This window comes from Macaca mulatta, chromosome 14 (genome assembly GCF_049350105.2).
Source record: "Macaca mulatta isolate MMU2019108-1 chromosome 14, T2T-MMU8v2.0, whole genome shotgun sequence".
NCBI classification, from domain to species: domain Eukaryota; kingdom Metazoa; phylum Chordata; class Mammalia; order Primates; family Cercopithecidae; genus Macaca; species Macaca mulatta.
This window is the reverse complement of record NC_133419.1, coordinates 93,643,380-93,787,558: the sequence shown is the minus strand read 5'-3', so window position 1 is coordinate 93,787,558 and position 144,179 is coordinate 93,643,380. Positions and strand designations below refer to the sequence as shown.

General features: G+C 41.7%; 1 protein-coding gene and 1 pseudogene across 1 annotated transcript; one reads left to right on the top strand and one right to left on the bottom strand.

Moving 5' to 3' along the window:
• Nucleotides 1-1,909: 1,909 nt before the first annotated feature.
• Nucleotides 1,910-3,433, top strand: LOC114672169 (elongation factor 1-alpha 1-like; annotated as a pseudogene).
• Nucleotides 3,434-25,158: 21,725 nt separating this feature from the next.
• Nucleotides 25,159-122,628, bottom strand: LOC695935 (protocadherin Fat 3). Its single transcript, XM_015115462.3, has 19 exons — nucleotides 117,410-122,628; nucleotides 113,995-114,191; nucleotides 112,838-112,991; nucleotides 109,309-109,542; nucleotides 84,655-85,044; nucleotides 81,582-81,796; nucleotides 79,964-80,101; nucleotides 78,870-79,013; nucleotides 75,907-76,104; nucleotides 71,954-72,752; nucleotides 59,345-59,479; nucleotides 57,400-57,557; nucleotides 49,516-49,984; nucleotides 35,880-36,033; nucleotides 33,365-34,020; nucleotides 29,668-29,781; nucleotides 27,516-27,575; nucleotides 26,862-26,897; nucleotides 25,159-26,263 (listed from the first exon to the last, which is right to left on the bottom strand). The coding sequence occupies exons 1-19, from the start codon at nucleotides 121,413-121,415 to the stop codon at nucleotides 25,641-25,643; spliced, it is 8,880 nt and encodes a 2,959-aa protein (XP_014970948.3). The 5' UTR covers nucleotides 121,416-122,628; the 3' UTR covers nucleotides 25,159-25,640.
• Nucleotides 122,629-144,179: the final 21,551 nt, after the last annotated feature.

Here is a 144,179-nt window from a genome sequence, read left to right as displayed (position 1 = left end):
TGGCTTCTTAGGCACTTAAAATGTACAGATTATGGCTCTGTTGGGGTTATTTCTCCAGAACATTAACCTCACCAATTACAAGTAAATTTTCCCATCATTTCTTCTTTTTCACAGTTTTATTTTCTGAGACTTAGAAAACTAGATGCCTTCCACATACTGATGATAGCCTCAGTTCACCTGTCCAACCTTATCCCTTGTTGCTTCCATTCTTTTCCTTCTACTTCGGTTGAGTCTTTTGAATTCCTCAGTACTTCCCTAAATGTTTTGACCTTTTCTATTGACCATACCCTGCTCTGCCACACCCCTCATTCTCTGTATGAAGGGTACTGATGTGTATGGGCTGTGCTGAATGCCGTCTCATTCATTCAGCTGTCAAACATTTAGTACCTATTTTGAGTTGTGCATTGTTGTAGTATCTTAGTGAAAGGATTAGTGAGTGAATGGTTTTATTCATCCCTCAGAGTTGGAAATATCTGTTAAATAATGCATGGCTAGGCATGTTTATTTTTCAGGAGGAAAAGTGCTCTATAAATCAGAGGACTATTATAATATTTACATGTTGGTCTCATGAAAAATGATGCAAGCAGTTTTCACTATAATATGAATCCTGATAATTTGCATTTATATAGCACATTGTTGGCACAACAACTTTGTCCCTTTGAGCAGCTTCATTTAAAGTGGTTTTGCTTTAATTATCTCTCACAGAGCAGCTATAAAAATGATTGTAAAATAATTTGCAAGTGTATGTGTTATTCATAAATGGTAAATAACAGTTAAATTGTAAAGACAATGCAATAGAATCTGACATTTCTCAGGATAATATTTTCGTTGCTCACCTGATTGATGTAGTCAACTCTGAATCATTAACATCTGGATTAGGACAGCTGTGTGTCTGGGGAAGGAAGAAGGAGTGTGCACTTAACTTAGAAGCATCCCTTGTTTTACCCTTTGATTCTTTTCTGTGTCTCACAAGATATTCACAAAGCATGTATGTGTTCACAGGCTAACAGTGTGAGTTCAAAGGTGTAAGTTGTTTCAAATATTAACTAATAAATGAACACTCCATAGATAGCTGAACAGTTCATTCTATCCTTCATCAATAGAATTGGTCTACTCTTTGCAAAGCACTGTGAATGGCACATTGGAAACACCAATCAGTGAGTCAGTTATGATTTTACAGCATCAATGCAACAAAGTTAGTCCCTGGTGATATTTACATAATCTCTTTTCTCCTCCAGTGCTCTGGAGGTGACATCTATATTCACCATCACTGCAGAGTGAAATTTAGGTCTCCCAACCTCTACTCACTTTGAGTGTAGTTGCTCTGTGGTTTCTTCATGGAGTCTGTGGTTTTGTTTCCAACCCATTATTGATTCTTCTAAAGACTGGTTGAGGAGCAAGGCAGGAGTGGTTATCAGTCCTACAGGTGAAGAGCTTATAAGTTACGGTATCAATGGCTTATTCAAAGTCACACAAAATAAACAGCATATCGAACTTGAATTCAGATTTCTAGAAATGAGGGAGGGAAGGGCGCTTACAAATATGGGATATATCTATAATATGATGTCCTCTACGTCACATACTTTGCAACTGAAAAAATTAAAACTGGAAATACAGATGGTCGTTAACTTAAAATGACTCAACTTTATCATGTTTCAAAAGTCACATGCATTCAGTAGAAACGTAATTCAAGTACCCATACAACAATTCTGTTTTTCCCTTCTACTACAATATTCAGTAAATCACATGAAATATTCAACACTTTATTATAAAATAGGCTTTGTGTTTGTATTAGTCCATTCTCATGCTGCTATAAGGACATACCCAAGACTGTGTAATTTATAAAAGGAAGAGGTTTAATTGACTCACAGTTCCCCAGGGCTGGGGAGGCATCAGAAGACTTACAATCATGGCAGAAGGGGAGCAAACATGCCTTTATTCACAAGGTGGCAGAAAAGAGAAGAATGAGTGCCCAGGGTTCAAGTGCTGGAAGGTGGACCGGAAGGAGGGGAACGCCACTGGGGTGACTCTGCTGGAAGCTTTGGACTCCATCCACCTGCCCACGTGCAGGATTGACAATCCCCCGAGGCTGCCCCTGCAAGCTGTGTACAAGATGGGAGGTGACCGAGGGCTGAGTGGGGCTGAGGGTAGATTACTCCGTTAGGGATTCTGGAGTTGATCCTTAATTGAATCCCCTAGGGAGTCCACGGGCGTATGATTGCCAGGGTTCAAATCCTGACTCCACCTCTTCCTTGAGCAAGGATGAAGTGGAAAAGCACGTAGCATTTCCAAGCTATCCAGTACACAGTTTTAAACAGTCAGAGATCCATCTAGTGCTTTCTACCATTCCATACGTGGTCCTTTGTCCTTGAACTCAAAAGCCAAGGGGCCTCCCAGGAAGTCAGTTTTCACTGGGTGTGTCTTGGACTGACTTCCCTTCCTGGATTGAACAGGCATTGGCACTGTGCTGGTGGGCCATGTGGAGAGTGGCTTTTTGAAATTTGGGATAGTGGTCACATTTGCCCCTAGCAATGTCACTACTGAGGTTAAATCTGTGGAGATGCACCATGAGGCCCTGGCGGAAGCCCTGCCAGTTAACAGTGTAGGATTCTGTGTGAAGAATGTGTCTGTGAAGGACGTTTGGTGGGTGAATGAGGCTGGAGACAGCAGGAACGACCTCTCCCATAGAGGCTGACAGTTCTGTGGCACAGGTAAGCCCCAGGGAGCAAAGGGTCTTGGCCTGGTGCAGGAGGGAGTGCTTCAGGATTAGTCCTGATTTACACTGAGGCCACAGGTTTTGCTGCCATCTGTCTAATTCCACCCTGCTACCCCACCAGGCAATTGTCCTGAACCATTCTGGGCAGATCCACGCTGGCTACTCCCCTGTGCTGGACTGTCATACAGCCCACGTCTCCTGCAAGTTTGCCCAATGGAGGGAAAAGATTGACCGGCACTCTGTCAAGAAACTGCAGGAGAACCTCAAGGCTCTGAAGGTAGGGGATGCAGCCATTGTGCAGATGGTCCCTGGCAAGGCCATGTGTGTGGAGACCTTCTCTGAATACCCACCTCTAGGTGAGCCAGGTATAGTGCTACTAAGTCATGACAGGAAAGCACAATCTCCATTCTGTAACTGAGGGCAAGGCAGCGGCTAAGGAGCATTTCCTTCTGGGCCAGTTTCCAGGCATGTCGTTCTTCCATTTCTCTTCCAGGCTGTTTTACAGTGTGGGACATGAGACAAGCAGAAGCTGTTAGAGTCATCAAGGCTGTGGACAAGAAGTCCTCCCCTGCTGGCAAGGTCACCAAGTCTGCAGCAAAAGCCAGCAAGAAATGAAGCCCACCCTCCTCTCTGTAGTGTCCTCAGCTCCCCCTTCCCCCCAAAAACTAAACATTCAATGAGTGTATGTATTTCCTAAATAAAGTGGATAAAACTTGACTAGCTGTCCTGGTTTCTTTCAAAGAGGAAAGCATAGGTAGATGGAGAACTTCTAGGCAAGATAATTATGATTTAAGGTCCATAGGCTTCCCAGGGTCATAAAACAATTCAGGGTTATCTAGCTCATTCTCATACCCAGAGTATCATTCCAACCTCTGTCCCATTTCCTTCCCTCTGTGGCCTCTCCTCCCTGTAAAACTGGTGGATGTTTTGTGGTGTGAAAAGTATACTCATAACAGCAATGGGGTAGGATCTTAGTGCCAATAGATTGGTCCAAATCTACTGTATGATTCTTGGTGTAACCATCGTTCAGTGCTGAAGTTTATTCAGCTAATACAGTCAGGTGAAGACTCTAACTAGTTTGTTTAGAACTTGGGTTCAGAAGCTGGTGCCCAACATGTTAAATTTAAGTTAGGTTAATATGCCTAGAGGGTAAGGAATGAATGGATGGAGTTCTTACAGCCTTTGATCTTGTTGTTGTCAATTAATGGGTGCAACAGGATAACTTTTCATGGAGCTTAATCAACTAAATTATGTGCTCATTCAGCATATCCTGGGAGACAGGACCCAGGGTCTGCCTGCAATGTGTTCTTCACCCATTCGTCCATCAAATATTGGCACTTACCATGTGCCAGATGCTGTTCTGACCCCATGTACTTACTGAGTGGGTGGACTCAGAAGGCAAATATCAGGTGGTAGTATATGAAGAAAATAAGCAAAGGAAATAGTAGAGATGGGGAGCAGACCATGAAGAATGGAAAGTATGGAGACAAATGGAGTCTACAGTAATAATCCAAGCAAGATGATGACTTGGACCAGAGGAGTAGTCACGAAGTTAAATGGTGAGAGTTGGTTTTGAATATATTTTTTAGGTGGAGCTGACAGAAATCTCTAAATATTGGATGTGGGGTATGAGGAAGGAAAGTCAGGGGTGACATCCAGGTCTTTGGCCTGAGGAATTAGAAGAATGGAGCATGTCTGATGAGATGTGGGGATAGATTGCCTCTTATTAGAGATGCTGGGGCAGTTAGAAATGGTCTGGATTAAAGGGAAGAGGTCCAGGATGACATAATCAGGGGAGCAATTCTACATGGAAACAGTATCCTTTGTTCCTAAGCATCTGCTAGGAGGTGTTAGGATGTGCACATAGATTCTGTTCCACCTGGAAAGGGAAATTAATCAACTGCATGATTGTGATCTGTTTTATGATTGGAAAAACCATTAAGCTTCAAACATTGAGAATGCTGACTATGAAAATGGTTTTGTTCCCAGGAGGACTGTTGGAGTCCTTTCTGGGTCAGATTTGGAATGCCATCATTTCCTGCCCATTCCTAAGATTCTGGTGTGCCAGGGTTAGACTAGGAGTGCAGTGGGCTATTTTTCTCACTGGTCAATGGCAATAACATTACCTGTTCCTGTCTGTCATGTTGCTTCCCTCTCAAATGCAAATCTCCTGGGAAGCCTGAGACCTAGCTCAAACCTAGAAATAATAGCAGGATGACATATCAGAGCTGTCATCAGGCCAGACATCAAGAAGCTCACCTATCTTCAGCTCTGGGAAGCCTGTCAAAATTCCAGCTGTTGTCAGCATGAATTGGTGCCTAATGGGACCTGGACCAAGCTTTGGAACACCTCAAGCCTGTCAATGTCATCAAAGGCCATTCAGCCTGCACGGGAGAGCCAGGCAGGTGCAGGAGATGTGCAGGGACAGAATGCAGAATGCTCACCTGTTGTATTCCTCTTCTTCCCGGGACTGTGCAGTACAGTCTTTTTTGTCCAGAACACTTTATTTTGTCTTCTACAAATCACAGCTGCAGCTTTGCTAAAAATGACTGGGGAACTAAACATATAACCTATCAGTGTTTGGGTCTCTAATATGCACTCAATGAACATTTGCTCAGTAGGAAATGAATGCCACTATATATGTGCTAAAGCAAGTGAATGACTGTCAATTTACTCTTAGTTCTCAAGAATAATCATAGTTTTAGTGCTTGTTTCTTAAGGATATCTAAAAATTTAATTTAAAAGGAAAACTAAAATTATCAAGGTTAATCCTCCAAGTGTCATATTATTTTTAACATTATTTTAATTTAATTAATTTTTATTTATAGATAGGGGGTCTCGTTTCATTGCCCAGGTGCTGGTCCCGAACTCCGGGATTCAAGTGATTCTCCCACCTCAGCCTCCCAAAGTGCTGGGATTACAAGCATGAGACACTGTACCTGGCCCAAGTGTCATACTTGCTACTCAGTTATTTCTCACTGCTCAGGAAGAAGGGGGAACCTCAAAACACCTAGTAGATTGAACATAACAGAAAATACTGGTAAGTGGGGAATGTCATCTCATTTAGAAACTCCAAGAACACTTCTGTGCAGCACTACAAGCATAGCGCCACAGAACTGTCCAAAGTTTTGTACCAAACTGTAGCTACAGCAATGTACACCAGGATGTAAGAGTTCTGACCTTTTATCTGAGAAAAAGCTGTCATCTTAGGCCACAAGGCCAATGCCTGCTGGTTCAGGGCCCCTTTGTAATGTTGGAAATGGACATAAGCCATACTGACCAGTTACAATTATTGGTTCTTTTCTGACAGATATTGGAAGCCATCACTTGCTAGATCCTCCTCATCCCCTCCCTGCCACCAGGTAACACAATGAAACAAGTCTCAGACTGAATTAGCAGGTACAAAACATGTCTGTTGTGTGGTTTGAAGTCTTGGCATCCTAGCCTTTCAGTCTCTGATGAGCATTTTGCATGCAGGTGTGACAGGATCCTGGCAGCAGGCTTCAGCTGGTCTTTGGGTGGGGACAATCATCTGGAAATGGTCAGCAGGATGGAGTCCTTAGGCCTTGGCTGTCAGTTCAAAGGGTCAGGGCTGCTGGGCTCACCTGTTTATCCACAGAGGTGCCTGTACAATAGTTCTAGTTAATCTACAGGTCTTGAACTCTGCTCATTTTACCAATAGAAAATATTTTCTAATATCCAATATGACAAACAACAAACCTTCTGGTGCTGACTGGAGATAAATAAGGTTGAGCTTGTCTGAGGCTTGTGGTAATAAAGCTCCTGGAGTGGGGGCTTCTGATTACTGTCTCACAAGCTACATAACCACCTCTAGAGTGTGTGTTCCCAATGATGGTGCTTCAAATGTTAAACAGCCACCCCTACTGTCTAGAATAAAACTATCTTGCAAACCACATATCTCATGGGGACACTGCATTGGAAGTCCTTGGATGCACTCTTCTTTGAGAGGTCACGCTGCCCCCGACACAGCCAGCCCACTTCCCAGAAGCCCAGATTTACTTTCGTGGCAGGAGCTTCCCTGCCGGTCACGGGTCAGCAGTGGGGGATCTCCCTGGCTCTCCTCCCATCACCCTTTCTGGTGAAAGCCTGCTGAGCCCTATGGTTTCCTCTCTTCCCAGCAGCCACCGGCTACAGAGCTTACCTGAATTATCTCAGACCAAAGAGAAAACGCTCTGGCTCTCAGATTTTTGTTTGTCTCTGTCAGACTCCAGAGCTTGAACAAACCTCTTTTCTGGTTGACTCTGAACCCATCTCCTCAAGCCGGTTTGGGAGGCTGTGCAGCTCACACCTGACTCCCTGGGGTGGTCTATGCCTGTGTGAAGGGACCTTGCCCTGGGAAGACACCCAGACCTCACCAGCGCCAGCCACTTGGCACCCCAGGCTAGCGCTTATGGCTCCTGATCCTTCAGACTCACAGAGGACATCTGGCTTACTTACTCCACCCAACTAAAGCCAGGAGGATGGGGTGTCACCTATCCATTCATTCATTCACTTCCTCTTTTACTGGATTTCATTGATGAAAACTGTGGTTGAGCTAGGTTGAACACTGTCTTGCCTCCCCAGATCTCACAGTCTGGCAAAGAAGACAAATACATATTCTGAAAGTTACAATGTGATATGAGAAATGCTGTGATAGGGCTAACTTCAGGAGGCTATGGAAGAACATAAGAGGGGCAACAATGAAGCTTGAGGAATCATAGAAAACTGATTCTAGAGGTAAAAAAGACTCTAAAAGAACATGTACAGTGGCCCATACAGGACTCAGCAGGGAGGCCAGTGTGGCTGACTCTGGCTGAAGATTGGCAACACGAACAGAAGGCCAAGTTCTCTGCTTTATTTTATTTTATTTATTTATTTATTTTGAGACAAAGTCTCACTCTGTCTCCAGGGCTGGAGTGCAGGGGCATGATCTTGGCTCACTGCAACCTCCACCTCCGGGGTTCAAGTGATTCTCCTGCCTCAGCCTCCCTAGTAGCTGGGATTACAGGTGCCCGCCACTGTGCCCAACTAATTTTTGTATTTTTTTTTGGTAGAGACAGGGTTTCACCTTGTGGGCCCGGCTGGTCTTGAACTCCTGACCTCGTGATTCTCCCACCTCGGCCTCCCAAAGTACTTAGATTACAGGTGTGAACCACCGCACCCGGCCAAGTTCTTGAAGGCCCTTGATGCCAAGCTAGGGAATCTAGGCTTAGTGCTGAGGGCAGAGAGGAGTCATAGGGTGCTCAAGTGGGTGCCTTTCCTTTAAATGAGAAGTGCAGGCTTTGAGCTTTCTCAGAAACTTAACTTGGGCCCTTATGCAAAAAGAACATCAAGACTAGACCTCACCTGACAGCTCTATTGGCTGCCAGGGTACCTCTGTCCTCTTTCATTAGGCCTCAGAAGATCCATAATGATGGCATCAGTTTCACTGGTATAGAAATAAATGAGCAATACTCTACCATCTGAGGTGGTCCCGTTTCTGGGTAGAAGCTAAATTGAAATTCTAAAATGACTCTATTGCCATTCTTCTGAATGCAGTTGACTTCTTTTTGTCATATTAAACCAAGTTCCAGACACTGGAAACAGAAATCCCAGCTGCTGTTGCCCATTCATTGAACAATTGGTATTTTGGCCTTGTAGGGAGACACACCAGCTTATGTTTACAGAGCTGTTTACATTTGATGGTGACAACAATATAACTGAGAAAAATTGCCCTATGGAAAAATATGTTTTCCTTCTGTTCTAAGAAAAGTCCCACTGCATCAGCCAGAACAGTGTGTCCAGCATACATAGACAGCAGCAGACTAAGACCCATGAAGAGAAACCTGTCCCTCTCCATCCTGTCTACCTGTAGGGTCAACTGGGGTTTGGAAATATTTCCAGAGAAAAACTTCACATCTTACTCACTCACATTCCCATTTTCCATAATCAGCCAAGTCCCAATTATTTCCTGTATTGTCTCTGCCACGTTAGTTTTGTGAGACAATGGTGGGTAGGACAATGGTGCATAACTCAAACACAGGGCCAATCTAAACGAGAAACTGTCAGAGGCTCACGGGATGATTGTATTATTCATGAAAAGACATCAGAACAATTGGAGGATAACATTAAATTTTAACTCACAGCAGCAATTACAAGGCAATTATCCAAAATGGTATAATTGTCACAGTTACAGGGTGTATGGCAGAACCTACACCACGTTCTTGCGACCTCTTTCAATGCCATGATGAAAACTGGTGTGTACATTGCAAGAGGAAATTCTGCAGAAGGAAACATGTATATTCCCTCCCCTCATGCCCCATGCAGCAAGCAGCCAGAGGCTCAGTGAAAAATGTAGCCTGAGGCCAGGCTTAAATCTTGCAGGAACCCTTGTCTTGCTTATGCCTAACTGTGCTGCTGTCAGTTATTTGACCCTGTCCTTGTGTGAATTTCTGCCCACTCATGGAGCCTAAATCCTACTTCCAGATGCAGTCTCTCAGCCAAGGGCACTCCAAATGTGGCAGTGGGAAGAAGGTATGTGCTTTGCAGGCAGCAAGCTGGGATTTACTCACTGTTCTAATGCTTACTGATGGTGCGATTAAGCATCTGCCAGTATAAGGGTAGGTACTATGATACCCTTATAATTAGAAGACGCACTCAGTGCATATGACATGCAAGACAGTTTGCATGTCTTCTTTAAGTTAACCTCCAAGATTCCTGGTTTTCATGTATTCATTTATTTAACAAATATTTATCCAACATCTTTGTATTCGGCTCTTTTCTAGGAGATTGAGTTATATTAATGACAAAATAGAGCCCTGCCTTTATGAAGCTTCCCTAATGGGAGTAATATTGTACAACCCTCAGAGGCCTGAAAGGTACAATGTACTGTCTATAGCATCAGTAGAGCAAGATGCAAATTGGGATCAAAATATTCTAACCTTTCTGAGTCGTGATTCTTTCCTTCCCTTTCCATCTCACTCTCCTTTCCCCCTCTTCTATCTTGGCTTTAGAACTATGTGTCTTTTCAAATCAATTCAACACACATTTCTCAAGCACCTATTAACTTGACAATATCTAGCGACATTTAAAATAGGTATATCCATTGATATAACAAGTTTATTATTAGATCTTCATTGTACAATATACTGAAATAGGATTGCTAAAATATGTCAAATGATATTCGTCACAGTATTGTTTGCGATTGTCACAAACTGAAAATAATGAAAAATGTATATAAATAAGTGGGGGCTATTAAATAAATTAGGGTGCATTCATCTGGTGGGATGTTATGCAGCTGCTAAAAGAATGTGCTAAGAATGGAATGATGTTCAGAGACTCCCACCAGGTGAAAAAGGCAAGTTTCAGAATAGTGTGTACAGTTGGATCCCATATTTGTAAAACAAATTTCACATGTACAGAAGAAAAATGACAGGAAGAATATGCATCAAAATAGTATCTGGGGTGCCTCTTGGGAGTACGTTGGGGATAGGAAAGACTTATGTTTTCTTCTTTGTCTTCTGATTTAAAATTTGTATAGATTACTCTTATAGTTAAGTAAAAATATATTTGACTCTTGAACAACATGAGTTTGAAGTGCTTGGGTTCGTCGTTACTGGATTTTTATCAATAAAAGTTACACCAAATGTACCTGCTTCCCCTTCCACCTCCTCCACTTCTTTCACCTCTCCACCCATGAGACAGCAAGACCAACCCCTCCTGCTCTTCCTTTTCCGCCTCAGCCTACTCAATGTGAAGGCAATGAGGGTGAAGACCTTTATAATGACCCACTTCCGCTTAATAAATAGTAAGTATATTTTCCCTTCCTTATTATTTTCTTAATAACATTTTTCTCTAGTTTACTTTATTGTAAGAATACTGTATAATTTATATATATATGTACACATGTATATATATGTGTGTGTGTATATATATACACACAAAATATGTGTTATGTGTATATATGTGTTAATAGACTGTTTATGTTATTGGTAAGGCTTCTGGTCAACAATAGGCTATTAGTAGTTAATTTTGGGGGAAGTCAGAAGTCATGTGTGAATTTTTGACTTTGAGGAAATGTGTATCCCTAAACTTGACCTTGTTCAAGGGTCAACTGTACACAAAGAGTATGGATCATCCCCTCAGCCTCAGGCTACTAAGAGAGCGGGGCTTCCTGCCCTTGAGGAGTGTGATGATTAACTTTATGTACCAACTTGGCAGATATTTGGTGAAACATTATTCTGTGAAAATGTTTTTAGATGAGGTTCACATTTAAATTGGTGGGCTTTGAGTAAAGCAAATTATCCTTCATAATATGGGTGAGTCTCATCCAATCAAATGAAGGCCTTAGTAAGACAAAGACCGAGGAGCTCCCCCGAGCAAGAAGGAATTCTGCTAACAGATTGCATCACAACTCTTCTTGGAGTCTCCAGCCTATGGGCCTACCCCATTGGATTTTGGACTCACCAAGCTTCCCCACAATCAGTTGTGCAAATTCCTTAGACTAAATCTCTCTCTCTCTCTCTCTCTTTCTATATATATATATATATATATATATATATACACACACACACACACACATATATATATACACACACACACACACACACACACACATATGTGTACTATTGGCTCTGTGTCTTTGGAGAACCCTGATTAATATAAGAAGCTTGGGGTTTAGTGGCGTAGTGACACATCAGTGAGAGGAGTGGTTCTTCTGAGTGTCCCCTGAGACTAAGCATGTTATTAGTGGGCACGCCAAGGAGTGACTTGGTGGGGGGAGGGGCTAGAGCTCCATGATCTCCTCCAGCCACCCCAAACAAACATGAACCCTGAGAGAGTGCTGGCCCTACAAAAGTGGCTTCAAGAAAGCCCTCACAGAAATTCGAGGAGGTTGCCTCTGAACAAAGTATGAAGTTTTGGGAAGTTCCCATTCCTTGTGACCAGTAAGGTACTAGGCCCTGGCCTGAAAGTCTCCCGTGGCCCCTTGGCAGCATCCACATCTCCAAAGGCTCTCATTCTTGGGCACAATCCCCTCCCCCAGTGGACAGACCAATGATCCAGGGATGTCCCAGGGAAAGGGACAGAGGTCCTCCTTGATGCCCGTTTTGGAAGGTTAAGGATTCTCCTTACCACCACTTCTCCTCAGCTCTCCATCTTGAAAGCTTCAACTTCCATAAACTCATCCATGGCTTTCAAATACAAAGAAGCCAAATCATTAAAACTTGATTATGATGACTTTGTAGGCTCAAGAAAATTATTTAAACTACACACACTAAAAAATAGAATATATTCCTTGTGAGGAATAAGAATGAGTTTTCACTCTGTTAGTTTATAAGAGGGCTGGTGGTTTAAAGGAGCCTGGCTCCTCCCTGTATCTCTCTCTTGCTTCCTCTCTCACCATGTGACTCGCTGACTCTCCTCTACCTTTCGCCATGTAGGCTTCCTGAGGCCCTCACCAGGAGCACTTGCTTTCTATATAGCCTGCAGAACCATGAGTCTGAATAAACCTCTTTTCTTTATGAATTACCCAGTATCAGGTATTCCTTTACAGCAATGCAAAATGGACTGAGCGAACTGGCTCACTCTACTGAACTGTGTTTCTTATCTCCAGGCTTCTTGAACTGAGGAGAAACTAGAATCACAGCACAGCGTGTGCCAGGCTCAGTGCTAAGCACTCATATAAGCCTCATCTAATTTAACCTCCATCCTGATTCTGTAAGGTAGATATAGTTTTGGTTCTCAAACTCAGTATTCAGAAGAGAAACTCAACAATAACAATGACAAAAAAGAGAAAGAAAAGAGAGAAATCAGAAATTCAGAGAAGTTAAAAAATACTCTTGCAAAGTCTCAGACCTGGCCAGAAGGTGTATTCATTTTCTAGAGCTGCCATTACAAAATACCACAAACTGGGTGGTTTTAAAACAATATAAATTCATTCTCTCACTGTTCTGGAGGCTAGAATTCCAAAATCAAGGTGTCAGCACGGCTGGTTCCTTCTGGAGGGTCTGAGGGAGAAACTGTTCTGTGCTTCTCTAGAGTCTGGAGTCTTTGGTATTCCTTGCCCTGTAGACACATCCCTTCGATCTCTGTCTCCATCTACACATGGCATTGCCCCCATCTCCATCTGTGTGTTTATGTCTCCTTCCCTCTTCTTAAAATGACAACGATCATTTTGGATTGGGAACTCCCTAATATAATACGATCTCATTTTTAACTTTAGTACATTTGCAAAGACCCTCTTTCCAAATAAGGTCACATCCACTGACACTGGGGACTGGGACTTCAACATGTCTTTTTCAGAGAATACAATGTAACCCACAGCAGACAGAGTCAAATCTAGGTCTCTCTGAAACCAATGCTCTCAGCGGGGCACTGGGAAATCTTGATAGTGCAATTAAAATAGGAATTTATAGATACAAAATGAGGTTAGATGATTGTAAAATCATTCTAACAGTCTTGAAAATGCATGCTAGATGACTAATTAATACAAAGCATCACAAAGATACTTGGAAATATTACATAAGCAATGCCTCAAATAATGTAAAAATGGGTAATTCAGTAAGTACAGTAGATTGGAGCACATCTGTGAATATTGGGTTCATCAAAAAGTGAATTTACTTTTTAATTTTTAACTCAATGAGCACTAATTGGAGACAAAAAAACGTACAGCCTCTACTTGTCTGGAGAAGTTGGCATAATTCATCAGTAACCCAACATCACATTATATACAGAAATATTTCATTCATTTTCTGTTGCCCCAGTGTGTAACATCAGATAGTGAAATAGATTCACACACACACACACACGTGCACAGTTATTACAAAGGGAGCAACACTGGCAGATTTGTGTTAAGGAAGACATGAGATTCAATTGCAATTTGTACATTTTTCTCTCAAGTATTTTTCAGTTCCACAATAATTTTCATGATTTAGATTTAATCATTTGATCCTGATTTTTGCTGGAAAGTCAAATTCAAAATAAATAATTTAATTTGCTGACTGTACTGTATGAACATTGCTCTTCACATTATCTAAATTTAAAATCTATGCCACATGACCAGAAAATTAGATTTTCTCATTGTTAAAAATGATCAGAGTAATTCAGCAGTATGCCTCTAGGTTATAGTTTCTCTAATTACCTTGTATCCTGAATTCTTAATTAATTATATTCTGAGACATGTAAGAGTCCCTTTGTGTTTAGACCTCATTCTCAGACTTTTCTGTGGTAGGTGAATTATTTACACAGTAAATCTTATCACTGAATTTCAGTTTTGTCCTTCAAGTTGCTGTCGTTTTGGTCATTTAAATCCCATTCCTCTCAAAGTCAATTTCCTACTATTTACAACAAGCATCCCAACTGCTAGCTTTCCCATATACCAAGATCCCCTCACCTGTCACTGAATTCTTTTGTGACCTAGTTAAATGCTGTTTCTTTCTGGGTCACAGAAATGATACTGTCTTAAGTGTCTACCTTAAGAAGCAGCTCCTGAAATTGATCAGAGACTTGGCTTCATCAGAAAATCACTGGGTGAGATGGGTGATGAGCCTCAATACAGATACACAACTGCATCAAAGCCCTGGAACTCCGATGTGCACAAAACACATTTATTTAAAGATGTTGGATAACGCTCCAAATAATTTTCTCAGAAATTATGGCTCCAGAGGTTACCTGAGCTTTAAGTTAAAGGATTTTTCTTTCTAATAAATATTTTAAAGCATTATGAACTGAACTGTTTCTCCAGCAGCCAGGTTAGATGGAACTCCTGGAAGTGATTAAAGCCCATTCTACACAGTGGGAGCTGAATGAAAATTAGGAAAAATATATGTAGTAACCATTTACATGCTTATTACTTGTCGGACACTGTACTAAGCTCTTTGTATGTGTTGCATCATTGTCTTCTTGTAATCATCCTGTCTTGTAGATGCAGCAGCTGAGCTACAAGGTGATTAACTCACTCAAGTTGACACAACTATCAAGTGACCGTTCCAAGTGAAAAATCTAAAGCAGTGCTTTCCAGATGTTAAAGTGCATACGGATCTCCTGGAGAACCTGTTGACATGAAGATTCTGATTTGGAGGGTCTGGCATTCTGTATTTCCAGCAAGCCTCCTAGTAAGGCTAATGTCGCTGGTCTATGTACCACAGTTTGAGGAAATAGATGGAGAACTTAACTCCACAGCCTAAGCTCCTGATGAACCTCATAGGGAAAGTCATGCTTTAAGAATTCCTTTATGTTTTTCTACATAATAGAGAAAAACAATCTGAAGGTTATAGAATTATGGCCATCCATACAGGGCCTGATGTTATGAGTAGAGCTCAGCGTTTAGGCTCTGGAGAATCGCTGAAGTTTTTCTGGATAGCATCAATTTTTCCTGGACCTTCCTATCCAAATGCATGGCCTGAAAGCCTGGCATTTGGTGTTTCAGAGAACAGGTTCTGCTATCTGGCTTCCCTCTGTGCACCTGTCCCTGGACAGGCAGAGAGGAGTAGCATAGGTGATAATGTTCATAGAAGTTGAGACAGAGAGCCGGTCCTCATGGTGGCATCAAGGTGCCATGATAGTCCCCAGCCCAGGGTCACCTGGAAATCTACAGCAGCAGTGTGGCTTCCAGACCACTGGGCCAGCTCCACACACTTGGGAAGAGAGTGAGTTATATAAGTTGCTGCATAGTGTGTGTAACTTAGTGGGATTATTATCTGGGAAAACCATTAAGGCTTTCCTCGATTTACAAAAATTGAAAATGCAACAAAATTAGAGGAAAAAATGGGGAGAAACTCTCAGACTTAAAAATGGACATTCCCTTCGACCTAAAAATTCTGCTTCCAGAACGCTATCCTTCAAAAATCCTCACACTTGTGCACATCTTCACAAAGATGTTCATAGGAACATCTGTAATAGCACAACATAAAACAGTCCATCAATAAGAGTGTGATTCAATAAAGTATGGAAGGACCATTACATGGTAAGAAATACAGCCATTAAAAAGGATATGGCATTGATCCAGGAAGATGTCCCAGACATACTATTAAGTAAACACAGCAAGTTTCAGAGCAGCATATAAAGTATAGCATATTTATATATATACAAAACATAGCATATTTTAATATAAATATATATTATATAACTCTCATCTACCTATGTGTATTTGTACATTGTTTTAATAAGTTTGGGCTGCTATAACAACGTACCATAGACTGAGTTGCTTGTAAACAGCAGAAATTTATTTTTCACAGTTCTGGAAGCTGGAAGTTTGGCACCAGCATGGTTGGGTTCTGGTGAGGGCCCCCTAGCAGGCTGAAGACTGCCAACTTCTCGAGTAACAGTACAAAAAAATTGAAGAACCCCTTTTTTAAAAAAAAGTTCAACAATTTTTCATTTTTAAGCCACTTGTTCCTGTTTGGCTTGTTAGGCTGTCTTAATTTTGTGCCAGTTCCAAGTTATCACTTATTATTAGATATTCAGGTTGTTCCAAAGTCTCTTTATCGCAAACAATATACAGTAGGCATAACTGACTGAAAATTAATTAGAATTTTAAAACAAAAGAATGTGGACAAAAATGGAAGGATTTTGAGGAATAGACCAAACTGCTTCAAGCCGCATATGTAGGTTGGAAAACTGATCCGTTGTACACCCAAACTACCAGTTATTCAAAACTAGTCACCAAAAATGGTAATTTTCGCTTGACTCACCGATATGACATTCTATCGACCAGCTTGCATTCACCCCTGATGCTTTTGATAGAATTGTGTTGGCCAGATCCTTTGCTCCCGCAGAAAAGGACAGGTGAAGATTGGAAGAGCAGCCCCACGTGAGCCACATGGCCTCAACTGCCCACAGTGGACATTGTGGAAAACGGAGCTTGTTAATCGCCAAGAATTTGGACAAACAGGGGAGTGTCAATTTGGTAGACAAGTCAGAAGGACTGTACATGAAGGATTTCACATAGCAGGACTGACTGCTATCCTTTCGAAGGCCTGCTTACAAGGTTGGCCTTTGGCTGGATCTGGGAACTTGGACTTCAGGAGGGCTCCTATCATTTTTAGAATAACAAGAGGGGTTCACTATTCCTAAACTGTGCAGACAAAATTGCTAATGCTGAACACCTAATTCCCTTCTAGGAGTCTGGAAATTTAGTACATCCCAGGCAGAGCCTGCCATGTGATCAGCCCCCAGTAAAATCCCTGAGTGCTGAGGGTTTTCTTTTTCTTTTTCTTTCCTTTTTGAGACAGAGTCTCACTCTGTCTGTCGCCTAGACTGGAGTGCAGTGGTGCCATCTTGGCTCACTGCAACCTCCGCTTCCTGCGTTCAAGTGATTCTCATGCCTCAGCTTCCCAAGTAGTTGAAATTACAGGCACCCGCCACCATGCCTGTCTGATTTTTGCATTTTTATTAGAGATGGGGTTTCACCATGTTGGCCAGGCTGCTCTCGAACTCCTGACCTCAGGTGATTTGTCAGCCTCAGCCTCCTAAAGTGCTGGGATTACAGGCATAAGCCACTGCACCCAGTGCTGGGTGCTGAGTCTCTAATGAGCTTCCCTGGTTGGCAATATTTCAAGTGTTGTCACAACTTGTTGCTGGGGGAATTAAGCATGTCCTGTGTGACTCCACTGAGAGAGGACCCTTGGAAACTTGTTCCCCTTGGACTTTGCATAGCATGTGCCTTTCTTTTTGCTGATTTTGCTTGGTTTCCTTTCATTGTACTAAATCATATCTGTGAGTATGACTATGTGCTGAGTCTTGTAAATCGTCCTAGTGAATTATCAAACCTAGGAATAGTCTTGGGGACCCTAACCCAGGGACAGAAGAAAAAAGTGACCTTTCTTTAGATAATTACTTCCAAGCTAGGAGCCAACCCTTTTAACCTAATGAAACAACAGAGAATGAAGATAGATACACAATGCTTTTTTCTTTTCCTCTCCCCGTAAGAGATCAATGCAATTTAATTTTTTTTTTTTTTTTGAGACAGGGTCTCACTCTGTCAACCAGGCTAGAATGCAATGGCATGAACATGGCTAACTGCAGCCTTGAATTCCTGGGCTCAAGCAGTCCTCCCACCTCAGCCTTCTGAATAGCTAGGACTACAAGCATATGCCACCATACCTGGCTGATTTTTTTTTTTTTAAGTTTTTGCAGACATGGGGTCTTGCTGTGTTGCTCAGGTTGCTCTAACTCCTGGTCTCAAGGTATCCTCCTGCCTTGGCCTCCCAAAGTATTGGGATTACAGGCGTGAGCCACTGCACCCAGCCAATCAATGTTATTTCTTAATTGACACCTCTGAATTGCTCTATCATTTCTGAGGCATGGATGGAGATTTATGATAATTCTCTTTCTGCTAAGGGTGGCCACATGAAAGACATAGACATCAATATTTTCCTGATGCTTAATTTATGAACACATCACTGTGGTGTGAGGTTCAAAGGCAGGAGACTTCCAGCATTTTCAACACTTGCCCCTCTAAATCTTTCTCACTGAATTTGCCAAATTTACTAAAATTAGGTAGGTTTTAAGAGGACAAGGAAATTTATCCGGAGACATCATTGATTAGTTTTTCAATTAAAAACATTTAACCAAGGCCACATAGGTACTGGGAATCTGGGATACAAAGAAAAGACATGACTCCATCTCAAAGGGTTACTAGTGTATAGGGGAGCCTGGGTGTGATGGAGTTCGCTCACACTGGCTTGTGAGAGCTGACTGTTAGACTCTCAGGAATTTTGTAAGCTAGTTCCTATTACTTTGGTAGCCTGAAATCAGCCATGATCAGAGTATTTATACAATGGAAATTGGCAGAGGCAACAAATTGGTGCTCTACCTCTTTCAGATGTTTGTGAAACATTTACCTGAGGGAACAGACAAGCATCTAGAGGACTGCAGTGCAGTGAGTACTGCCAAAGATCAGCTCTGGAAATCAACATAGATTTCAAGCAAAGAGTAGGTGAATATGTAGCTAGGGGCCATTCCCCAGTTCTAGGACGCTGGTTGGGTGGGGCAGGTGGAGCTCTGCTGCTGGCACAGGCAGGGACACACTGTGGTGGCCAGCGGGGTCCACGAAGAGGTCTTTCCTTGCTTGTGCACAGACCGCAGAGGCAAGGCAGAGGGCATTCCTCCCTTTCTGGAGTTCTTCCTGGTCCCAGGCTAACTCCTTGTGATGTCACTTCTTCTGTAAATTACAATTAACCCTTGCACACCATGGGGGTTACAGGCGCCAACCCACTCATAGTAAAAACCCATGCATAACTTTTGACTCCAAAACTTAACTACTAATAGCCCACTGTTGACTAGAAGCCTGACCTGTACCATAAACAGTCGATTAACACATATTTTGTATGTTACATGTATGATTTTCCGTATTCTTACAATGAAACGAGCCAGAGAAAAGAAAATGTTATTAAGAAGATTATAAGGAAGAGAAAACATATTTACTATTCATTCAGTGGAATTTGATCACTATAAACGTCTTCATCATCATTGTCTTCACATTGTGTAGACTGAAGAGGAGGAAGAAAAGGAGCGGATGGTCTTGCTGTCTCAGGGGTGGCAGAGGCAGAAGAAAATCTGCATTTAAGTGTACCTTTGCAGTTCAAACCTGCCTTGTTCAAGGTCAGCTGTATCAATTTGAGCCCTACTCCCTGTCTCTAACCTCTTCTATGTATATTTTAACAGACTTCACTCCATAGGGAACATTTTCTGGAGCTTTTTGGAGGAAAGCTCAAGTGCCAACTGTGCCCCAAACTTTTGGAAAAAAACTTTTTTTTTTTTTTTTTTTTTGAGGGAGAGGAGTGATGGAGCTGTCATCTAGAAGAGGTGGGGATGTGCTTAGATTTCCACAGATGTAGGACTTGATTATCTTTATTTGTTCAAGCCTCCAGCACTCTTTTCAATTTTCTCACCAGGGAAAAAATCTCACAAGGTGTGTGCTCAGTAAGAAGTTACATAAGATGGCCGGGCACGGTGGCTCAAGCCTGTAATCCCAGCACTTTGGGAGGTCGAGACGGGCGGATCACGAGGTCAGGAGATCGAGACCATCCTGGCTAACACAGTGAAACCCCGTCTCTACTAAAAAATACAAAAAACAAAAACAAAGCAAAACAAAAAAACTAGCCGGGCGAGGTGGCGGGCGCCTGTAGTCCCAGCTACTCGGGAGGCTGAGGCAGGAGAATGGCATAAACCTGGGAGGCAGAGCTTGCAGTGAGCTGAGATCCAGCCACTGCACTCCAGCCTGAGCGACAGAGCGAGATTCCATCTCAAAAAAAAAAAAAAAAAAAAAAAGAAGTTACATAAGATTTCAACATGTGTACCAGGACAGATGGAAGTTTTTCTGGAGGTAAAAAGCCTCGGGGGGTCAGGGAAGCCACACTAACACAACAAAACTAAAACATCCCTTTCAGACTAGAGACCTCTGTCTTTCAGGGGTAGACTAGGGCTAAAGAGCTTTGCTCTGTACCACGTCTTTCTCCCATGCCCTGTGGAATATGCCCTCCTAAATACCATGTGAGCAATGAATTAAAGTTAAAGATAAAGAAAAGGAAACACTTAAAAAGAGTCAACACAATTGCTAGTTTCATTTTTTTCTTTTTACTTGAAAACTTGTTTTAACCATCAAATTTTGGCAGTTACAAACCTGTACACTGTTGTGGTTTTGTTGTTGTTGTTGTTTCTTTTTTTTTTTTTGGCTGTCTTTTTTTTGTTTGCTTTTGTTTTGTTTTTTCTTTTCTTTTTTTTCTTTTTTCTTTTCCTTTTTTTTTTTTTTTTTTTTTTTTTTTAGAAAAAGAACACAAGACTGAATACTGCCACCAGCAATATATGCAGGAACAATCCATTTTCTTAAGGGACAAAATCCACTCTAAGTGTTAGCTTTCCCCTTTGCATAAGGTTTGGTGTGTGATGTGTGTGCAAGTTGAGGTGGATGTGCATGTGTATGAAGGAATGACATACCTCACTGGGACTCTGAAATTGCATAAAAATAAAACACTTAATAACTGGGCAAAACACATTCATTTTTTACAAATGTCAATAAAAACATTTTTCTTGAAAACAGAGAAAGTTAAATGAAAACAGTAAGAACCAAAGAAAGGTTACAGTACATTTTGAAATGAGTAAAAAACATCATATTCAAATCTAAAATCCTTTTTTGTGTGCGTGTAGTTACCTCAAAAGTTTGCAGACCAACAGCGTGGATGACTTACAATTATATTCGACCCCCCAAATTAAAGCATCCTGATAGGCATCAAATATAGTATCTACAAAAGCCTGGAAAATTGAAACCATTTATATACAATTTTATAAACATTTTAAACACCAAAACATACATCTTTTACAAACCAGCCTGTTTGCAACAGGCAAATGTACAAGACAATCTCTCTGATACAGTGCTTAAAAAGAACTGCTTCCATTTTCAAACACATTTGCCACTCCCGAAATGCAGTAGTGTGGGCTCATAAGATTGTTAAATAGTAGCAATTCAGGTATTTGTTTGCCAGAAGTGTACTACAGTACATACTAATCGGTCCAAACACGCTCCAAATGACTCTACGATTCTCAAGTGCATTCTAAACACTAGAAGAGACTAATTATGGCCTTTGTGTATTATTACCTACTTTAATTATTGCTTTTCATTATTACATAAGGAAAGAAATACCATATTCTTTTCCTATCTCTTAGCCAGCTGGCTAAATATTAACTGATGCCAGACCCACAAATGGTGACTTTAAACTCCAGCATTACACAACCAGAAGCTCAAAGACATTGTGGATTTTCATCAGAATAATGTGCAGTTGAACACTGTGGGACACAAACCAGCAAAAACACATAACCACCTTCTCACAGAGCACACAAAATGATGACATGGAATAAATGCCTCTTCAAATCTCCATTTCCCGTGGTTTGAAACTAAAATCATAAAACATTAAAGCCTAACCACTTTAGCAATACCTGTGCACTGGGAAGGCAGCGGAGTGAAGAGTCAGACAATTACCTGGACAATCCATGCAAAATGAACACTAGATCTTCCTGAATTACTTCACATAAAACTGTTTTCTGGATCTTTAATAATTTATTTTGATAATCTCTTTTCTCAATTCCCCTGACTTTGATGATGCAAACATAGCATCAGTGTGGGTAGGGTGGGGTGGGAAGTAAGTAGGAGAGGACTGATGGTAGATATGTTCTACTTGCTTTTTTTTCCAGAATGTGCTAGTAATTTCCAAGGAAAGTTCCAGGCACATCCTACAAACTAGTTCCCCTTTCCAGGCTTTCACATTGATTCTCTAATTGGATGAACCTCAAAGCATGGACCACCTACTCATGTTACTAAGTCTTTTACATGGCATTTCATGAATAGGCAGGTCAAGGGTACATGGAAAGCCGGCATAGACTAGAACGCAGCAGCAAAATATTCATAGAGGAAAGGGAATAAATGAAGCATGCACTTTATTCACCTTTTACTACCCTCAAGTTCTTGCTTACTATATGACGAGCACCAAGAGTCTAGCTATTCTCAACCTAACCAGAATGTGTGCAATACTAGTAAAGTGCCTACAACAGATTATGGGAAATGGCTTCCAGGAGGTGGCACATACATGTTAGAAAAATGAGAAGGACACCAATTGATTTAAATATTTTCCACATGGTTCATCATGGTGGAGGGGGTAGGACAAAGAGTAGCCAGTGTTGGTGGGAAGAAAAAAATGCAAAACCAAAACCAAAAATGCAACCAGTAGGTAACAGTATAATCAAAGTTTCACTACAACTGATGACTGGTCTGAGCTGAACTCTGTAATTATCATTTCATCCCTATTATACAAACATTCATTTGGCAAAAGCAGCATTTCGATGAATGTCTACAGAAATGTGTGTGAATTCTATAACCCCTCTGCCTAGAGGGGCTGCAAGGAAACATAAGATCAACTGGCTTCCAGAAAAATATTCTCCATGAATTTCCTTTTATAGCATATTCCAAAGAAAGAATGGTGGAAGTCAGAGGGTCCATCGGAACCAGGTGGCTCCCATGCTCAAGGCAGTGTAGGGGTGAACAATATTACGTAAAAAGAATATTGGCCAGATGGATGGGTTCTAGTCCTTGTTAAGCTAATTAACTTCCTCTGTGAGCTTGGGAAGTCCCTTCCCCTCTCTCGGTATTTCTCCTCTTTGATAAAATAAGGAGTTTGGACTAGCAAATAGGACTCTTCCAGCTGTTTTGAATCAGTGGTCATCCCCACCTAGTAGCATCTTGGCCTGATTGCAAAGCATTTTGTAATCTACAGGGAAATCTAACTTTCCAAAAAGTGAAGAGATAGCATGTGTTTAAAGATAATGAATCAAAACATAATACATGCTTGCCTGGTATATATTTAGCTGCTGAGCTATTCTGCAGAAAATCAGGGGACAATATCCCAAAGAAAGAGATATTTTACATAGGTGACAGCAAAGAGTGGGCACAATTTTCTTCGGTGGCTTCATGACTGCATTAAGATCTATTTATTCTTTCATTACTGTGTCAGTCAGGCATTCTCCCTTGAAGAGATGCTGTGTAAGCAGTAGTGACTCATCGGCATTAATCTCATTCTAATATTTCCTGGGGGCAAGAAATGAATTGTTGGTTTTACTTTGATGGTTTTTATGTCATTGCATTACTTAAAGTGTAGCAGTGACTCTATTCTGGGCCATTAGTTTGACATTTTTTTCCATGACTCTTGCAAATGTGCTTCTTACATAAGAAAAATACCAAAGACTTTATTATCGAAAGCAGCCGTAGTGAAATTCATTTATTTCAAGACCACAGTGTGGATAATGCCTCCATGAGTAGGTCTGACCAAGAGACAGGAAGAGAAAGGCTGAAAAACCTGTGAAGTGTATCCACTTACTTAGAAAGTTTGGGAATGAAAAAGGATTTTTTTTTTTTTGCATAAACTTTCAGAAACACTGACTCATAAAAAAGAAGTAAGTGGATTAAATGCAATTGAAATAACTAAAAATATGTCTGAGTGAATAATGCACAGACTCGGGACAGTACAAGTTACACACCAATGCCATATGTCATCAGAAACTGTGGACACAGATTTGCTCATTAAGCAGATAGTGCAAATATGCATATATTTACCATGGCCACTGCACAGGCAGCCATAATCTGATTGAAGCAAAAGAGGAAAGTCATTCAACTTATCAACTTTAAGTTTTGAGGACTGGATTTTTATATTTCCAGTGGAATGATTCTCCTGTTAATTTTGGAAATCATGGCCAAAGCCCACAGATGAGAAGGGAATCCCACGGTGTAATCAAACATTACACATTTTAAAAACAGAGGTTAGTTCTGGAAAATTATAAGAAAATGCTGTTTTTAAAAAGCACAGTTTTGGGCTGAGTACGGTGGCTCATGCCTGTAATCCCAGCACTTTGGGAGGCCACGGCAGGCAGATCACAAGGTCAGGAGTTCGAGATCAGCCTGGCCAACATGGTGAAACCCCATCTCTACTAAAACTACAAAAAATTAGCTGGGTGTAGTGGCACACACCTGTAATCCCAGCTACTTGGGAGGCTGAGGCAGGAGAATCGTTTGAACCCAGGAGCCGAGATTGCACCATTGCAGTCCAGCCTAGGTGACAGAGCAAGAGTCTGTCTCGAGGAAAAAAAAAAAAAAAAAAAAAAAAGCACAATTTTGCTTTATTGGCAGTACCAAAATAAAGTTAACTGAACCAGGGTAAAATATGGCATTTGATGTTTCTCTAACACCATAGAGATCAGAGAAATTGAAAGGTATGCCATGCTCGCTGACAGAATTTTCAACATGGTCCATTTCCCAAAACCTTCACATTAGCTTTCCTCAAGAGCAGCCTTACTGAGTGCAAGCACATATTTGTACATAGGCCCAGACAGACACACACTATTATAATTTATACACAATAACTAGTCTACTTTCTTCTTTTCTTAACATAATTGTATTTATAATGGTGACGCTACTGATTTCGAGTAACAGACACCTTTCCTCTGCATTATCAAGAATTGTGATTATCTAGGCTGCAAACTTTGAAGGTATCGTTTTTTCTTTTTTTTTTCTCCCTGAATTTGTGAGTTTTGCTTAAACTTCTAAAAATATCTCATTGTAGAGAACCTATATGAACAAAGCCAACTTCTGTAGCAATGTTAGATTTACCGACTGGAATATTTACCAGAAAACACAAAACCAACCAGATAATCACATTCTTTCTAATGTTCAAACAATTCCAACTTCCTCCCCCACCCACCAAATGGAACCCAAAAGCCTCACGTTGCTCTTCATTGATACCTTTCTTGAAGATCATAAAACCCAACTATATTAGATTGGATGCTTAACACAAGCAAACAGAAACAACTGAGCATACTAAACATGTTATTCAAACCTAATTTTATAGCTGAAAATTGGGCAGCTTATCAAAAAAATAGAGTTGATTTAAAAGGCTTCAGCCCATTTTGTGGTTTGTTTAATATTTGTTTCTCTTTTCTTTCGCCTAAGAGACTAACTTTTCCAACAATCATTACTACTATTTTCATTTCATTGGCTCAAAATTACATGCAACAATGCCTCTTTGATTGTTGCCAGTTTTTAATACTGCAAGGACTGACGCTGTAACACTTTCCAGGGTACAACACTGCACAAAGCCATACAAGACTGGCTGTATAACTTAGTGGGTGAAATAATTTTTCCCTCTTTGCATTTTTAGCCGTGAACAGAGGTACCTCCATCAAGGATTACCAGACACTTCTCCAAAACAATTTCTGAGCCTTTCATTTTCACCCAACTGGAATCAAGCTTGCTTGTTGGGACAGTATGACTTGTGAAGAAGTTTCTAGTGGAAAAATACCATATTCCCTTCTCTTTCCACAGACAATGCTCCACTGGGACACAAGCCCAGCCAATCAGCTTCCACTTTTCTGTAACAAACAGGGTGAACTACCCAAGATGTGGTGTCTACACTTGAGTCTGGTGCTGAGTCTCCACAAAGGGAATGTGAAGGCTGGCGAGGCTGAGCTCTCCTACGCTCTCGTAGTCACTCATGGCTACTTCGGAATTGTCAAAGCCGCAGTTGGCTGACACATCTGAGGATGAGGTGCCTCTGGAATTGTGCAAGGACAGAGACACGCTGTCTGCTGGGCCTGTGGGCTCTGTGCCCTGGTTCATGCTCACAGTAAAAGTACTAAATTCACAGCTGGCAGGCGGGCCCACCAAATCCGTTTCATTGGGGAATGGGTGAGGAGGGAGGTACTGGCTAGGATGGAACTGGGGCCTTCTCCTGCAGTCCGGGCTCAGTGTGCTGGCCAGGGAGACAGGCTGGGAGGGTGGCAGGGCCTCATATTGGTCCGGGAAGTCCTCCGGGAGAGGGGGAGGCAGCTGGTCCTGACTCAAGAACTCCTCTTCATGAGGGGGTGGGTATTCACTGTCAATGTCATAACCACCAAGGTAGTAATCACTCTCCAGCTCCCGTGTGCTCCCCTGGTGTGCAGACCCTCCATCCTGGTTCTCATAGTTGGGCACTTCCTCTATGTCCGACAGGCGGGCCCCTGGCATCCAGTCAGAGGTGTCCCAGTGATAGGCTGCAAGAGAAAAACCATGACAGTTAATTTCCTCTAGACTGGAGTTGGCGCATGGCTGGGAAAGGAGCAAGGGAGGGACCTGACATGCAATTTTTAGCATCCAAGAGACCCTAAGAAGCTTCTTACAAGGGTCTATGGGGCCAGCCATGCTTTGGCCTGCGGAGAACAAGGCGATGGCAACTCTGACAGGTTGAGGCTCGGTTGCTGCAGAGCCTCACACTCAACCATGCCGTGAGATGAAGAGCGAGGGCACGCCAAGGAGACAGTTCCAGGACCCCCGAGCACTGTCCCCACTCCCTCTTCCTAGTCACATGCTATTGCAGAGCGAGACTGGCAACGTGCTTGCAGAGAGGTCCATCAGCTGTGCTGTGGACCACAGGAGGCAGGAAGGTGTGCAGGCAAATGGGTGAAACACACGCACAGAGGATGAGGCTAGGAGGGGAATGCTGTTGGAGCTTTCACCTCCAATACTGAGCGCACGAGACACCTGAGACATGCAAAATTCAGATCAGGGCAGAGGGACAGGAACAGGGTAAGAATGAACTCAGCAATTCAAAACACACAAATAAAAGTTATGCTAGGTTTGCGGCACAGTCACCTCGGTTGTAGTTCTGTCCTTGGTCCATGACAGACACTGTTTAAATACAAAGTGAAAAGTAAAACTGACAATCCAAACCACATGAAGAGGGATAAAACAGAACATTTGAAATGACTTTAAAAAACATGCTCCTAAAGGCCTATGGGCTATGAATAAGTTTAGCCTTTTTTATTTCTTCCCATTGTTACTTAGGAAAAAAACAAAGCAAAACAAAACAGATAAATCACATTTATGCCAGGCCCTGATTTTATTAAGTTGCTAATAAAAGTTACCTGGTTGAAATAAGTATCCGTAATATTGCAGCTCTGAATGATTTCTTAAGGATTCCCAGCTCATAGTAGGAGCTCAATGAACACATGTTGAATATAAAGGTAAATTTAGTATTAATCTGGATTGCAACTAATTGGGTGCTCTTCTCCTGAAAGGGATTTTATAAAGAGAGTACCCCATATTTTTTTTAAATAAATTATGAACTAGGTTTTTTTTTTTTTTTTTCGAAATTGTAAAACAGATCCATAGAGAAATACCCCACATCTCATCGGAAACCAGCTGTTCACTGCCCACTCTGTGGCCAATCCATTAAAATCACTCCTAGTCCAAAGTAACATGGAAGCAAAATTTCAAGAAATGCTATGGAAGAAAAAAAGTAAATACCTTCATTCTCTATAGTGTCAACTACATTGTTGACAAGCTGAATGACAGTCACTATGGAGGCTTGTGGTCAGGAAAAGAAGATCGGAGGGAGGGGAAGGACAGCTTCAGGTTAGTTGTGTATTTTAAACACGCCTTAACTTATTTTAACAACAACAACAACAACAACAACAACAACAATGAAAGTGCAGCATGCAAACACCCAAAGCCTCCCCACAATCTGTTAGGGAGTGTATCAGTGGACACCTTTATCTAGAGGGTCCCGGGATTTGTGGAATGGAAGAGAAATGGCAGCAAATCCAAGGCCAGTCCTCCTGAAAGGCAGGATCGGTCATGATTGCTGGGTCATAAACTCACCCCTCATGACTTAGCAAAATCAATTTAGGAAGGCAGCGGCTCATCAAGCTCATGCTAATTTCTCATTAGCAACTCCCAAAGGCTTTCAGAGGAAGACCTCACTATTCCCGGGAATAATTATTTGTTGGTCAGTCATGCTGCTCTGAACCAAATGCCAGTGATAGAGGATAACCTTGGCAGGGCTGATGGCTTCACGGTCACATAATGCCACTGACGGCCCAGAACGACCCAAGGCCTAGCTTCCACCAGTAAGGTGTGGACAGAAGTCAGCATTTGGCCTCTCGAATAGTTAGAATAGAGAAGGAGATATCTGTGGTCTATAAGGGTTGCCTTAATGCTCAGTACAACAGCTTGTGGAGAGGTGATCAGGCTTAAAACCAGTTTGATGAAAGTTCCTAACACCACCTGCCTCTTTTGGGACCAACTTGGAATGTTAAGCATAAAAAGTCAAGAGTGTGATCCTCAGGGTGCACACAGCAGAGTCCAAGAGAACAGTTAACCAGACATCATTGTTGGATCTGCTGCCTGGAGTCTGGACTGTCTACATTCTTAGGTGCTTCTATATAAAGTGCAAACTAGCCACAGCTTTTCTTCTGGCGAGGGAGGAGGAAAAGAGGATACATGAAGGCATACAGATCTGGGGGTGTGTCTTTGACCTTCCGATAATGGTCAGAAAAAATCCACTGTTACACGATTTGTTGTCCCAGCAGACAGATACAGTGAAGGCATCTGCACTTCTCAGAAGTGCCAGCATTTGAAAGTGGTGATGAAAATAGGCTCTTTTACTTCCATGATTGCTTCTATGGTCTTGGAGCTCACCTGTTTCTATATTTGCCTTGGAGGCAAGGGCTATGCATTTTTCATTTTGTACTCTGGGTAAAGGACTCAGCACATGGAAAAAATTCAGCAAGGATTTATAGATTGAATGATTACATAAATTAATAAGTATCCATTTGTTGCTAGTTGCTGACAAATGGGAAAATGACCTAAGGTAAGGCTGCTTGTCTCTGTGGATGACTGTTTGAAATTATTCTTGGTTTACCCAGCGCATTGAAAACACTCACTGTTTTATGACTGTTCCTGCTTCCCTCCCCTGCCCTGGGGAGAACAACCCATCCTCCGAAGCTGGTTCCTCAGCTCAGAAAACCCAGTCCAGCATTAGCACCCTCTCCATAACCATAAGTTCACGAGAGGTAGAGGTAGCAGCTTTGGAGTGTCAACAAAGTCTGTGAACCATGAGAAATTGCATGCAACATTTTGGGTGTATGTGCATTTTTCTAAGGAGCTGCCTCATAGTTTTTAATAAATTCTCCAAAAGCCCATAACCCAAATGATTATAAGGGGGATTCAACTGAATGAAGATTCCACTGGTTCTATTAGAAGGTTTTTGTCTCTGAACTAATTTCTAATGATGGGGATGTTGGATATACAGTGAAGAGGGAAGAGATCATTGGTAAAATAAAAAAAGAAATAAATTACTCTGTCTGCTAGAGAATATCATTTGGGATGAAGTAGTTCCACCACGAACCAAATCAAAGAGGACTCACTACTGGAGGCCCAGGGTAACTTCATCAACCCCTGATACAGATCTCTGGGCCTGCCCACAGTGACAGCTCAACGGGGGCTCCTTTGGCAATGACATCCAACAATGCAGTAAACCAGGAACCTGGTGAACATGCTCAAAAGCCCATGAACAGGTTGAGAAACAAAGCCAGTCACACCACCCTCCTCCCAACCACGGTCTTTCAGAACAGGAAGCAGAACCCACCCACTCCGAACAAATCTGATGACTTCTTACCATTGTCGTCACCAGAATCTGACTGGAAGGAGCTGAGGGATTGAACTTCAGAGTTGCTGCCTTTATTACTACCTGCAAAGCAGGTCACTTCTCCCGGGTCATCAACTGCTTTGTCTTCGTGGACAGCCAAAGAGAAAGCAGAAATTACACTGGTTACCTTGTGCCTATTTCCTCCTGCCCATCACCCTCCCAGCTAGTTCACTTCTTGAGGCTCTTTCATTTGCTTAGAGAAAATAATTGAGCTCCACAATAGAAAATTGATTGTGCCATTGGGGGCAAAGGTCTGTCAATCAAGTGATTTACATTATGGATTTGAAACCCTTAGCCTATAATAAATGAGCTTCCAAACAGCTGACAGCCAAAAGTAGCTGTTCCTTCCTCAAAGTGAAGCAACTGAGTGAAGAGTAAAAGGAGGATGAAGTGGCTGCATTGCTCTTTGCCATTCAGAGTTAATTTACATCATTTACATGAACTGATGAGGTGTCAACACCAGGTTAAATGAGATTACTTTTAAAATAGGGGTATAAATATTTTATAGGCGAGAATGCCTTTACATTTATCCTAACTTCCATCTCTGGACAGTGAGTGGAGTTTTCAGCTTTGCCTTCTAGAGGGCAGTGTTGTATCATTTTTGGGAGTGACCATGTTCTACACCCTGTGTCAGGTAGGGGGGCTGGCAGTGGTGCGGATATGCCCTTATCCATATATGTCCTCCTTCTTTACTGTACAAAGACAGCCAGAAACACACAGATGCACGTGCGTGCGTGTGCACGCGCACACCCCCACACCAGGGCTACTTTCTTATTTGATGGACTAAAGGAAGCAATAAAAACAGCCTGTATCTTGAGGTTGTCAAATGCAAAATGAATTAGTAGCCCAGAAACTGTCTCACCAGCTAACTCTGCCTTGCTTAACAAAGAAGGAAATGTATTCAATACAACCCAACAAGACTTTGAGGGGAAATGTGAGTTTTGGCCTGAAGTGAATTCTGGAAATAAAGCTGTCACATCAGGAAGGGAGGAGGGCAGTGATCACCAGGAAGAGCTGCAAATCATCATGTAACGCAATGGTACAAAGAGATGCAGACTTGTGATTAAGGGAACATTTGTTCCTCTCTGTGGCCACAGAAATCACGTTTCTTCCAAAAAGGGCGATGTCAGGAACAGGCATGGTGGCTCTGCATCTGCTGTCAGAGGCTGAGGCCACAGGAGTTGGCTAAACAACCGATATAAGTGGAGAGATATGCCAGGGAGACACTCACCTCCTAACAGCCACATTGCAGAAAATATGAGGATGAGCTTCAAAAAAGTACAAGGTGTGCACAAGCTTAACCCTGAACACAAGGAAGGAAATGACAAATAATCCACTCTGGTGAATGAAGTGCTGAGCATAAAACTCCTTTCTCCACTCCTTCATTTATTCAACTCCCCCCTTTCTTATTGCTAAATAAAAAAGAACCTATTAGCTATTGGATTGGCAAGATTATAGTAAAGTCTAACTCAACAGATAATTTGAGAGTGAATATATTTATGACTGAAATTCAAGAGCAACTACTTAAAATATATGTGTCTACAGAAAGACGGAATCAGCAGATAGCATGTTGGGGCAGCACTAGAACAGAAAGAATTCATCCTTGGCCCTCTGCTATCACCAAGAAATCCTCTTCCTCTAATACCGCTCTCCTTCCTTCCTACCAAAGCTCCCAAGAACAGTGCTGGTAAGAGCACAGGTTTTAATCCTGACTTCTCCTTTTGCTAGTTAGGTGCCCTCAGGTGAGTATTTCACCCATTGAATGGAGTTTTTTCCTCCATGGAATGATGGCCTGGTAATGGTACCAACATGGGGGCACTGTGATGGTTTAAGGAGATGATGCAACACACAGCAGTGTGCTTCACATTCACCTGCTGCCCTGACTTTCTCATCAAACCTCTTGGTTCTCAACCCTTGCATTCTGGCTTCTGCCTTGATGGCTCTACTGAGAGGCACTTGAGATGCTAAGACTCGTCTCATCATCAAGCTCACTCTACATCTATTTTAGCCTGTGTCCTCCTTGGCAGTTTCACAGTAGTCAATACTGATGACCTTACTGACATTCTCTTGGCTTCTGGACAGGGGCCATTTCCTTTTCCCTTTTCTTTCTTTGTTGGAAAGTGTTTGTCTCCTTGCCTGGCTCCTCCCCTTCTGCCCAAAGCCCACATGTAGTCATCTACAGGGTTCTTTTGGAGGCCTGGTTTGACCATCCTCTCTGTTCTTGTTCCCTTGGTGAGTTCACCCTCCTACAGAGTCCACCATCCTACATGCAGATGTCGTTCAAACTTTCACTTCTAACCTTGACCTCTCACCTGAACAACAGAGGCAGACATCTCTCGGGTAACCCTTTATGTGTCCTCTACACTGAGCTTCTTCCTGTTCCTGAGAGGCCATCTCCAAAGTGTCCTACTGAAATCTTATTCATATCAGTAGGAATACTCCCTTCCTCCATGAAGAAAACCTTTATCTCCCTGGCTGCCCATGGTCTCTAGTTCCATCTGAAACCTTCCTGCTCCCTCCTTCTCCCTCAACATATGCCACAGTACTATAACCATAGCCTTCCATAGCCTTCTAGGACATAGCTACTACTGGGATATAAAGCCATTTGTCCTGATGAAGTTATAGGTTACAGCAAAGATTCCTTTAGTCTCCTTGTGATGGATACTAACAGCAGGGAAAACAATCTCTCACATAGATGTTCACAGAGACTACCTAAGTTGCTCTCTTCCCCCAAAGAGGGAAGAAAGCCTGTTCAATTTCTTCTCCTAGGATCAGCCAGAGCCAGCTTTAAAAAATGTAAATTAGATCATGACAGTCACTTAGTTAAAAACCTGCAATAGTGTTGCTGTTAAAATGCAAGCACCAACTGCACCGACCTCCTCTGTGCTCTTCTACACACCAAGCTTCTTCCCATCCCAGGACTTTTGCACCTGTGGCTCTTCCCTGTACCTAGAATGTTGCTGTATGAGGCCAAGTGAAGGGGCAAACACCACCGTCTGGCTCAGACCACCTTTCTGCCTTGTGGATCCCCCTCTTGTTTCATGCTCTCTACATTCCAGCCAAGAAGAAATGACTTGCTTTTCTTCTGATCATATGGGTCCCCTCTGTGGTGGAATATCCTCCTTTCTCCAGACTCTTTAACTCATCACGGTCCAACTGAAGTGCTCCTCTGCTTCTCTCAAGTCTTCATTCTAAGACCGGAAATACTCTCTTCTTCCAACCTTCCAGAGTGCACTTCTGGACATCACTGACGTGGCTTTTTGCACTTTGTACATAGGCCCAGAAACACACACTATTATAATTTATACACAATAACTAGTCTACTTTCTTCTTTTCTTTTGCACTTTGACCAGTGGCCCGCTATTGTGAGAAGAGGATGGGCTTTGGAGCCTGGAAGACTTGGGTTGGGGTACTGATTTCCTCTAACTAGCAGCTGCCTGACCTTGGGATCATGATGTTACCCTCTCTGAGCTTCATTTCTCCCATCTGAAAATGGGAATCGGAACCAGGACAGTTTTCCAGAGCCTGTGTGAACACTCCACTTCAGCACGTCATAGCGAATGCTCTGCCCACAAGGTCTCTCTCCCTTCCCTTAGCGTCCTCGCACAACGCCCCCTGCAGGTTCCCTGTAAGCACAGAGGGGTGAGCATTACCACTTCCTACTCACTCTCAGTTCCCGCGTCCCAGCCATTCTTCCGGATGGAGTCGCAGTCGGAGCGGCAGGGTGACACGGCGGGGAGGTTGGGGGCCACGCTGCACACGACCACGCCCCGCCGGGCTGTCAGGATGCGGGGCGACTCGGGGTGAAACGTGGTCATCTCCTGGTGCTCGCCTCCCAGCCCGTCCACGATCTTATCCAGGTTGCTCCTGGAGTCGCTCTGGAAGCAGGGTGTGTAGGCCATGGGGCGCACGGGGACCTGTGGGGGCCCCACCTCCTGGTAGACATTACGGCCGTCCCCGCTGCCGCGCAGGTTCCGGAACGGGATGCCGTTGCTCTTGTTGAGCAGGGCGGCGGTGGCCGGGTCCTGCACTAGCGTGATGTTGTTGCGGGAGTAGTTCTTGCGGAAGACCTTCTTGCGGAAGACGATGAAGAGGACCACCAGGATGAAGATGACGAAGAGGACCACGGCGATGCCGATGAGTTCCTCCTTCCCCACGTAGGAGTGGCCAGCCTGGATATTGGGCACCACCACAGGGCGCAGCCCGCAGTACTGGCCCACGTAGCCCGGCGTGCAGTTGCAGAGGAAGGAGCCGAACACGTTCACGCAGGAGCCTCCGTTCTCACACTCCTCTCGTTCGCACTCATTGATGTCCTCCTCACACCTGCGGCGACACAGAAGCCCCTCCCCACCGTCAGGACGTGTGCACACACGATGGGATACTGGAGCTCGAGAAAACACAGACATCTTTAAAAGAAAATGATGCACCTAAAGGGTACAGATGAAGCAGGACAAAGATGGTTGGTGGGGAGGGGGGAGGGGAAACTAATTTAGGCATTTATATGGCCACTGTGGTCCCCAAATCGTCACTTTGCGTTAAGGTGTTCCTTCCAACCCAGTCTCTCCCAGGTCTTCCTTTCCTACCTGGGTTGGGGAAAGGAAGAGACTGAGGTGGGAGAGGGGAAGAGGAGAAAGAAAGAATAACAGATGCTATTGAAAAGGTACTGGTCTCCAAATCCGCGGGAGGAGATGCATCTCAGAATTTAAAATTGTGCAATTTTAGCAAGGACATGCAGCACATATCTTTCACGTTATGTAAAATACTCCTCCCCCTCACAGAAACTGGTGCTGGCCGTAGTATCCCATAATCAAAAATACCAGTGTTTCTGCAGTGAAACATATGGATATTCACACTAAATGAGAGAAATAAAGAGTAGAAAGAGCCTCAGAACAGTTTTGAACAGGTTTTGCCACCCAATTAGTTTGCCACTAACATACTCCAAACCCTTTAAGTTTGCAGAGCTTTTGGGATTGTAGAATTGCAGACAAAGAGCTGTGAATCTATATATTGGTTATAGGTTTTCCCCCAGAGGAAAGTCTTTGGTTCTGACATTTTCCTCTAATGGCTACAGTAATTTTTGGTCCCTTTGGGAAGCTGGGGGATGCAGGGGGTGGGTGGGTGGAATGTTACATGTCTTCAACATTCTGTGCTTATGTTAAAGGCTAATACTCATGTAGATTTTTAGGAAAAATGACTAAAGCATTCTAATGAAAAATAATTAAATCAATTTTATTCTCTTTAAAGCAATCCATGGCTCACTTTGAGCATAATTATAAGGCAAGTGTTTCAGTCTTATTCTTTCTTAGCTTAATAATATTTGAGAACATAGACCTTCTTTTTCACTTTTCTCTATTTCAGCAATTGTTCTGATATGTTCATTTAAAAGGTCCGATCACCTATATTTTTGGTAATCTACCTTTTAAAATGTACCCAAATGTCCCTAATTTGAACAGATAGAGGTGAGGTCAGCCGGAAATTAGTCAGAATCACAGAGTATTTAAAAATAAATGCCGCTTTATTACTTTAAATTACATCCAACGATTCAAAGTCAGCTAAGTATTTCCTGGTAAAGTCCTCGGGAGATTTGCTCTAATGAATACATAAGACTGATCTGTAATTAGAATATCACTTGCCTGAGATTACATATATATACTTCTAAAACGATCAAGGATGGCTGAAAGTGGCATTTTACTAGGAATTTAAAATGGTCTCTTTCCTTTTGGCAAACATTTAATTTATTTATTTCTTAGGGAAATAAAGGTTTGCAAAGGGAAGGTAAGTTTCAGTTTCTCAGAATGATCAAAAAACAATAGGTAGTAGAGTCCAGTTAATGGATTCTGCGGAAATGGGTAGTGTGTCTGCCTCAGAATTATAATAGAAACATTAGGTGGCCTAGATGACTTTCTTTTCTCCTAGTTACAGACTACATAGTAATCATACACAATTTTGAAGATACAGGGAAACATAAAGTAGAAAATATGAATTACTCATGACCCTACTACCCAGAGATAATTCCTATTAACATTTTAGTCACCTGTAAGCACTCCTTATATGTCTCGTGCAGATGTTAACCCTTTGCCTTTACTATTAGTGGCAAATATTTTATCCTTGTTAATTGCTTACTGGTTTGTTGTAGCAATAAAGAACAATGTAGAGAAAGACACTTATATAATCTCACTTACGTGACTCCAGTGAGCCCAGCTTTACAATTGCAGATGAAAGTGTTTCCTATTGGATCGCAGGATCCTCCATTCCGGCAGGGGTTTGGGAAGCAGGCTGTAATCTCAGATTCACAGTTTCTTCCCGTAAACTGTGAGAGACAGGTACACTGATAGCCTGGGGAAACAGAGGACCTCATGAGCCACGGATGCCCCTGCTAGGGCTGAGTGCTTGGACTCAGCTATAATATGTCCTCCTAATTCTTTGTTGAACTGTATCATAGGAAGGGCCCAAATTCCAAAGGTGGTTAGCAAATTGATTGCTTGAAACATCTTGCCACTAAAATGCCAAGTTGCAGTTTGGATTTCCTGCTAGCCCACAAAAATTCACCTAATTAACCACATACACGAATGCTAGTGAGAATTGTAAGACCTTCCCAAGGGACAGATTTCAAGAGCGGAATCCAAGATGGGGAGGAAGATGTTTTCTCCCCGACACTATTACTGCACAAGGCAGATGCTTCCAGATAGGAGTGGTTGACTATTGATACCACGCTACCTCCTTTCCTGAGTCACTGTCCTATCTCCTGTGCTCTTTCTCCTTAGCCAAGTACTGAAATCCCACCTGGAGAGGGAATGAGGGGAGAGCAGGTAAAATGATATTTGTCAACTCAAATGAACCCCAGATTGGCAAAGGCACAGGGAAATGGAAAGAATTCCAGCCTTTGCCCAGCTCCCCTGGTCTGATCCTGATTTTTGCATTTTTTTCACTTTCTCCCCTCATAAGCCCATCATGCAGAAATTGCTAGTAATATAATATCCTCACTACAGAGAATATGAAATATCAGATGTGGAAAGAGGCATTATCGACCTCTCGAGATGCATTATCTCTCGAGATGGAAGGGATGAATAACCAGTAAGGGTGTTCTTTCTTCCCTCCTTTTTTAAAAAAAAAAAAACCACAAGATTTGTTTTTTTAAATTACAGGTATACATGCACATAGTAAAGAGGAAGGTAGTTCTACAAGTTTTATTTTGTCCACCAGCAGTCTTCCCTCCCATTTACACTTCCTCCAAAGTAACCTGGGTGTTCCTTTTCGTACTTCAATATTTCCTTCCATAGTAGTTGACTATTTTGTGATTATTTTAGTGTTAGGAATTTTCTATTAGTTTTCCACTATGCTTTTTAAAATTTCAAACCTTTAGCCTCACCACATAGGAATACCTCTTGTGCTGACCCAATCTCACAATATATTATAGTATTGTAATTTTGGTTAAGTCAATGATCAGTGTTTGCATTATGATGACAATGAAATGTTATTTGCAGCTAAGTCCTGTAGTAAGCTCGATTATATTTTTATATTCATGCATAACTTGTTTTCCCTAGAGTTAAAAAATATCCAGGGTTTTCGCTTGCTTATTTCTGAATATTGATTGTTGATTTAACTAGAAACTCTTCATCAACCAGGTCTCTCCGAGTTTAGTTGTCTCTGCTTCCTTGTATTTTCATCCCCTGAATTAGTCTCTCCTGAGGCCCTCTGATTGGCTCCACCCTGAATGTTGCCCTCTGGCCCTGCTTTCCTGCTCTCCCATGTTGGATCTGGTGAGTTCTGTATCACCTGTCTGCCTATTTCTTGGTTTAGTCTCTCATTTCACTAGAACACATTCCACAGTTTCTTCCTCCAAAAGGGCTTATAGGAAGGAAATCTGGTGACACTTTGCATAGCTGAACATGTCTTTACTTCACCCTGACACCTCTTTTGACAGTTAGGTTGTGTAAAAAATTATAAGCAAGCCCTCCATGTTGCTTTTGAGAAATCCAAAGTCATTTTGGTTCTTGGAGTTTGTATGTAATTTTTTTCCCCCCCTCTTTAACATCTTGGAGGATCTGTTTGCCTCCAATTTTCTGAGATTTTGCAGTGATGTACTTTATATGAGTTTATTTTCAGCCAATACTGGGTACTCAGTGGGCTCTTGCAATCTGGAAATTTTTGTGTTTTCACTTTGGGAAAATTTCTTTTATTACTTTGTTTGTAATTTATTTTCCTTTGTTTTCTCTATTCTGTTTTTATGGAACTTCTATTTTTTGGATCTCAGATATCCTGGACCTTCCTCTAATTTTATTTTTTCTCTCTTATATTACATCTCTGTGAGGTTTTGCTTTACTTTTTGTGAGAGTTTCTTATCTCCTTCACTTTTATTGAGATTTTCATTAATTTGTCATTTTCCAAGAACTTTTTTTGTGCACTGAGTTTTTATTTTTTTTCACGCGTAACATCCTGCTTCTAGGCTGTGGTTACAGTATCTTCTCTTATCTGTCTGAGGATATTAATAATACTTTTATGAAGTTTTCTCCATGCAGTTTTTTCCAAGTTGCTTTTCTCTGTTTCTTTGTTTTGGTCTCTGTGATATTTGATTTTATGTGTCAACTTGGGTAGCCTATTGATAGCCAGATATTTGGTCAAACACTAGTCTAGATGTTGCAATGAAGGTATTTGGGTATTTGTGGATGTTATCAATTTATTTATTTATTTCTATTTTTAGCTGTCAGTCTCATTGGGTATGATAAAATTTATAATCAGTTACCTTTAAATGAAATATATTACTCTCCATAATTTGGGTGGGCCTCATTATTCAGTTCAAGGACTTATGAAGAAAGAATCCTGCCTCAAGACTGTAACATGGAAGAAATTTTACCCGAATTTCCCGCCTGCTGGCTTACTCTGCATATTTTGAATTCAAGACTGAAAAATCAACTCTTACATGAATTTTCAACCAGCCAGCCTGCTCACACAATCACGAGCCAATTCTTTGAAATCAGTGTCTCTCCGCATTTATGTATGTGCACATGCTCATGTATATACACAAATGGTCTCTGCCTTATGATTGTTCAACTTATGATTTTTTGACTTTATGAAGGTGTGAAAGCAATATATATTCCATAGAAATGTGTTTCAGGTAGGCTAGGCTAAGCTATAATGTTCGGTAGGTTAGGTGTATTAGATGCATTTTTTACTTAAGATATTTCCAACTTATGACGAGTTTATTGAGATATAACCCCATCATAAGTTGAGGAGTAGCTGCATATATCTCCTATTGGTTCTGCTTCTCTGAAGAACTCTAATACATTTTCTATCTTCCACATGAAAGGATTTCTTTACTTGTAACCATTGCTTATTAGTTCGCATTGAAGAGTATAGCAATAGAAAACTAGAAATCTGTTGAGAAGCTCTGAGCACATTAATGGGGCTCAGCAACTGTGAAACTGAGTCAGTAGCTTTGGCATGGTCATTTTCCCTAGTAACGGCTCATCTTATCATCTGCTCAGAGGGAAGGTAAAGGCCTGGTTTCTAACACTGGGAGGTTGGATGGTGGCAGAGGAGGGGTGGTTGTGAGTCTCAGCATCCAATGAGCACATCATATATACTTTAACCCCTGTATAGCACAGTGTCTGGCATGCTCCAGACCTGAGACCCTGCATTTCAACATCACCACACATAGCATCGGGGGAGCGATTGCCTGCTTGTGCAGAAGGAGGGTAGGAATCCAGATTGAATCCTGACTGCCTCTAAACCGTTTTGAGCAATTCTTATTTTAAGCTCTTTTCCCCATCTCTTCCCCTTCAGAAGTAACTGGTGCCTCCAGTTCCTGAGTCTTTGGGGATTCAGTCCCCTGAGTTTTTCGGAATTCAGTCTCTTGTACCAGCTGGAATCCAGGTCTCTAAGAGCTTCTTTTCTTTCTTTCTTCCTTACCACCTGTCTCTCTGCCTTCCACCTCCAAACTTGTGTTGGTGTTGTCTACTTCCCCATTCTCCTCACTTCTATGGGCTTATGACTCATATAAAAATAACTTTACTTCCATAGTAGTGGGGTTGCAACAGCAAGCTGCCACCCTTACCCTGAAGTGGCCAAAAAGGCTTTCCCCATACCTAAGACCTTTTGTAAGTACTGCAAGGAACCATTCTCACTCTTACTGGAAGGGCTCTTGGGCTTCTCCTCTTCCAAATTTGTCAGTGACTGATGCTGGGATTATATAGCTTGATCGCTATAGATACAAGATAGTTAGAAATGTGTGGTTTGAAATGGCATATGGTCTCATGGATGTTTTGCTGAATCCCCATTACAGATAACTCCCATGTACAGAAGGAAGAATGATTGAGTGTGTGTGTGTTCATAGGTTCACAGAGAGAAAATCTTATCTTCAAGAGGCAGGTGCAGGAACCAAGAGAGAAATCTATTTATTTCCAAGTGGAGGAGACTACGGAGCCCCAGCCTTCCTGGCAACAAGAAACACAGAGGGTAAGAGACTGAGGCTCAGAGAGAGACACACACATATTAGAAAAAGAATGCCCTTAAATGCAAAGCCAAGGAAAGGCCAAGGAGCTCCTAAGGAAAGGCCACTGTTGATGCCAGTTATGTCTACAGAAGGCCAGCCTGAGGTCTCTGGGTAGAGGCAGAAGTCTGAAGTATGCTGGCTTGAAGTTATGCTGATTTGGGAAATTGCTCACCTTAATAGAATTGAAAATTGTTGAAGGCAGCTGCGATTGGGAAAAATGCTTCTTTGTGTCACCTGGCTAGTCGTTGGCTATGATGGCATGCCTTTAGACAAAGAGTAACTTGTGAGGAGGAATTAGATTCTTTTTTAGACTCTAATCTTAGACAACCACAGTACAGGACCCTGAAAAGCACATCAATGATGAGGAGGAAAGTCAGGAATGGGGGGAGTCCAAGGCAAGGTAGATAAACTCAGCAAAAACTCCCTCTCTAGCTTCTCTTTGGCAAGTGTTTGACAGTTTCTTAAATAAAACTATATCAGAAGCACATGGGGGCAGAAGAGGGCTGTCCAGATCTAAGGGACATTTAAATCACTATCATGGAAACTGGATTCTAACTCAGGTCATGGGACTGATTTTTGATCTGATGGCAGAGAAGCAATTTGATGTCTCTGTGCCTTGGAAAATCAGAATTTAAAATAAGAAACTACCTCTAGAGCACTATTTTACTCACACACAGTTCCTTCCGAATTTTGTCATTTTCATCATCTTCTGTGGAATATCTAGCACTACTTGATGCAGCAGCCAGCTTGACTGATGAACATATCCACACTGACTGAGTGCCTAAGTCATAGATGGTGGTGTGGCTGGTGCCAGCTCATACAGGGTCCCAAGAGGTGACTGTTAAATATTCAGGAATTTGGCAGGTCAGTTGTTAAACCACGGGTAGCCTGACATCAGCCATGGTGGAAGTACTTACACCGCAGTCACCAGCAAATGCTACAAATCAGGGCTTTTATTTTTAGAGAACTGGTTTACCAGTTCTCCCCTGGAATAGGGACTATGGCAAGCACTGAGGATACAAAGACAGAAAAACTCCATTTAGAAGCATGCTATAGAAGAGGCAACTGAGGTACAGAGAAGCTGATCGCTTTGTCATGGTCACGAAGTTGGTGTGGATTTGAACACAGGCAGTCTGGCTCCTGAGTCCTGAACTGTATTTCTAACAACTACACTTCACTACCCTCTCTGTTTATCAGAAAGAGCAGCAAACTGTCTAGGATCTTATGATTGCAAACCCTTGGGGCATAGGAGGCAGAGTCATTTGGAAGAAATCTTGCTTTTATAACTTTAAATTTGGAGGAGTTTTATGTTAACACAATGAGAGGGAAAAGCCATTGGAATTTTTAAAAAGTGGTCAGATTAGTTTGTTTTTTTAATGAAAGAAGAGTGATATCTATTGTTCAGTCTCTGTGAAAAGGCTTGTTTATGAAAATTAACCTGTTCTCACAAAATATTATTTATAATCTCATTATCCTGGTATGAGCCCTATTATTAATAATTCAAAAAATATCAATAATGATTATTATCATTCGTTAGTAGCCATAATGATACTAAGTAGTCTTTAGTGTTTTTAAATCACTTTCAGTCATTCTATGAAGGATCACAATGATCCTATGAAGGAAAAAGAACAGGCCTCATTAACATCTCAACTCCCAGGGGTGCTGGAAAGGTTAAGCTGTTTGTTCAAGAACATATAGTTGGCCGGGTGTGGTGGCTCATGCCTGTAATGCCAGCACTTTGGGAGGCTGAGGCAGGCGGATCACCTGAGGTCGGAAGTTTGAGACCAGCCTGACCAATATGGTGAAACCTCATCTCCACTAAAGATACAAAATTAGCCAGGCATAATGGCGCATGCCTGTAATCCCAGCTACTTGGGAGGCCGAGGCAGGAGAATCGCTTGAACCCAGGAGGCGGAGGTTGTGGTGAGCCAAGATCACGCCATTGCACTTCAGCCTGAGCAACAAGAGCGAAACTCCGTCTCAACATACGTTAGTAAGAGACTGAGTTTAAACTTGACTCTAGGCTTTCTGATTCTCAAATCTTTCTACAAGACTGTATTAGAACTTGTCACTGAGTCTGAGCTCATTAGTTTGTAGGGATAAGAAAGAAGAGCTTATGGTTACTTCCCATCAGTCTCCGGGAAGCAGATAAGATATGGTGAGATGGACAATTTTAGACACTCCTTCTGGGAATTCAATCATCATTAAATAATAAAGATAATAGAATAAAAAGTTTCTACTCTTCCCAAGCATTACCATATGTTGCTATAAAACACAGATAAGGTGAACAAAATTCTAAGAGATATCTAGGCATTTTTCTATCACAAATAATATTTAACACTTTTGTAAATGTGAAAGAAAAATATCAATGGTTAATCTCAATGTATTCTTAAAAAGTTGATTTTTTTTTTCTTGTTCAGAGGGGAGAATATCAAATAAGGAAATAATTCACAAGAATAATAGCTTATCACGTGATGTGAAAAATTCTAAGAACTTTCTGTGTATTCTATCTCATTTAATTCTTACAACAACCATATGCCATAAGTATTGTTATTGTAGTTATTTTACAAATGAGAAAACTGAAGCGTCAATAAGATGGGTTTCACAAGGTTACACAGTCAATGAGTGGCAGATGCACTTTATGCCAGTTCTCAGATTTTAGAAAGGAAATGGTCCTACTAGTGTGGAGATACATGTACCAAAGAGTCATAGCTTCTCTCCCCTCAAATCCTGGCAAAATGAGAAGTGTATTTTTAAATCCTGCCTCAAAGCTGTGTTTCTGTTTACAAACCTTCTAGTTATAGCAGATGCAGATGGTTTTGAAATCTGCACCCAGAGCAACTTAAAATGAATCCTCCTTTCCTTGCTCAAAGAAGAGCATTGCAAAACCTATTAAATGCAAAAATGGAAACGGTATAAGCAATTATAGCATTAATTTGGGCTGTGTAGGCAAGTAACCAAGATAATTCCTGTCTTACTCCTTTGAGTTAGTAGTCATTTTCCAACCGATTCATCCAGGTTATGGTTTGAACTCTCTACCCTGCTTGCCAGTGTAGGTGAACATCATTCTGATCAGGTTTGGCTGCCTTGATAAGGAAACATCTGCCTGCTGCACAAAAATGGAAATAATGACAAATGTGTAACTAGCCCCTGGGATCTGAAGTCAGCATCAACCACTCTGCTTGCTGAATTACGGACTTCATTTAGAAACTCCAAGAACTTCCAAGACTCGGGGGGTGGCTGTGATGTGGTGGTGAGGCACTGGGTACAAGTTTAGGTTCTGGTGTTACCCACCACCTGGGTGTGACCACGGCCTGACCTCTAGGAACTTCCTTATTTTATCTGATAAATGAGGCTCACTAATACTCACTTCATGGAGAATAATAAGGTTCCTGGATTCACAAACCACAATGCAGCACACAACATTAGGTGCTTTATTGTTGTAATTATTGTTAATTACTATAGATCCTGAAATCAGCTTCTTCTCTGTATTGCTCATAAACCAAACAACTGGAAATCATAGGGGTTTTTTTATTCTGATGTTTAGGTTGAAGACTGGGAAACATCCAAACCTCTAGTCCATGCGAACCTCAATTAGTATGAGAAAACTAGTGGATAGGTTATCATGTGAGATGCTAATTATGAGTGAGCATAAGCCCTGTTGCAGCTGAAGTTACTTTGCCATTTCAACTTTTAGTCATTCTGACTTTTCTCTTTCACCAAATGGTACATTCAACACCTTTAGACCTTGTAAAACAAAAATTAATTTGAAGGTGAAACTTTTTCCCTAGGAAAGCTGACTCACATTTTATATATTGTATATTGGGCCAAGCCTCTAATATTTTCTTTGAGGATCTGGAAACCTTTAATGTGTTAACATTAGCCACACAGTAAATTCTTACCTTCTAGTATGTATCGGCACATAACCTACTTTAGGGTTTGAGCATTTCTATTAGTGTCTATAATTATTGATGCTGTTACAATGAGGTTTTTTCCAAGGTACCAAGAATATAAGACGAAGTCAGTATTTAGAAGACGGTCACCCAGAAAATTTTTTTTCCATAAGCTGAAAAGCTCAGCCAAATTATGTCCACAGCATATTTACTGGCAGTTTGACATCTCCCTTCTCGAAGCTCAGTGAGCCAGTGGGCGGAGCATGTACGGGAACCCTGTTCAATTCCCTTAAACCAGCTGTTTGGAGAGGAAGGCCACATCAGTGGCATCCATTGGTCACAGAGAAAGCAATAGGACCCAGAATTCAACACAGAGCTCAGCACCAAGCAGGTACTTGATTAAAGTTTGATGGACTAAATTTATCTAGATTCTTACAAGTTAGGGACACAAAGTATTCAGCAAACCATGATCCAAAGTGTTACTGAAAACAGTTTTATGCAAACTATTTGCAACATCCAAGAACTTATTGTTTCATGCAATTTGACAGGGAGAATACTCACAACTGCTTAGAGGAAGTGGCAGACACTATTACTCTTATCTTTGAAAGGGAGCTCAGAGTTACCAAAATCTCCTGACTGGGGTACAAAGCTCCATCTTTATACTATTTTTTTTTTTTTCAAGTGCAGGCTGTGCATCTGACTCTCAATTCCTGAATGTCCTATGTCTGTTTACCTTTCCTGGAATCCACTGACTTGCACTTCTTCAAATACAGAGTTTTCAGGATTCTCAAATGTCAGTGGTTCTTAAACAATGGGTGTGCATAGAAACTCCTTGGAGGCTTGTTAAAAATAGAGATGCCTGAATTCCACTCCTGCCAATTCAGATTCTGTATGTTTGTTTGCTTGTTTCCCCTTAACTTCCAACTGATACATTTTCTTGATAGGGAAGTTCAGAAGTCTGCAAATATGATTCAGTGACCTAGCAGAAAGTTCCTGATGTGGACAGCAAATACTGGAGGCAAGTAAATAGCAATCAAATGGGTCTTCTATAACAAGGTCTCATTTTAACAAGGTCCTTAGGTGATGCTGATGCATCTCAGAGTTTGAGAACCATTATATACAATACAAGAAAAAAAAAAAAGTCAAAGTTTCCCCAGGATTCAGGACAGTTCAGAGACAGGGAGATAAATCACTCTATCACCTAGGGATCTTGTTAAAATACAGATTCTGATTCAGTGGATTTCTGGTGGGAACTGAGATGCTACCTTTCCAACATTCCCAGTGATGCCAATGCTGTTGGTCCCTGGAACACACTCTGAGTAGCGAGAGTTAAGAGTACAGGCTGGTGGGGAAGGGGTCCACAAACATGGATCAAATCCCATCTTTCCCACTTTTAAAATATTTTTTTGTTTTTCTTTTTAACCACTGCATATTTAAGGAAAAAATATAAACCAATACCACTACATACTGTTTTGAGAAACTAATTTTTGTTTTTTTGTTTAGAGAAAAGGTCGTGCTCTGCCATTCAGGCTGAAGTGCAGTGGTATGGTCATAGCTCACTATAACCTTGAATTCCTGGCCTCCCAAATCTCTGGGATTACAGGTGTGAGCCACTGCACCCAGCCAGTGTGCTTTCACCACTTTACTAGCTATGTGATGCCAGGCTACTGACAGCCTCTCTAGCCTATTTCTTTATCTGTAAAATGAGGGTGAGTAGGTGGGAGAGAATAGTACTGACCTCAGAGTACTGTGGTGAGAATTAAATGTCCCATGGCATAAGCACTTTCAAGGTAAGCACTTATCACACTACTAAGCACATAGTAAGAGTCTAACAAGCGGTAGCTCTTACCATTAAGAATTTCCCCAAGTTTCCATTTCAGGAGTTAGGCTTCTGGTTTCATGCCATGCTGCCTGAATGACTATTTATGGCATGGTGACTGCCTGGCTTCAAATGTGTTTTTCATTAATGGGCTTCAGCTAAGCATGATAAGGCATGGAGGACTGAGTACTCCTTATGCAAACTGTGGGTGTTGATATATTATTATTCAGACATTGGGCTGATCCCTGCCCACTGCATCTGGAAATGCAGGGATCACAATGGGACCTAGTCATGGCTTCTCCACAGTGGTTGCTATTTCCAGTTAATGTTTATGAAATACATATAATTTTAAGGCTTTACCGAGAGAGAGCCTTCTCTCTGTGGTTGGTTTATAGAGTCATATTTATACTCTCATTACAAGTCAGTGTTCTGGAATCTGACTCCCCTGAGGTTCCTATGGCCTGCTCCTGGGACAGCAAGAGTTATAATGCTGATCAAACCTGCTGACTGTGTAATTCCAAGCTAGTAGTTGTGGCCTCCCTGACTTTCACGCCAAGGGTTTGATTGGGCTTAGAGGTGGTTGGGGCAGAATCCTGCACCCCTGAAAGAAAAATGCTTCTTGTGTGTTGCCTGCTTTAACAATTCTGAATGTACTAGGATAGCCTCAGTTTGAGAGTGGAGTCTGCCGCCAGGAGAGCCAATGACCAATACTGCAGGATTCTTCAGTGGTCAAGGGGATGCTTATGCTAAAACATGTGTCCTAAAATTTTAGAGCAACACATAGCACAGGGTCCAAACAACAGAAAATGTTCAAACAATTAAGTTTTGTTATTAGTCTCATGTGCAAGGAGTCTCATTTCCAGCTCCCTGCCTCTACTATCTCTAGCCCAAATTTCCCCTTTGAACACTTCACGCAGCCTAGTCTTTGATCTGGGGGAACAACACTGTCTCTTCCTGTGATTAGACTTCCCTGGCAGCCAGAGGGAATTCTTGAAGGCATAAATATTCTTTCATTAAAGACTTGGTCTTATTGTTCTTTTTAAACTATCACTCACAGCTCAGAGGATTTTTCTTTTAAGTAACCTTATAATTAGCTTCATAGTTTCATAGGCATGAAGTGAAGTCCAAATTTTGATTCTTTCTTTTCTTGCCTTTTTTCTCTCCCTTATTTGGCACCAATTTAAGGAATTTGCAGATAGGATACAGGATATAGCAAAAATTCCTCTATTGATATAATATTGATACAGATAATAGGGGCAAGAAAATGGGTTCTCTTTCCACTTTTCTTAGAAGCCAAGGTTTCACCCCTATAGCCAGGAAGAGGTAGGTACCTCCTCACACATCAGAAGAGGAATCTCGTGCCCTTGGCTCCCTAGGAAAGCAATAGAAGTCCTGGATTTCTTGGATCTCCTGGTGAGTGGCAAGGAGTTTGCTAGCCTTGGGCCCAGTCCTGCTGTCATGAGACTCCCAAATTCCCCCGCCCGGGACCCGTCTGGGTGTCTACTGAGATAAGAACCCATTGGCCAGGCTTGGGAATAGGCTTGATGTGGGATGCTCCTGCAGGGCTCCCGCAACAGAACAGAGATAATAGGACTGCGAGAAGGGAGCTGTATAGACGAAGGTGAGAAAAGATACCATTTTCATTTTAGGAAAACATAAGCCCCCAGAGACAAAAGAGAAAATTGAACTGACAAGAGGCTATTTCACCTTGGAAGAAAGAATACCTGTTGTAGAATCCTGATCCAATGCCCAGTCATAGAAGGAAGAAGGGAACAGGAAGACAAAGAGGTAGATGGGAGAGTGTGCTCTATAGGCAAGGCTGGGGCCCTAGGGAGGGCAAGACAAGTTCTCTAGGTTATATGAAAAGTATATGGCAAGCGGGTCATCAGTGCTGAAATATGGTGAAATGAAGAGAGTTAAAAATAGAGAAAATTGCTATTCCCCATGTGGGTCATAGTCATTTAATTAACATACTTCCACTGAATACTTAGCTAAAGGATTTCATGAAATTTTTTGAAAAGTAAAATGCACACTGCAAAGCAAGATTCCCTAGTCTCTTTCCCTCATACAGTGATTATTATTATTATTTTAAAGATAATCCATTGTGGAAGCCCATAGCCCTGCCAGCAAAAACAACGTCCTGCCATCGTTAAAAGTATGTTACAATTTGTGGCTATGTACCCAGCATTTGACATGGAGTGGTGTTCTATTTCAACCCAATTTAATTATATGCTCCTTTTATATATCGTAGATGGCTCACACTAGCAGAATTGTTTCGCCTGGTGAAAAACTGGCCATGACTTGTCATAATGGGCTGGTTTATAGAACCACTGAAGTATAGTTACTGCCCATCATCTGGGAATTATGGCACCATAACAACCCTTTATTTACATATACTGCTGAGACAGTAAAAACAGCAAATAGATTTCTTAAATCGAGACGACAGAAATTTCCCCCCAGGGTACCTGGCCCTCATTGTGGTAGTAACATATGCAAGTCTAAACAACTTTGGGGTCTGTATTTCGACAGTGCATCATTTCATGGACAGCTTATAACATTCTAATAATAAAATGGACTCTAAATTTGGAGTTGGGTTTCACGAACGTTAGATGGTAATGTGCACAGCAGAATCTCTAAGTGATTTGTGAGGAAGGTTTAAATTTGCTAATCACACGACTGCTGAGCGACTCTGCAAAGGGGCTGAAGTGGAATCAGTGGTTGGGCTGTTGGGAGGTGGCAAGCCTTCAACCGGGAGCATGTCTGACCTAGTTTACATTAACACAGACACTGCATCTTGGTAAAGTCAGGGATTCTTTTATCTCTAGACTCCTGGGACTTAAATAATCTTGGCTTTTCCCTCAAACAAAAGAAACTCTCTATAAATCCTTTTCTTGTTTTCTTTTTTATGCCTACTCTCCTTTTTCTTCTTCATGATGTACTTTGTGAGAAAAAAAATATTAGAGTAAAGCATCATGCCTTCATTGCCTGCTTATCTGTCCTGAGATTTTATGTAAATTTTCTGCTCCTTATTCTTGACTTTCTACTCCATTATAAAGCTGTAACTAGACTTATTTTTAATACACACATTGCGAAAGTATGTTCCAAGATCTTCTATTCCTGGTGGACAGCTTCTAGTAAGCTTTAGCTTCTAGTAAGGTTGTATGTCTTAGCTTCTAGTAAGGTTGCATGTCTACATCTGGTCAGCAATTTCATGTGCGTGGGTGTCATAACTCAGAGCGCTACTATCATTCTGCAGTGACATGCAGGTGGCTCATGAGGGCATATTTAAAAGGGGGTCCTATTCGTCCAACCTCCTCTGGCTTGAAAGGCCAGGGGTAGAACAGGGGAGTGGGTGGAGTTGATGGCTTCTCTGGGCCCCTGTGCCACTGCACTGCACCTATGGGGAGCTGCAAACGATTGGCAAAACTGGACACTCCTGTAACTGTCAAGAGCTGAGGCTTCCCTAAAGCAGATTGAGAAGGTTGGAAAGCATCCTGGGTATGAATATTCCTCTCTAGTAGAGCCCTTGCGTTGGGAGGGCAGGGATCCCCCTGCAGTTCATTCCCTCTCCCCTTAAACCCCCAGGCCAGTGCCCACTGTGTAGTCATACTCACCCCCGGAGGGCAGGCCAGTGCAGCTGCCCCCGTGCTGACACGGACTGCGTTCGCACGCGTCGGGATACAGCACGCAGCCCAGCTTCAGCTCCGTCAGGCCCACCACCTCCGCAAAGCTGCTGCGCTTGTTCTGCAGTGGCAGCTCGTTGTTATTCAGTATCACCGAGTCCAGGCAGCCCTGGAAGCCGCTGAGCACCTGTGTGACTCGCGTGTCAGTCAGGCTGCGGATGTTATCTGCTTGCACCAGGGCGCCGAAGTAGATGCTACTCTCCGTGCTCAGCGTCTGGAAGTAGAGGGGTGCCCGGCGCCGCTCCACGTAGCTGTCATCCAGGGACAGGCTCGTGAAATTGCGGTTGAGCTCCAGGAAGACCGAGTGCCAGCTCCCGTCGTTGACAGCACGGCCCGAGATGCCCAAGATTCCTGGGCCGCTGCCGCAGTCCAGCTGGAACCACAGCTTGCCATCCACAATCTGCGTGGGGAAGGAACAGTGCAGCACTTCTCAATATTCAACTGGGAGTATGTTCCCTACACCCTGCTCCTGGCCGGCCCGGGGGCTTCACAAGAAGGCTGGAATGTGGACATGACTTTTGCCCTACTCATAAATCTGTTGTGGTTTGATTTTTAACCACTCTGCCTCCCCCTTACCTGCCATGAAAATGCATCCTTACATTTCACCTATTGTGATTAATAATATGGGCACACCTTCATATATCCACAATTATATTTAAGAATGTTTCTACTCCTTGGGTCTTTACCCTTTAAAATTCCCAGCAATATCTGGTTTAGGGGTCTGTTTATTCTCTGCACCCTTCTTAGTCATTACCACCACAGGAATGATTTCGGTGAACTCATTAGCATTTATTGAACATCTACTATATGCTAAGCAGTGTACTAAGTGCCAAGGAGACCATCTGAGCAAATAGAGTTATCATCTCTGCCCTCATGTGGCTGACAGTCTAGTAGGGTAGATGGCCATTAATCAAATAATCACACAAATATGTTCCTTGAATACATTTATATGAGTGCGCCACAGGGGAAAGAAAGAGGCCTGGTAGAAATGAAAAATTTCCTAGTTCCCGGCTTTGTATACATTTAAGATTTAAAAGCTGCTCTATATTAAACACTAGCATATTCTTAAAATAGTCTGTTAGGATGATGCTCACGGTTTAGGTGAAGGTTAAGTTCCAAGGTGCTCAGGGCTTGGCTATTTGCTTAAAATATCTCGATCACTTGTGACACCTGGCCCTCCAGAAGGATCTTTTGTTTAATGGCCCACACTTTGTGAATGCTCCCAGCCCTGGTTTGGGGTGCGACAACAGAGACCAGCCTGCAGCTGGAGTACATTGGTGGAGCAAGGGCATCACTGCCCCCAGGAGGCTAATCCCAGGAGACATCACACACAGGAAGAAAGCATGTGCTATGGAGGATCCTTGCTGGCAGAGAGCTGCAGAGCAGGGACTGGCCCTCCATGGAGCCCCAGGTTCAACTGCTGCAAAGAAAACAGGCCTTTGAATCCCCTGTGTCGTCCACCCAGTTCTACATTTCTCAGAAATGCAAGGTGGCTTTGGGATCCGGGGAATGAGGGCTGCACCCCTGTCTAGCGAAGTGTACATTTGCTCATGAAGGGATTCGCAGCCAGAAATTGTGAAACAAAAGCTTCTTTTCTGGCCTATGTCTATGACCAGCAAGAGGACCTTGTGGAGGCCAGTGTCTGAGTCATGCCAGGAACACCAGTCTGTTGGCATTCACAGTTCTGTGCAGAGAACAGACACTTGTTGGGAAAAGAAAAGAAAGAGGAAAGAAAAGGAAATGACAGGACAACCCAGAGCTTCCAGGTTACAAACAGCCAAGGAGGTACAGAGAAAATGAATTCACAGAAATAGACTGAAGCAGTCTTTGTGAAACACGTTTAACTCATAATAGACATATTCAGGATTATCATAGCACCTCTCATTCTCACACGTGGCATATTTCTCTATGCTTCAGTACAGACAACTGAATTCTTAGGGACTCTCATTTCTGCCTTTGTAGCTCCATGTTCTTCATCCTGCATAAAATTTCATAGGTCATGCCACATAAACATGTGTATCTAGAAGGCAGGGAGCTTTGTGAAGCAGACAGAGCTGTGGGAATTTTGGAATGCTGAATCAAATTCAGGCTTTGTCATGTACCACTCAGGTCTCCTGGAGAGAATGGTCTGGCCCCTCTGGGTTGGGTCTGGAGAGCAGAGAGAACTGCTGTGGCTTATTTTCCAAGGCTACTGTGTCCACTGCAGAATGATTAGCCATATCATACACAGTTAGAACATACATACTCTGCTCTGTCATGCAAATGTGCAAATGTAAAAAGACAACTATTTATGTTCTTTTCAGAGAGCTTTCAGGTGTAATTTTTTTTTTTTTTTGACAGAGTCTCACTCTGTCACCAGGCTGGAGTGCAGTGGCACGATCTCGGCTCACTGCAGCATCCAACTCCCTGGTTCAAGGGATTCTCCTGCCTCAGCCTCCCGAGTAGCTGGGATTACAGGCAAGCACCACCACGCCCAGCTAATTTTTTGTATTTTTAGTAGAGACGGATTTCACCAGGTTGGCCACAATGGTCTCGATCTCTTGACCTTGTGATCTGCCCGCCATGGCCTCTCAAAGTGCTGGGATTACAGATGTGGGCCACTGTGCCTGGCCTCACGTGTAATCTTATGCTATCATCTTTGTCATTTTTTTCGGTTCCACAAAATTGAACGAATAGATACTGTAAATCATACCAGAATACTTGCTCCATGGCAACTCCTGGATACTTTACATATTTGTATTTTAATGTAAGTAATAAATCACCAAATGTGACTTTGGGGAGTATTTTCTGGCACAGTCCACCTGCTAACTCTGTGGCTACAAACTGGTGTCCTCAGTCTATTATGAAAAATTGGTGGTGAGAGTGCAATTTATCTAAGTTTTTGTAAAAAGATGTTCAATTAACATATTACTTGGTTCATTCTCCTCTGTCACCCCCACCTCCTACCTCTTTGAATAATCACCAAGTTACATATTCACCAGGGAGAAATGACAAGACTCCGATGCACTCAAATACATCAGAGTTCTATAACTGAGGAACATAAAATTATCCCATACTAACACAGCACGGTTAAGCTTCCTTTTTATTTTTATTTTTGTTGCAAAAATAACAGCAGCAACATTGCTGAATGAAGGAAGCCAGATGCCTACACGATTCTCAGCCTCTTACAAACAAAAATCATTTGGATTGTCAAAATTCTAGGAGGTTGAAATTACCAGCTTTGTTTATATGACAAACTAGAACACTGATGCCAAAAGTTATCTTGTGAAAAGTTAACAATCTTTTGCTATTGCACAGGTGTATTATTCCGGGGAGTGAAAAGAACACTTTGTCTTTTCATGTCTATGCTCTCTCACACCGGAAAACATATTCCGATCACATTTAATTCTTCTCTGTCTTCAGAGTAGGGTTCACCTAGTTTTAAGGGTCTTCTTTAAGAGAATGATGCTTTCTCAAATCAGAGGGCAAGCTATTTTAATAGAAATTGAGGTGTGCATGAAAGTGTAAGCAAAGTCTATAGCAATGATACTGAAATGATTTGCTAGGGTTGGGGTGTAGCTAGGTAATTTGTTCAATGAAATACTTAATTGAGAGAGTGTTGCTCTAATGTTACAAAATATTTAGATTCAAAGGATCATTTGAAATCAGTGATGTGCTTTCCCCTGGATTTTTAGTATCTTGGGGCTTGGAAGACAAGACATCAGAGTTCTAAGAAGTCCCACTTTTGCAGGAAAGTAGGATTTTGAGTAAAAAGTGTAAATTATGGCATGAAGTCTTACTGCTTCAGATCCTTGGTGTGTGGTTATAGCAAATGCATAATAATCATGGAACTTGTAAGAGGATTATTCAGTATTCTTTGAAAAAGGGATGTTTTAAAAACTTTTTTTTTTTCCCCTGAGTTGGGCACAATAGCAAGTGCCTGTAGTCCTAGCTACTTGGGAGGCTGAGGCAGGAGGATCAAGTGATCAGTTTGAGACCAGCCTGGGCAACATTGTGAGATCTCATCTCAAAAAACAAAACAACCCCACAAACAAACAAAAATACAAAAACCGATTTTTAAGGCTGCCATTAATAGCCATTTGGTATACATTAAGTGTTTTAAATGAGTAAATGAATGCATAATCATCCCAGCCCTCTGAATTTCTTCTTTTGATAAACTATAGGAGTTTATCAAAAGATATCTAACTCCCCAACCAGCTCTCCTCTGTCATAGGCCCAGACCCAAAGTGATATTGACTGGCTGTCACTTTGAGCAAGTCATTGAATTTTCTCTGAGCCTCAGTTTCCTCACAGGCAAAAAAAGTAGACACTCATACCTACATGCAACGGGAATGAGAATTGAAATGACATGTATGTGAAAGTACTTCATAAACTCTTAGGTATTTTATTATTACTACAAAATGTAATTATTAAGGTTAACTTACTTTTTGGTGACATTCTTAAATAGATCACTGAAACTCTCAAATCTTGTAGGGAGCTTCCTTGTTACTCTTTTGATCTATATAATAGGAAAGATCTGGCCATGCCAAGTGGGTTGTTTTACAAACCAAATGAGCTTTCCCTATCTTCCCTTCAGTTTAGGGGTTTGAAGCTAGCCATGTCTCAGAATCATCACAATGTAGCAATCAATCATTTATAACTCCTCCCCCCCCCAAAAAATGTGATAGTTCTAGATTAACAATCATATTCTCCTTGTGCTTTTGCCATAATATTAGAGATGAAAGACTGACACAGAGATAAACTGTTCTACTGATTTCTCCTTACATCTCTTCTGGTGATTTGACATGTTTCTTTCTTCTTCTTCTTCTTTTTAAAAAATCTTTTCCAGATCTCCCTTTGAGAAAGAATGCCATGTTTCTTTTATAGGTGTGAGGAGAATCACAGAACCTATCTATTTTCATTGTTGCTTTGGCTGCCAGGAAACTCAGTTATGGTTTGGGCTCTACTGAAGTAGTTCTCTTTGGTCTAGATCTTCTCATAATGATATTCTACTCTACCCGACTTCATTGGTTGGCTCTTAACCTTGTATTTTCATCTTAATAGTACTTTCATTTTATTGCATTTGGATGCTTATGGTAAGCCTTGAATTTCTTTTGGAAGAAGATAGGGTATCAATGGTAAACAGAAGAACGAGTGCGTTTTATTATTGCTGAGAGACAGTGATATTCTTTGTCTGTGAGTATTTTCACTTCTCAAGGTCTCTGTGCAATTCTTTAATTGTCTGTAAGGGGCGCCCTTCACCCCACTGAGTACTTTAAGTACTTTTTAGAGAATGTGCTCTGACCGGAAAAATATAAACAACCAAGAGGTGCAATTTAAACAAAGCATTTCAGCTTAGTTGTTGAACCAAAGTGCAAGGCACATACTGTACCTAACGCCAAGGAAATTAAATCTTGCATGAGGCTGAAAATGTTAAGCAAACAGATTCAAATCCCCTTAGTGGATATTCCTGGCGACTGTAGGAGAATAACTGCAATAGTTTAGTACAGCTGTGTCGTGCTTTGGGCAAACCCAACATATGAAAAGCAAACTTTAGAACAGACAGATTGGGAGTGATTATTCACATCACAAAGGGATTAATGGAAGGGTTCCTTCAAATAGCATCCATCTCTAGTTTATTAGAATTCCATTTACCGAGATTCAATTTACACAACTTTCAGAAACATGCTTGTTTCATGAAATGCAATATACCTTAGGAGCTGGAGCTGCCTAAAAGGCTTAATTATTCTTCTTTCCTGTCCTCAGGGATCTGCACATTTTAGACTTTTGCCAGTGAAGTGTCAAATTACAAGCTCCATTTTAGGATCAAGCCATTCAGGTTCAATATTTTTGTTCCCTCTCAGATTTAATGCTCTATAAGAGATTTACTAATAGAAACTATTTTCAACCACCAGCCCTGTTAGAGCATGAAGGAGGAGAAAGGTCAGTGAGGCCCAAACAGAGCCCGAATGCTCAGAACACTTTCCCAGCAATTAAGCAAAACTTCAACCCTCATGGCTATTTAGAAAATGATCTACTGACCCAAGGCACGCTGCTTCCGGGGCCATGAGAAAATAAAGGCAGGACTTAGGTTTTTGAGTTTTTCTTCTTTCACCATGAATATCTGATTTGAATGCATCATTCTCTAAAACTGTGCATCCAAAGTACTTTTCTTATTTTCTTTTAAAAACATTGCTTTCCTTTCCAGATCTTAAATTAGAATTCTGAGTTGAATGAATAAGGATAGTGGGAGACTGCTTACAAAAGTAACCAACTTTTAAACTTCGACTCCCCACTCACTCAACTATGGCCATCAAGTAATACCTGGCAATACCAGATGTGGGTAAGTAAAGCCCTATGTGATCATTAAGAGAAACCCACTGGCATTTAATGTTCTCTATTTCTCTCCTTCCTCATCTGTCTTTAGGACTAAAGCTTGGGCCACCTAATCAACTTGAATCTGACATATCAAACAACCAAAGGGCAGAAGCTGGAAAGGTCCACCATGTACCCTTTAAGCCCAAACCTTGGGAAGAAAACAATTTCTTGCCATTTCCACGTGAAAGGGCATTTTCCACTGGACGGACTCTGAATGTTTTTGAAGAGCATTTACGATAGGCTGACATAGCAACCTGGTGAGAATAGCATGAGATGAAACACGTCTTCTTCCTTTTCCTGCCATCTTTCCTCCATCCTAGAAGGCTGAATCTGGTCTACAGATGCCCAGAATGTGATTTTTTTAAAAATGAGCTGTAATAGCAAGATGGAGAGTGAGGAATAGTGTGGAGATTAACAGCATGGAGTGAGAGAGACTAGAGTGTGGGGTCCAGGCCTCATCACTTATTAGATGTGCAACTTCGAGAAAATAACCTCTCTGAACCACTGTCCTCTTCTTGATCAAACGGGGATAACATATAACAAGCTTATCATATTAGCTGTAAAATAAAAATAAATGATGTACAAAAAGCTGTTATTATTATTATCTTATTTGCTTATTTTTTTGGGGGGGTTTGTTTTGAGATGGAGTCTCACTCTGTCACCCAGATTACTGTGTAGTGGCCTCCACCTCCCAAGAAGCTGGGATTATAGGTGCCCACCACCATGCCTAGTTTGTATTTTTAGTAGAGACAGGGTTTCACCATGTTGGCCAGGCATGTCTCGAACTTCTGACCTCATGTGATGCACCCGCCTCTGCTTCCCAAAGTGTTGGCATTACAGGCGTGAGCCACTGCACCTGGCCCATTACCATTATTATTATTGTTTTCACGAAGGCACCGGAATCCTTGAGCGGAATATAGATGTCAGACTTGCTCTCAAATAAATCTGGCTGCTTTAGGAGAGTTTTTGAGGCTAGGAAATGACTGAAAAATTGGGTTACTTGGGTCATGATAGGATATAGAAAATCTCTTATACCTCCTGTCTCCAATTTCCTCCCTGAGCAAGAACAGAAATCGCCTTCAAAAGTCAGTGGGGATAGACCCATGTGTTAGAAAAGGATACCGCCAATTCTTTTAAAGGACCACCCCTGTTGTGGAATTGATTAGGAGACACATTCTAATGAACTGTTGAGCGATTACAGCTCAAAGGAGGCCAGCCCTTGAACCCACTCTCAAGAGAGATGCCCCATGTACCAAGAGCCAATTTTGAAGCTGAATGTTCAAAAGGAAATGGGATGTTGGCTCCCTTCCCAGTTCTGCTGCTGCTCCCCTTTGCCCAGAAGTCTGCTTCTGGTCTTCTGAACTTAAAAGACAAAATGATTTCAGCCGTTCCCCAATCCAAGAGCCAAAACACTAACATGAGAACTGACTGCAGAAAAAGATAACCCATTTTAATTACCTTCAGAATTATGCAGGGATTTGCTCTGGTGTACATTATAATCCCATTGCTTTGCAGGGTTCGAAGACGCAGAGCTAGTTTAAAATCCTCTTCTTTGCTATTTTCAGAAAGCCGATATTTGATGTAACTGTTTCCAGCAAAGCTGAGAGAAGTGTGCCCTGAAAAGACCGTTATGAGAAGGCATATGTATTTTTAACATCCAGAAAGGAGCAGAGACACATGAAATCACCCAACAACCAACAACCAAGTTGATTAAAGACCATGCATGAGAAGTTAATGAAGGCATTGAGGACAAATCATTTTTGATTACAAACTGGTTTTCCATTTCACATCACACTCTAATTTCAAAGTGAAAAACATATTAACCAGTCAGACACCAAATCATTTTACTTGCCTCATGCCAAGAGCCACTTGGTACATTCCACAACTTGGATTTTCTTAATGTTACAAAATCTCCAACTCCTACTTTCTAAAATGAGCATTATTAAAAGATACCCCTAACCCCCAATCACTTACGCATTCAAGAACTTTCAGCTCCATGAAACAAAGAAAACAAAACCATTTCCAAATGATATCCATGTTCCCCAAGTATTCTAATGCCTAATAGCTAATTTATGTCATTTGCACTAATTTTGCAAAAAGGTAACTGATATAAAGGAAATTCGTGTAGTCACACTTTCACTTTCTGACCATTACTTTCGAGGCTCCCCTTGAATTTTGTCCAACTTGATTGCTCACTTCTGAGATTACTCTTTTTAAAAAAATTGCTTTCAACTTTATGTTTTAACAAGAAAAGTAATGGCTGAACAGCTACCTTGCTGGGGTGTAAGGTGGAATGTGTGGAAATATACCAAATGGACAATAAATATAGATAATCAGAAGTTTTCTAGATAGAAAGGAGAAGAGTCAGCAGGAAGTGACTCCAAAACTTAGAAGATTTGGCTTTGTGATCCCCCTGCACATCCACCTGCTATGTGCATGGGGACAGTATAATTTTCTTCTAATTCTAAGCCTTACATGACTTAGGTAAGCATCCAGGTGGTCCCTTTACTTAATTGCAGCTCCATTCTTGAAATCAGCTAAGAAGGAGCTTTGGTTTCTACTTTTAGGAACAGTGCTTCTCTTTGCAAAGCCTGAATTTCTAGAACTCAATTCTTGCAAAGTTCCTTGCCCATACTAGGCATAGTTATGTTTTTATTCCAACTATTTATTGGATCCCAAAATTGTTATCAATGTGCCTGTATTTTAAATATACCTGAAGAGGATTCTATTGGTACTCACAATGAAGAATATTCTTTTTTGAGTAAAGAAGTGGCAGAGAATATATGAATCAAATGAAGTATAGAAACTGAATGAAGATCAGAAACAGGATCATTTAGATTAAAATAACTTAAATACTGATTTTTTTTTTCTTTCCTTAAGATGCAGAGGTGAGCGCCTCTCCTGCTGGAACATGAAGTTAGTTAGAAATTTCCAGTAGGGAGTCTCCTTACTTGGTTCACCAGATGGGGTTGACTCTAAGGAAGGTCAACAGGATTGGCTCTGCCTTCTGTGGGTCCTGGTTTTGCGGCTGTGGATTCGTGCAGCACCCTGAGCATCAAAGGCCATGCCACAGATACTCAGATTCCTCTGCCCAACCAACAGCCTTTTATTTTCCATAATTTCACACCCTTAACAGACATGAGACGTGATAAAAAACACTCGTTGTAGTCTTCTCCATTATGTAAGAAGCCCACAGTCTTTACATGTTCCCTTAGCACAAGCTGCAGCTGTGATAAATCCTAAGTAAATGTGAGTGTGGATGTTAGCTATGGTTCATTCTGAAGGAAAATGCTGCATGCCTAAAGAAACGTTTTCTGGGAGGACTTGGATGGTGTAATTTACTCAAGGGCAAGTGTTTCACGAATATGAAATTAGATCCTCATCATTCCACTCCGCTCTGCACCTGAGCACTCTCCGAGCTTTCCTGGTGGACACTGGCAGAGGAACGGTCTCCTGCTGGCTTCATAACTGACACACTGCATGTCTCCCGGACACGGCTTCTCCACACAAGGATCGTTGGACCCCGGGCACAGTCCTCCTGTGACAAAGGTGGAATATGCATGATCAGTACACAAAGGGATTCACCCTGCACTCCAGGGAAGAGAGAAAAAGTTCAAAGGGAACACACAAATGGCTCAAGAGCTGGGATATGTGGGCTCCGAGCTGAGTCACAAAGACGCCACTCAGAAGTAGGGGCACCTGAATGGGCTTCATCTGGTGTGGATGTCCATCCAACATCCCTACATCTGCCAAATTTCACTGCCAGACTTATGCAGATTAGGTACAAAGAGTAAACAGAGCTCCTCGTTTTAGGCTAAAATATGTTAAGTTACACCTGGACCAACTTCAGCTGAAGAAAGATCACAATGCAAGGGCTTGTAGTATTTATTGGAGTGGAGTTTCTGCAGATTGGAGGCTATTTGAATGTATCCCTTGAGTTTAGATTTCTTCTGCACCTCCCTCCTGCCCTCAGAACTTGGGGGTTGACTTCAGAGGGGAAAAAAAGACATTTCTAAAGAAAAGTATGACTAATTTTAAATTGTAGAAGCATGACTCACATTGTTTCCTAATCCCTTCTACTACATGCTATGTTATTGATTAGCTGTAAATGTGCCCTACATTGATGTGCCCCATCAAAAAACAGCAGAATTATCCTCGGCAAGGGAAGACTTCCTTTCTACCTGTTCGATGTTCACAGCACTGTAAGATGAAAAGTTAATCCCTCAGAAGGGAAATCCTGGAAAGCAGATTAACTGAGTAAGGCAGAATTCAGGACCCAAGTGAGTTATTTTAGAACTGTTCATATTTAACTATTTTAGTTAAATATGAACCCACTGAAGGAAGCACATTTTCCAAAGGTCCTGAGTATTTCACATGTAATTAGGCCATTTTCCACCTGGTAAGAGTTTCAGCGGTAAAATAATTATAAAAAAGGAGACACAAATTAAAAATAACCCACAACTCAAACAGTGGTTTCCTAAATGGGTTAGGCATAGCCCAAAGGAGCGCCCTTTCCCCGTGAACTGAGAATGTGCAGCATACCAGCAGCTCATTTCTCGGCCAGATCTGGCCTATGATCATGCTCCTTTTCATCCCAAGTCTTTCCTCATCATTAAGCATATTGTCCCGGCCAGGTGCAGTGGTTCATGCCTGTAATCCCAGCACCTCGGGAGGCCAAGGTTGGAGGATCACTTAAGGCCAGAAATTTGAGGTTACAGTGAGCTATGATTATGCCACTGCACACTAGCCTGGGCAACAGAACAAGACCCTGTCTCAAAAAAAAAAAAAGCATATTGTCCCAAGGTACAGTCATTTCTTTGTGCAGAAGAAAGCAGGAATTTAATGCTAACTACTTATAAACATTTAAAAAACTGTAACCCTTGACAGGAGCAATATAAGTAGCACCAGCAAACTCAGAATTCATAAATCCCATTTTCCACTGGTTTATAGTTCAGTCATAAAAGACACTCTTGGCACTGATCCAGCTTACAAAGTCTTAGAAGATAAAGGCATTTTAACTAAAAATTTGGAAAGAACTCTACAAATGGTTCTATAAGACTTAAGTGCCCTGAAATATATCTCCCTATTTTCCTCCCCAACCAAATCTGTAGTCCTGCCATGTATTAATCAATATTCATGGAACTTAAAACGGCTGTGTGACCATCTCATGACCTATTTCAAGAAGGTTTTGAAAACTTGTTTTTAAATAACTTTTGGTGCATTTATTCAACAAATAATTGTTTGGGGCCAAAGAGGTATTAGGCCTGGGAACACAAAGATGAAAGGAAATGATGCCTTCTTTCTCTCGCCTCAGGAAACAACATGAAAACACATGACGATACTATAATAAGATAACTGCTTTGGCAGGTATGTGAGCACAATGGAGTGACCAGAGGAGGAAAAATTCTGTCTCCTGGTAGAATGTCAGAAGTCTTCCCAAAGGAAGGGAGTATTTTAACTCAGGCATGAAGGATGAGATCCTTTGAGTAACAAAGGAATGAGCTAACAAATAGCTAGCAGCTTAACCTCAGGCCTGCCTTAATGTTTATTCATAATAAGTTCACAACCCTACCAGCTGACTCTGCTGTTTTCACATGTGACTTCATCTCAGTCTCTGATAGCCTGCACACGTCTAGCTTGCTCCTAAATATTGACTAGTAGTCTATGCTTAAAATGCAAATTGAGCCCAATACTAACCTCAGCCATGTGGAGGTGGCAATGTGCATATATGAATCACAACATGCATTCTATCAAACAGATGTAACTTCTGGGTTACTTGGGCATTACCTTTCAAGTACGTATGGAAACAGTAGCTTATGTATTTAAGAAATCTGTTACTTTCTATTCTGTGGACATGCCTTTTCCCTTCTATTTAAGCCAGTCTAAATCTCAACCTCTTTATAAGCTTCTGTGTTTCTGAGATACAGTTATAGATATTACTGTTCTGCTCTAATGTAATGGCTGCATTGCAAAGAAACCTTGAGTCATCAAAAATCCAGTTTAAAAGCCACTGTTCCAAAGGGGGAAAAAAGGGCCAGATAATTTCAGGTGCATGATAGCAGAGATATTTATCCCTGTAGGAATAATGGTAACGTTTTTAAAAAACAGCTATAAGTGAATACAATAAAAATTAAACTCTGTATTTCAGAACAAATCTAGCATTTGGGTACTTCTACCTTTTATTCACATGTTTTGGCCTTTTCTTTTACCACCAGTCCTGCCCTGGTAATTAGCACAGTGATGGTAGCGATAGCTTGTCTGGAATGGCCACTGTGAAGATGCCAGCTGCAGCAGGGGAGGCGTGGCTGGGGTGGCATGCTCCACGGGGCTAATGGGAGCCGGGAACAGGTGGGAGCCCCACCCTCCCTTGAGTTGGCAAGTGTGAGCCCCACACTCCTGGGCACAGCCACAGCTGCCCAGCCACAGCTCTGGACCTGGGCATCCCTGCACTCTTGGAAGACCAGGAAGCCCCACGCCGTTCCCCTGCAAGCTCAGAAGTGCCTGCTCCTGCTCCCTGGCCTCTCCCTGCTCCTAGTACCCACTTCAATTTTGAGCAAAGTTGTGGCCAAACCTGGGTTCTGTTGCAACCTGGCTGGGTATGCGTGCATTCAGGGTGGTGCTAACACAGCAGCCCACCTGCCGCCTTGGGCCCATCTGAACTTTGCACATAGATGAGCACAGGAGGGAGGCTGCAGGGGAGCTCAGGGTGGCTCAGCACAGGCCTGTAGGCGCCCTTCAGCATGAACAGCCTGGGTACCGTGGATGACACATTGATGGTGGCAGGAGGCAGACAGGCTCCTGGGCAGAAAAGGGCAGGTCCCCAGTGATGCCCCACCTTCAAGCCAGGGACTGTCTGAAGCCTGGGGGCTGGGCTGTGAGTTCCAGGTAGTCCACGGACTGGAGTGAGAACTTAAATGGTGCTTTTTCTGGGTCTGCCCATGGCCGGCTATGGACCAATCAGCATGCACGTCCTCTCTTCTGAGCCCATAAAAACCCTGGATCCTGCCAGACTCAGATATCCAGACTAGCAGCTGCAGAGAGGAGCTACCCACTGTGGGTCTCCTCTCTGCTGAGAGCTGGATACTCCTTGGGACAACCTGCCTGCTGTAAGGAGCTACCCACCGTGGATCTCCTGAGAGCTGTTATGTCACTCACTGAAGCTTCTCTCCACCTTGTTCACCTTCCACTTGTCTGTGTAACTCATTCTTCCTGGACACGGGACAAAAACTTGGGACCTGATGAATGGTGGGACTGAAAGAGCTGTAATACAAACAGGGCTGAAAAACACCTCCCCTGCTCTCCACATTGCGGGTGACAAGAAGGAGAGAAGAGCTGCAGTCCTTCAAGAAGCCCAGACCTAGGGGATCCCCAAGTCAGGGCTGTGATACTCTCTTTGAGGCTCTATGGTTCCTGCCATCTCCAAGCTTCTGGGCACCACTGCATTCTGCATGTCTGGATGCAAGTGCCTGCAGCAGAAGCCATGTGTGGTACATCTGGTCCAGCTGGGGCCTCACACAGAGCTGGTACGTGGGCCAGCACCGGGAGCTGCCTGCCTTGCCATAGCAGTGGGCGTGCCTTGCTGTGCACAGTGGCCAAACCCTGTGCTTGCTCATGTGCCAGCGTGCCTGGCTGTGCACAGTGGCCCACACACCCCTCGCTACTCCACGCGTGGCTCGCCCTTGGCAGGTGTGGGATCTGGGCCAGTAGTGTGAGCCAAGTGAAGCCTGCTGGGCTGAGTGGACAGAAGAAGCCCAGTGGGTGTGAGAAATACTCAGGCAAAAGGTGCCACCGACCATAGAGGCTTTCAGCTGGAGAAGCAACACCCCAAGGATCCTGTGACAACAGGGTTCCTCACTTTCTTACCCATATCTCCTGTTTCAGATTAAAGCACAGAGGTACTTAGACCAGCAACTGGAGCTCAGCCTCATAGCTGTTTTTCTTATTTCCTTCTGTCATAAGAAGGATGTCTATAGGATGTCATCTAATTAAATCACGGTCATTAATTAATGCATTATGATAGATCCGGTCCCCACTGTGAAAACTGTAGCTTGAGGATGTGTTTAAAAATACCCAAATATAAATACTATAAGTACATTCTAAAATGAATAATATCAATATAAATATTAGATATATAATAATGAGTATTTACATTCATTCCAGCAGCAATGACTTTTCTATGTTCCTTTTCTTTCTGTTTTAAATAGGTTCTTTAGGATTAATGGGATAGTTTTTGGCAAGGATATTTTTTGTACCTCTTGATGTTTTAAAAATCCTCTGGGGACTCCTCCCTGAGTTCTAGCCTGGAAATGCTCAGCCATAAACATTTGGGCTCTGGCTGCTGTTGTCTCTTTGCTCTGCTCATGGGCCTACTCTCCTGTGGCTCAAGGAAGTATGAAGGCAGATTAGAATCTGCAGGCCAGTGTAAATGGAACATCCTCCTTAGCAGGGGACAGATGTGATCATGTGTGCAAACTTCAGTGTATGCCTAATAAAAACTTTTAGGTTTTGAAAAACAGATTCCTCAAAAGGAAATAATACCCATATCCCATATTGCAGTTCTTTCCTCTCTATGAACTATTGTAAAAAATTAAGCCCTTTCTGAAATATATATGGTCAGAAAGACTTAACCTTTGTATGCCAAGCCTGAACAATGTCATGCGCCCCCTTGGTCTCAGATATACCCATGTCTGGGTCCAGGAAACACTTTTCTGGGGAGAGCAACCCTCTTTCCAGCCAAAGCCCTAAATTCTTTATCTAAATAAAAGCTGGTAAGCTTTAAATGTATGCCAAAGGGTTAACATGCTTTTAGAAACCACATGTTTCTGTCATCCCCTTTGCAGGAAGTACATACACCTGTTATTGTTAAGAGCCTTGAAGACCCTCTCTCTGGTGGCAGACAGTGCTCCATCAGCTTCAGAGTACCAGTGTCAACTCCTGCTGGCTTCTGGGAGAAAGTTTATCTTATTAGCTATCGTGAAGTAATGCAGCTTTAATTAACTTGTGCTGTGTTTGGTGACAGCTTGGGGGATGTGGGCTCATAGGCCGACATGCTCTGCATCTCAGACATCCATCATTTGGTACTACAGTAAGCATGAAAGGAGAAGGGTCCCACTTCATCAAACCAACTGATGCCATTTATGGTATGTCAGGACAGGATCAGACGTGTGTAGCTCCTGTCACGAAGCAGGCAGAGTAAGCCCTGTCCCCATTCCCAGTTTCTCTCAGGAAGGTGGGGTAGTAAAACAGGAAAGGATACTGCATTAACAAGATGCAGACCTGGATTTTGGCCCTGGCTAATTTTTTAATTTAGTCACTGTGTGGCCTTGAACTACTCACTTGTCTTTTCTAGGTCTCGATTTCCTTTTCTGAAAAATCAAGATAATAATTCTTTACAGTGCTGTGAGAATGAAATGGGCTAGGGTATGTGAAAGCAACTTGTAAAGAAAAAAATTTATTATAAAAACAAATTACTACAGGGTCAAAACTGGAAACACAAACTTGACCCAGCAACATGGCAGAGTCCTGAACTCAGGTGTAACTTTTCCCTTGCTGTCCTTTTTTGGTGAGATTCATGATTTGTAAGTCCACAGTAGGTGATAGGAAATATGAAATACTGTGTGCACTGTAGGCATAGAATAAGGCCTGGGGCTTGTTACTCATCTGCGTCACAGGAACGTGCACCTGTGTTGAGCCCTGCACCACCTTCTCGATCTCAGGTGCAGATGTTTTTTTCACGCACCTTGTCCACCAGGAGAAACACGCACACCATGTGACCATTCCCTGAACGGTTTTCCACCTTCTGATTTTTTTGCTCAGGTGGAAATTTAGGTCACTTTCGATAGAGGTGACAACAGACAATTCACTTGAACAGAAGCATCAAAGCTTTGGAACATGCAGGGAGGAGAAGGGTGATCCTCTGGAGGTTTTAAAAGGTTTCGCTACCATATTTATGACTCTCCTCTCCTCTCTGCCCAGCAGTCCCGCAGCCCCCTGGATTAAGTCTCTGCTTTTAGCAAATACATCAGTATCTAGCTGTGATTATTATGCTGCCACTTTAAGCTGATTCAGCCTCTTGATTTATGTTGCTGCCTCATTACATTGAATAATCCAATAACTAATGGTAAACATCCCATGCCCTGAATTCATGTGCTTTACCCACATGCCATGTCCTGACAAATGCCACATAAGTCAAAAAGCTCCCTTCTTAATTCATGGCCTGTAAGAAGTTTTAAAAAACGGAAGTCTCAACTTTGAAGTCATTTCTTATGGTTCTCTCGGAAGCAGAGAATCATCCAAAATGGTGTTTGCTTGACTCAGCCATATTTTCTGTATGATTTCACTAAAGGCCAAGTGCAATTTCATTCAAGACCTCCTCTGGGGCAGCTGTGTATGGGTGGAATATAGAAAGGAAAACACATACACTGAGAAGCTGGTATCACCACCAAGATGGGGACCTCTACACCTCTCCTGGCAATGTGGGACTCATGCATTCTGGAGATGAGGGATCTGCCAAGGTGTATTTCTTATGAATGAAAAATAGAAACTTCCCAGTTTGTAGGGCGTTAACCTGTTAAGATTAATAGACAACACTGAAGGTTACTCAAAGCCACTGGGATTGGCTCTCTCCTCAGAAAATTAGCATTAACAAACCCCAGCCAAAGTGCAAACCCAATTTCAGATTCTTCTGTGCTATATAAAAACACATCACAAACATGTTTTAAGTGTCTGACTGCCTCACAGAAGCCGTCATCATTTTATTTTACAGCACTTCTTAGAAGTGCAGTGGCCACCTGTCAGCAGGCCTGCTTTACCTATCCTACCGTATCCCTCCCAAGGACTGTCCTGACTTCTTACCATCCACCCCACTGAGCTCTCTGTCATTTGCTCAATGTATGATGCTGTTTCATTCTCCATGGGAATGGGGATCACATCAGCCTCTTTCACCACCGTACCTCCAGCACCCCACCCAGGGCCTGGTGCAAAACAGTATTCAATTAACTGCCAAGAGAATAAGTAAACAAAATGCATCCTCTACCTGGCAAAGACCTATTATGACATGCTTCATTGCTTCCCTTGCCTTTCTTGTAGTCCTCCAAGTAGAGCTGATAACCCCCTCCTTTATGCTTCCTCCGTGCCCCAATAACACCACCTATAACTTTTTATAGCACACATTTGTTTACTGCCAAGGAGCAAAGGAATTTCTTGTGTTTGGCTAGGAAGAGGATGCAAAGGGTCATAACAACTATCCTTAGTTACCTAGAGGCAGTTTGTAGAAGCAGGGTTAGTCAGGTTGGATCTGCGTGGCTCTGAGGGATACAGCTGAATGACGTGACAAGGAGAGAAGTTCTGGTATGCTATTAGGCAGAAGATAATCTCAGGGCTTCCTTGTAAGCTTCCAGTACTGGTGCTTGAACTTGGCTGAATTACTATGCCAGGAATATAGAAAATAGGATGTCTGATGTGCATGGGAATTTGGATTAGGAAACTTTTGAGTTCCTTTCAAATCTCTGCAGAGATGGTAAGCTGCTGTGGTTAAAAAATGCTTTGAATAAGACAGTCAAGGATGAATCCTGGCTCTGTCATCTACTAGCTCTGTAGCTCTGTGATTCTGAGTGAGTCAATTGACCTTTCCAAGTTTTGGTTTCCTTAATTTTTGAAAAAAGTTAACGAGACCTACCCTTTAGGATTATAGTAAGAGTTAAATGTAACTGCATGCGTGTGAAAAACAGCATGCAAACTGGTCATGGTTTGATAAACATTATCTGATCTGTCTGTCCCTGCCTTGATCCATGCACTGAATTACACAACAGTTCTCACCTCTATGCCTTGGCTCTTATGCCCTTTGGTTTTCAATCTCCTATCCTGGTCACCTAGATAATTCCAGGCATCCTTTTCAGACCTTGCTCAGGCAGCACCACCTCCAGTGATTCCTCTTTATATTCTGAGAAAACCCTATGACAGTGCCATCCCCCACTGGTTGAAGGCATGGCTGGTGTCTGACTCATTTCTGTATAGCACAGGGCTTCGCCCATGGCAAAAACACTCCATCCATTTCATTTGGAGCACTAGGTTCCATTCTATATTCCATATCTTAATAAAGACTTGACAAATCAGGCATCCACTTCTTCTACCACACCCATCAACACACTGGTTGTAAACTCTGATGGTCTCACTGGCAGTCCATTCTACTGGACAAGTGCATCCTTTTTGAAATATTTATATATTAGATTTTTGAATGCAATTTTTCAAAAATGGACAATCAGCAAGGTCCCATAGGCTGCCGTGACACCCTTTCCTCTTGCACATCTCCTATATGGGCTCGAGGACATCTATCATCCTCAATTCATTTAAGTTGGTGTCAGTCTTTCTTACTGAAGTGACAATGTTCATTGCACCTCTGAAGTTCACCAGGAACCACCTCACAACATCAGACCTTTGTATCTCTTGAAGTTTGTTCAGACACGATGTTTGTTGGTAGCTGGAGTCTAATGAGCTTATTTGGCACCAAAATTCAAGTCTGCTTTCATTTTGTTAGAATAACTCAGCATTTTGGTTCAAGATGCTAATGATGATAATTGGACCAAAAAAACTCTGTATGAGAAAAAGATGAGCTGGAAGTTGGGAGGAGGATAGAATATTGAGGCCAGATTTGTCTAAACATTACTACGCAGCCCAGAGTGGACAGTTACCTCTACTTATCATGCTAATTATTCCACCAAGTGGTGGGAAAGTCCATCTAATGAATGTGCCGACCTCCTAGAGTAAACAGAAGAGCAGCCAATACTAATTGTGTGTGAGGGTGTGTGTATGCACCTGTGGGTGCACGCACGTGTGTGTGTTGTGGGGAGGGACCTTTATTGAATTCAATTATTTCTCCTTTCCAATAAATGAGAAAATGCCTAAAAATGCCTAATACATACCTTAACAACTCATGGTTGTATTTTTATTTGAAAGATACTTCTAGAAGTGAGAAAGCTATTGCTATTAAAATAAAGAGCCTGCTCCTGCACCTGGAGGAAACTCTTTCCTCTTTATCTTGCTGTGTGATTTCTCAAAGTTTGGTTTCCTGACCAGCAACATTAGAGTCACCCAGGCTACATGTGTGGAATCCTAGGCTCCACCCCAACTGTCCATATCTAAGTGTGGGGCTCAGCAATGGGCATTTAGTAAGCCCCATGAACACAGGAGTCTGACAGAACTTCTGCCTTACTGGGATTGTACTGTGAGGCTGGCAATCAGTCTGCTAGGAAAATTGCATTACGGTCATGAGTTGGTTAATAATGGGGATATATTCTGCAAAATGCATCGCTGGGCTATTTTGTCATTGTGCAAATATCACAGAGTGCACTTACACAAACCGAGATAGCACAGCCTACTACGCACCCAGACTATATGGTATGGGCTATGGCTCCCAGGCTACAGACTTGTACAGCATGCTACTGTACTGAACACTGTAGGCAATCGTAACACAATGGTAAGTACTTTTATATCTAAACAAAACTAAACATAGAAAAGGCATAATATGGTATTACCACAGTTTGGGACTACCACCATATATATGGTCCCTTGTTGATGAAACATTGTTATACCACGCATGGCTGTATTTGAGTATTCTTCTACAGTACACAGCACTGAGGTTATGATTCACATTTAAAAAGGAAGAGTCCCTATTCTTAAGATGCAGATAATAAAGTAGGGGCCCAAGAGGGCCCTTTCTTGAATCAGTATGCTACTCTTATCAGCTGTATGGCCCCGGGCAAGGCACAAAGCTACCACATCTATAAAATGAAGATGATCATATATCACCTACTGAAGACAGGGCTGGGCTAGATGAACTTTGGAGCTCCTTTACCACTAAAATGTAGAATTTCATTTTATAGCTTAATTTTAAGAGTGACTTGAAGGTGAGAAAAGGCTGAGAGCATGGCCTGACTCTGCACAAAGCTCTTCTCGAGCAAATGCTGGCTTTTCAAACCCAGAAGGCCTCCTCTTGGGATGACCGGGGCCTGACTCACAAAACCTTCCGGCATTCTAAATTTACTGGGAGTAGAAAGGTTTGTGGAGACTAGAGAACAGGGGTCCTAGGCAGAGACATCACCGTGAAACATATTGCATTTAGGACATTAGCGTCTTATGTAAAATAGAGAGCAAACCCCTCCTCCAAATCCTTCTTTTAAAGAATTATTCAAAGTCTGCTCCCTGCCCCCACCCCAGTCTCTTCCCGATGACCTCATCCCTGAAGACCTAGCACATTGGTGATCTCTGTGTGTAGATACCACAGACAGCTTTCCTTTGGCCACAGGAGAGATTCTGTCCCTTCTATACTCTAGCATTTTCTGTAGCACTGTTATAGCAAGTAGGTGCTTGCGAGCTGACTTTACAATTGTCAACTCCTAAGGGCAGGAACTGCATCTTTTTTACTTTGAATCTTTAGTGCCTAGGACATTGTTGCCTTCGCAGATTTTTTGCAGAAACAAATGAGTTCTCAGAGTACAAGGATCAGTTAGCTGGTATAGTTTCTTCTTCAGGGTCTTCCCTGTCCTGTTCTGAACCCCTTTTGAACCCTGGTGTGAATCACCGCATACAGACCCTAGAAGAGCTTTGGTGTATAAATCAGTTTGCCAACAAAGGAAATCTAGGTAAGGCCCAGACAGCTGGCATTCATAAATTCTGCATGTTGGTGACATCTGCCAGAAATGCATTTCACCTAGTATGCATTTGAGTTACTTTGCAGCTAATTTACATATTAAACAAATCTGGACATCCCTGCTTCTACCTGGTGCAACCACAAACAGAATTCACTGGATACCACAGAGAGAGCAGCTGACACACTGATGGGCTGCTTGGAGGCTGTCAAAGTGTCTCTCAGAGGGAGTTATGACCCCTAGGGCCTCCCCCGATGACATCATTCTCCAAACTGCAACCAAGAACTTCTGCAAGGGAAGAGGCCAGGGGCCCTGCCTGTCCCTAATTACCTAAAGGATGTTTTACAAATGGCCTCCCTCTGGCCATGGTCCCTTTGGACCAAATTCACACTGGCTAGAAAAACTCTCGCTGCAATTTCCTTAGAAGAGTGCAGTGAATTTATGGCTCCACATGTCAGACAGAGGAAAAGAGAGAGAGGGCAGTGCTTCTCACTGATCACTATGGGCATGTGACTCTGTGCAACTATGGCCTTTGACCAGTAAAGGTCAAAGTTCAGTGACACCAGTTACATCAACAACACAAACCATTCCTTCCCTGCCACTCTGAGGGCTGAATCCATCCCTTGACTGTGCTCCTGGACATCTGGCCCCTGTTTCTCACTGAAGCAAATCGAACTGCCCTTACTCTTGGCAACAGCTTCCTAACTTGTTTCCGTGCCTCTGGCCTGGCCTCCTCTAATCCATTCCCCTCTGCAGCCAGCACACCCTCTGTAAAAGACAGATCGGATTCTGCCACTTTTTCGCTTCTCATCAGCCAATGGCTCTCACTGCCTTGGGATAATTTTTAAATTCTTCATCTTGGCTAATGGCCCTTGTGTGATGTCTGGGCCTGCTCTCAAGCCTTATTTCACATCCCAGCCCTGCTTATTGCAACCAGAGGAAAGCTCTTTCCATCCCCAGTGTAGGTTCCTCTTATGCCTCTAAGCCTTCTTCATGCAAGCTGCCCCTCGCCTAGAAGGCTCTCCCTCCCCTACCCTAATTCCTACTGGACCCTTATCTCTACCTAGAGGATACTCCCTTTGGGAAATCCCCCCATCGGCTGGGTCCTCCATAGGACTTTGTACATTTCTTGACAATATGTATCAAATAGGCTCACCTGTTTGTCTGTCTGTGCTGCTCACTGAGCCACAGCTACATGGGACTGTACCTCCTGCAGCCCCAGCATCTATTACAGTTTTTGGGCACACAGTAAGTGATCATTTAATATTTAGTTGAACGAATGACTGAACGCAGGCATGCTGGAATGATAACTCAGTCTACTCCTACAGTCTCAGGAGTTGGGAGGGAACATTCAAAACTGCACTCACCATTGCAGGTGCAGCGCACGTTCCTGTAGAAACGCGGACACACAAAGCTGATGCGAGCCGTGCTGTAGGTCATAAGCGCGTGGGAATCCAGTGACAAGCCTTGCTCACAATGCTGTTCCTGACAGTCCAGCCCTGAGCAGTTCTTCTCCAGGATGGCTGAGATGCGCATGATATTCTCCAGGTGTCTTCTGGCATTGGACAGCTTCTGGATCAGGTAGGCTGGCTTGTAGAACTCACTGCTGTGCATCTCCACCGCAAACAGCATGTCCAGCTGGTTGGTGCCTGCCACGGGCTGGATGCTGATGATGTGCAAGCTGTCCTGCTTCTGGGTGAGGACCGCATTCCGCAGGGTGCGCCGGAACCCATGCATGTGCAGCCCCACAAAGTCCTCAGGGGACACATTCTCAAAGCGGATGGTGACAGTGTTCTGCAGCATCTCATGCACCAGCTGTTCCACATGCACGACCACATCAATGGGCACCTGGAAGCGACCATCACTCACAGACACATTCAGGACATACTTGCCGCTGTCCAGGCCTCCCAGGGCGATGATTTTCCCATCATGACTATTCACTTTAAACAAGCTTTTCTGCTCCGATTTCAGGGCAAACGTGAGCACGTCATACATGTCTTGATCTGTGGCATGAATCTTCCCAATGACCCCACCAGGAAAGTCATCCTCCATGGTGACAATGAAAATTTCCAGGGGAATGGCTGTGGGCTTGTGGGTGCTTTCCTCGATGACTCGCACGCGAATGTAGGTGTGAGAAACTTGCTGGGGTTTGCCTGAATCCTTTGCCTAAAACAACCAAGAGGTGAAAAGGCAACGAACGAAGAAAACTAACCATAGCAAGTTTTTAAAAACCCACAGATAGAAGACGTCTGTACCTTTACATTTGCTTCTTCCTTCATCCCTTGCCACTATTCTGAAAAATGCTGAGGACGTGTTTAAGTAAGAGGAGTGATTTATCACCTTTCATCCCCATATGTACACTGTGCTATGGACAATAAAATGTATCAACACAATAAAGCCGGCTGGGGTGAATAGAGAAGGAGGACAGAGGGGCTACAAGAGTCAATAAGCCTGCAACGGGCTGACCTTGTTTTAATTTTATGCAGCAACCACAGGGGAAACCTCATAAAGTGGTCTTTCCACTTGGAGGAGAAATTTCTGTTTTTTGTTGGATTATTTCCTTTTGACTGAACCCAGATAGCACCTTTCTGCATATGTAAGAAATGACATAATTTAAGTGGGAATTATATCACGGTAAGGCTTCAAATAAAATGTAACACAATGAAAAGAAAAGCTAGGTAGCTTGATAAAAACGCTTTTTCTTTTCCTTCCATGTATAATAATTAACAGAACATCCACTCTGGCAACAGGTCTTTACTGAACACCGATGGCATGCAAGGCGGAAGTATTCAGAAGGGCAGGGCTTCAGAAGGGCAGATTCCCATGAGGTGGGTTTATGGAGCAGGTATCTGAAAATGTGAACCCTGCAGACCAAGTGGGATCTGGGGAGAGATGTGTCCTTGTGTGTGGAAGGCAGTGAAAAAGCCGGTGCCTGGGCATCACGCAGACCTGAGTTTGAATCTTGTCTCTGTCACCCACTACATATCCTGCTTGGAGTATGTTACTTAACTTCTCTAAGCCTCAGTTTTTGTATTTTTAATATGAGTAAAATAGTAGCCTCACTTCACAGGGTCCTTCTGTTGTGGGGATTCAAAGACAGAGTTGTTGCAAAGCACTAAACCCAGGTCTCATCCATAGATACACTTAGTACATGATGGTTCATGTCATTGTTATTTTTATTTGTTTATTTGTTTTGTTTACTTAGAGGCAGGGTCTTGCTCTGTCACCCAGGCTGGAGTGCAGTGGTGGTGCAATCACAGCTCACTGTAGCCTCAACCTCCTGAGCTCAAGTGATCCTCCCACCTCAGCCTCCTGAGTAGCTGGGAATATAGATGTGCACCACCACACCAGGCTACTTTATTTTTTGTTTTTGTTTTTGTAGAGATGAGTTCTCACTATGTTGCCAAGGCTGTCTTGAACTCTTGAGCACAAGCAATCCTCCTGCCTTGGCCTACCAAAGTACTGGGATTACAGGTGTGAGCCACTGTGTCCATCTGTTGTTATTTTTATTATTGCCATCATCACATACTTTATTTGATGGATGATGTGAACAAGACACGCTGGAATGTAAAATTCATGGAGGAGGAGATAACTTTAGCAAATTAGATTGAACTTGAAGTCAAACCGTGGAGCGCTTCAAAGGAGAGTGGAGTTTAGACTTTATAGACCAGAGGTTTCCCATTCACAAGTCAGAGGCCAGAAAGATGAAAGAAAGGCATGAAGCTGCTGGGTATAAGGTGAGAGAGCAATAGGCCTGTGGCCAGAGAAGGACTGGAGAGTGGTGTCTGTCAAAAGGTCCTGAAATTCAAAATCTGAAAGTCTGGGGCAGAATTCAGCCTGCAGGGCCTAAGTTTTCAAACACTAGGAAACCAACAGATAGTTTTAGTTTAGGGCAGGGATCAGCAATCATTTTCTGAAAAGGACTGGATAATAAATATTTTCAGCTTTGTGGGTTATACAGCCTCTATCACAACCATGCCAGGCTGTCCTATGCAAGGAAGCAGTCACAGCACATATCTAAATGAAGGAGGCTGTGTGCCAGTAAAACTTCATTGTTAAAAACAGGCTGAGGGCAGGATTTGGCCCAAGAGCTGTAGTTTGCTGGTCCCTGATTAAGGGGAATGACATAATCTAAGTAGAATGATTAATATGGGAGGAGTGAAGGGTTGGGTCAGAAGAGAATGAAGCTAAAGCCAGAGGAAGCACCCAGGAGGCTCCTGCCACAGTAGCACGATGATGGGGCTGTGCAGAATACAGTGAGGCAGTGGCAATGGGAATATGACTGACAAAAGGAAGAAAACGCAGGACTCAGTGGTAGTTTAATACAAGGGACTCAGAGAGAGACCCTTTTATGAAGATTCTAAAACCTAAGATGTGAAATCTGCTTTGTATCTGGACAGGATAGGCAAACTGTGCTAGCTTCTGTGAGAAGGCACTGAAAAGTTCTCCTTGCCTTGAGTACTACCCTGTGATATAAAATCATTTACACAATATTGTTGGAGGAGCGGATGGCAATTTAAAAGTTCATTGATGTGCTTGGAGCTGGCAGTCCTTAATTCAGAAGGTTTCATGGAGTAAAGTAAGGTGTAATTTATCCAAAGAGACAATGTATACAAGTCAATGCTATACCAATACCAATAATTACTATTGCTATTATTTTCACCAATAATAATGAGCCTAGATTGTCCTCTGTAGGCAACAGTGGATAGAAAAAACCACTCAGTTTCCCTGATGGGATCCAAATCTTGGTATTTGCAGAAATCGTACATGGGAACTTCTGGGGGCCCTCTCATTTCCTGCTTCTTCTATACTCTGCATACCTGCCACCTTTGCCTCTTTGTCCCATTTCATGTCACACAGGCCAATGACCATGAGGAACTGACATGCTGGAGGCCATTGCCAGCTGAGTCCTTTGTCCCCTCCTGCCTCACTGGGGAAGGCCTACCAAGCAGAGGCATGACACGGCTAAATCCCCTTACGACGGGGATTGGTAGCTGCCCCAAGTGGGGTAATGTGGTGGGTAATAGTGTAAAGCAGCAGGAGTTTTTAGAATGCAGATTTAAGCCCAGTGACCATCTGTTGGGCATACTCTACAGGAATGTCCTTCCTGAACAATGATGCTTCCCTTCCTTCCTGTTCAATTTCACACACACAGGCAGCTTTTATTGGTGTGAAATTGAATTTGAGATTAAAAGGGGAACACTCCTGCATAGTAATGAATTATGTTGACTTACTCAGCAAAGAAAAAATCCACCAAAGTGGACAGAAACAAGCATGAGAAAGAAAGACAGCACGATGGAGACAGGGCGCGATGCCATACCTGGACACACAACACGTATTCCGGAGACTCTGTGTGCTGGAAGACCACAGCCGACCGCAAGATCCCATGGGAGTCCAACACAAACTCTTCCTCTTCATTTCCCGACAAAATAGAGAATGAAAAGGGAGGCCCATTGTGAAAGGAGTCTCTGTCTGTCACCACCAGCTGCAAGATGCTGGTGCCCACTGGCTTATTTTCCTGCATAAAAGAGTATATAGTAAAAAGGAAGATAAAATTACCCTTCTCTTCGCATTGATTAAAAACAAAAACAAAAATCCATCATTACAGGCTGAGAGTGCTGAGCTAGAAAACAGGGCTTTCAGCAGAAGGGATTCTCTGTGATATTATCTCGTCTTCTGAAAACATGTTGGTGTCTGTAACTGTCATGTTTTTTATCTTTGGCTGCTTCCCACAACCACCTATGGGACAATCCTTTACCAGTGTGAACACAAGGACTTGGAGCTGCATGGGTTTACAGGTTCTGAGCATGGTGCTGGGCACACCTTGTCCTGGGTGAGCTGGCAATGCCCAAGCTGACCTGAAGAGCTCCACTGGGATGGGGAGGCACTTCCTCACACACACATGTCACAACGCAACTATGCTGAGGCCCAACACACCATGTCACGGCATTGGATTTTCTGGTGGGACATCCTGGCAGCTTTCTAGTCAATATACAAAGGCATATTCCCAGTAGAAAATGGGGCTTTATACCTTGCCTCATTCTCCAGAACACGGTTTTGCCACATTCCTTTAGGGAAGGGAATTAGGGTAAAACATTCCTTAATTTGACAATGAACAGAAAGGGAATCCTTAATTTCATCAGAATTCTTGGAAGTCCTGATTCTATTACGTAAGCATTATTTTGCAGAACTTCTCTGTTTTTTTCCCCAAATGGGAATGCAAAGCTCCTTCTTGGGTCAAAGATTATCCTCACGTTGAAAATGCCAAATTAAATCCTCTGTAGCTCAGTCTTTGCTGTCCTTTCCCCTACTCTGTTGAGGCTTCAGCAATACCACAGCTTGGGCCTGAAATCAGTTGTATCAGCTCAGGCCTCATGACGCCATCGATGGAAGGATTAAACGAGTTTGGGTTGCAGAGATGGAGACGATGATACACTACAGTTTGGAGGGCAGACCCAGTCAAGTTTTATGTGCTGAATTAGTCTTATGAAAACCATGTGTGGGAATAAGAAAGTCATTCTGGCTTAGGAAAACGGAGGCATATTTTTTGAAGAAGAAAGAGAAAAGGACTGTAGAGACCTCTTATTTTGCTCCTTTTCACAAGTGTCCTGTTGGTCATCAAAAACTAGACACTGTCTCCCTCTGGAATCAGTCGTGGGACCACCATAGCCCCACATATACTTACTATTTCACGCTGACAACATATTCAGCAGCACACAAAACACAAGGCTGACTGATTTGTTTGCTTACTCTCTAAAGGCCGCTTCCTGCATAGAAGACAGGGAGAGAGACGGTGTGGCCCTCAGGGTCACCATCTGAGAAGAAGGGTGTAAGGTAACACAGACATGCCTGCCCTGCGGATAGGGGCCCCATCATCGCTCATGGGCTGAGCCTCTCCGTGCTTTCACTGTTGACCTCCTGTTGCGCATTTGAAAACAGTCTGTCAAGCTGATCGATGCGTGTCATAAAACTGAATATTGAGTAGGAGAAACCCACTTTGTTTTGGGGTTAGCAAACAGAGGCCATGAGGGCAGAGAGCATCCTTGTGAGCAATAGTCATGGAGAAGAGTGAGCTGAGAGAAAGAGAAATGGAGGAAGGTATGGACTCTGGGCAAAGCTCTGGGGAAGCAGGAGTGTGGTAAGAATGCAGAGCTGCTGGAAAAAGCATCAGAGAGGAGGAGAAAACCATAGGGAAAGAATCAGATTTCGCTGACAAAGGGGTGGGAACCAGCAGACAGCTGCTTCCTTCGAGGCTGCCTTCCAGTCTGATTGCTGGACAGCTCAGTGGCCCTGGGGTCTGAGGAGGCCAGCTATGGCTGGTCAGGCTCAAATTCTTGAATGTTATTCCAAAGGGGACCCTCAAGACCTGGCCCACTCACATTTCACCTTCCACCCAGAAAGTCCTGGGACTCCTTGGGAGTGATTCTGAGGCCAAACTGGATCAGGCAAGAACTGATTCTCTAGAATACCTGTGGCCCTCCAAGACATGCACATTACTCTGTCTCCTCTAAGTTCTCTACACTGACAGTTTTCCTGGGCTGGATTTCCTGATCCTCCTAAAGTTGTGCTTTCAGCTCCTGGAAATACTGGGAAGTAGTGGACGCTCAGTACCTAGTACTGTGCTCGTGGAATAAAAAATAGATGGGAAGAAGAGCCACTCTCTCTTACAGCAGAATATCAGCAGTAAGTTACTCTATCCTGCAGTCTGATTTTAAAGAGCAGGTGGATTTAAAGTGTTAAACAAATTGGTTATGGAAAATTAATTTTAATGACTACCAGCTCTATCCTGATGCCCAATCTGTCTTTGACTGATGAGACAATGTGTATCAATCTCTGTCATCTGCCAGAATAGCATAAAGTTGCTTAAAGGCAGCCTGCCACTGGGGAAAGAGAATTCTTTTGCAGAAGATAGTCCCAAATTCAAATCCTGACTCTGCCACTTACCAGCTGCATGATCTTGGGTGAATTACTTAACCTTACAGATCCTTAGCTCTTTCAATTATAAAGTGGGGGCCAATCCACCATTCCTCTTCACAGTGTTGTTGTGGGGAGAGACAGTGTGCATAAAGTGCCTGACACTTGAAAAAAATCCACCCCTCGATAGCTCTTACTCACATTTATTAATCAGCTGTGGTAGAAGAACTAGGTTCTTTTCATACCTGCCCTATGAAGGGATGAGATGACATTAAGTAATAGTAGCAATAAACCACAATGAGTAAGCCACAGCAGAGGAAGAAAGCTGAATGCAAAGGGACAAGTGCTTGGCAGGCAAGATTTGCTCACCTGAATCACAGCAGTATAGTTGGCAGGTGTAAACACTGGGCTGTTGTCATTCACATCGGAAATATCAATGTTGAGAGTTGCAGTTGATGACATTGGAGGAATGCCACTGTCTACTGCCTGGACAAGCAGAGAGTATCCAGACACCTGCCAAGGTACAAAGAGGTGACAGTAAAGAGGTATAGTACTTCCTTCCTTCTGTGCACACACAGAGGAACTGGATCTTCAGGCTGTGCTTTGTCAAAGATCAACCATCTTTAGTTTGATTTTCTAGACCAGGTGATTCTTGGCACCACTGACATTTGGGTCTGGATAATTCTTTGTTGTTGGGGGCTGACCTATGTGTTTTAGGATGTTTAGCAGCAACCTGACCTCTGCCAAGTAGGAGGCAGTATCACCCCCTGCCCAGTTATGACAGCCAAAAATGTCTCCAAACATTGCCAAATGTCCCTGGGGGACAAAACCACCCTGGTTAGGACCCAGGCTCTGGGCCTTTGCTCAATGCAACAGTTGTCATCGCTGATCTGTCTTATTTGTCAATGTTAATATTTCTGGGGTTATGGGCATATATCACCCAGTAGAGTCTATCTGCTTTTCAGCATCAATATCATGTCATCCTTTTCCATATTTAATTTCCCTTTGAAGATGCATGTTTTTGGTGAAGAAAGACAATGTTTAGAAACTTCACTTAACCTTGGACAGAGAAATTTTTTGGACGATTTTTTCTGACCTAGATGCCTTCAGGTGATCTTTTTGTATCTGCTCACTGAGGGCTAAAGTTGCTCGTAAAGTCAGGACCACAGGGTCCCAATACCCTGAAAGTATTTTGCTCTAGGAAGGGCTAAAATTCAAACCACCTAAAAAGATACATATTTATCTTTTCTTTAAAACCTCCATAACCAGCATCTGTTATAGGAAGAAAATTCTATCAATGGTCTAACCCTAATATTTCATGCTGCATTTTAGCCCATCCTTATTTACTCTCATTACTTAGAATGGAGAACCTTCCTTCCTATTTATACCCCTGGAGCTTGTGCCCCTGATTCTAGGAAAGCGGTGGATGTGGATGGGAAGGACACTGTCTTAAGTTAGCTTACCCGTTCCCGGTCCAATTTCTTCTTAACTTTCACAAGTCCCAAGACAGGATCCACAGTAAATTCATTGTCCCGATCTCCATTCACAATGGAGAAATGAATCTGTCCATTGGGCTGGCTATCTACATCTTCTGCTATTAGCTTCATGGAAAACAAGCAAAACAAAGAAAAGTCATGACATAAGAGAGCAAAGGTTGATTCTTAGGGTCCCAGATCTGTTTAAATGGGTGCAGCTGTGACAGTTTTCTCGGGAGTTCTGCTCTCTAATGTTAGTGACCACGCCCCCAGCAGAAGAGATGATTGATCAGCTGAAGGAGGGTGGCACCAGGCCCACAGCTGCCATTTTATTTCTATGTTAATTTTTTACCTGCCCACAGCCTGATGCCTGTTAGGCCTGATTTTCCTCAGGGTTTGAGACAGTATGGTTAGACCCCAAAGCTAATGGACAGGAATGCTTTGATTTCTTCCCAATCCTGCAAGCTATGGTCTCTGCCATTGAGTCAGGGATTCTCTAGGCCTACGCATTTCCATGTTAAGGAAGCCAAGAAAGTTCCCCTTCCCCCACAGCAAATATACAGCCCCTCTGTCTATTGTTCCAGGTTGATGATGTTGAAATTTGTATGTATGGAAATATTCGTATACTTTCCAGGAAGCAGAGCGGGCCTGAGGAGTGCACTTCTGATGTATAAGAAATGCACTGTCCTCCAGCAGAGAGCTGCTCCAGCCTCATCCTGCAACGAGATGACTTGGATGGAAGGGATCTGCCAGCCAAGGGATGGGGAAGGATGGTGAGAAGGGGACTCATTGTTCCAAAATGTAATTTGCGGTCTAAGAGAATCTGTGTTCTCAGGATACATGGCTTGTTCTTACTGTTAGAAAAAGTTCCTTCCGGAAAAGTCTCCTTTAAGAGTGGCCAATCAATCTTAGGTTTGCTCCAAATTGTAGCTGCCCAACTCTGTGTGTCTGTGTGTGTAGGGGGAAAGGAGGACAAGGATTTTATTTTGTCCTCAGCAATCTAATAATTTTAAATTGTAAATTGACAAATCATAGTTGCATATATTTACGGGGTACAAAGTGATATTATGATTTACGAACACAACGTGGAATAATTAAATCAAGCTAATTAACATATCAAGTATCTCAAATACCTAGCATTTTCTGTGGTGAGAACATTTGAAACTTACTCTTAGCCATTTTGAAATGTACAATATACCACTATTAACTATATTCATCATGCTGTGCAACAGATCTCAAAAAAAAAAAGAAAAAAAGAATGTATTCCACCTAGCCACCTAATAACCTGTCATCTATGTTCACATCTAAGTAGGGGGCCATCATTAAAAATTCATCCCATGGTCTGTGTTGTTTTCTCAAAAAAGATATGCTCCTGGGAAATAAGTGATTATCAATCACACCTTGATATAAATTAATCTATCAGACTCTTCCTAATATACAAATTACAGAAGGAGCCATAGAAAGATGGCTCCCATTCTTGGGGACAAATGGACACTGAAAGGGGGACGTGTGAAGAAAATCCAAGACAGACTTTGCTTTCTTCTTCACTTTATTGTGGGTGACTAGTCCCAGACATCTAGAACCATCCCCAACCTCAGGTACCTACCAAAATGACAGAGTCTCCCACCAAGGCGTCTTCACTGATAACCGTACTGTAGACGTCTTGGCTGAACTTGGGAGGGTTGTCATTAACATCCGTGAGGTTGATGTTGACAGTGGCCACAGCGCTGAGAGCTGGGGTGCCACCATCTTTGGCTTCCACTACCAGGTAAAACCTTTTGCATAATTCATAGTCCAGGACTTCAGAGACAGAAATACCCCCTTTGAAGAAAAATGGGGAGCTTTATATTTGATTAGGAAAAAACACTGGTCAGCAATTCTATAATCATGGTAATATTTCTAACATCCTCTCCAGCCAAGAATTTAAACATTCAGGAATTTGTTTATTTAATGCCTTACTGAAAGTATTACAGAAGTCTGATTAATGCTGTCAGTGAGAGCATAGCTAGCCATCAAACATAACCCTGAAGAAATGAAAAGTCTTTACATGTTTCTGTAACCATTTATGAACATCTCTGAGGCAGTTGAAAATCTTTGGCATCTTCACTCTCACACAACTAACGAGTAGGAACAAAAACAAGCATCCCTGATAGGTGTCTTCTGATGCCTCAGGTGGACAGAAGAAGACAAAGAATGAGCTGAGATGTGGGGATGTGATGGTATGACCCCATTCTTGTCAGCAAGTAAATACTTGCAGACTTCACTGAATGGGATTAACCACAAAGTTGCCTTGCCAAGTTAAAACGCACTTATCTAAAACAATTATGGCACAAAGAGGGCAAAGATCTCAGAAATCTCAAGGTATAGTGACATAATGGAAAAGGAACTACTTGGAAATCAGACAGCTCAGCAGGCACATATTGAGTTTAGTGCCCGCAACTACAGAACAGAGATGATAATGTCCATGTCACAGAATTGCTTAAATAAGTAGAACACGTGAAAGCACCTAGCTGGGTGTTGGTGCTATATCTCTCCCATCCTAGCCCTTTCTGGGGAGGTAACCCAATCCTGCAGTCTTCAGTCATTGTATTGCCTGCAGAACACTTCTCAAGGGCATTTACTTTCCTCCCACCTAGTGAACAATCATGAGGACCGGTGAGAAGGTCATGACCATTCACATTTCCAGACAGGCAACTTCTCTAGTTGCTAAGACTGCCAATAGGCTCTTTCTACCTAAGTCAAAACACAGAAATCATACCTGTAACAAGAGCCTCTTTCTCTCCATAATTAAGTTTTCTTAGCACTTACCACCCCTAGTGCTTATTTTGCATCCCAGTCTTGCTAACCAGTGCTAAATTTAAATAGTACTTAGCCATTTCCCCATGGTGTTTATACACAATGGCCATAACTAGACAGGCTAGGGCCAACACATATTTAAATGAGGGAAACCCTCATACATTTTATTTGAGATAATGACTTTAGTAAACAGTTACTGCCAGGAGAGACTGTGATGCAATTCTTCCATCAATATTTTCACCTTCCAATACTTAAGGGCCAAGACTGCATTTCTTACATTTATGGTATCCCTATAGTATAGCAGTGTTATATTATATTATATTAGAATATGCATTCCAGAGTCAGAAAGATCTTAGTTCAAACGTTGGATAAACCACTTATTAACAGTGGACATTGTGGTAATTATTCAACGTCTTTAAAGTTCTGGTTTTACTTAATAAGAGCCTGGAGTATTTGCCATGTTAAATAAACACTGCTAATTATAATGGTTTCTTGCTCATATTTACTGGATTATCCAAAGGAAAATGGACCTCCTTTGCCACATTGTTCAACAGGTGCATACTCCTTGAGTGACAAGGGAACTATGTCCAAAGGCTGGAAGGTGAGAAACTCATCTTTGTTATCTGCAAAATGGGAACTGCCTTGACTATTCATAGGGGAATTGGGAAATAGTGAGAATATCCACCAAAGAGCTTTGGGATAGAAATCCATACACTCTATGAAAACACAAGGATGAGTATGTTTAGTCTTCAAAGAATATCCAAGCTTGTTTTCTAGAATTACGACCTTTATTTGCCTGAAGCACCTCTAATACTTATTAACTCGCTGGTGAAGAGAAAGCCCCAGGGTTCTCTCTTATTCTTTCCCTTTATTTCAAAGCACCTTTTTATTCCCTAGGTGATGCTACACGTTCCCCCAGAGCTGGAAAAGGATCTGGTGAGAAATGAGTTTTCTGATCAGGAATTGTGAACTGGGTTCAAACAAAGCACCAGTTCCAGCTCACCGATGAGTCTATTTGGGGTGCTGGGTTGAGAAGGCTGCATATCACCATGCAGATCACTTATCAGCATCTGCCTATGCAGGTCATGAAAGAGTGGCAGTCCAAGTGTGGACAGTTGCACATGGAGGCTCATCCCCACGAACATTTTCCAACATGTGCACATATGACTGAAGTCAAAACACCCAACATCAAACAGAAAAGAGAGAAAATCAAACAAACTCTTGTTCTTGGAATACAAATAGTATTTCCTCTCCCCATTGAGAAACCATATTGCTGACCCTGAGCCCTCCCATCTAGAAATTCTGGAGCCAACCTGGGGGTAAGATATTTGCTAAGTAAGCCCACAGCAAGGAGCTTAAAATTTAGCGGGAGCCATCCTTAAAAGCTGGAGGGCACTCTGTGGTCTGCATGTGGGCCCTGCTACCAGATTTGTTTCCTCTGTGAAGGAGGTAGGAGGAGGAAAAATAGTCCGCCAAGAAGGGCTGGCAGAGTGGAGGAGAAGCAGGATATAGTGAAGTCCTGCATTCTTTTTTTTTTTTTTTTTTTTTTTTTTTTGTGTTGGACACGGTCTTACTCTGTTGCCCAGGCTGCAGTGAAATGGCAGGAATGTGGCTCACTAGAGCCTCTGGCTCCAGGGCTCAAGTAATTCTCCCACCTCAGCGTCCCAAGTAGCAGGGACCACAGGTGCATGCAACCATGCTTGGCTAATATATTTTTCTAAATTTTTGTAGAGACAGGGTCTCACTCTGTTGTCCAGGCTAGTCCTGAACTCCTGGACTCACTCGATCTTCCTGCCTCGGCCTCCCAAAGTGCTGGGTTTACAGGTGTGAGCCACCATGCCGAGCTGAAGCTCTGCATTCTAAGTACGGTGCTATTTACCCACCTGTCTTGGGGTTGATCTTAAATTTCCCTTGTTCGTTCCCAGACCGGATGAGATAAGTGATCTCAGCATTTGTGCCAATATCTTTGCTGGTAGCAAAAACAGCAAGAACCTGGGTGCCAGGGGAGGTGTCCTCGGGCACCGTCACCAGGTAGTCCCTCCTCTCAAACACTGGGGGGTTGTCGTTAATGTCCAGGACGGTGATGGTGACAGTAGTGAGAGAGGACAGGGACTGTCCAGGACTCTGGTCAGTGGCCCGCACGCTGATGTTGTATGAAGACTGCTGCTCGCGGTCCAGTGGCTGCTCCAGGATGATGATGCCGGATGAGCTGTCAATGGAGAAGACCCCACCAGCTGAGTCTGCCAGGGAGTACACGACCTTCCTGTTGATGCCTGTGGGAGAGACACAGGAACATGAGTGGGCAAGAGCAAGGCCAGATGATCTGCGTTAGAATGTTACAGCTTTGCAGACTTTTTAAGGCCCACAACAAGAAAAATAGTTATTACAGAAACAGACAGCTGTGGCTCTACAAAAATGTAAATTTCAGTTCGTGGGAAAAAATGAAATTAAAAGGCAAAGAACCTGGGAAAATATCGGCAACAAATATCAGAAATAGTTGGATATTCTCAATATACAACTTGCCCCCCACAGATCTTTAAGAAAAACTCTCAGAGGCTAATAGATGCAGTGGTAAAGATGTGGCACAGAAAGAGAAATAGAAACCAACCCAAACCGATGAATTAATTAATTACTTCAACACAGATTTATTTAGAATCTACCAGGCACTTTCTAGGGGGCTTGCGAGTCTAGCAATGGGCAAGTCCAACATTTCTTGAGGAGATTTTACATTACAGTGGGGCTGTAGTGGTGGTGAGGGGAAGCCACTGGTGAGCTGTGAGATGGGAGTCATGAGACGTGATGTAAATTTTAACAGGATCCCTCTGGCTTTTGCTCCTGAACAGATGGAAGGGCAGCCAGAGAGGAAGGTGGGAGACCAGTCAGCAGCCTCCTACAGCAACAGAAGCATGCAATCTTGGTGGCCTGAACAAGGCAGATGGTGTCGGAAGTGGTGAGTAGGGGTCAGGTTCCACATCTATTCTAAGCACCCAGCTGGTGAGAAATGAAGGGTTCCTGGATGTGTTCTGAACTTGGAGGTGGCGAGAGTGTTTTCTGATTGTGGAGCTGGCAGGATATAGGATGTGAGAGAAACAGAGGCTTCTAGAATGACCCTTAGGTTTTGGCCTGAGCAACTGGAAAGAGGAGGCTGTCATTAGCTGAGGTGGGGAGGGCTGCAGAAAGACTAGGTTTTAAATGAAAGACCAGAAGCCCTATTCTGGACAGATTAAGTGTGAGATGTGCAGTTGATATTCAAGTGCAGATGTCAAGCAGAAAGTCAGATAGAAGAGGCTGCAGTTCAGAGGAGAGGGCCAAGATGGAGCTATAAATTTGAGTGTCTTTGGTGTACAGATGTCACGCAAAGCCATGAGAAACGAATGAGGTCACAAGGGATTATAGAGGGAAGAAAGAAATCCAAGGGCCAGTGAGCCTGGAGCACTCCATCAAGGAAGGGAGAGGATCTAGTCCAAGGGTGCTCTCCTGCTCTACGGTTTCAAGAAATGTACTTAGTTACCAAAATGCCATTTTATATTACTATGTACTAAAGCTAAAACATATAAACTAGGAAATGTCTATTAACTACCAATTAATTATTGAATAACAGTTGGATTGACTTCTAGTTCTGAATATTGATTTAACTGGTTTCATTAGAGGATCTCAGCACTTGGAAATGGTTTAGAAACCTCAAGTTCACTTTAGTTGTTAGGATTTATAAGAAGTAAATTGTAACAGCCTTGTCGGCTGAAAAAGCACCATTCTGATCCTAAATACTGTTAATGAAGACAGACATTAGTCAGAGGTCTTTAGTTATGACAACCATCTGAAAATGTCTTTTGAGAATCATGGAACCTTAGAATATAAGCTCTTAGAGGGGAGGGCCTAGCCATCTTTTTTCTTATTGTAACACCTCATTTGGCAATAATAAGAGCTAAACGTTTTACTTTCCTAGTGTACAATTTCTCTTAAGCCCAAGTTCCCAGCAAACCAATAAAATCATATATTTGGAGGGATGACATAAATTGCATTATGTGGCTTTAACCAAAAGGTCAACACTGAGAGCTTGTTCTTGGTTCCGTTCCAGAGAGTCCATTTTTTCCGAAGTTTCATCATTTATTTCTTTTTCAAAACAACCGCCCTGTGATGTATACACATCAACCTGTGATTTTATTGATGCTGGGATTAAAAATAAGAAGGCTTTCCTCTTCTCTTGCTGCCTCCTTGAAATAAGGCTTCAGAGCAGCCATTTAGGGGTGCTTTCTGGCTATTGTTGGAGTGACTGCAAGATTGAATTCTTCAACATGAATCCCTAGGGGAATACACAGAGGGGTTGCAGAGGTGATCGAGCTTGCACCTGGAAAACAATGGCCCTGTCTGGGTGTCAGAATAGGTTGTGTGCCCCGGAAGCTGCCTTGACTGATTCAGTGGTCTCAGGATGCCTCTCAAAGTCACAAAAATGCATTTATGGAAACACATCAGCAATTGACATAAATACACCACACAGGTTTTCAAATCACATACATTCCCTACAGAATTAACTTCCACCTCCAGCATATGGTACGCTGCTCTTGCCAACAAGAAGAGCAGGCAGGAAATTCATGCAGGGACTTTCATTAGTGCATGTGCTGGGAACTACAAATTCCATTTCACTAATGCATTAACCAAGGACTTGCCTGGTGCAACCAGCATTTTTAGGTAGGCATGAGGAACAACATGCAAAGTCCTGTTTTCCCTAGGCTCAATTTCCTTAGGGATTTCAGGAGATCTATGCTCGGAAATTTTTCCTCTTCAGGCCTGAAGATCAGTTATGGAAGAAGGTGATTTCTGACACACTGTTCTGAAGGCCATGGTGCTGTGAACAGATGAGTGAGGAGAGGTAGGGGCGAATTTGCACGCTGCTGCTCTTTGCAGCAGCAAGGCCAAAAGGGAAGGTGCTTTTAATGGCTGCCTGTGTTTCCTTCACTGAGACACATAGCTGAAATCTAATTCCATCACTTCTGTTCCCGGCCTGCAGCTTTCTCTTCAGCCCTGTTTAGAGGCACTCAGCTGGGCTCTGATCCCCTAGGCAGGAGATTCTTGTTCTCCAAGCTTCCTGGTCAGCTGACTAGCCCTGTTGTTGGAGTGCTGCGTTTACAGGACTGACATTAATCAGCCACACAAAGACCATGGCTCCCCTCCGGGCAGATTCTGTTAATTTAAACTCCATGACAGGGTTTTTCTGCTTTACCATAGCAGAAAACCATCCCTTTCCCCTGCAAGTTGCTGACCCACACTCCCCCCACCTCCTCATACATTTTGCTTCTGACAATATCTTGGGCATTCACACCAGGAGGAACTGGAAGATTTATTGTTCCTCTCTCCTTTCTGTTACCAATCAGACTGATAAGAAACGAAGAGCAGAGAGGGGTGGGGGAGACCCAGACCAAAAAACCTGCTAAATGGCATCACTTAGAATTTGCTGCCTCTCAAGAAAAGTGCAGGATATATTTTTGGAGCATATTAAACTTCCAATTTAGACACAATTGCAATGGATTTCAATAAGTTTTAGAAATAAAGTCAGAAGCATAACCGCCAATTTGGAAACAGTATTTTTGGGGTAGCATTTGGGTCTTTGCCATGTGGGCAAATGGGGTGCCATCTTTATAATGAATGCAGGTCATGTTGCTAGAGTGGACACTTTTTATCCAAAGGGGTTTGATAAATGCCATCCTTCAAATTACTATCCCTTTCTATATACACAGCAGAAATGATGAACCCAGGCAGAAGACTTGCTTGCTAATTGGTCTAATGCTCCTACTGCATGTCATGATGTGTTACATTAAGGTATAACATTAATCCATCATTTTGCCTCTGTGTTTTTAACTATGTAATTCTATTCTCCAATTTGAGCCTAATTTAATGGGGATGGAGATACTTAGCTTCTTTAAATGCCGAAATGCCAGGCTACCAAGAGAAGTGCGACCTTCATTGCAAGTGAGGTTTCTGCATGTTATCTGTGGCAAATGGAGCAGATAGGCCTTCAGAGAATTGAAATCAAGGAAAAAGAGAATGATTAAAATCGCTATTTGCTCAAAGAAAGTAATAGGTAGTGGCATTTTGTGGAGTGGGATAGAAGGAAGAAAATAGCACATAAAAATTTCTAGTAGCTGTGAAATTCAGGAATGGGTTGTGAAAGACAGTTATATTCTGCCTCTCAGAGGGTTTATAAATGGAGTCCAGGTTCCTCTCAATGGGCCAAATGGAAAGTTGAACTTTTTGGACATGGGACTGTACATAAAAGTCAGTTTAAAATGCATTATGAAGGCAATGTGGTCTAGTACTGGAAGTCAGGGGACTTTACCTCTCGGTCATAGCCTGACCAAACTACACAAGTGTCCTTGGGCAAGTCACTTCGTTTCCCTGGGTCTGCATTTCTAGAGTGGCAGAACCCAGGTCAGTTGAGGTCTAAGATTATTTTCCAGCACTATGACTCCTTTCCAAGTTACATAAAGGGAGTCGGTTTCATTTCTATTTCCAGTGAATGCTCCCTGCAACTGCTCATTAAGTTGCTGGACCTGGGCCTAAGTCGGCCAGCATCAACAAAGGAAAAATCCACATTCAGCTGGATCATGACAAGCTATTAGAATCTTCAGGATGGAAGGAAAACTTAACACAGCAGATTCATACCATTCAGTTAAATGCTCAGAATTCACACCTACAGCTTACAGTTATACAAGTCCTTACACTTCAGTGAGAAATAACCCCCAGTGATAGGATCATCCCTAGGGATCTAACCTACCAAGTGCCAGAATAACTTAGCTTTAAATCTGAGATTGCTAAAGGTGTTAAAATCATCACTGAAACCAGACGGCAAGAGTCACCAACACAGCATATACATTGAGCTATTTTTGACCTGGTCTTTAAAAAGTATTTTCTCTCCTCCTCCTAAGATCAGGATCACTAAACTTAAGGAACCAGAAAGAGCTATGTTCTGCCTGGTTTGGTGTCTTTTGCTGGCAGTTGCCCTGACTTCTCTGCAGGGTCTTGTCTCTGACATTCACTCGTATGTCCTTTGTTGCTTGCATGGGATCTAGCCTGCAGGTGACACACAAAAAATGTGGGTTGCATAGGAGTGGTGAGAGAAGGCATCCCTGTCTTGTGCCACTTTTTAAGGGGAATGCTTCCAGTTTTTGCCCCTTCAGCATGATATTGGCTGTGGGTTTGTCATAAATAGCTCTTATTATTTTGAGATACGTTCCATTAATACCGAATTTATTGAGAGTTTTTAGCATGAAGGGCTGTTGAATTGTCAAAGGCCTTTTCTGCATCTGTTGAGATAATCATGTGGTTTTTGTCTTTGGTTCTGCTTATATGCTGGATTACGTTTATTGATTTGACATAGTGTTGGAAGTTCTGGCCACAGCAATCAGGTAAGAGAAAGAAATAAAGGGTATTCAATTAGGAAAAGAAGAAGTCAAATTGTCCCTGTTTGCAGATGACATGATTGTCTATTTAGAAAACCCCATCGTCTCAGTCCAAAATCTCTTCAAGCTGATAAGCAACTTCAGCAAAGTCTCAGGATACAAAATCAATGTGCAAAAATCACAATCATTTTTATACACCAATAACGGACAAACAGAGAGCCAAATCATGAGTGAACTCCCATTCACAATTGCTTCAAAGAGAATAAAATACCTAGGAATCCAACTTACAAGGGATGTGAAGGACCTCTTCAAGGAGAACTACAAACCACTGCTCAGTGAAATAAAAGAGGACACAAACAAATGGAAGAACATTCCATGCTCATGGATAAGAAGAATCAATACCGTGAAAATTGCCATACTGCCCAAGGTAATTTATAGATTCAATGCCGTCCCCATCAAGCTACCAATGACCTTCTTCACAAAATTGGGAAAAACTACTTTAAAGTTCACATCGAACCAAAAAAGAGCCCACATTGCCAAGACAACCCTAAGTCAAAAGAACAAAGCTGGAGGCATCACGTTACCTGACTTCAAACTATACTACAAGGCTACAGTAACCAAAACAGCATGGTACTGGTACCAAAACAGAGATATAGACCAATGGAATAGAACAGAGCCCTCAGAAATAATACCACACATCTACAACCATCTCATCTTTGACAAACCTGACAAAAACAAGAAATGGGGAAAGGATTCCATATTTAATAAATGGTGCTGGGAAAACTGGCTAGCCATAAGTAGAAAAATGAAACTGGATCCCCTCCTTACTCCTTATATAAAAATTAATTCAAGATGGATTAGAGACTTAAATGTTAGACCTAAAACCATAAAAACCCTAGAAGAAAACCTAGGCATAGACAATACCATTCAGGACATAGGCATGGGCAAGGACTTCACATCTAAAACACCAAAAGTGATGGCAGCAAAAGCCAAAATTGACAAATGGGATCTAATTAAACTAAAGAGCTTCTGCACAGCAAAAGAAACTACCATCAGAGTGAACATGCAGCCTACAGAATGTGAGAAAATTTTTGCAATCTACTCATTTGACAAAGGGCTAATATCCAGAACCTACGAAGAACTCAACAAATGTACAAGAAAAAAAACAAGCAACCCCATCAAAAAGTGGGCAAAGAATATGAACAGACACTTCTCAAAAGAAGACATTTATGCAGCCAACAGACATATGAAGAAATGCTCATCATCACTAGCCATCAGAGAAATGCAAATCAAAACCACAATGAGATACCATCTCATACCAGTTAGAATGGCAATCATTAAAAAATCAGGAAACAACAGGTGCTGGAGAGGATGTGGAGAAATAGGAACACTTTTACACTGTTGGTGGGACTGTAAACTAGTTCAACCATGGTGGAAGACAGTGTGGCGATTCCTCAAGGATCTAGAACTAGAAATACCATTTGACCCAGCCATCCTTTTACCGGGTATATACCCAAAGGATTATAAATCATGCTGCTATAAAGACACATGCACACGTATGTTTATTGTGGCACTATTCCCAATAGCAAAGACTTGGAACCAACCCAAATGCCCATCAATGACAGACTGGATTAAGAAAATGTGGCACGGCCGGGCGTGGTGGCTCAAGCCTGTAATCCCAGCACTTTGGGAGGCCGAGATGGATGGATCACGAGGTCAGGAGATCGAGACCATCCTGGCTAACACGGTGAAACCCCATCTCTACTAAAAAAAAAAAATACAAAAAAATTAGCCGGGCAGAGGCGGAGCTTGCAGTGAGCCGAGATCGCGCCACTGCACTCCAGCCTGGGCGACAGAGCGAGACTCCGTCTCAAAAAAAAAAAAAAAAAAAGAAAATGTGGCACATATACACCATGGAATACTATGCAGCCATAAAAAAGGATGAGTTCGTGTCCTTTGTAGGGATATGGATGCAGCTGGAAACCATCATTCTCAGCAAACTATCACAAGAACAGAAAACCAAACACCACATGTTCTCACTCATAGGTGGGAATTGAACAATGAGATCACTTGGATACAGGAAGGGGAACATCACACACTGGCGCTTGTTGTGGGTTGGCGGGAGTGGAGAGGGATAGCATTAGGAGATATACCTAATGTAAATGATGACTTAATGGGTACAGCACGCCAACATGGCACTTGTATACATATGTAACAAATCTGCACGTTGTGCACATGTACCCTAGAACATAAAGTATGATTAAAAAAAATGTGGGTTGCACTAAGTTGCAGTAAACTGTTTTTTACAAAGGGATTTAAACTTAAAAGAGTAGGTATCTTGGGAAGAAATAATTTGAAGCAATTTCAACAATCATACTTTAGTAACACTTTTAATGTGGGTTCTAATCTCTAATTTTTATATCAACTTTATTGAGGTGTCATAATTTACATATCATAACATTAGTACATTTTAAGTCTTTCTACATCATACATTCTCACAAATGTCTACCTTCATGAATCCACTGCCCTCATCAAGATCTAGAATATTTCAATCCCTGTTTAGGTTCCTTCTTGTCCTATTGCAGTTAGTTTCTCAATCCCATGCCACAGGCTATCTAATAAGTTGGTTTTGAGCCAACACTTTCTCCTGGCTTTATTACTATCTATTCATCAGTGCTTGAAATGCCACAAGTATGTTTAGATTTCAGTCTTTATGACCCAGGCTTGGTGATTAACTCACGCCCTTATTTAAACTGGAAGGATTATCCTTTGAAGAAAAATGATCAACAAAGCTTGGGTTCTTGAGTATGTCATTGCATTCCTTTGCCATGGCCTTATTCTTAAAATACAGCGTTGTTTCTTTTGAGAAGTGGAAGGTTTCTGTCTGTCTTGCAGCAGACACTGGCTATGACACTTCCATTTAATAAGGACTTGCCAAGTGCTACCTGTCTGCTTGACTACTCTAGGCATTGAGTTGAGAGTAAGTGGAGTCCCAAAGACATCATCCCTAACTCTGCAAGCTTAGCAACTTGTGAAGAATTACTTGAACTAGACATAGTAGTTTAGAGGTTTACTTTTCTGCATGTCAACCCCCTAACTTCCTGTCTCACACAAATTGGAATGCTGGGTTGTTTTGATTCTGCCTCTGAGATATCTCTTGAATGTCTTGTGGCCAGGTGAGGCTCTCATTCTCTCTTGTCTAGACTGCTGTAAGAGACTCCTAATTGCAAACTGCAGCAGAGTTGATACCCTGTCGTCTAAACTTAACCAGGGCTAAGTTTCCAAAATTCTGGATCCAGGCTTGCCCCAGCTTCTCAGATAGCCACTGTCTTCCAACTTCCTATAAACAGAAGCAAAAACTTTTGAGAATGGCATTCTAGTCCTTTGCAATCTGGTCCCAACCCCGCTTTCCAGTGTCATCTCCAGCTCCACTTCCATTCTGTACTGTCTACCCCAGTGCTGCCTGAAGGTCCCCCACATATCTCCTTCCCTGGTCTGCATTTGTGCTTTGCCCTCTTCGAATGTTCTCTTATCTCTTTCTCTTGTCAAAATCCTACATATCCTTTGCAGGGTCTCCTCTGGAACAGCTTCCTTAATTTCCTCAGTCATTTCCTCCTCTGTGTTCCCTTAATGTTATTTTTGCCTCTATTTTTTGCACTATCATTAGTTATATGTATATCCCCTCTCCCAGTAGATTAGTGTACCTTTTAGGTAAAGGAACTGTGTCTTATTATCTTTGAATCCCAAAACTGAGCACAGAGCCTGGCACATAGACAGCAATGAATGTTGAACTGCAGAAGAAACAACTAGGGGACCAAAGCAAGTATACATTCCTGCTAACATAACATACGTAGGTGATGCACACAGTACACATATATGTCCATTGCAAATGCATGTGCTGAAAGAATGAAATAACCTTGAAAAAGGGCAATGTGGAGAAAACTGCTTTCTTTTATTAAGAAATGTTTAGTTTTTTAATATTTAAAATGTCTATAAAACATTCATATACATACACAAAGCTTTTGCTAAATAGATAATTGCATTTGTGAGGAAAAAATGGTACCTACCCAATTTTCCAACAATGAGGACTGGTTGAATCCATCATCCCACGGTCATATGGTATATATAGAATACTATGTACAATGCCACATAAAGATGTAAAAGAATACATAAGGGCAGAGTAATACATTTGCAGGTCATCAAAAAAGCAAGTTACAAAATCATATCTAATTTATGAGCCTAGTTTTGTGGGGGGAAAAAAAAGGCAGAAGGGATTTCTATCAAAATGGTAATCATGGTTAAAAATGATTTGTTTTCTTTTTTGTTTACCCTTCTAGGTTAACAGCATGTTTGTAAACACACAGCATGTTTGTAATAAATAAAAGAACTATTATAAAAATTATGTACATGAGAAATAGTTCTTCAATATCAATTTTGGAGAGCAATCAAGTACTCAAATTGTTCTGCAGGCCAGTTTAATTCTCAACATACATACCACTTGAAATTGCAGAAAAGATACATATTCTATAGGCTACTTTTTCTGGATATTTCTATGCTTCATTATAGCTCGTCTTCAGAAAGACACTGGCTTTACTTGGAAAATCATTTTGTCAAGGTCTCATTATAAAGTTATTTCAAGAAATGTGATTTAAAAATGATTTTCTTTTCTTTTTTCTTTTTTTTTTTTTGAGACAGAGTCTCACTCTGTTGCCCAGGCTGGAGTGCAGTGGCATGATCTCAGCTCACCGCAACCTCCGCCTCCTGGGTTCAAGCGTTTCTCCTGCCTCAGCCTCCGGAGCAGCTGGGATTACAGGCACACGCCACCATGCCCGGCTAATTTTTGGATTTTTAGTAGAGATGGGGTTTCACTATGTTGGCCAGGCTGGTCTCAAACTCCTGACCTCAGGTGATCCACCCACCTCGGCCTCCCAGTGTTGGGATTACAGGCGTGAGCCACCACGCCCAGCCTTAAAAATGATTTTCATAGTTAAATTAAGCAAATAAAATGGCTAGCCTAAAATTCTTCTCTCATCCTCTGTGGAAGGCAAATAAAACCCCATTACAATGAAACAGCTTAAACTAATGGCTCCTTTTTCCTCTGTTTGAAATATGCCTGTGGATAATATGAAATAAAACAGAAAGTTGCCATGAGGAGGCCCATGGAATTAGTAATTAGTGTTTCAGTTGGCAATTAATTTTAAATAGACTCCCTAATTACTTCTGTTTTAAGTGCCTTTTAAAAGTTCTTCACTGGGCGATGACTAAAGCTGGCACATTCCCATGGGCAGAATACCAACTCCTGGGGTCAGTAGCCCCTTGGTTTTTTGAAAAGTCAAGAAACACAGAAGGTAACATCAGTCACAGAGTCCAGGAGACCCTGATGACTGCACCAAAAATCTACCGAGGACTTGCCAATTGGACTGGCTGTAGCTCTGCTGGATAGGAGTAACAACATGATTGTGGGCTCCTGTGCAAAATAAAAATACAGGGACTCTTGTTTAAACAGTATTAAGACACTCAACACAAGCCAGAGGATAACATTAAATGAAATACAGGGCCCTTCCAAGCAAGGAGCTCTGTTTGACTGCACATCTATAAAACTTCCCATTGCTGGATGAGATTATAGTTATACCTTCTGTGATACCTAAAAAGTTGCAGCTCATCTGGGTATAAACTTTTTCAAGTACCTATGGCTTGGCATGAAGCTATGCCTAGGATGATTAAGTGTAAGCAAACGAATTCATCAACTAAATACTCAAAACTCCATGTTTATTGGTACACGGAATGTCTGTGGTGGATAGCTATCCAACAATCACGCAACGGGTTTTCTATATGGGCCACTAAGTGTGACCACTGGATCCATTCATTCATCCATCTAATAAATACTTAACTCCTGCTGCATGGCAGGTACTGGGGATACAAAGACAGATGGCTCCCACCACTTATGTCCTCTCAAATGGCTCTCATTTCTCAGGAGACAAGCATGTATAGAGTTGACTGTTGGAGAGGAGTGGTCAAAGGAAGTTTCTCAGAGAAGAAAACAAATGAATTGAGTCCTGAGGGAAAGACAGGAGTTGTCAGTAGCAAACTAAGGTGGAAGAGTGACAGGAAGAAAGGGCATTACAAATTGTGGGAACATGTGTGAAGTTAACAATGCTGAAATTGCAAGGTATGCTCAGAGAAGGATAAAGGGTTCAGCATTATTAAATGCCTAAGTTTAGAACAGTAGAGGCTGAAACTGTCTATTTTCAGAGCCAACTGCAAGTTACCAGAGGTGCTATAAACAATTATAGTTAGTGTAAACTAGAAACTGGGCCTACGTTAATGGATAAATTAGCAGAAAGAAAAAAGAAAGATTGGAAGGAGCAAGGTGGAGAGGATGTGTGGGTGGGAAGTGTTTTGTAATATGTGAGAAGTTATTAAAAGAGCTTACGAGCAGATGATGGACAACATAATCGTGCCTGTCAAGGAGGCTTCACAAGGTGAAGCGGTAGGATGTATCCTGCAGCAAAGCTGATAAGCACATTTCACCGAGCCTCAACATGTCCTGGCAAGGCAGGGAGTCAAAGCTTGGGGTCCTTGGATTTTCTGCAGAAAATGCCCGGGGGTGGATGGAGATTTTCCTAGCTATATTAGAACTCCCTTAAATCCGTCCTCTGCATTGCTGAGTGTTGGATCAGGACTGATCCAAATTAGCAGCTCAGAGGCTTTTTTTTTCTTTCTTTTTTTTTTTTTAAATAACCAACCTGTGGCATCTACAAATGAGGTAGCGCATGAGTGAGGGAGCTTCTGGAAAGAACCACTGTGATCAACTGTTATGGGTCAGAATTCCCTGCTAATGGGTGACTGTGCTAAAACACTTGCTTAAGGCACCTCCTTTTTGGAAGGAATTAGCTGTTTCCTTTGACAGCTAGTGTTTTGACCCCTGTTTGGAAGAAACTGGGTGTTTAAAAGGGCAGTGATAACAAGAACTTACAAATGTCAAAGGCAAAAAATTCTAAATAGGGAAAGGCATAATAGTCAACTACAGAGAAAATAAATGTCCAGCTCCCTCCTAGACTTTCTGAATCAGGTTCTGGAGATGGAACCCTTGTCTGTTTGTTTGTTTAGGCTGTTTATTTTTAAAAACTCTCCAAAGGATTCTGGCACAGAAATGCTAGAGTGTCATGGCCCTGCATCTGCTTGGTTGCAGGCACTGTAGAAGGTGTTCTAACACTGGTAGGAGGTAAAGAATTCAGGGAGGGGTTTATGGAGCCCAGAGCCCTTCACTCAGATCACTATCCATTTAACAGATGTCTTGGGAGGGGCCATGTAACCTTTTTGAACTTCGATTTCTCCATCTATAGGTGGGAGCATCCAGATCTTTTCGTCCCCTGGTAAGAGCACATGCATGTTTTTTGAGCTCTCTAGAGAAAGCCTTAAAATAGAAGATGATATTTTTGATATCTACAACACAAAAGGCTTTGACCACAATGTCCTCCAGAAAATGACTCATGTTTCTCAGTCTTTAGGGAGGATTATTTAATTTTTACTGACATTTTAATAGTCCCTTAGCCACCTTCGAAGATTTAACACTTCGGAGAATAACAGCTTTGGAGAAGGGGGTAAAATACATTAAATCAGTGACCTATGCAGCTTAGGCATAACAATTTCTAAGGCAGTAGGAAAAACAAAGAATAGATGCTACTTAAGAAAAAACAGGCTAAAATCAGAATGGAATCAATCTCTTTCAAAACATTTTCCTGTAGAAATTGTTGGAGTATAGAAAAAAGCATTAAGCTGAGGTGATGATAACCTCCTTTTTGATCCAGCTTTGCCACTAATTAAGTCATCCTGGGAAAGTCTCTTTGTCTCTGGACCTCAAGATTTGACTGGATTTTGTCTCAGGGTCTTTTCAGTGGTAACATCCTAAAATCTAATAGGATGGCATTTCCATAAGAACTGGACCTAGTGCCCCACGGAGGGCCCATGAATCCATGAGAACAGCAACAAGGAGCAGCCAATAGCTTTCCACCATCACTCATCCCTGCCTATGTCAAATAGCTGTGCTCCCAACACAGATGCACTGCTCCTTCCCAAGGTGGGCCCCGTTCTAATTGCCACTGATCTGCACAAGAGCCCCTGTTCCTTGGAGAGTGGAACCTATGAAAAGATAATGTCTATGATCAGGGAATCTTAAGGATGTGTAGATAGACTTGAAGATGGCCATGAACTTGCATTAGTAAACTAGTTCTCTCTTGCTCCATGCCAAATTGCCCCAGAACTTAATAGCATAACACAACAAATGTTTATTATTTCATGGTTTCTATGGATCAGGAATCCAGGCATTAGTTTGTTGGTTATCTGTGGCTCAGCATTTCTCTTGAGGTTGCAGTCAAGCTGTCGGGCAGGGCTGCAGTCTCATCTGGAGGCTCAAATGGAGGTTGGAGGGTGGGTCCATTTTCAAGAGCAGTTGTTGATAGACCTTGACCCCTCACCACATGAGCCTCTCTCAGGGCTGCCTCACAGTACCACAGCTGTCTTCCCCTGGGTCAAGTGATCCCACAGAGAGTAGGAAAGAGTGTTGTAGACTGAATTATGATCCCCTAAAATTCATATGCTGAGGCCCTAATTTCCACTGAGACTGCTTTGGAGATAGGGCTTTTAGGAGGTAATTAATGTTAAATGAGGTTGTTAAGGGTGAGGTCCTAATGTGACAGGATTAGTGACCTGTAAGAAGAAAAGAAAGACAGCTCTCTCTACACCCAGGTGCCCCTAGGAAAGGCCACGTGAACACACTGGGAGAGTTTGTCTACAAACCAAGGAGAGGGCCCTGGACAAAACCTGACCAATGCTGGCACCCTGAATGTAAATTCCCAGACTTCAGAACTATGAGAAAGTAATGTCTGTTGTTGAAGTCACCCAGTCTAAGGTACTTCGTTATGGCAGTCTGACCAGACTAACACAAAAAGCATTGCCAAGATGGATGCCACAGTCTTCTCATAACTTCATCTCTGAAGTGATATGATCACTTCTGTCATACCCTGTTCATTAGATGTGAGTCAGTAAGTCCAGCCCCCTCTCAAGGGAAGGGGTGTGAATATCAGGAGGTGGGGAATCACTGGGGTTATCTTAGAGGCTGCTACCATAAGGGAGGAATATGGCATCTCTATTTTCATTAACCTCTAACTGGCTTTAGTGTCACATTCCATAATAAATGTAGGCAACAAGTCACTGTGGTATGAACAGCACCTGTGGTTTTGTAACCAATATAAATCAGATATTTTCTTATTATTTTATGGTGGTTGTACCTGCCTCTGCTTACCACTACTTTGAAACATGGGAGTTATTAGACCTACTGCACTAGATTTTGTTATTTAATATATAAAAGGAAATTCATATTACTATATAACAACAGAAAAAATGCTTGGACAAATCTATTTTATTTGTAACTTTTTGTATTTTATTTTTTGAGATGTAAAATATTATTCTGAGAGGTGATTCACAGGTGTCACCAAACTGTTAAGGCATTTGTGACACAGAAATATTAAGAATCCCTAAGCAAGTGATATTCAAAGTGTGGTTCTGGGAACAGCAGCGTCAACATCACCTGGGAACTAGTCTGAAATGCAGATTATCAGGAGGTCCCTTCCCTGACCTACTGAGTCAGAAACTCTGGCGGAGGGACCCAGCAATCTGTTTACGCCCTCGAGGTAGCTCTTATGCTCACTGAAGTTTGAGAACCACTGATCTAGAGTCTCATTCAGAAATTGCATTTTCCACAAGCTCCCAGGTGATACTGAGACTGTCGGTCCAGGGACCACTTCTTGAGTACCACTGTCCTACCCCTGACTATAGCATCACTATTAATTGAATGTCTGTTAATCAACCCTCCTGTGGCCCCTATCATAATGTCTGCAGCCCTGCTACTAACCAGCTGTGGCTCAGGGCAAGTTACCTCAACCCTTAGAGTTTATTCATATATTAAATAGAATGAAAAAGTATGCTAAGTTGCAGGGTTATTATGAGAAATGGGAATAATGTATCTAAAGCACTTGGCACAGTGCCTGAAATGGAGCAGAAGCTCTGAAAGCAGATGGTATTAGCCATATTATGAATATCATTTAAAGCTCTTATTAAGTAACTGAGCTTGCCTAGGAGGGTTCAAGACTAGTAGAGAAGAAACACGCATGCAGCTCTCTGTCAGGATAATCAGGACATGCGTGGGAGCTCAGAACAGGGATATCTAACTCCAACGAAGGAAAATGTGGCCTTACAAGTTCAAAGTGCTTTTTATTCACTCTTGGACCAGTCTCACACTGATGCTTTGAGGCCAGCAAAGGGAACATTACTGTCATTCTCACATTACAGAAGAAGAAACTAAAGGCTCAGAGAAGCTAATGACTTGCCCCAGGTCACTAATCATCAGGGCTTTCCCCATGCTCTTGTGAGCTCTTGATCAATCCACTTACTAGATGTGTTTCTGGGTACATTTGGGGATGTCCCTGTGGCCTGATCTCCAGGGTCTGGAGAAACCCAAGGGTGCTGTCTCAGCTGAGAGATGAGGCTGCGAGGAAGTTGTCTACTTAGAAAATCCTAAAAGGGAGAAATGGCAGGATGTTTGCATGCCTCCACTGTGGAAGACATGGACACAGCCAGTTTCTTCCAGATGCCACAGACTGCGCCTTCTCTCTGTCCCACACACTCACATACCGATGCCAGTGAAAAAGCACGCTTCAGGATTCACCTCTGCTGTCAGATGTGCCTTTTTTTTTTCTTTTGCTTTGAAGCACAGTGCAAAGGTAGTATATTTAGTCAAGTTCCTTAAAGACTGGAGTTTCAGAGAGTAAATTCTGAATGTATATTGTCTTCCTTGTTTGTTTTCCTTTGGGAGCTCAGAAGGGTGATGATAGAAGATTTGACATCAAACACCATCACCGAGAGTTGGAACTTTGCTTTAGCTATCAAATCTAAAAGGGAGTGTCTAGGGCTCCAGTATAGACAAGCATTTCGGATTCTTAGAGATTGGTTTGAGCAACACTTCCTTAGACTCTGTCCCAAGAAGATGCAGGAAACTGAGAACCCAGGGCACGTGAGATGCTTTTCCACTAGAGTTGCAGCATCTTGTCCACATTTCCAGTGGACTTTTGTCACCTCCAAACTTTTCTTCCCAAGTCTTGGTTCATGGTTCTCAAAAAGTGGCAGCCAAAAAAGGCTGAGATGGGTCAGAAGAGGCAGGAAAACCACTGGATAGATTCACTGAAGGTGGTTTGGTCAGAAAGATCTCCATCTAACAATCATTAGTGGTCATTTTCATGCATATTCCTCTCAAATAAATACATTCCTCCTTCATAGGCAGCTATGCTCTCAGAGCAAATGGTGCCCTGGCCAGCCCTGTACTTCCTCAGACAAGATCTATGCTTTGGAAAACCCAGTTCATTCCAGCATCTTCCCTATGAGAGCAAAGTGCAGGGGTCAAGATGCTATGTCTCTCATGAAATACTCACTACACAAATTCCCAACATGGACAGCAAGCTTACACCATTATAGTGAATGCCAGCACAAAATGGAGGACGCTGAGGACAACTGAGACACACGCTCGGGGCAAAACAGGGAAGCTCTGTCAAAAGATAAGTTTTCTTAGTGTCTTTCCTCTTTTCCATTAATATGAAGATCAAACTATGAACTTTAGGGGAAAGGCAGCATTCTGGAAGACTCAGAATTTTTCATATTTTCTATTAATGCAATTTACTGATTGGGACCACTGCCCATTCATGTATTAAATAATCTGGCATCTACAGAGCCCTCACTGGGTGAGGCATTTCTCTTCATTTTTTACTGACTCCCTCTCACCTTTCCCCTCACCCTGAAACAAACTCCTGCATCTCCTCAGGTCACTCAGCCCAGCGGCTGCCCTGCTTATGTCAGACGGCAGTCCACTTCCTGTATAGAGACATTCGAGGGCAGGCGTGTGCCTCTCAGTGGGTTTCCTTAGCATCTCCCTTTGAGCATCTTCCTTTGTGTTTCAATTTTTCCTTTCTGCCTCTCTCTTTCCTTTTACTTCTTTTTTATTTTTATTTTTATTTTTTTGAGATGGAGTCTCACTCTCTTGCCCAGGCTGGAATGCAGTGGGGTGATCTCGGCTCACTGCAACCTCCACCTCCTGGGCTCAAGTGATTCTCCTGCCTCAGCCACCGAGTAGCTGGGATTACAGGCTCACGTCATCACACCTGGCTAATTTTTGTGTTTTTAGTACAGATGGGGTTTCACCCTGTTGGCCAGGCTAGTCTTGAACTACTGACCAGAAGTGATCTGCCCGCCTTGGCCTCCCAAAGTGCTGGGATTACAGGCATGAGCCACAATACCCAGCTCTTTCCTTTTACTTCTAAAGCCAAGTAGTCCCTCCACACCCCTGAGGCTAACTCTCCCTGCTCATGAGTGATGTCACCTTCTCCCACCTCTTTGGGACCCACTGGGGCAATTATTCTTTCCTGCTTTCATCGTTGCAGCAGAGGCAATGAGTGCTCACCAAGTCTCCCTGGGCCTCTCCTATGTGTCCCTGCTCCTATGCAGGTGGGCCAGCCTGAGGGACTCCTTCTGGGCAGTGGATAGTGGTGGAGTGATGTGGTCTCCACTAGGCTGAGGCAGCTAACAGCTGGCATGCTGCCTTCATCTCTCTCTTCCCCTCTGCCATGACCTTGGAAGCCAAAGGTCAGAAGGTGGTGGGACCAGATTTCTGAGTCACTAGATAGACTCCCACTGACCTGTACTTCACCTGGGCAATAAATAAGCTTTTGCTTTGCTAAGCCATTGAGTCTTTTTACGGATGATCTCAGTCTTGCCAAGCCTGTCCTGGCTAATACTCATCTCTCCATCTATCTGTCTCTCTGTCTCTCTCCTCTGTCTATCTCTCTCCATCAAAGTTCAAGTCCCAACCCTTAGCACTTTGGTAAGTGCTAATACCATTTGGTGAATCCTTCCTGAGTTGTCCCAGTTGAAGGTTCATTGCTTACATTGCAATGCTCCCACGTGGACCTATGGAGAGTTTTACATGTGCTATCTGACCAATCCTTACAAAATCATTAGTTTTACAGATGTAATTTTATTACCACACTCCTCATAGTTTTCTAGGAATCTTGTTGTACAGGCCTGTTTCCCACTATGACCGTAAACCCCTTGAAGGCAAGACTGTCACAATGAGCAAACATGTCTTTATTCCTGACTTCCTTCTGGAGGTTCACACTTGAATTCCCAATGTGTCCCCACGTTTCATCTTCCTCTCCATGCCAGGCTGTACTGTTGACCGCCTATGCTACTTCTGCTCATGCAGCACCTTCACCTGGTGCCCATGTTTGAAATTTTGACTAAATAGTTTACCATTCTTTTGGTCTAGTCAGTTGCCAAAATCTACAGATTTCACATCTGAAATCTCAATCTGGCTTTCATCAGCTCCTTATTTATTTTTTATTTTTTATTTGAGACGGAGTCTTGTTCAGTCCTCCGGGCTGGAGTGCGGTGGCGCGATCTCGGCTCACTGCAAGCTCTGCCTCCCGGGTTCACGCCATTCTCCTGCCTCAGCCTCCTGAATAGCTGGGACTACAGGCGCCCGCCACTATGCCCAGCTAATTTTTTTTGTATTTTTAGTGGAGACGGGGTTTCACCATGTTAGCCAGGATGGTCTCGATCTCCTGACCTCGTGATCCGCCCACCTCGGCCTCCCAAAGTGCTGGGATTACAGGAGTAAGCCACCGCGCCTGGCCTATTTTTTAATTTTCTGAGACAAAGTCCTGCTCTGTCACCCAGGCTGGAGTGCAGTGGTGTGATCTCAGCTCACTGCAAGCTCCGCCTCCCGGGTTCCCGCCATTCTCCTGCCTCAGCCTCCTGAGTAGCTGGGACTACAGGTGACTACTGCCATGCCCGGCTATTTTTTTGTATTTTTAGTAGAGACGGGGTTTCACCGTGTTAGCCAGGATGGTCTCGATCTCCTGACCTCGTGATCCACCCGCCTCGGCCTCCCAAAGTTCTGGGATTTACAGGCATGAGTCACCGCACCCGGTCCACCAGCTTCTTATTTTTAAATCCCAAAGCCACCACTCTCATTTTGGCCCTTGTGGTCTTTCTTAATACACTCCTAGGAGCTTTCCTAGTCCCTGGTTTTCCTTGTTCCAATTCATTTCAGAGGCTCCTATCAGATTAGCATCCCCCAAACTCTGGATTCATTATTTCTTTTCTCAAATGTGCTTAATGGTTCTTTTCCATCTGTTTAATTAAGCGGGCTTCACAAACAACCACAATCAGGCCCGGTCTACTTTTCCTATCTCATTAATCTCTCCTCCCTCCTGGACCAAGTGAAAGTTGGTCCACACTTTCCCAACTTCCTGGCTTCTATCTTCCTGAATGCATTCCTACCCCTGACTGTGGAAATCCTATTCATTCTGGGAAATTTGCTTTTTTAAAATTTTACTTTAAGTTCTGAGATACGTATGCAGAACGTGTAGGTTTGTTACACAGGTATATATATGCCATGGTGGTTTGCTGCACCTATCAACCCGTCATCTAGGTTTTCAGCCCCAAATGCATTAGGTATTTGTCCTAATGCTCTTCCTCCTCTTGCCCCCCACACTCCAACAGGCCCCATTGCGTAATGTTTCCCTCCCCGTGTCCATGTACTATTAATGGTATGTGTGTTCCCTTTAACAACTATTCATTTTACTACTATTCACCTTTAACTTCCCTTTTTCATAAATGTTGGGTCATGAAGTCATGTCACCAGTTTATGGGAGCAAAGATATTTCCAATTGAACTTAATGCTAAAAATCTAGAGAGCTGCCATGGTATTTCTTAGAACTCATAAAATGGGTGTAAAATTATCTTGTCCTCTTCTGTTTTTATTTTATTCCTGACCCAGGCAATGACTCTAACATTAATGTTAGTTCATTATAAGTGATTCATAGAAAAATAGTTGTTTGGCTAAAAGCAATAATATATTTTAAATTTATCAAATCAGGATATGAAGGTTTAGCAAGTCATAGAGTCAGATTTCAGATTATATCCTTATCTTTTCTTTGCAATTCATAATGAATGGTACATTTTGTAGTCAATTGCTGGCTGTCTTAGTCCATTTGGGCTATAAAAAATACCCGAGACTTGGTAATTTATAAACAACAGAAATTTATTGCTCATAGTTCTGGAGGCTGGGAAGTCCAAGATCAGGGCACCAGCAGATTTGGTGTTGGTGGGGACACATTCTATTTGAAAGGGGCCTCCACCAGACACTAGGTGTTCTTGCATGACAGAAGGGACAAACAGGCTCCCTGAAGCCTCTTTTATAAAGGCACTGAAGAGCCCTCAGGACTTAATCACCTCCCAAAGGATGCTTCTCTTAATATGGACACATTGGGAATTAGGTTTCAACATACGAATTTTAGAGGGACACAAATTTCAGATCATAGCACTGGTGGAATTTCTGGTAAAGCAATGTGCTTAACCAAAGAAGTTTCATGAACCAAATATGCCTGTCATTTACACAGATGAAGCCAATGATCTTCAGTAGGATCAAAAACCAATTAGACAACTTGGATGAATCTTAAGAGAATTATGCTGAGTGAAAAAATAAGACTAATCTCAAAAGGTTACAAACTGTATAATTTAATTTAAATAGCATTTTTGAAATAAGAAAATTATAGATATGGAAGTCAGTGGTTGTCAGGGGTTAGGGATTGGGAAGGAGGTGTAGGGAGGGGGTGGGTCTGGCTCCAAAGGGGCAGCAAGTGGGAGGTGTGTGATATATGAATGTGGTGCTTACATGAGGCTGCACAGGTGATAACATTGCATAGAAATATACACACGCACACACCCTGAAATTTGAATCAACTCTGTGGATTGTACCAAGGTCAATTTCCTAGCTCTGTTGGTATACTATAGTTAGGCAAGGTGTTACCACTGGGAGAAGGGCTGGGTGAAGAAACTCTTGACTTCTCTATATATTATTTTGAAACTTCCTGTGAACCTGTAATTATTTCAAAATAAAAAGCTTAAAAATCAGACCTTTCCTTGTCATACTAGAGAAGGATCTGCAAACGAGGTCAGGAGGTAACACAAATGTATTAATCCATTCTCATGCTGCTAATAAAGATGTACCTGAGACTGGGTAATTTAAAAAGGGAAAAGGTTTAATTGACTCACAGTTCTGCATGGTTGGGGAGGCCTCAGGAAACTTAAAATCATAGCGGAAGGCCAAAGGGAAGCAAACACATCCTTTTTCACATGATGGCAGAAAGCAGAAGTGCCAACAAAAGGGGGGAAAGCCCCTCATAAAATCATCAGGTCTCATGAGAACTCACTTACTATCATGAGAACAGCATGAGGATAACTGCCCCATGATTAAATTACCTCCCACCAGGTCTCTCCCACGACACATGGGGATTATGGAAACTACAATTCAAGATATGACTTGGGTTAGGTCACAGCCAAACCATATCAATAAGTAAGAAAAGTGGCTAGCAGAGGCAAGGTTAGTGCTGTGGCCAATGTCAAGGATGCAGCTGCTCTTTAGCTCCTGCCATGGGGGACCTGTGTGCCTGGAATTGCTGAGTCTTCTGAGTGCTGTTGTTTTTTATAAAATGCTGCAAATCTAAATTTCTAATGAAATTCTGACTTTTAAATATTAATAGCTATTTTTCTTTTCTTTCTTTTTTTTTTTTTTGAGATGGAGTCTTGCTTTGTTGCCCAGGCTGGAGTGCACTGGTGTGATATTGGCTCACTGCAACCTCCGCCTCCTGGGTTCATGCAATTCTTGTGCCTCAGCCTCCCGAGTAGCTGGGACTACAGGCGCATACCACAATGCCTGGCTAATTTTTGTATTTTTGGTAGAGACGGGGTTTCGCCATATTGGCCAGGCTTGTCGTGAACTCCCGACCTTGTGATCTGCTCACCTTGGTCTCTCTTTTGAACACTGTAGAGGCCAAACTAGAAAGCTAGATTTGTGTGCAATGACCATTCATGTGCAAACTCAGCTTCCAGACAGAGGTTCATTTTGGCTCCCAGATAAATTCCACCCTCAACAATCTGGTAATCTCAGTGCACAGCTCACACTGGTTTGTAATCTCTTAGGAAACAGGGAGAGATGGTCACTTTTGAGGCAGTAAATGTTCTTATCAGGCCACTAATGAAAATGTCTTAAGCCACCAATCATTGACAGGGATTCTGAAGAATGTCAGCATTCATTTGATTGCAGCTCAGACTGATGCTGCTGCGACTGGAATCTCCTGTTTACTCTGTCCAAGACTTTCACAACCACTTCGTCAGTATGCTGTCTAAGGCGTAGTAGGTGCTCAGTCTGTGTTGTTAGAAATATTCATTTGTTCTTCCTCAGCTGTCTTAGTTCTTGTATATTTTAAAGCTAAAAGAGATCTACGAAAACTGAGAAAATGAACTAAAATCTGGTATCTTATGCCACAGTTTTCCTGTGGCTGATGCAATGGCCTGGTGACTATACTTTATACAGAGATGCCAGCAGTACCCTTATAATCTGTGTCTCTATTTGAAGCTTTGAATATAAGCCTCTTACTCCTTATCAAAAAAATGAGTTGATCAAGGTGCTGGTAAGATCCTCATTCCAGTTTTGGTTCCTTAAAGTCTTTATCATCTCTGCCCTGTTAAATGTCCAGAATCTAGACATTCCTTCCTCCCCAACTCCCAACCAGGCCATCTGACTCAAAAGAAGTGAAAGGAGGACATAGCATGTTCTTCACAACTTACAAAACAGCTCCAAGCACACTGTCTGTGAGTCAGTAACACCCCAATCCACCCCCGCATGTTTCAAAAGCACCATGTGCACTAATCAGACATCCGTGTCCGGTCTAGCAGCTTGGGTACACTCAACTCCTTCATGGAGTGCCGAGAAAAATTCCAACCTTTCAGCTTTTAAAATTTCATCTATGGCCTAATTATACATTCTCAAAATCAAATTTAAAATGATTAAGTGATTCATTTCCATTAATTCTGTTCTCTTTCCCCAAAGTCATCTGCTAATAAGAGTCCAGAGAATGTTTTCTAATCCTCCTTTAAAAAAGAGACTATTTGTAGGTATTACATAAATATATATCAGTAAGAGGTCTTTCTTGTTTGCCATTTTTCACAAAGCTCTTTAATATGTAGACTTTCAAAAGGGTTGGTTCTCAGCCTTGAAAATTATGCTAATGAGGCAAGAGCAATAATTCAAATTGTAGCCACTAATTTCTCTAAGGGAAAATATGCAGAGACCCTGGGCTCTACGTTTGTTTTTAACTAATTATCATGTATTTACTTTTCCGTTAGTCCAATAATTTTTCTTTCAATTCAGAATTAAGCAATATGACACTGAATTATATAAAGGCCTGTTTAGCATAGCAGACACACCTCATCATTTCCTAGTATTCTGATTTACAGCTCTTAAAATGCACAACCGAGAGGCTGTCTATATGCCCTTTTGTATTTACATTCCATCATGCAGTCACCTCAATAACTTATGCATTCTCAGAAGGTCTACCTAGCAATTAACTCCAGTCTTTTCTAACTCACCATCTCATTATGTAAAGTGGATTTGAACATAAACTTTATTAGCAACTTTCAGTTCTAATTCCTTATTTCCCCCACCCCCACTCTGCTGAACAATGTCAGTTTATATATGACAAAAATGCTTTGGAAAATGGCAGTTTAAAAAATCCATGTTGGACTGGCAGCACATTTAGTAATTAGTTTTTGCACAGCTAAAGCATGTGATCCAGTTTGTCATAGAAATGGAAACAAATCGAATTCTCCCTGCTTTACAACATAGCCTTTTGACTATGTTTAGGAGGAAAAGACAATGAGGAAATCTATCATTTTTATTCAAAAGCTCAAAATCTAAAAACAACAAAACAAAACCCAAACAAACCAACCAAAACTCCTTTGCTAAAAGGTAAAGGACTTCTTAGTATCTCTTCTTCAAACTCAAGAAAGAGGACTTTCCTCACGCATATGAAGTGTATCAACTGAAGAGTTGAAATGGGGTTTAATGTACATGTTCTTGTGGTAAAGAACCAAGGGGGCTGATGAAGGTTCTCATAGAACTAAAGGAATGGCAGCACCTGAAGACAAAGTGTCCACTGTGTGACAGGGAGATGCCTGCAACTGACTTACCAACGTCGGGGTCCACGGCTTGAACTCTGGTCAACAGAGCCTTGGTGGCTGTGTTCTCATAGATGCAGGCGTTGTAGTGGTCAGAAGAAAACACAGGGGGGTTATCATTCACGTCCTCCAGGATTAGGTGGATGTTCGCCTGGCAGAATCTGCCACCCCCGTCAGTGGCCTTGGCCATAAGGCTGTACACAGGGACCCTTTCCCGGTCCAACAGAGCCAAGGTTTTTAACTCGCCTGTGAAAATAAACGGCAGCACGATTGGTCTGAGTTTTTAAAAACTGTCTTTCTTTGGAGAGAGAGGACCAATTATATACACAACTCTCAACATAGGAAGGACTAATGTCATTTGGCCCAGGTGTCCCATACTTAAAATGTAGCAAATCCAACAATTTATGTGTATGGAAAAATGTATGGGATTCTAGATGCAAAAACAAAACAGCTGTGTGACTTTCAAATGAATCCCTTTCGAAACCTCTGGTATAAGGGGCTCTTTCTTTTGACTACATGGAGAAGCCTCAAACCTCTTTAAACCTCTCAAGATCTACTCTGGAGATCAGTCTCTGGATTTCTGCTCTATGTCCAGAAAACACACAGAGGATGGACTTGTATCTCTAGTTCTCTGATGGTCAATATTGTCAACAACCCACAGACCTAGAAGGGCAGTCTCTTTGCCTCCAGATACTCAACTTTTTACTCCATCATTTGCAGGAAAACAGGTAATGAAAACAGAAGCTGGCTTTAGGGGAGCAGGGTCTTGAAGGACCCCGATTGTGCAAGGGTTAACCCTTAACTTGCTGGATTGTGGAAGGGCCTGACGTTGCTTGGGGAGGAGTCAAGTGGGAGAAAACTTGAGGAGCATGGAAAAGCAGCTCCTTAGCATCCCACATGGAGCAATGTTTTGTCTGTATTTTAACCACTGGAATAGCTGTATTGGTGCTGGATACCAGCTTGTGTGCAGATATTTTTGTTGTTCAAGTTTCATAAGATAATGACAACAAGCACAGTGACAAACCTGAATAAATGTTATTTGGTGGAAAGTATGACTCATGAAATATTATCACTCCTAAATAAAATGAGTAGGTATTATTTGGATGAAGCCCCCTATATTTATTTATTTAATTTTATTTATTCATTTATTTTGACACTGAGTCTTGCTCTGTCGCCCAGGCTGGAGTGCAGTGGCACCATCTCTGCTCACTGCAAGCTCCGCCTCCCGGGTTCACACCATGCTCCTGCCTCAGCCTCCCAAGTAGCTAGGACTACAGGTGGCTGTCACCATGCCCAGCTAATTTTTTTTGTATTTTTAGTAGAGACGGGGTTTCACTGTGTTAGCCAGAATGGTCTTGATCTCCTGACCTCATGATCCACCCGCCTCGGCCTCCCAAAGTGCTGGGATTACAGGCATGAGCCATTGCGCCTGGCCGAAGCTACCTATATTTATTAAGGGAGTTCATCTTTTAGCTTCCCGGCCATGGCCAGCCAGTTCTTGGATACAGGCTGGATCATTTCCCTCTCCTACTAAAAAAGCATCCAGGGCATTTCATTGGAACATTCAAGACACTCCACAATCTGGCCTAAAGTAGTTTTCCCTCCACTTTTGTATACGACATTACCTGGATGCGCTATGCTCTCTGGTCATGCTGTTCCTACAACTTGCAGTTTCCTGCTTAAGCCACTGAGAATTCTGACTCAGTTCAAATGCTAGTTCTTCCTTTAAGCAGTTTCCTTGTCTTATCAGAATATTAGTTACATCTTCATCTGTGCCCAGATATGGCTCCCCTTATGTTTCTCCTGAACACTCATTTCATTGTGCCTTACATTATTATTATTAGTTTACTTGCCTGTCTTCCCTACTGGATTACAATATCCCTTGGGCATGATTTATTTTGTTCATCTTGGAGTCTACCACAAATATCCCATAAAGTGCTTTTATGTCTACTGGCTACTCAATAAATGTTACCTATTGAATAGATAGTCATCAGGCCCATATAGCTGAGTAGTATATTCCCATGTAGCTAAGTCAGTGCTTCCTTGTAGGATGCAACTTCTTATGGGAGTGGGGCAGGGAAGAGTCACTACCTTTTTGGAGGCTCAATAGTCAGTTATTGTTCACTAGAATCAACACAACACTGAAAATATGCAAGCCAGCCAATCTTTATGCTTAAATTAAAAATGTCATTGGATGGGTCATCTAATCTACAAAACTAAAATAATTTGCCTCCATATAAAAGGCTTTTCCATTAGCTCTGGCCTTCAATGCAAGCATCTGCCTTTAGCACCTTGTCAATTTTACCTGAATGTACAACCAAGCAAATCTGAGGGCTCATAGGTTTGGATAAACTAGGCAAGCAAGTTTGATAAAAACTAGACAACTGTGTTAATAAGAACCAGAAAGGGACCCTAAAGACATTTCAAAGTGAGAAAAATTCTCCTTCCTATGAATTGCTGTCTGCTTTTTATGGCAACCTGCATTTGTGATATAACTTCATTTATACCTGTTACGAGCATATACCTTAAAACTTACAGATTCGAGAAACAAGAGAAGCAAACAGAGATGTCTCCTTACTTGATGCTAATAAATGTAGGTAAAGTCTGGGCAAGTTTTACAAAGGAAATAAAAAGTTTCTGTGGTCCAGAGCACCCATATTTGGATGTGCTCCTATAATTTCTTAGAGTCCAAGATACTGAGCATCATATTCTTGGGGTGCAGAGGATGATACCCCGAAGTATTGCGCTTTGGCATACTGAGCACCTTCAATTAAAAAAAATTTGGAAGGCCTTAAAGCTGCCTTAGAACCAAGAACTTTCAAACTTTCTCTTATTCCCCTCATCTCTCTCAAGTGCAGGTGAAGACTCTCTTTGAAATTTCCTCATCTAAGAAAACTTCTTTCCAAAAGAAATGCATTTGTCTTAGGATCCCCCTGCATAGAAATCTCATCAAACACTGGGAAAGATTGACCACTAGAGAAGAGAAAAGAGACTAAAAGTCATCACCACATCCAGACAGATTCTCCATCTCTTCTTCTGAGGGCAGCTCCGAGAGATTAACTGGGAGACTTTATCTGCATAACTAGATAAACTTTGTTCACAGTCAGTTCAATCCCTTACCTTCCCAACTTTTTCCAGTTCTACTGAGTTTCCTAGGAGAATTATTTACAAAATAATGGATGCCCTCCAGGTTATTCACTTCCCCTAAAACTCATTGACTACTCCTCTAAAATTGCCTACAGTTCCCCAACTTACCTCTCCCCTAGCCTTAACCATCCAGCCCTTCTTTGAGTCTCTTATTTTTGGGGCTGTGGTACCCATGTTCACATAAGTAAATCTATATGCCTTTTCTCCTGTCAATCTGTCTGTCTGTGGTCAGTTCATTTCAGCAAATATTCAGAAAGGATGGAAGGGAAATTTTCCCTCCATCCCTATAAGAGCAAGTATACTACTAACTATTTACTAGTGATGAGACCACATAAGTTTAACTTCTCTCATGGATTAACAATGACATTTACCCAGAGAATAAATTTCAGCTTACCACTTTCTGGATCTAGAAAAAATTCACTGTTTCCAGATCCATAGAGTGAGTATCGTATATCTCCATTGGATCCAATATCAGCATCCTTTGCACTGACTTTCAGGATGATTTTATTTGATGGAATGTCTTCAGGAAGTAATGCTGTATATGCAACCTGGACAGAGGTGAAGAAAGGTAATAAAAATCATTAGTATTTGTGGGGGCAATTGCCATATTTAGCATTATAAAGGATTTCTTTAAAAATTCATTGATATAATTTAGCTTTTGTTATTTTTTCCTTCACTACAGAAGCATAATACAATATATTATATTATATAAACATCATATATCTGCTACTCTACCACTCCCGTGCTTATTCATTTAACAAATATTTATTGAGCATCTACTATGCGTTAGGTACCATTCTAGACACTAAGAGTACCATGGCAAAGGAAACAGAAGAACATCCCCACTCTTGTGGAACCATAACACACACCACACATTGACCATGGTTGTCTGTTTTTCTCTTGAGCCCCAATGAGTCCTAGGAATTCTCTTCAACTCTTTAAAGAGCCACTACCAACATTTGGCATTAGTATGAGAGACTAAATCTATTTGCAATACTTTTCTCATCTACAGGACACCAATATTGTCTCTCAGTCTACATGATAGAAAAGAATAAATAGTGATTTAATTTCGGTATGAGAAAACATAATATCTAGTACTTGTATCTTCCATTGGCATTATGTTTTATATAGTAGTAAAAAGGCCACTTCACAAGGAGCCTGGAGACCAGTGTTCAGCACCAACATTACCACTAACCAAATGTGTAAACTTACATAAACAAGTTAACATCCTGTAGAGTGGTCCATTTCTCTATTATCATATCAGTGATTTAAACAGAATAAGTACTAAAGTCCTTTATGACTTACTCAAAAAATTATTTAAGACATTTTTTTTTTTTGGTGGGGGCAGGGTACAAAATTAGATATCTGATCTTACTACCTATACTCTTTTCATGTTTTCAATATTTCTTCCTAAACGTCACCTCCTACCCTCTTACACCCAATTGCAGATAAGAGCAGAAGTTTTCCTGGCCTTAAGAAGCAAAGTGAAATGGGCTTTGATTTGATTTTGGAGAAGCATAGTAAAAGCAGAGCCCTATTCCCAAATCTCACCTGCTCACACACTGGGCTATTGTCATTCACATCACTGACGCTCACTTCCACCATGGCCTGTGTGACAAAAAGCCCATCAGTGGCAGTGATATTGAGAAAGTAAATGTCCTGTTCTTCTCTGTCTAGAGGCCTCTTCACATAGACCTTCCACTCACTTTGCACCAGGCCCAGAGCAAACCTTCCTCGAGGGTTTCCTCCTGCAGTTAAAAAAACAGAAGAGCTTTTGAAGATGTGCAATGAAATGTCTTAATCTACACCTACCTTGAGAGGTGCATGTGGGGTCATCCAGGTACTCCTCAAACTGTATCATTTAGGATACTAAAAAGACACTGAAACTCCCTTTGATTCTGGGGCAGCAAAGCATGATATTTACATGCTTGGCTTCTGTGAAAAGCAAAACAGTAACTTTCCAAGATAATAAAATCCACTTAGAGAAGCTGGAGATGATCTCTTGTTTAGTTCCCCTTAAGAACAATCAAATTCAAACTGTGAACAATCAATCGTCTTCTCAGGCTGACACAATTGTCTTTCCACTTAGTCTCAAGAGAGGATGTAATACACTCTAGCTCTTGTTACCAAGACAATTTCATTAGCCGTTGATTATGCAGTCAAGAAAGGCAGTTAGTTCTATTAAGGAATCTTTTAATGAAGGCTTTATCATACAGCTGTGCTCTTCTCATAAGAACTGGAGTTTGGGGGAGAAAAGTTTTCACCACAGAGGAAGTCCCATTAGTGTTAAATAGCCCTAACGAGGGGTCATTTAAAAAGCAGTTCAAAGATAAGCATTGCAATTAGACCAAATGTATCAGAGTGAAGCTGGGGAACATGGAAGAAAAGAAAACAGATGAAGTGGAACAGCTTTTTAAGATGCTGAAGCACTGACAGCGGTCCCAGCAATATGACTTTTCCACATCATTAAGCTACATGGGGGCAAAAGCAGCTTGGGGAACAAGACAGGAGGAGGAAGGAAGAAGATCACAACCTTGACATAATGGGGAAAAATGTCATTTCAGACACGGAGAAAGACTGGGCAAGACCGCTGGCAATAAGTCAGGAGTCAGGTTTGATCATCACTATTTCATTTATTTGGACATTCAAGTATTTATCATATACTCTGGGCCAGGCATTGTTCTAGGCAGCAGTGCTATGTCAGTGGACAAAACCAGCAAAAATATTTGCTGTCACGGCGGAGATCACATTCTGGAGGGAAAGACTGAAAATAAACAAATAAGGAAAGTATACTGCATCCTGACTACTACTTCGTTGAAAACGTGGAGCCATATCCCCTACTTACAATGAATCTTTACAAAGCAGTGGGCAAATATCAGGGTCCTACTGAAGAGACGGAGTGGGATTCTGAGTGCCAGACCACATTCTTGCTTATAAGGCAAGGGGCTGCTTAGTCTGAGGGCCTCAGCACTGGGAGTGGGGGCAAGTCACAGTGGAATACAATGAAACCAAATCAGCCAGTGTAGAAAAGGCAAGAGCTGCATATTCCTCTGGGGCAGTGGTTCTCAACTGGGGACGACTGTGCCCGTCCCCTCTGTGGGGCTATTTGTCAACGTCTGGAGACATTTTCGCTTGTCACTTTGGTGGGAGGGAAGTGATGGTGGTGGTATGTGCTACTGGCATTTAGTGGGTAGAGGCCAGGGATGCTGCCGAACATCATACAGTGCAAAGGACAGCCTCCCTCAGCAAAGAATTATCTGGCCCCAAATGTCAATAGCAGTGTGGCTGAGCAACCCTGCTCGAGGGAGCTTCAGGGTCCTCCCTGGGATATCACTTTCCTCCAACACTGTCCAGGATTCAATTATGCTTTAGTTGAATATTATTTCAACGCACACAAATTGAACCTCTCTATTAAATGCTTTCAGTGCAGGCCCACACTGTTCTTTTGTTACATAAAATGATTAATGGTCCTTTGTTAATCGGAGGCAGCACAGCCAAGTTGTGTTACATCAAGAGCAAAAGTTAAATCTAATTAAAATCAGTTGGTGGTTGGCACTGCTAATAGTAACAGTAGCTTTAAGCTACTCTGTACTCATTACTTTGCTAAAGTCAATGGGATAGTCCCTTTAAATCATCCATTGACAATTCAGAGGCTATCTATAAATAATTAAGGCTGAGTATTTTACAGTTTTTCCAAATAGAAAAGGACCCTTCAGAATGCCTAAGCAGCTTTTTTTTTTCCTGAAAATAAATGCAAATGAATTAAAGTGATGCTTCACTCACCTCTTTCTTCACTATCTTTCATGTTTTAACTGCAGAAATACATATTTTAATGAGAACAGAAAGTCTCAGATAAATCATAAAATGCATAGTGTTTCAAGGGGAAGACATCACCAAGAGAACTGTCCCATAAAGAAAAAGGAAGAGAATCATGCTGAAAAGTGTGGCAACCCCAAGCATTGACACGTTTGCTCTACTGTGGATCTTACTCTGCAGTGATTAATTAACTTTCCTACTAACTTACTTAAGCAGATTCTATGTCCTAAGGGCATTCTAATTAATTCATTTTTCACTCTGAATGATGTAGTTTTTCTAAAGGGAAGACACCTGACTACAAGTATTGATGATTCTTTACAATCTTTTGGCACTTTATGTTCTGCCTTTGAATGTGACAACATCAAAATATTAGCTTTAACCCACCCCCCAAATAGTTTTTAGGAAGAATGTTCCCACACTGCCAACCCTCTCCTCTTTCAGCTAAAGGTCAGCTGCCCCCTGGGAAACTACTCTGAGATGAAATCCTTAGCCTCTCAGGGCAACAGTGACATTTTCTGTGCCTTCTTAATGACTGACTTTGTCTATCTTGGCTTTCCCCTTGAATTGCTACTTGCTAGTCTGAAAGACAGAAAAGAAATCCAAAAAAATTTGGTTGTCAGAAGAAATACCCCTTGATTTGTAGTTATAATATAGGATTTCTCAGGGAAGGATCAAACCATGCCATCTAATGTGTGTACGTGGGTGCACATGTGTTGCTATGGCCAGGAGAAGTGTGCATGTGAAGCCTACTGTGATCAAGCTATTTGTTTTGCTCAGTATTGCAAAAGGTAGAAAAAAGGAACATGCTTAAAAGCAGAACCTCTCCACCAGAAAGTTGTTATTTTCATTCCTTCAACTGAGATATTTGGCTGGACTCCTTTTTAAATAGGAAGAGGTGACACAAAGACTAGTTACCAATGTGGGTAACACGTTTACGACAAACCTGTGAACTCCAAACTAAGGCTGAGTTAGCAACAGCCAACAAGCAAAAAACGCAGTCTTCTCAGAGATCCTTTACTCAGCTCCAGAGAGGCTTCATTACACTCGACTCCTTATCCCATCTTCCTTCTCTCTTTACTCTTCCCCCTGCCATCTTCCATCTTTCTTTATAAAGCAGAGCACATAATGAAAACTAGGGGTGTTTACTCACCTGTAATATGGTAGCTCACTTGGCGATTAATGTCGGACGTATCTCTGTCCCAGGTGCTGAGGACGGCTACCACCTCGCCTGGTGGGTCGCTCTCCTTCACATTCCCTCGGTACACTTCCTGCGCAAAGACTGGTGCATTATCATTTATATCTGTCACTCTGACAGATACCAAGGCCGTGGAGGAGAGAGAGAATGCCTCTCCAAGGTCAGAGGCCACCACAGAGAAGGTGAATGTGGGGTCTGTCTCATGATCTAGGTCCTTCAAGGTACTGATCCAGCCCGTGTTGCTGTCAATATTGAATGCTTCCATTACCTTTTCGGGCTGGGAATCCGAGTGGAGGGAGTAAGTGACTTGTCCATTGGCGCCCCAGTCCATATCAATAGCTCTCACTTGTGTGAGTTTGGTGCCAACAGGCATCCCTTCCATTATAATGGTGTCGTAGCTTGAAGTTTCAAAGACTGGCTTGTTGTCATTCAAATCCAATACCTTGATATCTACATCCACAGCAAACACAATGTCTACTTTGTCCAGGGGTATAGTGGCTGCTACTTTAAAGTGGAAAGCTGGGCTGGTTTCATGGTCAAGGCGTTTGTCAAGTTTAATGGTGCCTGTTTCCTGTTCTATGACGAATACACCCCCTTTGTTATTTTCTGGCCGTTCCCCATTAACTGTGCTGAATCGGACATTCTGACTGGGTAAAATCCTCAGGGTGTCCACTGTACTCCCAATGGCTGTATCTTCTGCAATGGTAAAGGAATACTGAGACTGGGTGAATGATGGCAAGAATGTTTCAGGGGGCAAGACGTGGATATAGACAGGAATGAGGGAGTGCTTTACTGGGATGCCCCCATCTACTGCTTTGACAAAGAACGAAAGCACTGTATTTTTCAGCTGGTTAAAATTACCCTTTGTGACCATCCAGCCATTGTCAGGATCGATTTCCAGGAGGTCAGCCACTGAAACAGAGGCCTCGCTATAGAGGGAATAAGTAATCCTTGAATTTGCTCCATCATCGGGATCTATGGCTTGAACTTGAGTGACCAAGTGGCCCCTTCCAACATCTGCCCTGACACTGGCTCTATATTCCACTGTCATGAACTGGGGAGCATTGTCATTTTCATCCACAACAATCACTCTCACAGTGCAGAAAGTTGTTCTCCCTCCACCATCAAGGGCCCTCACAAAAATACTAACATCTCCTTCTAGAGGGTTTTCCCGGTCTAGCCTTTCTGTGGTGATGACCTGCCCATTGCTGTCTATGAGGAATCGATCCTTGGCAAAGTCATTGATGATGGCATAGCTGATCTGCCCGTAAGTCCCTGGATCACCATCTGTGGCTCGAACATGAATTACCTTTGTTCCTGCAGCTGCGTTCTCTCTCACCTCAGCTACGTATGTGCTTTGTGAAAAGGCAGGGCTGTACAAGTTAGCCCCAAGTACCCTAATGTGCACCTGTGCAGTACTGGTGAACAACCCATCAGAGACAGACACATTGAGACTGTACAGAGGCTCCATCCGCTGCTTCCGGTGGTTGGACAATGTGATAACTCCACTCTTGCTGTCCATCAGAAAGCTCGTCCGGTCGTTCCCAGATAAAATGCTATATTCCAACCGGTCAAAATCAGAGCTGTCTGCATCAGAGGCTTGTACACAGGTTACAAAATGGCCCCGAGGGGCTAATTCACTCACATATGACTCATAAATGAGCTGATTAAAAACTGGAGGGTTGTCATTTACATCAGAGATGTAGATATGAACCAGAACCTCACTGCTCAGTGATGGGAAGCCACTATCTGTTGATCTGACTTTCAAAGTGCAGTGTTGTACTAATTCATGGTCCAGCATCCGTGCTGTCAGGATTAAGCCACTTGAGCTATCTATGTGAAAATAATCTGTGCTATTGTAGGTATCCTGGACAATCTGATAATGTACCATTTTATTGTTTTCTGAGTCTGCATCAATAGAGACAACTTGTAAAACAGGTGTCCCAATAAGAGATGCTTCTGATAGTGTTGTATTGTATGTGGGCTGATCAAAAATAGGGGGATTGTCATTTACATCATTAACTAGCAAGTCAACAGTGACTTCAGCCCTAGCACCAGTGAGGGCATCGCTGGCTCTTATTGTCAGCTTGTAAGCAGATGTAACTTCATAATCCAAAGGGCTAACAACTTTCAGGACCCCAGTGTCAAAGTCAACGTTAAACTGTTTAAAAGGGTCCCCATCGATAATGATATATATGATGCCTTGGCCCTCTGGACTGGTGGCATTGATGCTTAGGATGGGTGTGTTCATTCTGATGTCTTCATTGACAGATGCTGTATAAAAGGGTTTATCAAACACAGGCATTGCTTTGTTGACAATAGTGATGGGAAGCTCCACAGACGTAGACAAAGAGGGTTTTCCACCATCCTTGGCCAGGATGGTGACTCCATACTCAATGTTGGACAAGTCAGAGTTGAATGCTTCCTTTAAAATAACATTCCCTGAATTAGGGTTAATTTCAAAGTGGCCATAGTCGTCCTGTAGGACATACGTCACTTCTCCATTTGGACCTTTATCTTTGTCAATGGCTGTCACCTGATAAATCAGAGTTCCAGGTTCTGCATCCACTTGAACAGCAGCATAGTATGGGAGGCCCACAAAGACTGGAGAATTGTCATTTATGTCTTCAATGTTAACCCTGACCACCACTCTGGCCACACGCAGATAGTCCAGCTCACGGCTGGCTTCTACCACCAGCTCATATAACTCTTGTTCTTCACGGTCAAAGGGGACTCCAGTCGTCTGAATGACCCCTGAGGTAGATTTTATCTTGAACTTATTTCCTGGGTTTAAGATGCTGTATTTTAAGGGCTCATTAAGGCGGTTTCCAACTGCATTGACAATAGCAACTTTGGTTATGTTAGTGTTGTTCTCTGAGATTGAGGTGGAATAGAAGCTTTGTGTAAAGTGGAGGCCACTGTCCATGGCTTCTTTAACCATGATGGTGACCATGGAGGTACTGTAGAACTTTCCATCAGATACCTTAACTATCAGCATGTAGTGATCCTTGGAGAGGTTGTTGTTTTTTATGGTAAGTACTCCACTGTTTGAGTCAATTAAAAAATGATCCAAGCTGCCTTCCATTAGGCTATATGTCAGTTCAGGGGGTACCTCAGAGTCAGGATCTGTGGCACTAACTTTCAGAACCTCCACTCCGACATACGTAGGTAGAAGTAAGACAGTCTCAAACACAGCCTGAGTAAAAACAGGTGGGTTATCATTCACATCTGTCACCTCAATGTTGACTTCAACGGGACTCTCTGCAGTCAGTTGGGGGCTACCACTGTCTCTCACATGCACATGAAAATGGAAATGGGCAATGGTTTCGTGGTCCAGGTTGGCAATTGTTCTAATTGCACCTGTACTGGAGTCCACCGTGAAAAACTTTTTGGCTGTCGACTCCACAATCTGATACACAAGCAGAGCATTCCGGTTGCTGTCAGCATCTGTGGCTCGAATCACCAGTGGGCTGTTATCCAAGCTCCTGACAATGCTGTTAATTGGGGCAGCCTCACTTAGGCTGCCTGAGTACTGAGAAAAGAGAAAAACTGGGGCATTATCATTTTCATCAACAATCTGAATATTGACTGTAGCATTGGAAGCCATTCCTGCCATATTGGTGGCCTGAATGATGAGCTGATAAGAGGATGTGCGCTCATAATCCAGGACTTTCCGAGTGGTGATGACTCCAGAATATGGATTTATGGTAAAGATCCCATTAATGTCTCCATCTTTGACTTCATAAATGAGGGTAGATTGACTGATGGCAGAGATTAGAATGACTGATGTTCCAATGTCAACATTTTCATTTACTTCTGCTTGGTAGTCTTTGTGAATGAACTTGGGGTGAGAATTGTCAGACATAGTGACAGAAATGCGCACAATTGCAGTGGCAGACATTGGCGGGGATCCCTGATCTGTGACTTTGATGGATAGGACAAACTGACCCATCGTCGTCATGTCTGGTTCTTTGCAAATGGTGATGATGCCTAGGACCGGTTCGATCTTAAACGTGTTCCCAGTGTTCCCTAAAATACAGAAATCAATGGTGAAATGAGTTACATTTGGGTCACTGAAATCTTTTTGATTGGCTTTTTATCTACAGGTACTTTACTGCAATGTGGCAAGTAGAAAGCAATTATAGTACTCATTTGTGTCATTCTGAAATGAGAGGCCTCTCTTTCAGGGGTACTGAAAAGCAACAAAAATGAGCTTCCCAGTAATATGGTAAATTTCAGATCAGTAGCTTCTAGATCCAGGTTAAAAACAACAATGACAATAACACAGTCTTGTGTCATTCAAGTTGGTAAATAAGAGAGCCTGAAGGAGAGATCTTTCCTGCTAAGAATGTGCAGGACTTCCTTATTTCCAGCCTTGTGAGAAGACAGATAGATTGGGAAGCCCACATATGAATGCCACTGGTTTAGGCAGCAGTGTCATATTTTCTGTTCTAGGTTTAAAGAAAAGAGGGTTGTGGGAATAGTTTCAGAGCATTATAAAGTAGTCAGTTGTTTTCAGATTATCTCAAAAGCAAACTTCACTACATGGAATTCGTATTATTTCACCCTATCAAAAATGACTTTATCCAAAACACTACTTTGGTGAAGGGGTTTGTTCAGTCAGGCATGGAGAATTCTTGGCAGGTCATCATTTGCCTTGTAAGTGTGAGGAATTTTCGTGACTCCTCTTCTATTCTCCACTCATGCTCTACCCCTCTCCCATGCCTCTGAATGCACACATGCACACACCTAGACATAAAAGTAAACATACAAAGTTACAGGGCAGTTGCTCAATCTGTAACCATTCTATTCACCAAGCATTTGAGATGTTTCTAGTGCACCAAGAAACTGTTAAGAATCTGAACCAGCACTGCAACCAAGAACCTGAGACATAATCCTTGTGAAACTGAAACCTGGGCACCCCACTTTGACATAGCTGGCAGGGGAAGGGCTATGGCCATGACACTGTAGCAGTTTAAGAGTTCTGCTTCAGAAACCTGTGGTGGTTTGAAATCTGGGATTGTTGAGAATGAGAGAAATAACAGAGGAATAAAGAATGGGGAAGACACAATGTGGAGTATGTAAAGAAGGTAGGTGGCGACAGAGCTGAAAGGCGGTGGGTAGCGCAAAGTTGTATCCTTCATCAAGTTGTTTTTGCTTTTCTTATCAAGCTTTCTCATACTTCTCAAAGAACACACATATTTCTGTGCTGAGATTCTTTCCAATCAAAATTTAAAGATCTTGGTTATTCAACTCTATCTGGACTTTTCTTTCTTTTTGAATATTGTAGTATGATAGGCATGTAATTTAAATGTTGGAATCATTAAAATAGGGACCAGGATTTTCAGGGCAGTTGTAAGGTGTGTCTACATACTTCTTCCTACATGCTAATTATGTAAAGTTTTCCATGTCTGAACACAAAATGGTCATGTTCATGTAACATCTATTTCAAGAAGATACTTGCTTATTTTAAAAGACAAAGTATATCTAATAAAGAGGTCATTTTGATTCCAGCCCCCCAAATGTGAATATTAAACAATGTTGTCATTGATGTCAACATGATTTATTACTTTGCAACCTAAACATGGCCATTTTATGATGACAACAATAAAAAGTTCAATGATCTTATAAGTAAACTTTCAAGCTTGCAATGAAGTGTCATAGAATTGAGTGTGAATCCAACAGGTGATTCACAGACCTTTGTAGGGGAAATCACCTCAACTAAGCAATGATCACCTTCCAGTGATGGCACCAACATGTAACCTTGACTGATGAATGCTACTGGAGCCAGGGATCTCAGTGTTCACTGATCATGGCGCCCCATTGCAGAGTTTCTAGGTAAGTCCTCCCTTACTCCACACCCGGCAGATTTCTTCATACCCAGCAAGACATGCTACGGTGGGGATGATGGGGAGCCAGCTTTTGACCTCAAATATAATTTTATGGTTTTTTTTCTTGTTGTTTTTTGTTTGTTTTTTTTTTTTTTAGATGGAGTCTCATTCTGCCATCTAGGTTGGAGTGCAGTGGTGCAATCTTGGCTCATTGCAACCTCTGTCTCCTGGGTTTAAGTGATTCTCCTGCCTCAGCCTCCACAGTAGCTGGGACTGCAGGCATGCACCACTACACCTGGCTAATTTTTGTGTTTGTAGAGATGGGGTTTCGCTACGTTGGCCAAGCTGGTCTCAAACTTCTGACCTCGAGTGATCCACCCACCTTGGCCTCCCAAAATGCTGGGATTACCGGCATGAGCCGCTGTGCTTGGCCTCAAGTAGAAATTCATAACCCTGCTATCCCATGGCTGCTGATCTGCTTGCGACACCCTTCCAGAATGGTGTGCTGATCCATCAGGTCCAAAGTGGGCCCTCCTCCTCTTTCCTTCTTTGACACATTGACCCATTCTCTTGGACTCCACTTTCTGCTTATTCTTTCCTGCTACACTTGAATCCTGAAAAACTGACCTCTGTTTGCTTTTTGGAATCTATGGTCTCTGTAGATTTTTGGCAATTGAATAAAAGCTGTGCTTTTCTTACCATTCCTTATCCAGTACACAACACAGCATCTGCTACAAAGAAGTTGCTCAATATTTGTTGAATGATTGAGAGGAGAGTTAAATCTAAAAATATATTTTAAACTCTCTGTTCATATGCATCTTGGGATCCATATGCCCCCACCCGAACTCAACTCAGTCCCAGTCTCTCTTGTACAATCCTGCCTCAGACTCACCACTGACACCAAACACAAAACTCAAAGTAGATATAAGACCTGAAGCTCTGCACTCAAATTCTGCCTCAGTCCTTCAGGCCAAAATAAAAAGCTTCCGTAGTCACTTTAGAGGACAGGCAGGAGACAGGAAATTTATAGCCCACCAATAAACAGAGTGAAATCTTGCTTATCTGATGTGTGTGAGAAAAGTTAAATAAAACATAATACTTTACACAACCATTTGTCATTTGCTTCAAAGTGCTGAAGCATCTGGGATCTGCCTCTCCTACTCTCGTCTGGGAAGAAACCTGCTCCCACCCTCGACTGGGAAGAAACCAGTGCAGCCCAGTGTGGGTTTGTCTGTGAAGAGGCTCACTGGCCATTTCAGATTTATTGTGAACACTGTAGTCCTCACTAGTTTCTTACATACAATCAAAGGTCATTTTTTTTTTTTTTTGAGATATCAGTTGTTCTCATGGTTTTCTGGAAGTTCGTGTTTTCTATATAAAAGGTGTTTTAAGGAAATAACTGTTCTGTCTTGTAGTCAGTTAAAGAAATGACTGGGCACCATGCTGTAGTCTGTAGAGGTCAAAAGATAAGCAGAGCAGTCTTTTTGGTTGGATGGTAAGTTAAATTACTCCTTAAGAAACTCCAAACTGACTGAAACATTATCTGGCTATCTCAAAGGAGTATAAGTAGCAGGCTTAATGACAAATATAAAAAGCAGGTAGAGACATACAGCAAATGTTTAGAACACGGTAAGAAAAGTAGAAATAAAACCCTATATCTAAATAATTACAGTGACATGAAGCAATGTATATGCATGAAGGAATATGGGGAAAAGAAAAACATACAATATTGGAAAAAACAATAGAAAGAATAAAAAGAGTTGTTGGTTTAGGTGACATTTTCTGGGATGTGATTGAAATATTCATGTTTTAGAAAAGTTTCCTTATATTATTTGAGGAACCCAAAGAACAAAGATTATGTAATTAAGTAATAAAAATGTCCTGTGATAAATAAAAGATGTAAAATAGCATTTCTAAGAAAACACTGGTCAGGCTTTAGATTGAAAGGAAATTCCATGGAAACCTAGAAAAAAATAGGTAAATTCTCTCTGGAAACTTTGCTATTATGAATTCTTATCTTTTCTTTTTCTTCTTTTTCTTTTTTTAAATAGAGCTTAGCACAGACCCATGTAAAATGTGAGTGCCTAATACAAGAAATAGTTTTAAGTTATCATTTAATGCAATAACTTTTTTTTAGAAGGTTGTTGGCTTTTCTTTTCTAAAATTTCTAGTCCAAAACTGTCATCCTAGCATTCATATTTTAATTCAACTCCTCTCAAAAATGCTCTACATTTAAATGAAGGGAGAGAAGCCTTTCCATCCCTGGCATGAAAGGAGATTGCATTTGGCATTATTCACGACAGACATAATGTTGCAGAACATTTTGGAAATAAGTGGCTTGAATATTCAAAAAAGATGGAATGCGGAAGAGAACACAGGCAGAGATAGGATATTTGTCATTTTTAGGTTTATTTTCTTGCTTAGCTATTCATCTCTCGTCATAAAAGCTTTCTAGCTATCAGTCTTCAAACCGTCAGTAAACTATGGTCTTGCCTTATAGATGTTAAAATTAATTTTAAAACATCTAATTTTTAAAAAATTTAACAAAACAAGAGCCTGTATTTATTTGTCAGGTTCAGCAAGCAGTTCAGAATCCATATCTACCATCTACTCTGCTACTCAGGTTGCCTCCAAAGATGTGAATTTGTGCTGTGAGGTTGAAGGAATTTCTGAAGCCCACAGACCACCTAGTAAACAAAGACTTGTTAAGATTCAGTTCACAGAACACCCTGGTAGCCCTCAGATTATCGGTGGCTTTGGTTATTTTAGTCTGAGGCCCTGGCTTGTTGGCCTACAGGTAAAAGCCAGTAAATTTATTGCGTATTTATTTTCTCTTCTCTATCCCAGAAAAATCCACGATCGAACACAACAAAGGAAACTTTCCTTGCTGTTAATGATGGAAAACCTATTACTGAAACGTCAAGAACTTTATCCACCATCATCTCCCAAATAGGACAGCGGCTTGGCCAAAAAAGTTCATTTAGAGATATTCTATTGTTAATGATCTGAATTTTACACGGTGATAAATGCTACTGAGGGTCGAATGCCATGCATTATGCTGAAATTTGTGCAGTGCAACAGCTCTCACCTGCTTCTATGGTATATATGAGTTCTGCATTTTCTCCTTTGTCTTTGTCCAGAGCTGTCACTTGCAGAACAGCTGATCCCAGAGCAGCAGATTCAAACACAGACGCTTCGTACAGTGGGTTGGTAAAATAAGGGCTGTGATCATTAGCATCCTCCACATTCACAATGACTCGGGCCAAGTTTCTTCGATAAGGAAACTCCTGATCTCTGACCTTTAGGCAAAATACAAGAAGTGGTGGGACTCAAATCTTAAATAGCAAAGAACTCACATGGCTATGTCTGGGGTGAAGACAAAATGAACTAATGCATGCAAAGTGCTTGACCCAGTTCCAGGCTTCTAGTAGGGTCTCAATAAATGGTAGTATCATCGAGTGAGGAAACTTTGGGAGGAAATCGTGAGCAGGGGTTACAATACCTTTACTGCTCAGCCTAATGTCTGGCCTGTGGTCTGTGCTCAGTCTGTGTGTGTAGAATTGATGCCTTGATATCACAAACACAGCGCTGTGCTCTGGCTCTCCCCATACAGTGGCCTCCCCCTTATTTGTGTACACAGCTGATAACAGAATAGTGGATAGAGGCTCTTCTGTAGGGGCAACTAAAGACTGGAATTAATGAACACAATGTAGGCATTTCCATTCATCCATTCAACAAACATTTATTGTCACCTATCTGTCTTAAGTCCTTGGCTTTGCTCTGGTGGTACAGCAGTGAATTTGATACAGTTCCTGCCCTCAAGAAGCTTAGAGTCAAGTGGGAATACAAACAAGTAAATAGATGGGTATAATGCTCAGGGCTAAGTATTCTCATGGGATGCACTAAAGGTGCTCACAGAATAGTGAGAAAAAACTAACCTAGCATTTCGCTTCCTGAAAAAGGTAACGAGAACAAGTAGGAGTGGTAAAATGGTGGTGGTAGTAGTGTGCGGCATTTTCAGGCAAAAAAGCCAATATATACAAAAGTCTAGAGCTGAGAGAACCCTGACCATTGGGAAGATGAATCAAATCTTAATTTCTTACTTAGAGAAACGTTAAATAAAATGTCACACTTGACACAACCATTTGTCATTTTCTTCAAAGTGCTGAAGCACCCCCTTTCTGATTTCACCAGAAAACCTTGCTTGGCAGTTTTAAAGTTTCCTTTAGTTTGTATATGGCAGAAGCTTGCAAATAATCATTTCTTTAACCACAAGGTTTTGCTATCATTTGATGTAGCACTAATCAAATATGTGTTCTTGGCTTTTTCAATTTTAAACTCCATACCTGCAGAGAGATGTGAAGAAATTAGAAAATATACCGAAAAGAGCCAACAAAGAGAAAGGGGTTTTCAGAAATAGTACCTAGGAGGAATGAGCAAAATGACTCAAATGGCTTAGCCAGGAGAAAGGCAGTGTAAAGCACTTGTTTGCTCGAAATATTCAATTATGTAAGTGGTAAATGGTAGAGGGTGACCAAATGGATTTCTGAGTTTGTTAAAGAAAGAATGAACAGAAATGGCTTAAAGAATCATGAGAATGGAGTTAGTCACTAGCACAAGGTTTCTGCCCTTGGGGAAAACACATGCAGAATTAGCCCAGTGAATATGCTGAATTTCCCTGTCTGCAGACTGGTCTGCCATACCCAAGGACCAAGCTGAACTCTTTATTTGGGGATTGTTGAAATCCAGGTCAGTTCCAATTAAGCGTAAGCTCCTAGGGTGCAGGAACTTTGTCTTTTTTGTATCTTCAGTGCCTAGAAGAGTGTTTGGTGCATAGTAGGTGCTTGAGAAATATATGTTAAATGAATGAATGAAGGTCCAGAGTGATGACTGGAAGACCTCTATAAGTAACCCCATCTGTTTCCTGGAGTCTTAGTTGGAAACTATAGCTAAGTGTATGACACTTAAACTTCCTCTTGTCGTTGGAAGGTTTCTAGTCTTATGAAAGAAAAGTAAAACTTAGTGGAACATTACTTTCAGCTGCTTAGGAATTTGTACTGTCTTAGTGTGGTATTTTAGTGCCAATCAGGGCAGAAGATTAAGTCTGTCCTTCTACCTGGTCTTAAAGGAACCCAGTGGGGGCTCTGACAGGAAGTGGCTGTGCAATGCTGTGGGGATTCTTGGGTGGTTGGAGGGATAGACTTCAGGCCATAAATTAATCAAGGATGTTTCTTATTAATCTCTACTTCCCAATTATGTGAACTAGCTAAACACTACTCTAAAAGTAAAGCAATTTCTCCTACATAATTTGGAGGTCCCAAGAACACAAAGTCAGATTGATACTCTCTGTAGGCTTTAGCATGTATTGAGATCTCTCTTGTGTACCAGTATTCACTACTAGGTCCAATGCCAGTACAATAAGCAATAAATTGGTTTTCCAAATCCTTCCAAGGACTGAGCATTGCATAGGCTGAGTAAATGATTACCCTTGTGATTAACTTCTCAAGGAATGTCTTTTCAATTTTTCTTTGAAATCTTCTGGGTGCAAACGAACCCCAGAGCCTGGGAACATGACCTGTTCCTTCCCTCTCAAGTCAGTCTGTTTGGAGCATTTACTGAGCAGCTGCAGAGCTTGTCTAATAGTTTAGTTTGGCAAAAATACAGAGTTGCTATCTAACAACAGTAATTCTTCATGAAATAAAAAGGCAAAAATGAAAGCAATCTCTCTGTGAAAAGACTAAATTTTCAACTACTTATAAAATTTAGGGGCCCTATACTTCTGATGGCTAATGTGTGTGGCCTGAACAGTCAGTGGTTCTGTAGGAGAGCAAATTAGGATTTCGGTCCTACCATTATGTTGAGAATGTGCTTGTCCTGGGCCTCATGGTCCAGCCTCTCGGCAGTATAGAGCACGCCAGTGCTAGGGTCAATCCGGAATTTTCTCATGCTGATGGAGTCGATGCTGCTATGAACAGTGTAGCTCAGCTTGTGCTTCTCATCTCTATCTGTGGCTTCAATCTGCAAGATCTCCGTGTCTGGAAGTACATCCTCGGAAATTGTCACATCGTAATTCGGCTGAGAGAATTCTGGGCCATTATCATTATTATCCAGCACTTTGATAAATACCTATAGTTAAAAGAAGACAAGAATGATGACTAATGCCAATTTGCTCATTGCTAATAAAAGTATGCCCTCCCTCCTTTTTTCCCCCCTTCCATGTCCTTGGATCCTAGCTTCTAGTAGCTCTTGCAACACAGAGGAAGCTCTCTTATAAAAACACTGTAATTAGAGGTTGACAATAAACCAGTAGTTTATATTAGAACATAAACTATGAGCTGATCAATATTCTCACTATTAATTGAACAGCTGCAACAGCTACTTGAAGGTGATAATTCTGTGGAATTCTTTGATGCACAATGTATATGATCACAAGGTGACCTTAATTTGTTAAGGCGCCATTATCTTAAGTTCTTATTATGTGTTTCTCTTGGTGGACTTCTATGGAGGCAGGGACAGAATGGGAAAAGGAGCACAGAAGAGGCAAAGGAGCCAATGAGGTGGGACTCAGAGCAGTCACAGCTTCTCAATGGCAGTGTCCACGCACTGTGGTTGTCCTGATAGGAGGGGTTTAGCAAAGAACGTAGCTCTAATGATAGTTAAGGTATGAAGTTTCCCAATAAGTTTCCTAATTGTTTTCTTTCATAAAGCATTTTGTTATGTAAATTTTCAGACAAATATAAAATAGTGTAATGAACACTCCAGTATGTATCACTCAGCTTTGATAATAATCAATTGCTAATCTAGTTTCATCATACTGCCACTCATCCCTGCCTATTTCCCTATGTTATTTTAAAGCACATCCCACCCATCACGTAATTTCACTATGCATCTTTAAAAGACAGGACTCTTAGAATAAACACAAACACACACAATCCCATTGCTGCACCTAAGCAGAGAAGAGTAGTTCCTTAATATCATCAAACAGCCTATTGGTGTTCATACTTCTCTAATTGTTTTTAAGTATCTTTTTATCACATATATGCATATATATATTCATAATTTATTTTAATCAAGATATGCAAATAAGGTCCAAATATTGCATTTGGTTGATACATCCATAAATGGGTTAATTATATTTTAATTTATAGGTTCTCCTTCAAACTCTTCTCTTACTATTTCCTTGGATTTTTTACGGTGTTATTGCTAGTATTGAAGAAACTGAGCCATTTTTTCTTTAGTTTCCACAGTCTGAATTTTGCTCATAGTGCCCCTGTGGTTTTGTTTTACATGTCCCTCTGTACCCTGTAGTTCTTATAAATTGTTTGATCTAAAAGGTTTGCTAAGATTCAATTTCCTTTTTTCTCGTTTTTTTTTTTTTTTTTTTTTGACAAAAATCCTTGATGAGTGATTTAGTGTACTTCCATCTGGAGATACATAGTATCTGGTTCTCTCTCTTGTTCTGTGATATTAGCAGATACTGGCAATCATTATACAGATAATTTATTAAAAATTTCAGATTGATAATGTTCTAATTGTATTATTTTCTTCCTTATTTATTAGCTGGAATAGTTCTCTAAAAAGAAACTTCTCAACTATTTGGTTACTGTGAAGTACATTTCATATAGGAAAGGTAGGATAAATAATTCTTTCCCTTTATTATTTTGAAATAGTGAGTTGGTTCCTTAGCTCCTCCCAAAGTGACAAATGAGGTACTCTTTTTCAACCATTATTATGAACTCATGAATTTAATCACATCCGATTTGTTCCTCTCTATTGCAGTTATTATATTAATGATGCATAAATAGCCCTACCTTGGCCTGTAGGAGCCTCTTCCAGTTAGTTCTTGACATCTTTTGACATAACCTTAGTATTCTAAGATAGCTTCCTTGCTTTCTGATAATTGCTACCAGTAATTTTTTCCAGTGTTATTTTGCACATTTTCTGCCCCAATCTTGAATTACCCATTTCTCCAAAAAGGCTTGTTTTCTTTTTAGTTAGAAATGATATTTAGATACCATGACCCACTGCTAGGAATACTTATTGCTACTGGATTGGCTATTATGTTTCAGTTTTATTCACTGGACAGAGTCAGGAAACGTTTTTGGTTTTTTAAAAATAAATATTTCATGAGTTCATATTGCTACTTCCTATTCCAAATTAGAGCATCAAGGTTTTTACTTAATCTCATTGTTTTTACATTTGTATCTCCTTTTTCTCATGCTGAAATTTCTCATGCTTAATGACATCATCAAAATTATTCACTGCTTTATTTGAACCACATGCACAAAAATCTCAGAATAATTCCAACATTCTTATTATAATTATAATTATGACCATTAAAAATAATTTTCATATCATTTTGTAGTTCTTTTTATTTATTTTTATAATTATATATGTATAATTACAATAATTATAATAATAAAATAAGTTATAATTTATTCCTAGTTGGATAAATAATTGCAATTATTATAGCATAATTGCAATTAAAAATACTATCTACTTTCTATCAGGTGCTATACAGGTTTAAGAAGAACAAGCAAGAACAACCAGGAATTCATCTAACTAGGAATATATAGTATTTGTGTTCAAATTTTAGACTTGCTTTTTAAATATTTAATTTAATATTATATGTAAAGGTACCAAAGTCAAATTTTCAAAAAAAATATATTCAAAGCAGTTCAGCTTCTATACCTTCCCCCTACACTCTATTCCCTTCTCCTACAGATAACTTTACAAAAATGTATGGTTTACTCATCAAACATTTTGTTAGTATAAACATACTTTATACACTCTTCCCTGCCATGCTATTTCATTTAACATTACAGTTACAGTTAACATAACATTAACATCAGTTCTCAACTGGGGAGGGTTTTGTCTTCCAGGGGGCATTCAATAGTGTCTGGAGGCATTTTTGGTTGTCACACTTGGAGGAGGACTGTTACTGACATCCAGTAGGTACAGGCCAGGGTTGCTGCTAAACATCCTACAACACACAGGACAGCCCCCACAACAAAGAATTATCTGGCCCAAAATATCAGTATAATGCAGGAGAAACCCTGCATTATATCCTGAAGATAATGCCACAGAAGTACAGAGATACTCTTGCAGAGAGTAGATGAATCAGTTAATTCAACTAGTTTTCTACTGGTGTTCATTTAAGATATCTCCAATTCTTGTTCTTAGAAAGAGTGTGCAAGGAAGAGCCTCCTGCCCATTTTAAAAATATTTTTTGCTAGCATATATTTGGGTTCTAGAATTGGGATGGTTGGATCAAAGTACAGCTGCTTAGTTTTATTATTATATATGTTTCCATATTTCCCCTGCCCAATGGTTTTATCATTTTGCATTCCCATGATAATATAGAAGAACGATTGTTTCCACAACCTTGCCAACATAATATGTAGTAAGACTTCTAGATGTTTTGCCAATCTGATAGATGAGAAATGGCATTTCAGTATAGTTTTAATTTACCTTTCTCTTATTTTTGAGTGAGGTTGGAGAAACTTTTCATATAGTTAAGATCCATTTGCATTTCTTTTTCTGTTAAATTATTTGTATCTCATCTCATTCTTCTACAGGTTAGACAGCCTCTCGTTCTTTATTTTTGGAAGTTTGGTGATATAAATTGCAAATATGCTTTCAATTTTGTCATGTATATTTATTTTGCTTATGGTGTTTTTTTTTTTTTTGCCATGCAAAAGTGAATACATCAATCTTTTTCCTTATTATTTCTGGATGTTAATTCATAGTTTAGAATATTTTTTGAGCTTTCAGGTTATAAATGGACACATTCATTTTAAAACATGCATTTGCATGTTTTCTTTTCTTTCATTTACATCGCTAATCAAGTTGGAATTTTTCCTGGCATACTGTGATTATTTTCCATATGGCTCTCCATTTATCTCAATGCTACTCTTTAGAAGACCATCACTTCCCACTGATTTGAGAAGCCACCTTTATTGTACTCTATATTTACACATGCAGTTAGCATATTTCTGGATTTTTCTATTCGGCTCCATTGGTTTATCTGACTTCTCATGTATCAGTACCAAAATGTCTTAATTATAGAGGCTTTATAGTACATTTTAATGTTTGGAAAGGCCAGGCTCTCTTTTTCTTCTTTCTCATGGTTTTCCTGGCTATTCTTGCTTGTTCTTCTTAATAAACCTGTATAGCACCTGATAGAAACTGGATAGTATTTTTTATTGCAATTATGCTATAAGGACAGGGAAATAAAGGAAAACTGACTTCTTTCCAATGTAGTCTTCCTATCCAAGAATATGGTTTGTCTTTTCATTTGTTCAATCTACTGTTTTACCTTTCCAGGAACATTTAGTTTTCCTTAAATAGGTTTTGAACACATTTTAAAGTTTATATATGTACTACCCTAAATAGAGTCTTCTTTTCCAATATATAGTTCACTGTTTTTTTTTTTTTGGTTGTATATATGTAGGCTATTGATTTTTGTATGTTAAATTTTTAACCTGTTATTTTAATAAATTTTCCTATTACTTATAGAAGTTTTTCCTTTCAATCTTTTGAGTTTTTCAGATATACAATTATACTACATGCAAACAGAGATAGTTCTACCTTTTTCTTTATGACACAAACTGGTTTATCTTGTCTAATTGCATTGGCTATTACAGCATGACAGTAAATAGTAGTGAACATAGTGATGCTCTTGTCTGATTCCTGACTAACAGAAAAAATCCTCTAGTTATTCTCCATTAAATATTATGCTAGTGTTTGGCTATATTTCAGAACATTATTTACTTTTAAAAATAAATGCAACTAGATTATGGCTATCTGCATAAATGGCTGCACTATCACTCACTTTGGTACAAATATGCCTTTTTTGAGGAAGAGACAAGCGGTGGTGCTACCACCTCCGTGCCAGGATAGCTTGCCATTCAGAGTCAGCTGGACATGGGACAAGTTTGCCCTGTAGTAGTTTGTGGTAGAAAAAGGGTTAAAAAGTGTGCCAGTAAAGTTTTGGGTATTGTTCTTATCTCCACTGTATTTGCAGAACCATACTAGATTATTTGAATGCCAATTCTTTCATTCAGAAAGTTCAAGTTAACTTAGTCAAGATGCTAAAATATTTGTGTTCAGTTATATTAATGGGAGGAAAAAGCCTTTCCGGCCAGCAAGCCTGCCCTGACCTTCATGAAGTTTCAAAGTTGATGTGCTCTTGAAAAGCTTGCCTCTTTTTGCTTGCTTTGTCTTAAGCCTAATCTACAGTCAGAACAAGTGTTTCTCTGTAAAAGACTTCCTTCTCCTCATTTACTTTTTATTTCCCACAGTCGGGGCCATTTGTGAGCTCCTGAACTAACAAACAAAGCAAAGTAACTCTCAAAGATGTTGTGTTCAAAATGGTAATTGAAATGCCTAAAGAAATACAATGAAATCAAAGCAGGAGGAAACTCGAATATAGGAAGTCTCTTCAGAGCTGGCTTCAATGCTGCCCACCACAAACACTTTGGGTTTTGCAGGCTCCTCTAAGCTAAGTCTGGGTAGATGCCAAGCTCTGCTTCACAAAGGCTCATGGTATAAAGTGTCCATGGGGCGAGCTGTAGGGTGAAGGCGCTGTCTTTTATTAGAACCAATTAAGTCCTAAATTACTGAAATTCTCTTCTGCCTCTGCTGGCATTTCAAAACCTTATTTAAAACATTCTATAGTTGTGATTTCAAGGGTGAAGCCCCTTGTATCTCCTCAAGCTTGTAAGTTTTGTTTTTGAATGTATAAGTGGAAATATCACATCAGCTTGTACTTGTTTTACAGTTTATAAATCTGTATCACATTCATTTCCTAGACTTTATTTTTTATGGTTTACCAGTGGGGAAAATGAGAATAGGAGAAGTTAAAAGATATGGCTGAAGTCCCTATGTCAAGGCCAGACTCAACCCCAGGTATTACAGAGCCAATTCTGTATTCACCTCATCCTATCAATTCCGTGTGCATTAAGTTACACACACATTAAAAGTAAATGCACGTAACATTTATACATACAATGTGTACAAATATTATGTACTTTGCTATAGAGAAATCCTAATTTACAAAATAGATAACTGATTCCATTCTCATTTCAGGAAAATTCATATGAGGTTATTTTAAATATAAAGATCCCTGGTCCCTTTAAAATTAGAATCTATTTTCAAAAATTGATCTCCTCATAAATTGTCAAGCCCAGATCTATTATACACAGTAAAATTTTATTATTATTATTTTATGAGACAGGGCTTTCCTCTGTCTCCTAGGCTGGAGCACAGTGGCACAATCATGACTCACTGTAGTTTCAGACTCACACCTCAGCCTGCCAAGTAGCTGGGACAATTGGAGTGCACCACCAGGACCGGCTAATTTTTTATTTTGTAGAGATGAGTTCTCACTATGTTACCCAGGCTGGTCTCAAACTCCTGGCCTCAAGTGATCCTTCCACCTTGGCCTCCCAAAGTGTAGGGATTACAGGCATGAGCTGCCACACCTTGCTGTAGGGTTTTTTTTTTTTTTTAATTAAAAAAGAAAGTCTTACATTTTAAGATTTGGCTTGCTGCCTTATTTTATCTGTATACATTTGTAGTTGTTCCAGCATTTTCCTAATCTAAATACACAAGGGAAGTGTAGGCCAGTGCCTTTTTTTTTTTTTTTTTTTTTTTTTTAGATGGAGTCTCGCTCTGTCACCCAGGCTGGAGCGTAGTGGCATGGTCTTGGCTCACTGCAACCTCTGCCTCCCAGGTTCAAGTGATTCTCTCACCTCAGCCTCCCAAGTAGCTGGGACTACTGGTACATTCCACCACCCCCGGCTAATTTTTGTATTTTTAGTAGAGACGGGGTTTCACTATGTTGGCCAAGCTGGTCTCGAATTCCTGACCTCGTGAACCGCCCGCCTTGGCCTCCCAAAGTGCCGGGATTACAGGCGTGAGCCATCGCACCCAGCCAGCCACTGTCTTTTTCACTGCCAAGAGGCAGATGACAGAAAAGGAGATGAAAGAAAAACCCTGATGAGGGAGATGCCCTGTGGGAGTCTGTTGTTCTAGGGAATCATAGAGCAGCTTTAGTAAAAGTGATTTGTTTCTTCTCCACTTTTAAGTAGGTTCAGGATGAAGGGAGGCCATAAAACAAAGTCCACATCTTCAAGGTAAAAACCTACTTTTAAAGGAAGTAGGCCAATTAGAAACTCCAAACACAGCAGTTAGAGATGACAGAGGAGGAATGAAATCCTCAAAGCACTGAAGGTCAAGACTAACCTTAGGAATTCAGGTCACAGCCCTACCAGCCCTAATACATGCAAGTCCTTTGGGAGAAAGACTGGCCAATTTCATTAATTGCCTTTGTGAGGCTTTAGAACTTTGGAGATTATCTGAGAGAGATTTTTAAATCTCAAATTTGGCTGTGGAGCATACAGATACAAGTTGATTTTCCTATCTTTTAAATTTTATTGTAATTAATTTTTGAGACAGGGTCTTTGGAGTGTAGTGGTGTGATCACGGCTCACTGCAGCCTCGACCTCCCAGGCTCAGGGGATCATCCTGCCGTCCAAGTAGCTGGGATTTATAGGCGTGTGCCACGCCTGTCTAGTTTTTTTTAGTTTTTGTAAATTCTGGGCTGGTCTTGAACACCTGGGCTCAAGCAATCCTCTTGCCTTGACCTCCCAAAGTATTGGGATTATAAGCATGGCCTCTGTACCCAGGCCTTTAATTTTTTTTAGAGACAGGGTCTCAGGGCATGATCATAGCTTACTATGACCTTAAACCTTTGGGCTCAAGTGATCCTTCTGCCTCAGCCCCTTGGGTAGCTGAAACTATGTATGCATGTGACCACCACACCTGGCTAATTAAACAATTATTATTTTATTATTATTATTATTGCAGAAACAAGTTCTCATTGTGTTGTTCAGGCTAGTGTTGAATTCCTGGCCTCAAGTGATCCTCCTGCCTTAGCCTCCCAAAATGTTGGAATTACATGTGTGAGCCACCGTGCCTGGCCTTCCTACCTTTATAAGTTTAAAGGATTACTTGAATAAGAAGAACATTAAAACCACAAAATCACATGAGTCCCTGAATCAAATCAATGTAACTTTTAGATTATAATTTGGACATGGCTGTCTCTGCGTTTTTTCATAATAACAATAATAGCCACACACATATTTTACAGCTAATTTTAAGTGAGAAATAAACATTAATAAAGCCTGTATGTGTCTAGCATATCACAGAGTCCAAGAATCTTCTCATAATAGCTTATTTCATCTTATAATTTATGAGGCATATAAAGTTTTATCCTCATTATGCCGAAGAAACTGAGTCTCAGAACGACTGAGCTGCCTTCTGTAGTAACACAGACAGCAATTGGTTAAGTGCTAACTTCAACTTGAGTTGCCTAATTCTGAGTTGGTGCTCCTTTCATCATACCAGTTGATTTCAATAATGAGTTAAAATGTGTATTTCATATATATAAAAGTGTAGGAAAATGTTCCTGGACTCGTATATGATTTTGAGAAGAAGCAGGTTTATATCTTTTTACCTGTGTATACCTAGGCAGGCCACCTGAGCAGTCTGTGTCTCAATTTCTCACTGGAAATGAGTGTAATGATAACACTTGATTTAAGTATCCCAGAGTTACAGGGAAAAGAAGCTTAAGAATGAGCCTTATGGCCAGGTGCGGTGGTTCTGTGGAAGGCCAAGGTGGGTGGATCACTTGACATCAGGAGTTCAAGACCAGCCTGGCCAACATGAGGAAATCCCGTTTCTACTAAAAATACAAAGTCAGCTGGGCTTGGTGGTGGGTGCCTGTAGTTCCAGCTACTCCAGAGCCTGAGGCAGGAGAATTGCTTGAACCTGGGAGGCGGAGGTTGCAGTGAGCCGAGATTGCGCCACTGTACTCCAGCCTGGGTGATAGAGTGAGACTCTGTCTCAAAAAACCAAAAAAACAAAAAAAACCCTTATTACTTCAATAATTATTATATAAATACCAGGTATCCTATATTACTATGTATTTTCATCCATTAACTCTTTGAAAGAGCCATGTTCTAGTTTCATTTAAACTTGCTCTGATGATGCAGTAACTCAGATTGGTTTGACAGATATATGGGGAAAGTTGCTAAAATTCATAATTTCTCATCCTTGGTAATGTGTGTCTCTGGGGCCCAAAAGCTCAGTGGGTTGAAGTGAGAGCTATAAGGAGGCTGAAGTATTTTGCTCTCTTCTTTGAATGGCTGACTATCAGACATTCTGATAGCCACAGGCGGCATCACGTTCCCCAAGCTGCCATCTTAAGAGTGTCTCCTTCATGACTAGTAGGGCCAGGTGAGTTTCTTTTCCTGCATTAGAACAGATATCAAAAATTTACTCTTGCTTTTAAGAGACAGCATTGTGTAGTGGTTAAGAGAGCAGGATCTGGAACCTGGATATAAACCCTGATCTACTCAAGTTATTTAACCTTGCTTTGCCTCTCTTTCCTTATCTGTAAAGTGGGCATGACAGTAGTAGGTTATTTTTCTATTTGTACTATAGGCTGGGTGCAGTGCCTCATGCCTATCTATAATCCCAGCACTTTGGGAGCCTGAGGCAGGCAGATCACTAAAGCCCAAGAGTTCAAGACCAGCTTGGGCAATGTGGCAAAAACCCACCTCTAAAAAAAATACAAAAATTATCTGGGTGTGGTGGTGCATGCCTATAGTGTCAGCTACTTGGAAGGCTTGAGGTGGGAGGATCGTTTGAGCCCAGGAAGTCCAGGCTACAGTGAGCCGTGATTGTGCCACTGCACTTCAGCCAGGGCGACAAAGTGAGACCCTGTCCTGGAAAAAAAAAAAAAAAAAAGTTACCATAAACTTAGAAGCTTAAAACACTGATTATCTCATAGTTGTGTAGGTGAGGACTCAAGGCCGAACTCAAGGGTTGGCATGAATGTGTTCCTTTCTGCAAGCTCTGGGGATGACTGCCCCAAGCTCATTCAGGTTGTTGACCAAATATAGTTCCTTGTGGTTGTAGAACGGAGGTCTCTGGTTTCCCTGCTGGCTGTCTGCTGGGAGTCTCTCTCAGCTCCTTAAGGCTGCGTTAATTCCTTGCCATGTTGCTGCTTTCACATTCAAATTAGAAATGATGTCTCAAGTCCTTCTCACATTTTGAATCTCTTACTTCCCCTTCTGCTGCCTCTCTTCTGACTCCAGCTGGAGAGTTATCTGCTTAAGGGCTCTTGTGATTCGACTGGGCCTACCGGGATACTCCAGGATCCTCTCTGTATCTTAAGATTTATACCCTAATCATATCTGCAAAGTCCCATTTGCCATGTAACATAACATATTCATGAATCCAAAGATTAGAACATGAACATCTTCTTGGGGAAGTGAAGGAAGGAGAGCCCTGTTGCCTACCACAAATACCACCTGCTTCACTGAGTAACTATAAGAGTTAAATGATTTTGTTTTTAAGGATAAATATATGTAAACACTTGGGTTTTTAAATCTATTTCATGTGTTTCAGTCTGTTATAGTCATTATTCCATTATTCTTTTGGATATTCATATTATCCCATCTTTAATCAGTGGAAATCCATTTGAGTTTCCTCTTGTCATGCTTTACCATGATTCCAGTAGGCTTTTCTGTCAGGAAAAGATGCCCTAGGCTCCTGCTCCAAACCTGCAATTATCCATTTCTATGCAGAATCCTGACTCCTTTCCATGGTAAGTGGTATGTAAAGACCACAGTCTGGGCACCATGGGTAGAATTCCTCTTAAAATGACTTTGTAGTGCTACTTTATGTTTGGATGGATGATAACCCCATCCTCCTAGGCATTTCGTTATTCCCACTCCTTATGGGCCTCTGTTTCTACCTGGATACTCTCTATTCCTCCCCTGCTCATAACAGCCAATGCTCCTTGTGATTCCTCAACTCTTTTCCAACCAGACACAGTACCAATTCCTTCAACATTTTCATTCCCCTGTGCCAGACACCCTTCAGACATCCTCACTCATCCCTGGGCTTCTAAGACATTAACACGAGGAACACTTCTGTAATGTTTAGTACTGGTAGTACCCCTTTCTCCCACAGACTCTTCCTTTAAAAAAAAAAAATTCTCAAAGAGAGTTAATTTCCCGTTTGCTGTCCAGGGCTTTGGTGGACAAACAGTCCTTCTTAACCCAGAACAATAGTGCTTTGAAACACTATGGATAACAGGCAAGCCCAGTGACAGAGCTGGGGAGCCTTCAGAGGACAATGATTCCCCCAGGTATGTGCATATGTTTCCCAGGGAGTGTTGGGGGCTGCATGTTGAAATTTTCAACTAGAGTTACTGGCTGAAAAAAAAAGTGTTAAGGAGTTAGTTTATCTTAACCATTTTTAGATCACATACCCATTTGAACATCTGATGAAAATTATGGACTTTCTCTCTAGAAAAACATACACATGCCAAAATTTACTAACAAGTTCATGGGCTTCAAGGACCTTTTAGGAACGCAAACTGTTTTGTAGGGTTCAAGTTGTTTGTATAACTAGGTCCTGATTTGCACGGGTTTGTTAGAGACAGCAGGATTTGAAGTGGGGCAGGGGTCTGGATAAGAAGGCATCAGGGTGCTGGTTTAAAATCACTCCAGTGAACATTAGTCATTCTTCGGTCCAGGAAATTGCTAATTCTGGTGCCAGTTCATGCACTATCTGCTATCATTCCACAACATTAGTAGTGTAGAGAATGAATAAGCTTTTAAAACTTGGGATAATTCTCAGGACACAGCGAGCACTAAAAAATGTCAGTTGATTTTAGGCAAAGAGAAGACTATTACAGAGCCACCAAAGGCAGCCATCCTGGCATGGCACATGAGGAACTGGGAAAAGCCCACTAAGATACCTTTGGCCTGGTGTGGCCACAAAGCCCTTGACAAGTTCTACCTCATGTGCACTGAGGGTGCCTTAAGGCACTGTCTTGCACTTTCCACCCCAGAACAAGTCAGAAAGTATCCAGAATAGCCCTCACTAAAGGACGGGGATGCAGCCACCGGATCTTCCACTTCATCTGAGGCACTTCATCTGAGGTAAATCCCATGTGTGCCTCAGAGAAACTAACAGGTGATAGGAATAATAACAATAGCAGCAGTAGCTACTATTAACTGAATTCTTACTACATTTAGACCTCATGCTGATACTCTGCATGCATAAACTCATGTAATCCTCATAGCAACTCCCATGTTGTAGGTATTGGCACCTCCAAACAAGAAGACCAGGGTGCAGAGAAGTTAGGTGACTTGCTTGAGGTGACTCATCTGTTTTGTGGCAGAGTGGAGACTGGGATGCAAAATTACCTGCTACAAAGCCCATGTTGCCAAATACTAACATTGTATTACAAAAAGCATAATAATATCCCCTACAAAATAAAGAACTAGTTTATGCAGAGGCCCTTGTCCATCTTGCTAGGAGGTTTTTGTCAATGTTGGGATGCTGTATTCTTACGTTTAGTTCACTGGAATCTTTTCAGCCTAAAACCCACAGGACCTTCTTATGTTTTGTGCTCACACTAAGGAATCTCAGTAAAGAAAAGGATGTTTATCATTAGATATTGTAGCTCTGAGGCACAAGAATCCTGTGAGAGTTGGGAGAATAGGACAAAACTGAAGGTGAAGGAAGGGTTTTCATGTGGACACAGAATCACTGAGGATCTGATTTATTTGACATTTGTGAAGCCAAGTTCAACATGTTGTTTATGGATGACTTGAAGCCCTGTCATATCATGTTTTATGATTCCAAATGAACAAAGCAGAGAAAAGTTCCCGCAGGAAAACTGAACAGGTGTTTTGGGGCTACAGGACATTTATTTAGTTATATGGTGAAGGTTATCTGTTTGATGGTAGAATCATTAAGTTGCCCAGGGTCATGCATGGGAACATGCTTTCATGGTTTCTAAAAGAAATCTGGAATGCCTTTTATTTCCCAAAACATCCTTTTGTAAAAGTGTTCTTGACATGGAGGGTGCTGACTAATTCAGAGAAGCACTCCTACCACCACCGCCGGGAAAGCTGTGGTAAATACGAGAGAGGCCTGGATTGGCAGGGGCTGGTGAGGTGGTCAGGCCCTAAGATAGCTCAGTAGACAGAGTAATGACTTCCTGATGGTAATACCAATGACATACAGGTATGTACTTTGGAAACTCTTAGTTCCCACTTCGTACAAAGGTCATGACTCTGGAGACACAGAGTGACTTGAACGCTTTTGACAAGAAAATCTCTTGGCATCCTTTATTAACTTCCTTATCTTGGCCCTACCAAAAGGTGCCTCAAAGTTCACCTAATTCTCTAACTCCTTCTAGACAGCCCTGGAGATAAGCCTAACTGTATACTAGTCAGAAACAAAATAAACAAAAACAGGACTCAAACGGTGTGTACGTTCAAAGTTTCGTAATACATGTTTCCATATTAACTTGAAAAAAATGAGCGCATGTCAGTCACCTGGATTTAAAACTCTGAATCACTGTGACCTTAGTACTTAGCATCTAGAACTGCTCCTAGCCCATGGTAAGAACTCTAAAGATATTTGTGGAACAAATGCTGTTAAATGACTTCTCATCTGGTTCTAATAAAATTCTAAAGTAAAAGTATCATTGATAATTTTTGTTGTTGTTAACATGAATTAGTTTTGTGCTTTGGAGATCCAGCATATCTGCTGCGTAGACTCTGCTGAATATGTATCTACTATTCATTCACTTGTTCTAAAAATATTCAATTTTTAAAATATCCATAATGGTATTCTGGGCACACTGAATACCATTTAATTCAACTGGTATGAATCTCTGGAGAAAAGTCTGGAAATGAATATGGTTTCATGCTTTATTTATATTTTACTCAAATATGTCTTATGTTTTTAAGTGGCACTAAAAAGTCAAGGTTGAATATGCTAAGACAAGGCTAATTTTTAAAACTTCAATTCCCATTTAAAATGGATTAACACTTAAGACAGCAATACAGCAGGTGGGTTGTTTTGTATTAGTCTTTGGGGGCGTGCTTTTGGACTGTGTGGTTCTCATAACACCCCAGCCATGGGTTCTTTCCATGTGTCTATATTTTAGCCTTGAAAATACCCTGGAACAGCATGGTTTTCGATAGGGTGACTATATAATTTATCGTCCCAAATGGGGCAATTTTGAGAGTTAATGGGGTCCTTGACCCTGGCTGCATGTCAGAATCACATAGGATTTCTGTGGCTGTATTTATTGAATTTCATATTTTAGAAAACTAATTTTGGTTTATTGTTACATTCTACATTCTTTGCATTTCATTTTGCTGATCAATGAACAATATATTACTTTTATATAACAACTATGAATAGTCAGTTAAGGGAAGGAGAATAATTATGCCAATGCCACAGACATAAATGGGACTCTTTAAGGCAAACAGGGTCATATGATCATCCTAGTTACTGGGAAAGGATGCAGGTTGGAGGATCAGAAATTGTTTCACACTGGCTGCTGTATTATGTGCAAGTCACTTCTCCTCTCTAAGGTTTTAGTTTATTCAAATGAAAAGTAAAGGAGTTGTACTAAAATGAACCCTATTGTTTTCTTCAAATTCTACCATTCTTTGATTATAAACAGATTCAAAGGAAAGAGTTTCATTATATTTTTCAAATAGTCTCAAACTAAGAGGCAGCTGGCTAGGCAAACACATGAAATATTCATCCTTTCTTCTTTTTAAAACAACATAGTTGCAAACGCTTACATCATATTTAAGATGAATCAACGCTTGCTTCAGGGTTGGCAAAAATTTCAACTTCACTACCTGAAGCATTGTGTTCAGAAAGATTCTAAGGACACATCTGGGCTCAGCAGAAAAATGGGCCTTGATGAATTAGTGATGCCTTCTGGGGTTAGAGGAACCTCAGAGCTCAGCAGGGACTAAGAGAGGGGTTTCAGCATA

Bases quoted from the DNA above. Each gene is read 5' to 3' on its own strand.
- LOC695935 (XM_015115462.3), bottom strand. From the start codon at position 121,415: ATGACGACGATGGGTCAGTTTGTCCTATCCATCAAAGTCACAGATCAG. The intron at 57,558-59,344 runs GTGCAGAGCGGA...CGGTCTTTTCAG, and splicing joins AAAGCTCGGAGAGTGCTCAG to GGCACACTTCTCTCAGCTTT. The intron at 27,576-29,667 runs GTAAGAAGTCAT...CCTGACCACAAG, and splicing joins AGATTCTGGTGACGACAATG to CCTCCATAGTGACTGTCATT.